Source organism: Lytechinus variegatus, chromosome 10, assembly GCF_018143015.1.
Source record: "Lytechinus variegatus isolate NC3 chromosome 10, Lvar_3.0, whole genome shotgun sequence".
Lineage (NCBI taxonomy): Eukaryota > Metazoa > Echinodermata > Echinoidea > Temnopleuroida > Toxopneustidae > Lytechinus > Lytechinus variegatus.
In genome coordinates, this window is record NC_054749.1 from 27,794,259 (window position 1) to 27,916,154 (window position 121,896).

At 35.6% G+C, this 121,896-nt stretch overlaps 6 protein-coding genes across 8 annotated transcripts; 2 read left to right on the forward strand and 4 right to left on the reverse strand.

Moving 5' to 3' along the window:
• Positions 1-19,097: 19,097 nt before the first annotated feature.
• Positions 19,098-19,655, reverse strand: LOC121422696 (kappa-type opioid receptor-like). Its single transcript, XM_041617862.1, has one exon. The coding sequence runs from the start codon at positions 19,653-19,655 to the stop codon at positions 19,098-19,100; it is 558 nt and encodes a 185-aa protein (XP_041473796.1).
• Positions 19,656-25,861: 6,206 nt separating this feature from the next.
• Positions 25,862-38,932, reverse strand: LOC121422846 (transmembrane protein 180-like). Of its 2 annotated transcripts, none has more exons than XM_041618060.1 (5): positions 38,838-38,932; positions 34,994-35,924; positions 34,279-34,433; positions 33,037-33,120; positions 25,862-30,842 (listed from the first exon to the last, which is right to left on the reverse strand). In XM_041618060.1, exons 2-5 carry the CDS (start codon positions 35,897-35,899, stop codon positions 30,563-30,565), a joined length of 1,425 nt encoding a protein of 474 aa, XP_041473994.1. In that variant the 5' UTR covers positions 35,900-35,924; positions 38,838-38,932; the 3' UTR covers positions 25,862-30,562. The 2 variants fall into 2 exon arrangements, with proteins under 2 accessions (XP_041473994.1, XP_041473995.1); XM_041618061.1 differs by having other exon boundaries at positions 34,994-35,925; positions 38,700-38,932.
• An 8,186-nt stretch (positions 38,933-47,118) lies between these two features.
• Positions 47,119-53,302, reverse strand: LOC121423183 (peptidyl-prolyl cis-trans isomerase FKBP14-like). The gene is made up of 4 exons (XM_041618499.1): positions 52,651-53,302; positions 51,248-51,414; positions 50,131-50,267; positions 47,119-47,740 (listed from the first exon to the last, which is right to left on the reverse strand). Exons 1-4 carry the CDS (start codon positions 52,914-52,916, stop codon positions 47,588-47,590), a joined length of 723 nt encoding a protein of 240 aa, XP_041474433.1. The 5' UTR covers positions 52,917-53,302; the 3' UTR covers positions 47,119-47,587.
• Positions 53,303-59,343: 6,041 nt separating this feature from the next.
• On the forward strand, positions 59,344-95,915 carry LOC121422555 (polycomb protein suz12-B-like). Its single transcript, XM_041617699.1, has 14 exons — positions 59,344-59,522; positions 78,621-78,667; positions 83,286-83,410; positions 83,812-83,861; positions 85,110-85,186; positions 86,696-86,936; positions 87,309-87,550; positions 88,209-88,452; positions 89,928-90,187; positions 91,222-91,382; positions 92,657-92,749; positions 93,894-93,999; positions 94,737-94,816; positions 95,247-95,915. The coding sequence occupies exons 1-14, from the start codon at positions 59,429-59,431 to the stop codon at positions 95,740-95,742; spliced, it is 2,316 nt and encodes a 771-aa protein (XP_041473633.1). The 5' UTR covers positions 59,344-59,428; the 3' UTR covers positions 95,743-95,915.
• A 6,013-nt stretch (positions 95,916-101,928) lies between these two features.
• On the reverse strand, positions 101,929-110,650 carry LOC121422711 (methyltransferase-like protein 22). Of its 2 annotated transcripts, none has more exons than XM_041617884.1 (9): positions 110,457-110,650; positions 109,579-109,752; positions 108,620-108,660; positions 108,111-108,255; positions 107,188-107,325; positions 106,692-106,769; positions 105,975-106,074; positions 103,149-103,248; positions 101,929-102,876 (listed from the first exon to the last, which is right to left on the reverse strand). In XM_041617884.1, exons 1-9 carry the CDS (start codon positions 110,548-110,550, stop codon positions 102,823-102,825), a joined length of 924 nt encoding a protein of 307 aa, XP_041473818.1. In that variant the 5' UTR covers positions 110,551-110,650; the 3' UTR covers positions 101,929-102,822. The 2 variants fall into 2 exon arrangements, with proteins under 2 accessions (XP_041473818.1, XP_041473817.1); XM_041617883.1 differs by having other exon boundaries at positions 103,149-103,305; positions 110,457-110,649.
• Positions 110,651-110,685: 35 nt separating this feature from the next.
• On the forward strand, positions 110,686-119,944 carry LOC121422712 (ankyrin repeat domain-containing protein 40-like). Its single transcript, XM_041617885.1, has 4 exons — positions 110,686-111,151; positions 116,545-116,708; positions 117,468-117,629; positions 119,002-119,944. Exons 1-4 carry the CDS (start codon positions 111,027-111,029, stop codon positions 119,289-119,291), a joined length of 741 nt encoding a protein of 246 aa, XP_041473819.1. The 5' UTR covers positions 110,686-111,026; the 3' UTR covers positions 119,292-119,944.
• Positions 119,945-121,896: the final 1,952 nt, after the last annotated feature.

The window sequence follows — 121,896 nt, forward strand, 5'->3', positions numbered from 1 at the left end:
ATTATTGTGGGAGAGCCAAAAGAAAACAAAACAAGTCTTAAAATCAGGCACCCAACATAAAATAGACAGATTAGTGCTATCAAACAGCAAACAACAATTAGTATGTAAATATTGCTCTCATTCATATCCTCAAAATTATAGATAAGAAAATCAACACAAACATAAAAATATCAGATAGCGTCACATATTAAAAAAGAATTCAGAATATTAACATAAGTAAATACATAAACAATACAAAAAACAAGAAAAGATAAGTTTGATTTTTAAGCTCTATTTACTGATATTTGTTTGAAGGAATGGAGTGATAGTGATTCGTTATAAGGAACTCTATACAGATTAGGGTCAGTGAATAAAAGAGTGGATTTAGCATATGATGTTCGAACCTTTTGAAAATGAAAGACATTGGTAGATCGGGTTTCATAAGAATGTAAATTTGGAACAGAGTGGGAATAATATGAAGAAATGGAATAATTATACTTGCTTATATAGCGCCTAACACTTACTTTGTCAGAAGTCTCTAAGCGCTCTACAGTATATGCAGCATAATTATACCCTGGCTTTAGCAGTGCAGCTGTTACGCGCGCTGCGTTTCAAGAAATAAATTCCTGCCAGGTACCCATTTACCTCACCTGGGTTGAGTGCAGCACATTGTGGATCAATTTCTTGCTGAAGGAAATTACGCCATGGTTGGGATTCGAACCCACGACCCTCTGTTTCAGAGTCCGGAGACTAATCCACTGGGCCACAACGCTCCATGGAAATCAAGTCAACCGCTCTTCTCTGCAATTTGAATACTCTCTCAGATAGATATTTTGAACAACAAGCCCAGATAATGTTACAATATGAAGCATGTGGGAGAAACAAGGTATTATAAATGGATGAAAGTATTTTAGGCGGGAGAACAGGACGTAAGCGATTCAATACGCCGACAACTTGAGATGTTTTAAGACAGATATCTTCGATATGATATTTCCATGACATGAGTTCATCAATAAGCAATTTTGGGAGTAACTTTTGAGAGTACTAGTAAAAAGGATAAAAAAAATTAAACGTCTTTAAGATTCGGCCCCTTTAGTCTATGTTTTGATTGCACAAATACATGGCTGTGTAATAGCCATGTTACAGTCATACATGTAAAACTGAATCCACATCGACAGACGATCGGCCATTTTGGAGAGGGATTCGTGGATGTGACTGTCTCATTGGTTCTGCTATTACCCCCCAACCATAACCCATGTAATTACAGGATTATGTAATCAGATTGCCTATCATTTGAAAGACAATCATGTGTTTATGCGCTACAGGCCTAAAAGGGGGATAAAATATTTAATCACTCTAGCATTATACATTAGCGGCGATATGCCTTGAGAAATGACATGATAAACAAGTAGGGATAATTGACCATTCATGTTAATGTGCTTATATACCTCGGACTATAATGTCTAATTAGTCATTATCAATGATTAAGAACTAAATGAAAGAGGCAATGCGAGTGAATATCTGTCTATTCAATGTTCAGTTGCTTTATATTTCTTGACTCAATATAAAGGAATGTTTCATGAAATATCTTGTCAGTGATGTTTAAACATTGCCCCTATCCCATTGTAAAACTAGTCGTAAAATTAACAGGAAAAACATTTAAAAGTTTTGGTGAAGGTTTAATGAAAATCCATTAATAAGTAAGAAAGTAAAGAGTTTTAGGTGGTTTTTTATTATTTTATTTTGACGTCATTTACGAGCGGCTGCCCCAATGCCCCATGCGATGTACGATGTAAAGTTCATTAATTTAAAATTTTAATGGTATATAATGACTGATTTTTTTTCTTTCAAGGGCGGGTTTGAAATGATTTGTTAATATACTAAGGTAACAATTAAAACAGTTTTCAATATTTATGAGATTAATATTTCATTGATTGTTTAATACGCGCTTTATAGGAAACTGCTCACATGTGACGTCACATATCAAGTAAATTTGAATTCTAATAACCTTTTTTTTTAATCTTTGATTTTTTTTTCCTCAAAACTTCACCAATATTTGTATTACTTTTTCATGCTATCTTTACAATGGACCTTTCGTAGGGTGAATTTTCCCTTTAAGTTTTCATATTTTTTATTACCAATGTAAAATAAATCTTGACCTTTAAGTCCTCTGTAAAGCGGGTTCATTCCTGTGTCCCGTCTAAGATCCGATTTTGATCCGATCAACCTCAGTTCTATTTAAATCTATCTTTGTCATAATATTTTCTTCAGGAAATTTGAACATTTTTCTTTTGTAAACAAAGAGAGGAACACTGAATTTTAAAGAAAACAATGAATGTATGAATACACATCATAATTATTATGCATGTTTGTTCAAAATATCTTTCATGTATATATATATATGATGTGTTATCATACATTCATCATTCTCTTTAAAATTCAGTCTGAGTCTGTTTATTATGTAGAAGATTGTGCAAGTTCCCTGTAGAAAAAAATATGGTATGGATGGATTTCTATAAAGTTGAGATTGATTGGATCAATCGTAACTCTCTGTAAGACGGGGCCTTGCTCTTGATTATTTTGTTAAAAGCAACTCATTTTGCAAGTGTAACGGGAGCCTATACTAGCATAGCAAAGCACCCACGAGAATAACGCAATCTTATTCCACTGAGTTGATATTTAAAAAAAATGTTAGCAGGACCATTGGGATGCATTCTTTGGATTCATTTCTAGAGATAGCCATCAAGAGATGTATTCCATTATTGCATCAAAATAACATGAATTTCATTGAGCGATGATTCGAAGAAAGATCAAGATTTCAATCATTATAGATGTGATACATTACAATCAATCAAAGACATTTGTCTCTCAGTTTACCCATCGCATTCACTGGTACACAGAATACCATATACACTGTCGACTCCATATTTTCCCATTTCATGTTTGGTATCTGTAGAGTTAAACACAGACGATGAATAAGAGTTGAGATCACAAAAAGTATAATTCTCACTTCGGTGATTATCACAAGTTATCAGAACTACTCTCTCAACTTGTCAGGAGGCACTTTGCACCTTTTCCAATTGAATGGGATATAATAAAATACCACGCAAATAGCATATTTATCTTCATTTACATTTCAGAAAAAATAAGTATAGCTTTATAGACAGATTCTTAGTCAAAGCATTTAAGAATGATTATATTCAACTGTACATTCATAATTTACCAGCGGTGGAGCCAAACAGTGGCACTCTTCTAGAAACAAACCCCTCTGACAACAACGCCAGAAGAGGAAAAGTGGGATAAAACAATCTCTGTAATCACCCTCTCGGGCCTTAATAAACTTTTTTTTAAATTGTATTTTTTTCTCGGGGCTTGGGAATGGCCTTTCATTTCCTGGGGTATTAAGGAGTCTTACCCCGTACAAAAAACAAAATTCTACGACCTAGCAATAAAAAAGGAGAAAAAAGTGAAATAAAAAATCATTTCAAAAATGTCATTTCTTATGATTCTGTTCGCTCGCTCGGTCTTTTAATAAATTTTCAACGCACGCCATGCTCCTAAAATGTTTGGCTTATTGCGCTATACTGTCCACGCAATTTTGTCTTTTAAAGGCCCGCAATATGTGGAAATTTGTATTTCTCTTCATTTACATACAAAACAATAGGTGTATAGGGAACCTGAGGTTAAAAAATGTAAGGAAAATGAAGAGGGGTTTTCATTTTAAAGGAATAGAAGAAGACATGGCTGCACAAATATTATCATGTTAACTCTGCTTTCAATGGTAGTCACAAAATACAACGTCTAATCAAAGTAAAGGACTTCACGCAAGTTACCACTGGATGGCAAAGTTGCCATAATACTATTTTTATGCAGTGGGTCCAGAAGAGAAATCTACCGCGTAAAATGGACGGGCATTGTCCAATTCAATGTCATATGTACTGGAAACTAGTGTTGAAAATTTTCATACAAATCAATGATAATCGATTACTAACGATTGCCAGAAACCATTAATATCTGACCTAATTCAACATCAATCTGTCAGCTGGTCTTGGCAAAACTACGATTATATCTGAGAATATACGAAATATTAGAATCATCAAGAAAAAAAGGGATGCCAAATAATCCGAAATCCTATTCAATCCAATCTATATACGAGATCAATAGCAACTGCAGTAAAGTTTTAGAGCACTCGGCTTGTCCGTGCTGTCCAAAATAAGAAATCATATCTAGGAAAAAAATATTGAAATAACAGGGGAGTAACTTCCTCTAATAATTCTTATTTCCCCGAGCAATATGACCATGGTTTTGCTAACGCACGTTACATGCATATTGCGGAAATTGTTTAAATTTCGTATCTATTTTTTGAGGACATGAAACCTTTTCCCCTTGAAAAATAGTGTTATTTCATCCAGCATTTAAATAAATGGAAATGTTCCAAGTATTCTTGTTAGCAGCACTTGTTAAAAAATTAGTATATAAGTAAGTAATTTCTCTAATGTGAGAGAGTAATGACCTACGGCGTGCCCTCTCAAATTTTTCATCAGATGTGACCAGGAGCCCATTGCAGAAAGAGTTGCAATCAATTGCATTTCTAAAAATCACGTGCAATTTGATTTTAGACCAATCAACAGCGCGCATTTGGGACTTGCGATTGATTTTTTTTTTTAGCTTGCGTTTAAGCGCAACTCGTTCTGCAACGGGCCCCAGGGATATTTCACTGAAATGCCCAGGCTTAATCAATTCGAGGATGTGTTGATTAGGGCAAGAAACGTCAGGTGTAGTGTCACGGTTACACCAACCGAACCAAACGACAGTCATTGGAAACCTCATTCTGCAGTCCGTTTGGTAGGTGTGACAGTGGCCATGGGCGGAAATCCCAGGGGGGGGGCAGGGGGGACGTGTCCCCCCTACTTAAAATAGTAGGGGGGGACACAATATCAAATGTCCCCCTACTATTTTGGGTCTTTGGTGATGCTAAGAATTATATCACTAAAAAATTGATAAAAAACGTGCGTTTTGGGACGAGATGATTTTTTTTTTGGGGGGGGGGCTTGTCAAATTTTTCTAGACCTTTGTCCCCCCCTACCTTTTGGGAGAGATTTCCGCCCCTGACAGTGGCACTGACTGGGAGAATCGATGCACCGGTCTGTGAAGTGCAATTAGGGGTAGGAGCAAATCGCAATCAACAAGGTGGTTATTATACCGCATCTGATAATGGCACACACCTGGTAAAAGTGATCATTACCAGTGAAAAAAAAATATCAGTAGTTTTTCATGGAAGTGGTCTAACCTTATGAATCAAGAACGTAGTCAATCGAAAAGAAATATAAAGTAAGAGGTACTGCAGAGTCATCTCTTTTTCTTTAAATCCGTTTCTTCCTTATGAATGTATATAAAATGTTGGTCATTTTATATTGCGTTTTAACGGATTCGTAAACGACCCAATATGATTCCGTCCACATAGCTTTAAATCAATAATTCATTTCATTTTCATCCCTCAGCAGTCATTCCTCTCATCTGAAGTAGTCACCTCTCTCATCTCTGGATGGAGGGATTTCGTTATTATCTGTGATCTCAAGTTCAAACCATAATCTCTAATGCTCCACGGGGAAGCTACTCTCTCAACTCCTCCTCGAAGGCCTCGGGCAATGAAGGAGGTAGGGAGTGAGACGAGATGGACTCGAGAAAGGTTTATTCATGTTATCGCTGTTTCACGCGAGAGCTAATGATCACGAATAAAGCTGTAAACAGATCCTTTATTAAGAGTCAACGGGCAAAGCAGTGCAACATTAATGCGGTATTATAAGCATCCATACGACACGTAGTGCACCCTTTAATGCCGTGGTGTCCTCTCATATAACAAAGACCCGAAGGAATGATACAAAATGTGACGTAAATACATGTTGGACCGGAGGTTATGACAGTCACACTATTCTGTAAGTAGGGCGCTTTCGCTCCGCGCCGCAAAAAGGATTCAAGAACATAAAAAAAAGGAATGTAAATTTTCATTTATGACGTACAGAAACCAAGAAGTCTTTGTCGAAAAATGGTGAAGCAAAATAGCTGCTTCGTTCCGGTCTCTAGACAAACGAAATATATTTTTAATTTTTCGTCAACTTACAAACTTCGGACGAAACTGCTGTTACGGTTCACAAATTTTCGACAAAGACCTCTGACCTGTTCTTTGTAATTCAAGTGCATATTCAATACATTCACTGTGTGTTTGAATCTGTCTTCGTCGCGGTACGAAAACTCTCTCTCTATATATATATATAAATATATTCCCCAATACTACCACCCGATTGGCAACTTCAGGAACAAAATTATAGGTGACTCTATCCACTCACACATACACTTCGACCCCCAAGCACCAACCCTTTCAACTATACATGTATGAGGATAGTAACTTCACATCTTCTCAAGATCGTCTTTTAAAAGAATACTCTGGTCAATAGAAGCAAGACGTAAAATAAGCAATAGCACACACCCCAGAATTAACGATGAACATGATTAAACAGAGATCAGCACATCATGCGGTGGGATTAACAGAGGATAAAAGGGAAACGAGATTTTGTAGGGGTGTTCTGACACCAAAGTTGGCAAGACAGAGGTGAAATAAACAAAAAACATTTGGACACTATTGATTAAAGTGTCAGATATGCCCAATAGCGTTCGATAGATTCGTAGTTGCCCTTATTGCGTTTCTGAAATATGATATATCATCATGATTAATGTGATCGCACTTTGATGAGGTGAATATTCAGACTGGTAATACTTCACCGTATCTCTTTTGAAGGAAGTTTTTATGCAGAATTTTATTATACCGGTTGGCATATTCCTTTTCTTTCTACAACGAATTCAATAATTCAGTAGTTAGAAAACAAAAAGTAGGCTTAAAAGTTGTTTTAAAATTTTTATATGTTTATTATCCAATTTTGATAAGAACCAATGTTTAAAAGTTTTTAAGAACAAGTAAAAATAAAATAATGAAGAAACATTATTTTCTTTCCCATTTTCTTCTCCTTCCTTACAGAATGTTCATTTTATCGTCATACCATTTAAGATGCGTGAAGTGTTTCTCCCTCATTGCTGCAGTCACGCGTTTTTTTTAATGCGCTCAATTAAGTATTGTGGTGTAAAAAAGTATCCAAATTATGTGGTAACGATGAAAGCCCTGTGTATCGATTTGAGTGTAAAGACAATTGAATCGTATAATTAACATGGATTCATCATCAATGTTGTTTTGTTTATGTTATGCTATGTGATGATATTGTTTATCTTATGCTACAGTCGTAATATGTATGTTGTGTTGTGTTATACACTACATTCGATTTAAAATTGTATTTTGTTTTCAAAACTTGTAATTCGGCTTTATTCTGCAATTATCTTTTTTTTAATGAATTAACCACTGGACGGAATCAAATCAAATCTATGACCACGATCACAGTGATTAGGATAACTTGGATAAGATATTGTTATTTCGCTAAGAAATGACAATTGTTTTGCCAGCAAAACTTTGTCTTTCTAAACCTGTCAATCATTCCCCGATGCAATCCCAAACCCCAAAGACCGAAGGAGTTACAACTCACCTCTCACATCAAAAACTTATGCGCGTTCCACTTTCTCCATATCCATTATTTTACGCTGTTTGTTCTCCTTCGAAACATTAAAATCAATATATCCCTAAGCTATTGTCGACCTGACTCTTAATGCTTACGGATAGAGCGATATAGAGAAAGGGTATCGCATTATGGTAATTGACTTTCTCCAGCACGGTCTGTACCAGGATGTTGTCAGGCATCAAATTGATGGATTTCCTTTCAGAACGTTGAATATTGAACAGAATGAAAGGCATATAACAGTATCAGGGGCCGCGGAAACGGAAGGAAGGGGTGAGGGCTGAATGCCCTTCACCCCACCCCTTTTTTCCCCAAACCGTGTAAAAAAAAACCACAAAAATTACCATCTGATTGTAAATTTTTGCATGGTCAGCCCCCACTATCAAAACCTTTCCGCGCCCCCTGTCGGGAAAGATTGCGAAGTAATAACTGCAGGCTCACTCTACTATAACTGAGGGCAATCACTAGCAAAGCTTTTAAAATCGGGTTGAATATAAAGCTTAATCTACCATCATTGGTCACTTTAATCCCTGCGTCATACTTTTAATCACGTGGTCGACCAGCTGTACCACGTGTTCTATCAGCCCGGGGCTAGAATACATATAGATCAGAACAGAAACAGTTCTATTCGTAGTAGAAATATATACTTGAACATATATTCTCCATTTTGAATTCATCAACCCTTCTTCATGTACTTGCAATAAAATGAACTGCCGTGGGCTTATAGATTGAGATCCACTTTCTATCTGTAACACCACTTCCTTGACTTCATGGAAACAGCAGCAGACTTATGAATTCGAAAATAATTATTTGGGAGGAAAGAAAAAAGATTTCTGACCAAGAGAATGTTTATACTGTAAGTATATCAAACATTTCAAATCAACTAAAGATAACAAGCTCCAGTGAATATCATACAAACTAGTAGTAGTGATTATAAGAAAGAAGACCATCATTAACATCTCACAATCAAAGAGAAAGAAAATAAGGCCATCACAAAGGTTAGGAATCTCTATATGAAGCAATCCTACACCAAACACAATGCACTTACATAGTCGAAAGGCTGTTCTTTGATTCACAACGAATTGCCATCAATCCTTTTAAAATGCTGGTTGACGGGTTTCTCTTGATCATTTCCCCCGCTTTTCATTTAATTTATACTTTTATAAATCATTTCATTTCATTTCATTTATTTGTCCGTTAAACGGATAATTGTATAACTTGACAATTCTTGCAACAAACATAAAATTCACAGAATAACATAACAATGAACATACCAGTAACATAATAACATGAACATGAACATAATCATCGTGATTGTACTGAGTTATAAAATACATGGAATGTATACATAAATTAAAATAGATGACTTTGCCGGCAAAGCTTTTGAGCATTTATTTACTTATTCAGCTATTTATTCATTCATTTATTGGTTGATTATATTCTTAAAGTTTTTATGGTATAAACGTTGTGAATATATATTATGTATTAAACATTATTTATTTTCTTCATTCTGAAAGTGATATAATTAAAGCTGTAGCTAAATCTTGGTTTTACTTCTTTCAAGTTAAGACATGCGGGCGGGGGGGGGGGGGGTAGAGAGACATAAAGGGGACATACCTTCCCAACTTTCTCATCTCTAAAACTCTACAATTATTATTGACATGTAAGTTGCGGAGTTGTCTGCTGCATTTTCTCTTTAATTGTTTCTACAAATAAACCATACTCCTTATTCTACTGTATTTCATTGACAACTCTTATGGAGAAAGGGACAAACGAATTAATGCGGCGACTGGTTCTTGCTTTTACAGATATCAGTCTTCGTCCGCTTCTTAATTGAACATACTGGCTATTCAGGGGGTGGGTTTGATCAGACATAATGGAGAGAGCTTTCGAAAGTACTCTTTCTTTACAGATTTCATCTAGATCAACAGTGTTATTCATTATTTTGCTGGCTTGCTTAACAAGTCTTCTAAGCTTTATTTTATCTCTCTGTTTTGCATTATTAAACCAGATGATTGAATCAAAAGTAATAATACTCTGGATGATCGACTGGTAAAATAGATACAAGATCCTATCATTTACGTGGAAGTACTTTAACTTTCTGAGGAAATATAACCGTTGATTGCATTTGGTCAAAGTGCATTTTGACTTTGCATCCCACGACAGTTTACTGTCGATTTCCGTTCCTAAGTATCTATAGCATTCAACATTGTCAATAACATCACCATTTATATGTACTGGTCTATCAGTTGGTTCAAATAATTTCTTTTGCCTGAAGTCGAAGACAATTTCTTTTGTCTTCTTGGAGTTAACGAGTAAACAGTTTGCTTTACACCAATTTTCGAACGTATAGATAGTATCCATATAATCCAATTCATTTTCATTTTCAATTAATCCGACTATCACCGTATCATCTGCATATTTAAGTATGTGAGTAGATGGGTTATATGATTTACAGTCGTTGGTGTATAGGGTGAAAAGGGTCGCAGAGAGAACACACCCTTGTGGAGTACCAATGGTTGTCGTAATTTCATCAGAGAGAATGCCGTTGACCCTAACTTTCTGTGTCCTTTCATGGAGGAAATCATGAAGCCACAATATAAGAGATGGCTGAACATCTAGATTTTCTAATTTTTCCAGGAGTATATGGGGTTCTATGTAAGATCATGTTAACATGTTGTTACATATACATGTAATATGTCCAACCTTGAGTCTATGTTTACAGAAATATTAGACCGGTAAATGTTAAATCCTTGCTGCATGCATGGTGTTAGCTACTTTCGTAGGGTCGTTATAAACCATCGTGTATCATTATACATCACCCATGGAAAACGAATTCCTCAATAAGCGGATACTGAATACCACATATGGATTCATATTAATATCAATCCAACCCCCTAAATCTGATGGAGAGTTTGAATGGACACCTCAACAAACATGTCAGAGTAGAACTTATTGCTCTATTTAAAAAGTTTAGCCTCTATCAAAATCATTGTAGCTCCTTTTTCAACAGGGAATCCATACTTTTCAAATAAAACTTAGGAGTGTCTTATGAGTTACGCTACCTATTGAAATTTGACGAGGTTTTTATTGTTATTATCATTTTAGTGCCCGGTATCAAATAAATCGAAATTCTAATTCATATCAGGACAAGAGTACTTATAATGACAATAAGAGAATCAGGAGACACATGAGTGATTCATGTGAGATAATTACCTGATATAGGTATAAAATAAATAGATCAATTTTCAACTCTTCTCTAATTTTTACGTCTAAACTATATATCTGGGCGTCAGGGAGTGTTGGGCAGTAACTTCTTGTAATTTACAGATCACGTGATAATGAGATATACCGCACGTGATCAGGAGGATACAGAACATAAACTATGTCCAGTGAAAACATCACGAAAGTAAACATCTTGGAACACCTCCATCTTCATCGTCCTAGACTGCCACATCCCAAATCGATTGGTAAGCCTCGTCCTTGGGATGGCTAGAAGCCTACTTCACCACCCTCTACTAACCCCTCTATAACGAATGCATGATGGCTGCCAGGAGACACCCTCAAACATGTCCGCACCAAAGAGCCCCCCTCGTTCTGAAATATTCACAACTCCTTTTCAGGGTTTATAGCGCCGAACCATATCGATGTTGGTCATTTACCCATGACTTCAACAACTTCATTCACCGGAAATTACCAGATAACAAAAGGAGATACATCGATAGACAATTGTCATACCAGGAATCATCATGTAGTTGTACCCCCTTCAGCCAATGAACGCCCACATTCGCCTCTTGTTACACCCCTCTTGATAGGAAACGGATGGGGGAGGTTTGTTTACCCCTCAGATCGTATTTCACACGGGCGGACATGAAAATGCTTTAAGGACGGATTCCTTTTCTCTTACGTCCATTTCCCTCATCCACTGTTTCACGATGAAACAAAAATAGATATTAATTTGCCCAGAGACGTCTGCTTTCAGGAAAACATGGACATATAGAATGATGATTACCCATGAACAGGCAATATTATACAACAATTCTGGAAACGATGTTATGTATACTGATTAAGAAACGACAGGGCGTAATAGAGAACCTCCCGTTTATTTATGCAGTTATACTTTATAAACGTATATAGCGCAGCAAATGAAAATGAGAGAACGATAGATGCATATAGCTTCACTCAAGGTCTCTCAGAGCTGTAATCCATTCTGAATCAAAAGTTGAAAAAAATGCCTCCGCCTGGAATCGAACCCAGGTCCCTGGCTCGCCGGATTCGATTGCAATGCAGGAATTTGTTTTTGCATTTCCTTGAAACTACAGACAACACTGCGCGTAAAACAGCTGCTTTGCTAAAGCCAGTGTATACTGTAGAGCGATTACAGACTTTAGTTTTAAGCGCTATTTAACAATGATTATGGGGTCAAAATAAGTGTTTAAAAGATAGAAGATTATAGAAATGAACGATATTCATGCATGTCATTAACTAAATCACAAATTTGGATTGGAAAATAAAGCACACGTTGAGTATGGATAGGCCTATATCTCGGAGGGTCTTCAGGGGCGGGATGGATGGGGGGTATACTAGGGCAGTATTAGATATTGTAGCATGTAAAGTGTGAACAAAAGGTAGAGATCACTTAACATAATGTAATATAAGTAAGTATACTCACAAAAAGTATACATGTTACCTAACAAAATAATTGAATTTAGTTCCACTTTTCCCCAAGTGTAAAGGATTTGTCCCGATCTTCGTAATAGATGATGGAATATCAATCATATCTATCTCAGTCGCAATCGTTTTTCGTGAGAATGATCGATCGAAAAAACCCAGAAGTACCACTATATGGTATCATGATTATCGTCAGCAAACTATTTTAAGGATGAATTCAATGTAAACTTAATGAACCTCCTTTTGTAGTTAATCACTTGCGTCAAGAAAAATATAATATATATTCTGTTAAAGTAAACGTTTGTACAAACATGATGGCAGTTGTTAAAAGCTGCATGTATACATCACGGGTAATGTGTGTTCCGGTATTTATTTATATGGAATTTAATGAGGTATGGCAGATTCATCACGGAATGGACTTGAATATATTGTACGTTTTTTATTGATTGTAAAAACTGACTATCTAAATGGAACAAACACTCATGGAATGGACATTGTTCATTTTTGAAACTTCAATGGTAGTTAATATATTTATATATTCACACGTAAAAACCAAAACTAAACAGATAGAGCAAATGTTCTTCTTTTACGCGGTAAAAAAAGTGCGGGGAAAAAAGAGAATACATGTATTGACATAGGTTTTGTTCCGTATTTGATATTTATTACTCCGACACATAAACGTATTCATATTCCGTTATATTTTTATTTTCTGTTTCAAATCAATGAATCATGATAAATGTTTCAACATGATTCTTTCTGAACTTGCGAATGTTTCACAAAGCAATCCGTAAATGATTTCAAGCACAAGTGAGATTTCGGCCAACTAATTTTAATGATCTCAGTAATAGTTAAACTGTTAAAAAGGGCCAAAGAGTCGCAATAATTTCAAAATGTTACAAAAACATGTCTATTTTTTCCTTTAGCAATACTTATAGAGTTGCATTGAAGCGAATAAAAGCTACAATTCGTTTTAACTTGAACTAAATTCTTCCAAGTGTGAAAACAAGTAAATAACAGTATATATAACTATACTCTGACGCCTCTCGCATCTACGATTTATATTCCACTTCAGAAAAAAACTAAGATAATTAATCCGAAAAAAACTGATCACATGATTTTTTTTTCAATTTCCTGAAAAAATTTGATTTATTTTCAATTTTCATACCCGAAAAAAGACAGAGGTGTCGAAAAGGTAGGAAGAAAAAAGGGTCAACAACCGAAGCGACAAGCGATATTTTGCTTATCAACTCTGCATGCAGTCCAGGAGAAGACGACTTGTCTTCACTTACTACTCACAAATTATGACAGGATCATATTTCATGTCGTCGACGATTTGGAAAAGCCTTGATAAAGTAAATTAATAATCAGGTAAATGAATTTATTCTATCACCAAATGGCAGAGTCCTTAAGCTCATTGAGTTTGAGAAAAGAAAATCTTAGCATTACTTCGTCATTTTTATTTTGTAAGAGGAATCAAAGAGCTCCTGCATGCGTTTTCATTTCCGCTATATCATGTAAATAGGGACTGTGAAACTTAAAGACTTTCAATAAAGTAGAGAATGGAAGTGTGAATCTCTTAAGGATTGGTTTTGAAACATTCATTTAATTAATTAACTGACGGGCTGTTTGAAGCATGTTATCACCCGTGACCTTCTGCAATGATTTACATCATGCGGTTATTCTACATCAGGGCATACTTCCTAGTTTGAAATACCTTTACCCATAATCTATTTGTATTTAATTTTGATTTCCCCTTGTATAATCACATCCTCAAAACGCGCGCGCATCAATAAAGGTTTAGAGGTCAGAGGCTTTTTAATCAGTCTCTTTTATTCGTTTTTTCCTTCAATAAACACATTAAATTCAAATAAATTTCTCTTGAAGGAATGTTTGAATTAGTTTTACCTGAACAGGAACAATCTTGGGTAGATGTGTAGTTACTCCCGTGTGGGAAAAAAAAATTGACACCTCACAAATCCCAATTTAAGGAAAAAATATGTCATGAACACATAATCATTACATATGGCCAGAAAGAGTATTTTCTCCCTAATAATTTAATACCATATTTTGTGGTATATCCTCACGCCTGGATGATCAGTAGGTATTCTTTACAGTGATGTAAATTTTTATTTGCGCCAAATTACGACACGACTGCAATGCAGACGTCAGTGATTTCATAACTTACATTAAAACCATTGCAAACCACCTTGATATTAGAATTGTTCAACAAACACTTTTGAATATAAATTGTCAAGTTAATTTCATTGAAAATATATTCGCAAATATGTTTACTAACCCATGTAGGATTATGACACGATTGATTATCCAAGCGTTAACGTATTCCACATAAATATGATATCATATCATTTGGGAGAAGATATTCTTTCATGCCATATGATAATTATGTGTTACTTTATGAAACATTTTTTCTTAAATTTGGGATTTTCAAGGTTTCAAATTTATTTTACTCACACGGCATATTCTAATACGCTGATAATATATGCACCAACATAAATCGGTAGGGTTTGTGGATGAAATTGACGGTTAAGGAATTCAACTTAAAGAAGAGTTACTAATATTGAACAGTACTTTGACATGGAATTTTTGAAAATGGTCTATCAAGATACTATTTTTTCTTTATTGTTTACATAGATATCAGTGAAATGATTATGAATATTGTCCTTTATTATCAATATCAAAATAATAATGCTGATATAATGATGATGATGATAATCGTATCATAATAAAAACAATAACATTTACTATTTTCATTGAGTCTACATCAATCTTTGTCACCTCCATTAAAATTTCTGAAGGACCGTTTGAATGTTTTGTACTTGAGTATACATGGTGTCATCATATCATATTATCATTATCATTATTATTATAACTATCATTATCATTATAGTTACTGTTATCAGAAACAAATGCGTAATTGAATTTTCGTCGGTACGGTTTGGCAGGGAAATACTTTCTTCTCACAACAGTAAGGCTTAAGTGAAAAGCCCATACAACACTCCGTGACAACACTAATCTCAGCTGCGAAAATAACTTGAGATTATTTCTCATATCAAGTTGCTTCTTACATGCAATAACCTCTCATCGTATAAAGGAGAAGTATAGGAAGCCATAGGCGGGGGAAGAGTTGACCGATTTTTGCAGCTGCCTATCCGGCTGCCTATTCGCTTCTTACGGAAATCGTCCACAGGTTGTAGGCGATCTAGCCCACGGTATTTAACCTGACGTGTATTAGTGTAAGAATAACAGGGTGGGAGGGGGAGGGGGTGGGGGTATTATATACTATGGCAGTCTTAATGCGACAAATAACAGACAGAGATTATCATTAATACCGATGTCTTTCTCTAGCGATGAAGTCCCTCGAGAATCGTGGCAAGAAGTAGATGGAAACATGAAATGCAAGACGCTTAATGCAAATAATGATAATACAAGAGTGTGAGTATTATCATCACTGATTATCTTTTCCGATGAAATCCCCACTGACTATCTCTAAATTTGATATTTTATAAGTTTGATATTTGATATTTGATTCTATTCATATATTTCAAATGATTATGAACATAATACAAAAACAATATAACATCAGAAGAATTTACATGGTGTACAAATCAGACATTGCATCATTCATCTAAATCAAATAATACAGCGATCTGAAATCACATGATAGAACAGGGGTCCGTAATACAAAGGTTGGCGATTAATCACATTACCCTTGATGTAAACGATTAATTGTATATAGGCCTATTAACTATTAATGCAATCAATATGTTATACGATGATTGCTATGTTCTGTGTGACGGGCTCCAGAACATGATTGCAGAACCAAAACATGTAGTATATCCCTGATAATATCGGTGTCCTTATTTGGAATAGAAGGGAGTCCAACAATCGTTAAAAATCTAAATAAAATCGAAATTGCGAGGAGGGGGGGGGGGTTCAGGGAAAGCATACATTTTAAACCGTTTTCTTTGTTTAGATGAAAGAAAATAAAGTGAAGGGAAAGAGTTGTTGTTTTTTCTTCATCCTTTGATGACCAATTGTGCTCCCAGATGTGCCAAAGTCAGACCAAGGTAAGGACGTGCACCTGAGTGCGGTCGAGATCACGCAAAATATAAGGTGAGCTTATAGCAAAAAAAACATTTCCCCAAACTTATACTCACTGCTTGCATTCAGAAAAAGTTGTCTTCAATGCAATTATACAGAAAGTTTTTTTCCGAACTTTCTCCGCTTTTCCTTTTGTAAACGAAAGGGAGAAGACTGAGAGAACCCTCCACTCGTATTTTGAAGTATTTGATAATCATTCATTAGTGGAGAATGCGGTATTAGCTTCAAGCGTATAATCTATTATGCTGACAAACGTTTGATTCAATCCATTTCAAGCAATATATATAATTATTAGTTGATTGTCAATGGTATCACTAAATTTAAATTAGTTTGTATATCACTACTTTTGCACCTTAGAACTAATAAATCCATATCGTCCAGTTACGACCTGTTTCTTTTGTTTGGGGATGGGTGGTGGACATAATTGATATTTAGATGTTTCTAGTAATCATCTGAAAAGCAATTTGAGCCAAGCTTTATGCTATTTCTATGTAAATTTGTGTGCGTTATTCCGCTTATCATTATCGTTATCATTTTTTAAGATAATGACAGCAGCATGACTGAAAATGAAAAACCCGTCATATATATGGTATAATGGAAATTGAAAAATAGTATTGGACATGCTTCAGGCTGAAATTAATCTCTACGTGAAGTTCGCCCCCTTTTTAAAAATTGTTTCCCGAACAAATGAATTCTAGAAGAAAAAAAGTGAATTCTTGTTCTTTTAAAAACGATAAGTTTTCTCTTTGTCATCAAGCCATTCTTATTACTAAAGACTTGCGCCTATACGCTATCCTAATCTTAAACTGCCTAGCCGGGCTGCAACGTTCATTCCGAACTTGTTCAGGAATTCTGCATCACCGATGAATAATGATACGGTCAATTCGACTAAACCACGAACATCCATGCAATCAAATTATTCCCGGGTATCTACATTTCCACCCACATAAAAACTCCTCTCTTGTCTCGTAAATAAATCTTTGAACTTGTGAATCTACGAGGCATTTTACTGACGGAAAGGGTGAAAACAACCACAGAATCTATGTTATTTAAATCTAATATCCCCTATTTTAAAACTTAAAGGACAAGTCCACCCCAACAAAAACTTGATTTGAATAAAAAGAGAAAATTTCAACAAGCATAACACTGAAAATTTCATCAAAATCGTATGTAAAATAAGAAAGTTATGACATTTCAAAATTTCGCTTCATTTCACAAAAACAGTTATATGAACGAGCCAGCTACATCCAAATGAGAGAGTCGATGATGTCATTCACACACTATTTCCTTTGTTTTTTTATTGTTTGAAATATGAAATATTTTGATTTTCTCGTCATTGTCATGTGAAATGAAGTTTCATTCCTCCCTGAACACGTGGAATTCCATTATTTTATCATTTTGTGCTTCAGGCAAGGAGGTCCCAATCGTCAAATTCGTAAAAATTGAAATATTGTATAATTCAAACAATAAAAAACAAAAGAAATAGTGAGTGAGTGACATCATCAACTCTCTCATTTGGATGTAACTGGCTCGTTCATATAACTATTTTGTTAAAAATAAGCGAAACTTTGAATTGTCATTTTAGATCCGATTTTGATGAAATCTTCAGCATTGTGCTTGTCTGATTTTTCTCTATTGATTCAAATCAACATTTTTCTGAGGTGGACTTGACCTTTAATAAGTGAACATTTGCGTGTTTACACAATAAAGTGACATTCAGAAATATACAGGACTTATTCAAACTAACTTTATCTATATCTCACCCATTAAACAACACTTTCAAAAGAAAGTATTTCTAGCCAAACAGGTATTTTTACATTTTTTTCTGGAAAGGACGAATGTTGTGTGATTTCTCTCCGACTACTTATATTTCTTATTAGAGAACATAAATAGATGGGTACACGACTGTACGTAGTTTCACAGCGTTCGTATCAGCCATCGGTCAAGACAACATATATTCTTGCCATTAACTTCCACTTATATTATTTTGATACCCTCTATTAAACCATATACATCGGATAATGTTTTTTCTATGTAAAATGTCCATGCAACTTTTTGATAAAATATAGAAATATGAATGATTTTTTTATGTTCATATGTATGTAATCTACGGTATTCTGCTTTTTGATTCATCATGTTTTATTTTGTTGAATAGCAGAAAAGAATGGCAAAAAATCATACTCCGATTTGAGAAAGTATATCAAAATTATGTTCAGAGCCATTAGATGCTTATTAATGATAATCCTCTTCATAAGAGAAACCATAATGTAAGCTTTTAATACTATATCGGAAGGAAACCAATAAGTGATATTCCATTACCATTGTAGGTTTCATATCATTCTTTACAGACTTCGAGGAGCAATTATGTTCTCCTGTGCACACGTGAGTAGATTAAGGACAAGACTCATCACACCGTTTGAAATAATCATCAAAGATAAGACGAACACATTTCCGCCAAGTGATATTAGCTGTTAACGATTTCTCACAAGAACATTCAAAGTAAGGATGACACGATGCAAGAATGATTAATTTCCTTCTTTCCAAAAAAAAGTCGAAAAACGTTGTTTTACTGACTTTGGCAAATACTTAGAATACCTAGAAGTATAAAAAAGGACAGTATAAATGCATTTATATATTGCCGTTTCACCATCGTATGAAAATACTCTGAGCACCAAAGCATGCCAAGAGAAATCGTTTTGATTTGACTTACCTTTGTATCCTTGTACTAACTGGATGCATGACAGCGCAGTATCTGTTGATTGCCAAAGCTGCTAGGGTGGTGATGCTGACAGACAGATTGACATAGATCAAGAATACACTGATCTTACACAGAATAATACTGGTGCCACCGGAATCAACATGTTCATGGACCATGATATAGGCCTTCATCTTGACCGGTGCTTCCACGGTCAGGAAGATGAGATCGACCAGGGATAGATTGACCAAGTACATGTTAGTCACAGTCCTGGCGTTCCTGGAGCACAGGAGGATGTAGAGAACGATGGCATTGCCGGGGATACCGATTGAGAAGATGAGCCCGAAGATGATGACGGGCACCCAGAACTCGGCCGGGTTTTCTTCCCAGATGTCGTCGTAGTACGACGTCGAGGCGTAGTCGAAGACGGAGGTCTGGTCGAAGGTGGTGTTGATGGTGGTCGTGCTCTCATTCATGTTGTCAAATGACTGAGTAAAGTTGGGATACATATAAGATGACGGCGACGATGAAATGGTCGATGCACCTAGGAGGTTTTCCGAAGCAACCATGGTGATGTGACCGGCAGCTAACAGGTTTTTTTTCCAGCAGGTATCGCAATACTGTTCCGGCTAGACAGGAGGTTTTATTGTGCTTGAAAGTCTTCAGTATTCAGTGAGGCAAACAGATTCAGATATAAGGTTTCACATTGATGGTTTGGTCTTAGTACGTTGATGTATTATGCATTGATATTATAAGAAGAAGGTTGAACTCAGCAGGGTGAATAACACCTTAGAATGAACAAACACACGGTTTAGATGTTAAGATATTCAACTGTTGATCTAACTCCCATTTGAGGGTTTCTTGTTACACAAAGCAAATGCTTAACTGTATAGTTCATCAAAGATTTTCTTAATTCTCCTCCTCTGCTATTTCGAAATATAAGCGTGAAATGCATGAAATAAACAAATTTGTTGGTAAAAACCCAGATAATTAACATTTGTTCTCCGCTGTCAGCATAGTCTACAAGCCAAATAAATATCATCTTCCCATAATGACTTTCTTCGACTATGCCGGTAAGAGTTTCCAAGCGAGGATGTGCATCATTTTCGTCGCCTATACACCGTTTGTTTCGTCATCAGACAACTTCTGGAAATCGACTTGCACTAAACATGTGTTTGCAAATACCATTACAGATGTTGCGATCATAAAATCAATCCTCTCACGTAGAAAGATGGAGGCTGGTTGTATAATTAACTTACTGTCCAATCAAAAAAGGAAGGAAGTTATGATTCCTCAAAGACGGAGCAGTAAAGTACAAGTGACTAATCAGACGAGAATGACGAGATTCTTGTCGACCAATCAGAAGTCGTATTTAGCAACCCTTCTGCCGCAGTGACGATCGAGACGCCGCGGTGTGGAAGTCAATTCGTAAAGTATGCTTGGAGACATTCGATGCAGCCCATCACCGAAAATTAGCGTGTGGGGGCGCTTGTTACTAAAAGGCAACTGCAGAGCTCAAGAAGAAAATGGGGAGGGGGGGATTTCGATGAGTCCTTGTATTAGAATTAAATAATCTTTGGAATTATCTCGAAGCATGAGACAATTATCTTTGTGTGTTTCTGTTCGCGTAGGTCTACCAAATTTAAGAAAAATAAGCAAATATAGTCCAGTTTTTAAGATATTGTTGTGAACACGTTGGGTTCGATTGGTTTTGAAAAAAAAGAATGATAAAACTTACTACTGCTGATTATGATATAAAAAGGGAAATTGTTAATATTTCCAATGACCAGGTTCATGAACACGAATTGTTTCCATAAAGTTTCAATTCATCTGAATGTTTAGACAAAGATCACTTCTCGGATAGACGTAATACCCCCCCCCCCCCCCCGATAATAAATTAGATAAAGCATAATTACTGCCATCATAATATGAACCTGAAAAGACATGAAACATAGATGTATGTCTCTAAGTTCATAAATTCAATGTGCAGAATAATGCGTTTGACAACACAGGTGTCGCAGAACCGGTTGCTGGATGAGAACTGGTGCTTCATCCCCACCATTTTCTACTACCAAGTACATTGTAATAACAATAATGATAGTACTCAATTTTTATTTAGCGCAAATTACAGTTAAGTCTCTAAAAGAGTAGTATGAGAAAGATAGAGAGAAAGAAAGACAGAAAGCAATCGCATTGAAACTAAATACATCATTATACAAATTTCAGACCACATTTAGAGAATTTGGAACTAAATAGTTATAGTGCATCAATATTAGGAAAATTTTTATTCATCCTTGGTAACACTAACGTTGACTTAATTAGCATTCTTCAAAATCATTCTTTTATATTATGTTATACTATATTATTCTTTAATATTATATCAAACTTTAAAGATGAATTGTTTAATACTGGCAAAAATTGTCTAAACTTTTTAAACAACTTTTAAAAACAGTATTTTGTTAGAGTAATGGGCTTAAAATTTCAACGTTTTTACAGAGTACTCTTCTTCCAACATAGGCCTACTTCCCCCAAATCTTCGATCTCTATTTACTTTCATAACACTGTTTATTACTATAGCGGAGTTTACATTCTTATCCTCCCGATATAGTATCTCTCTCTTGCGAACATCCATCTCCTACCAAAGCTAACATCCCACCTCTACATCGTCGCCCACGCTACTCTTACAATTCTCTCTCATTCTACCTCATTATCTCTTCCGCTATCCAGTCTCTCCTATCACCAAACTTCTCCTTCCACCCTCTTTCTCCTACCACCAAACCCCAATACCATTCCTCTCATTTTCTTACCACCTTACTATTTCCACCCTACCTCTTAAACCGTCTTGCACCCTCCACCATCTTACTTCTTTCATTGAACCTGTGATACCATCTTACCTCACCAACCACCCTACTTCTACCATTCAACCTCTTATACCACTGGCGGATCCAGGGGGAGGGGTGCAAAGCCGACCCATGCCCTCCTTTTGAGAGGCACAATTAAAATTTGTAATTTAAAATTGCCGTTTAAACAGAAGTGTGCTCCCCCTTTCAAAGTGAAGACTTTTTTTGGGGGGGGGGCTTGCCAAATTTTTCCTCGGGAATATGTGCCCACTTTTGTAAAATCCTGGATCCGCCCCATTCTACCTCTCCCACCACCCGATTTCTACCATCCAACCTCTTACCTCTCCTACCATGCACCCCAGGGGCGCGGAAGTGGGGGGGGGGCGTAAAGTGGGCTTCAGCCCCCACTTTTTTCTAAAACCGTGTATAAAAACGTAAAAAAGTACCATATAATTGTGATTTTTGCATGGTCAGCACCCCCCTTCAACTTTGAAAACTGTTCCGCGGCCCCTGCACCCTTCTCCTAAAATCCATCCTCCTATACCATCTTACCTCTCCCACCACCCTACTTCTACCATCCAACCTCTTATACCATCTTACCTCTCCCATCACCCTACTTCTACCATCCAACCTCTTATACCATCTTACCTCTCCCATCACCCTACTTCAACAATCCAACCTCTTATACCATCTTACCTCTCCCATCACCCTACTTCTACCATCCAACCTCTTACACCATCTTACCTCTCCCACCATCCTATATACTTCTACCATCCAACCTCTTATACCATCTTACCTCTCCCATCACCCTACTTCTACCATCCAACCTCTTATACCATCTAACCTCTGCCACCCAACCTCTTATACCATCTTACCTCTCCCACCCAACCTCCTACCATCCATCCAACCTCTTATACCATCTTACCTCTGCCACCCAACCTCTTATACCATCTTACCTCTCCCACCCAACCTCCTTCTACCATCCAACCTCTTATACCATCTTACCTCTCCCACCCAACCTCCTACCATCCATCCAACCTCTTATACCATCTTACCTCTGCCACCCAACCTCTTATACCATCTTACCTCTCCCACCCAACCTATATACTTCTACCATCCAACCTCTTATACCATCTTACCTCTCCCATCACCCTACTTCTACCATCCAACCTCTTATACCATCTTACCTCTGCCACCCAACCTCTTATACCATCTTACCTCTCCCACCCAACCTCCTACCATCCATCCAACCTCTTATACCATCTTACCTCTGCCACCCAACCTCTTATACCATCTTACCTCTCCCACCCAACCTCCTTCTACCATCCAACCTCTTATACCATCTTACCTCTCCCACCCAACCTCCTACCATCCATCCAACCTCTTATACCATCTTACCTCTGCCACCCAACCTCTTATACCATCTTACCTCTCCCACCCAACCTCCTTCTACCATCCAACCTCTTATACCATCTTACCTCTCCCACCCAACCTCCTACCATCCATCCAACCTCTTATACCATCTTACCTCTGCCACCCAACCTCTTATACCATCTTACCTCTCCCACCCAACCTATATACTTCTACCATCCAACCTCTTATACCATCTTACCTCTCCCATCACCCTACTTCTACCATCCAACCTCTTATACCATCTAACCTCTGCCACCCAACCTCTTATACCATCTTACCTCTCCCACCCAACCTCCTACCATCCATCCAACCTCTTATACCATCTTACCTCTGCCACCCAACCTCTTATACCATCTTACCTCTCCCACCCAACCTCCTTCTACCATCCAACCTCTTATACCATCTTACCTCTCCCACCCAACCTCCTACCATCCAACCTCTTATACCATCTTACCTCTCCCACCCAACCTCCTACCATCCATCCAACCTCTTATACCATCTTACCTCTGCCACCCAACCTCTTATACCATCTTACCTCTCCCACCCAACCTCCTTCTACCATCCAACCTCTTATACCATCTTACCTCTCCCACCCAACCTCCTACCATCCATCCAACCTCTTATACCATCTTACCTCTGCCACCCAACCTCTTATACCATCTTACCTCTCCCACCCAACCTCCTTCTACCATCCAACCTCTTATACCATCTTACCTCTCCCACCCAACCTCCTTCTACCATCCAACCTCTTATACCATCTTACCTCTGCCACCCAACCTCTTATACCATCTTACCTCTCCCACCCAACCTCCTTCTACCATCCATCCAACCTCTTATACCATCTTACCTCTGCCACCCAACCTCTTAACCCATCTTACATCAACCACACTACATCCCCCTCCCCCCGTCTAATTAGTGGCAGTCATTGAATCTGTACTGAAGAGGATAGGTTGGTGAAGTTTTCATATGTTACATAATATGATTTTATTAATTTTGTAATAATTACATTATGGTCCTGTATTTTTAGATGGAAAATGTATCGCTGTTTGATTTGATATTCTTGTTTTCATTGATTATTATGTATGATTTATTGTAATAATTTTTTTTCCAAGAGACAGAAATAAAACCTTCGAAAAAAAGAAACATTCCATTGAATGTGATTACTAAACAAACTTTGAAATGATTGGTGACCAGAAAAGCATTTCATGAAAGATTGTAAGTCTGTTTTTTTCCTGGTAGTTACCATGGTAACAGCCAAACACCAGGGACCTGTTATCACTGTTTTACAAGAGTTATAACTATGGCAGCTTTGCCATTATGGTAACTCCCATGGTATCAGGGTTAAACAGCTAAAGACAATCACGGTTTCCATGGTAAGACCAAACCATCTATGCGGATCCTTATATGTGTCACAGCGCAGGCTCGGTTATTCCGAAGGTTCGTATTTCCGAAAACGAAATAAGGTTCGTAATTCCGAAAGTTTGTTAGTCCGAAAACGAAATGAGGTTCTTAATTCCGAAGGTTCGTTAATCCGGAAACGAAATGAGGTGCATAATTCCGAAGGTTCATTAGTTCGAAAACTAAATGATTAACGAACCTTATTTCGTTTTCGGATTAACGAACCTTCGGAACAACGAACCTTATATCATTTCGGATTAACGAACCTTCGGAACATCGAACCTTATTTCGTTTGCGGATTATCGAACCTTCGGAATAACGAACCTTTGGAATAACGCCACAAATGTTCGGATTAACTAACCTTTTAACGTTTTCGGATTAACGAACATCGAGGTATAAGCAATTTACATGTTTCGGAATTACGAACCTTCGGAATTACGAAGTGTAACTGTGTCACAGAGATGGTAAAGTTAGGATAGTTGTAAATCTTCATGAATCTTCATGAAAATGCTCTCTAGTTACCCTGGTAAAGCTTATGAGAATCAGTACACAACATATCTTCTTATCTACATTGCTATGTTTATTGATAATAGAATCAGATTCTTTTATTGTATAAAATAGAGTTTATATTGACAATGCACTATTTCAGATCAATATAATTCATTTCCTCCTCAAGTGATCCCTGAATATACAACGTAACTGAATTAAGTAGTGAATAGGTCAAATAAGCAAGACATTTAAAATGTACAAAATAATCCATTTTTTAAAAAGGACATCCAGTTGAATCAATAGACCAATATTAAATAGAAATTCCAGTAGTTGCAGTAAACACTGATTTCATGAGAAAGTCTGTAAAACCAGGCTTAATTGTCAGTATATCATCGAGGATCTAGATCTGGTACAGTTACATAAACTGAACTTTGTGAAATCTTGAAATCTACGCTGAAAAATGTTCACACTGAAGATCACCAACACAGATAGACACACGTGGGACAGTGTATTATTATTGCTGGAATAAAGACCCAACGAAAGTGACCGAATCCGCGCTTATTTTGCTTATTTCTCAGCAATTACACAATTTCTTCCAGAATCCTTTGACACATATTTTTCATTCATACAGACACTTGGGTGGTCATTATATTAGATTCTGTAAAAAGTCATTTTGAGATCGTTACCAGAACTGGAATTTATCTTTAATGAGGTAAAAACTTTTTAAGATCTAATGAAATAGGAAAGCAAATATCCAAATGGCAGTATTAAAATGACACTCTAAATGCGCATAGTACTGTGAGCATGACATGCACTAAAATGGGCTGTAACATACAAAACAAGAGTCTATGAAATGAACTCACAGTATCTATTACATTATTATATTATGCATAGAATTTATTTATAGATTTGTGCAATAAAGCTATTCCATGTGTCAGTATGATATACAGTACTGAACCATTGGGGGCTTCACATTACAGCATTTAATAATTCAATGCGCATATTCGGTCCTAAAAAGTATGCTATTGCCGTCTTCAAGTAAATGATGTTATATACACATTTATGAGACAAACCATACCCTTGATTTGAAATCATACTGTATTACATCCAACAGAAATGAGTACACCCCTCGTGGGTATGCTAATTAATTAACATAAATTTGAATACAGCTTAATACAGAAAATTACCTCATGGTGACTACAAATGTGACCAGCCACCCCAAAAGAACTATGAGTCGCAAGGGAAGGTTTTCAGTAAATAGCTAAAATACCAATTCATATAATCTTGAAAATAAGCTAAAATACCAATTCATATAATCTTGAAAATAAGCTAAAATGTCAATTCATAAAATCTTGAAAATAAGCTAAAATGTCAATTCATAAAATCTTGAAAATAAGCTAAAATGTCAATTCATAAAATCTTCAAAATAAGCTAAAATGTCAATTCATAAATCTTCAAAATAAGCTAAAATGTCAATTCATAAAATCTTCAAAATAAGCTAAAATGTCAATTCATAAATCTTCAAAATAAGCTAATCTGATAGAGTAAGTTTTCTTCTTCATACTGTGAGATTTGAAGTTGCAAAGTAAATTAAAGATAAGATACAAGAGCTTCTTTGACAACATTAAAAAAAAAAGACTTCTTGAAAGTTTTGCGGAGGTTGCACAGTGTGTACATCTAATGTTTGAGTAAACTTGAACTTCAAACTTTGTTTTCTCTTTTATTCATTGAAGCTCTTAATGTGTTTTGTCTATATTCATTCAAGTACTTGTGTGGGTTATCGGTGATAAATTTTGATTAGTTATATATCATTTCGAAGCTTATAATGTCCTTTTTCAATCTCAATAAAATTATCAAAATTCATTTCGGGCAACTAATTGTTGGTTTTGTGGTGGGAGATTATAAATAATGTATCCTGCCATACTTCTTTACTATTTTATAATTACTTTGGTTCTAAAGAATCTTGAGGGTGAGGAGGTGCATCTAGTTGAGTTAATGTGAAAGGGAGTTTCACATAAACATTCCATGCAAAATAGGAATGTGAAATATTACAAATACTAGATACAAAAAAGGTGAGCTTATGACATCATTGGCTCACTTCATTACATACAGTACAGCCACACTCACTGTGTGGTAAAAGAATCAGACTGTAAAATGTCATTAAATAATTGATTAATTAGTATAATTATCTGTTTACTCTATTTCAATAAAAAAAATTGCATATGAAATAAAGATTTTCCTCCAAGTATTAAAAGGCCTAAAATGTCACATCAAGGTGACCCCTTTATTTATTTGGATCCTGGAAAACCTAAAATTAGTCATGATAATGTGAAAAAAATGTTAGTAGTACTCGTTCCCAATACAATGTACAGGTTTACACCCTAATTCCTTTTTTTTAAGTTGACAAAAAAGTGACACTCTATAAAACCAATAAGGAAGCATGCACCATTCCAAGTACTGTGCTTATTGAAGCAAATTCATTTCAGCAGAAAGGCTTTATGTATAATTATGCAACGTTTGTTAAATGCAGAAGAATAATTACTTCCTTCCTATTTGGGGTACATCTTTCTTGCATCAAAATCTATCTAGTACAAAAATCTAACATGAAATTTACAGATACCATTATGCACTGGAATTCTGAAAAAAGAATTTTAAGTAGTTAACCAGCAAAAGACCATCATGGAGATAGCAATTATCAATTAAACACAATACACAAAAGAATTAATATGCTGAAAGATCATCAGCTGCCAAATAATTGGCCGCTTATGGTTATTTTTTATAAATGTGTTGCTATTTTTTTAACCACAGCAAAAAAAAATCCTGTGTAATTAGAATGCAATCGCAAGTGCAAAACTAAAAGATCCATTCCGGATTACAATTCATACAATGATATGGCCACAACAGAGTTGAATGCATTGAAATAATGCACAATGTAAAGATCATAAATAGAAATCAATAAAAAATATATAATCATAATACAAAATAAAATTGTCTTTAAGTAAATGTATTTCAGGAGTACTTATCATGATAATGCATGAATTACAGCCAGAAAATCCACTCAAATGGATACATAATTATCAGTCTATGTATAAATATAGAAATACTTAAATACATACTGACTTTTCTGACAAGAAAAAAAAGACACGGAACGTATTATCAGCGTGACTTGTATCTACAGATAATATCCAACTGATATAAATGCTATGGAAAAGGCAAGCTGAATGCTAAATAGAGACATCACCTAAATTAACTGCATAGGCCTATAACCCCCACTTGAGGTGCACCTTGAATGACCTATGAATATTCTAAATAATGTGTTTATTTTTCATACTTTACGGTACCTATACTGGTACTCAAAATCTATGCACATTTGAGGGTACTCTGGGTAAAAAGTGCCCATTAAAAAATAAAACATTGTTATAGACAAATGTATTCCAAATGACAAGAACAAAAATGATACATGTATACTTTTGTTGTCCCTGATGATTCTTTATTGTTGGAATTCGCTGTAAGATATAAAGCAAAATTATTTCATAAAACAAATATTTTATGGAAAATATGATCTAAAGTTTCATATTTAGAGGTAGTTTGGGATGCATATTGTCAAAACTAAAAATTGTCAAAATTTAAACTTGTTTTCCTTCTGCCTTTTCAATAAAAACCATTTCTGAAGCACGGTATAGCGTTCTGATACTATACAATACCTAAATTCATAAGACCTATATTCAATGGGCCTTTATCAAGAACAAGCGGAATGTCAGGATGATATTCCAATACCATTCACTTTCCTGAACCACATCAAGCGATTTCTGCAAGGGGCTTTACTAAACTAAAGAGTCCCATATAATGGGAAATATACAGAAGGCAAGGGGTCATGCTAGAAACCACCATAAGTGGAAAGAAAAGTGTGGAGGCCTATATGTGCCACAGGGCATGAATGAGGATAGTGTTATAATATAGAAACACTAAAGAGTAAACTAACACTACTAATAATTATTATACTTGCCTATATAATGCTTAACATTCACTTCATGAGAACTTCACTAAGCGCTCTACACTAATGCAGCATACATGTAGATACCCTTGTTTTGGCAGAGCAGCTGTTATGCGCTCTGCATTTCAAGGAAGAAATGTCTTCTCGGTACCATTTACCTCACCTGGGTTGAGTGCAGCACATTGTGGATCAATATATTGCCGAAAGGAATTACGCCATGGCTGGGATTCATATCCACCATGGTCAAGCCATCGGTGGATTACTAAAATGGAGTTTACTTATACGGACTGATGACCATGTGCTGTTAATTCTAGATCAAAGTCTTCAAGATTCCTTTTTTTCTTGTTAGGGTGATTTCAAAACTTCCCTTAAGCGCTTTACACTAATGCAGCATACATGTAGTTACCCTTGCTTTGAGAGAGCAGCTGTTATGCGCACTGCATTTCAAGGAAGAAATGTCTTCTGGGTACCATTTACCTCACCTGGGTTGAGTGCAGCACAATTTAGATCAATTTATTGCTGAAGGGAATTACGCCATGGCTAGGATTAAAATCCACCATGGTCAAGCCATCGGTGGTTTACTAAAATGGAGTTTTACTTATACGGACTGATGACCATGTGCTGTTAATAAAAAAAGGAATCTTAGAGATTCCTTTTTTTTTTTGTTGTGGTGATTCCAAAATGTAAGCTCTGGAAAAATAGTAACAAGCTCTTCTTGAATACATTTTGAAAAATTTAAGTCTGTTATGCGCTTAGATGAAAACTTTGCCTTTAAATGGCACCAGATCTTCAAGGGAAATTAACAAATGAAACATACCAGGCTCAGTCTTCTAAGATTTGCGATTGATCCAATCAACCATTGCTATGAAAAGCCAGCAACAATATCTAAATGGACGTTTGTCCACAATATTTCCTAGATGTGATGTATAGTCATACATTCACAGCTTTACAATTTGGTATTCTCTTTGTTTACAAAGGACATGGTGCAAATTTTCTGCAGGGAAAATCATGACGATGATGGACTTCCATATAGTTGAGGTTAATCGGATCAATTGCACCTCTATGTAAGATGGGACCCAGGACATGATTTCATCAAACTGTCTAGCACTGACAAGTTATTTCATTTTCTATCATTTACCATAGTAACAATCAGAGAAGAATGCTTCTCAGCCAATCAAAATCAAGAGATTCACTAACAATGATGACAATTTGGTCAGTGCCGACAACTTTCATGAACCACCCCCAGGTAAACCAGTACCCTGAATCCAAACAGATACAAGACAAGTCATAAAAGGCCCCTCCAAACAAGCAGCCAAAAATATTTTTTAAATGATTTATTACACTACGTTTCTACATGTTTGGCTATGGTGATGTGACTATTGCGTATCGTGTAATTCCTCCATGCCACGAGCTGTAATGAACCTATAATGATCGGTATAAAACACGTAAGTAAGAACATGGTTTCTTTGAGTTGAGTGGTTCCTTGGAGAGAAAGACGCTCATCCTGTAGTTCTTGGTAACCATAGCGATTGAGAATGTTTACTACCATCATAGGAGCTAAGGAGGATGCTGGTTTGGTGAACAAAGCATTGTAGCCAAAGACTGTGGATGAGAGAGGATTCCTGGGGGAAGAAAATAATTGAAAAGAAGCAAGAAAGTGAAGGGAATGTCTTCAACAAATATGAGTTCTGTTGGTTCTCATAGATACAAGGTCTCAGAGAGGTAAAGTCATACTGTCAGCCTTGCTCTAAATTGACTTCTCATAAATCTCATGACTAAAAGTTTGCCAATTTCACAAAATTCTCTTCTCTTTGGGTTATTTTTAATCACATAATTAATGATGGTGTCGGCAGAGTCTACAGTCAACAGGGGTGTGAGTGGTCACAAATAAAAAGATCTGAAAAAAAGATGACGAGTGTTGAAAAAATCTGAAATAGAAAGAGCTCCCATAATTTTTGTACAGATGAAAGCCAAAAATGGGCTGAAATTAAGCTGAAAATAAAAACAAAAAAAATCTGAACTCTCACACCCCTGAGTCAAATGACTTTTTGCCTGCAAAATGTAACATGATGACTGTTTATCAAACCAAGTTTATTTTGAGATATATGTGGTGCTGGTGTCCTTAGGCAAGGCATCAATGTACATTTGCCATGCCTTGATGAGGTAAATGGGTACCTCTGGGCACAAATATGATAATAATAACAATAATAATATGCTACATTTATATAGCCATTAATACAATGTTTCTAAGCACTGCATACTATTGCCCCCGCTTTAGCACGAATGCCCTAATTGGACGCTAGAAAATGAAAGGAATTTCTTCCTACCGGGTACCAATGTACGTACTACACCTGGGTGGAGAGTGGAAAATGTGGATAAACACCTTGCCAAAGGACGCAAGTGCCACAGCAGGATTTGAACCCCAGACCTTGTGGATCAAAGTCAGGGGACTTATCCACTGAGCTACAACACCTCTACAAATTTATGCCCTTTAGATTACATCAAATTGCCTCATAAGCATAATGCTTTAAAGCCAAGCTTGAAGGTTGTATGGTACAGGGTGATTTGCAAAGTCATAAAGTACTTGGTTTCATGATGCCAGGGGCAGAAATCTTTCCTAAAAGGTAGGGGGGATGAAAAAAAAGTTATCACCAAAATATTCAAGGTCATTTAGACGAAAATAAAATTGACAAGCAAAAAAAAAGGTTATCAAAACCCAAAGTAAGTAAAATACATGTTTTATTTCAATTTTTAATGATGTATTTTTGCCATCATAAAATACCACAAATAGCAGGGGGGACATTTGGGATTTCTGCCAATACCAAGAATGTTAGGGAGAGTCATTAGAACAAGCCTTTGTGAGAGAAGGCAATGGAGGTGCACATCTGCCATTTCCTTTCAAAGGGATGGCAATAGATGATGATGAATGGGTGCAGAGCACCAGAAATATCGCATCTGATGAGCATGTAGCCTACATACAAGAACCCAATATCATGTATGTGGTTATCACCCTTTATATACCGTAGTTACTATACTCTACTGGGTATAATGTAGGTTAATGCACATAAGATTCAGCATTCCCAAAAGATTCTGACTGAAGCGAAGTTACCAGTACATGACATCATATTATTATCTTTGCTGTAGCTGAGCCGCCCTACAATCGCTAAGCATTCAAGGAATTGATCTTACCAGGTAAACATTCACCTCACATGAGTCGAGTGCAACAAAATGGGGGTTAACTTCTTGCTGAAGGAAATTAAAACACATGGGCCTGTATTCTCAAGTCGGGTTGAACTTAAACTCAGGTTTAAAGTTGTGGTTTTAAGTATGGATAGCCAATTGCTACATAAATCACTATTAAACGGTACAGATATCATAGTTCAGCTCATTTGGCTCTCAAATCATTCATAATTGTCTAAGAAGTATATATAGATTTGTCTTCACCATCTATGAATCAAGAAAGAGCACAGTTAAAAAAGAAACATACAACTTAATAAAAATTTTGACACTTTTGGCTTCCCATAATTTTAGCAGAGTTAGACCATGGTCTAAGTTAAACCTGACTTCAGAATACGGGTCATGGTGTAAAGGAAGGTGAGAGTCAGAGCCATAACACCATGACGCGTCAAAAGAGAATAAAAAAATTATACAAGTCAATTGTTTTTGCTGTGAGTGTGAATTATTAAATCTGGCAACCTTCATCTACAATCTACATATATATGTACATGGCCTAAAAAGATTTGAAATCATTAGATTACCGGTACTGCTAATTGTGATGTAAATAGCCAACTGCATGCTGTGTCTTGAAATACTTACATTCTCTGGTACCTTTGTTGATCATTATCAATGATGTCAGACAAACAAAGGTTGAAGAAAGGTGCCACAGAACCAGGTAAAATTCTGTCAAGGAAATGAAAAAAAAAATAATAGTTCACCTCAATGTCTTGTTAATGATCTGGCAAAGAATTACTGTCATTTTTAAACTAAGCCCAAATGACACTAGAGTGAATGAAAAAACATTTGCGTTTTTTTATCAATAACATAAAATAACGGAGTGCAAATTTTTAATTCAAATGTCAGAATTCTGTCGAGAAATTTAGTGAACTTCATGTACCTATACCAGACGGAGAAAAAAGAAATCGAAATAGGGCAAAACAATAAAGAACCAACATTTGTTAATATTGAAAAATGTGCATGAATTTAATAGCATACCGGTACTGAATGAGTTTTGAAATTCTGAGTAGAAAGAATTATCAAATAAAGCACACAGGATTGAAAAAGGAGATAAAATGATGAGAAATAAGCATTTTGAACAGACAACGGACGAGGGATGCCACGTCATGGCATATCATCAGGGCCACAGGTCGGATGAGCTAATAATAATAACAATAAACAATCGCTTTTTATCAAACGTTAGGGGGAATTGTTTTGACCCCTCCCATGTTCAACAATGTTTTTTTTCTCCTAATATTAATTCCCTATATGGTGACTTTTAGGCAGATGATAATAATAACTAATAACGATTTCTTTAAAAAATAGTAACAAATACACATAATGTAGGCTCATTATTTGCACACAATATGTTCTTTGCAGGTAATTTACGATTGATAATCAATAAATATTGTCTTTATGGTCACAGAGAATACTCCCCTTGTTTTCTTTTTAATCTAACCACTAGTTTTAAATCTGATATTGTGGTCTCAATCTTAATCTGCAAATCTTGTTCTTGAACTTAAACAGAACGATCTTGATCTCGGATCCACAGGTTTTGAACCACATCATGGGCCTCGCAAATTTCATCTCAAAAGATGTGCAAGACTTGAAAAGGGAGAAAATGATGGGCTCAAAAAACTTTTGTGCTGTGGCGAAGTCATGCAATATGTTGAGGGGGAGTGGGGGTCAATTTGACCGTGGGCATCACAAATTTGATCTCAAAAGATTCAAAAGACTTGAAAATAAACAGTCAGCAGATGGCACAGTGAAAATTTGCTGAGGACAGCTAAACAAGGTTTAAGTGAAACAAAAAATTCTCAATCAAATTCTGTTTATTATACATACCTGTCTGTAAAAAAGAAGATAACTAGAATATGGGTGTGCTGAGATCCAATCAGAAACATGAGGAATGATGAACAGATTTTGAAATAAAATGACCAGATAATGATCCGATAGTAACCATGGCGACTGACAAAAATGCTCAGGATTAAGACAAGTAACTGGAAAATAGAAGAAAAACTATGCATCAATAATTACATGATAATCTTATAATAATAATGTGCAGATACACAAAGATGAATGAAAAAGGTTTTCCATAGCTCTAGTCGATAATCAATTTCAATATAAGTAGATTATCGCCACTGAAATACACGGATAACAGGATATATTTCAGTCTAAAAAAATATGTTCATTATGAGCTTCAACTACGTAAAGCAGGGAAAGCAGGGAAGGACAGTAAGGCTTTCATTGAGTGCTCGGTTACAAATAGCAGGCATTTCGATACCAACTTATGAAGTTCTGCAATTGGTTTAATGCAGCAATTTTGGTCAATCAACAGCGATTACTATTTCATAATAAACAATATTTTGGTCGTATTAATGTTACTGCAATATATCAAGAGAATCATAACACCATTATCGAATATTCATTTTTTTTTATATTGCATAATTTATTTATTGAAATATCGTCCAGCACTAGTTTTCTCTGAAGCAACTCTATGCAAATAAGAATTCAAGGTGGGGTTGAATCAAGTTGAAAAGAAATTTCATACTGTATTCACCTGTGGCAAGATAAATAGTGAACCAAACATCACTTTCCTTTGAGATGAAGAGAGGTCGGACTCCGGAATGAGTTGGGTCGCAAAGACAGACAGAAAGTTTGCCCCGTAATCACCCTGAAATATGTGACAAAAGTTGATGAATACGAATATCAAGAAGTTTCTGTTGAAGATGATCTGTTTCGCTTGTTTGTACGATAGGGAGAGAGAACCATCTTGATTGGAGAGACCTTGTGATTTCAACTTCTTACTGTCCTGTCTTGAAAGTGCCAAACCAGTTGATTGAACATCACACTGTACCTTCACGTTGCGCCCCGTGTAGTGCATTGCAGCCCAACTTAGAAACGCTACAATGACGCACCACATCTGGAATGCATGGAAGTTTTTCAAGTTGTCCGACACAAACTGGCTGATGAGAACTGACGTTGATCCCACAATAGAAGCAACTTGGGCGTACCTGGTCAGCCTGACGCGGTCCTCGTGTTGAGTGGATATCTCGGCAAAGAGAGCGCAGTACGATAAGAGCACGAAGGTGAAAAGAGTATCATAGCAGCATAGAGAAACCATTAGATGGACTCCAATTATCCATTCATTGGCTTCGTAGGTCTTCCAAGGAAACCAAGGCAGGAGAAAGCAGATGGCAAACAGTGGCGCTCCGTACATGATGGCATGGCGACGGGAGCGGAATGCCTTGATGTTGGAGTTGTCTTGCCAGTATGCAAACAATGGATCATTGACAGCGTTCCATATCATGTAGACCACCTGGGCCACATGGAACCATGACTCTGATATGTGGTAGTAATCGGTGAAGAGTTGTACATAATAGAACCGAAAGATTGTGTTCATCATTTTCGTTGCCAGAAACGTCATGGAGTAGGCAAGTGCATTTTGATCGATTACCAAGCCCATCTTGAAAACCTTTTTAAAACAAGGCCTGAAAGAGAGAAACAGAAAACATTAAATTTTACAATGAAAAATATATAGCAAGTGTATGGAAAATTGAAAATGTTTTTTGTTACAAAAGTGCTATTTCAATAATTTTTAGAAAATGTGTGTTGTATACTGCATTCCCCATATGGTAGTTGCAGTGAACAAGTGTTATCAACCCATTTCAATCACGATCTGTTTCATAAAGACTTATCATAATAACAATACACAATTTCTATAAAAAAGTTTACCTCAGCCAGGCATTTGAAGGATTTCATTAGGTTATACCCTAACCCAGGGAGCTCCGGCCCACTCTGCGTGCCGGAGCCCAGGGGCCGATTGCACGAAAGGGTCTTTCCAAGGACCGTCTTTCGTGTCGCCCATCTTTTATGATACGCTATAGGCGGGTTGTTTCTGAAATTTATGATAAAGAATAAGATTCGTTAGTTTGCTTTTAAATCGAATTGTATACAATTTCATGATATATCACATCATTTTATAAACAAATATGTTGTTTAGTTTAACGGACGAATGAAATATGTTTGCAGATGATTTATTTAAAATGCGTTTCACATGGCGCATCATAAAAGATGGGCGACACGAAAGACGGTCCTTGCAAAGACCCTTTCGTGCAATCGGCCCCAGGAGTCATCTGTGTAATACTTAGTCAAATATACTCTCCAAAATGGGGAAGAATGGGGTTGGAATAACACTTCAAATAAAAGGGAGAAATAAATTATGCACTTACCTCAATTACATGGATGAAGGCCTATTGTGACACAGCTATCCTGACATGGAGGCACAAACTGGACCCTCAAAAAAGGGTTCTTTCTCTTTCGTTTTCATTCTGTCAAAATTAAAAGCAAAATCATGGCCGATCTATACCAAAACGAACGCGACATAGACGTCTAACTTTTCCTTTTTTGAGGGTCCAGTTTGTGCCTCGATGTCCGGATAGCTGTGTCACGATAGACCTTCATCCACATATCGAGGTATGTGCATAATTTATTTTGCCCCTTTTATTTGAAGCGCTATTCCGACCCCATTTTGGAGAGTATATGTTTGACTAGTATTACACAGACGACTCCTGGGCTCCGGCACGCAAAGTGGGCCGGAGCTCCCTGGGTTAGGATATAAGCTACTGAAAACATTCAAATGCCTGGCTGAGCCGCTGAGGGTAAACTTTTTTATAGAAATAGTGCATTTGTTATTATGACAATTCTTTATGAAACAGGATCGTGATTGATCTGGCTTACTTATATAGTTTGACTGAGAACCGTTATTGCATGTCATTGTTATTAACTTACCGCATTATAAATACAACAAATTTTATCAAACGGGTCCCTGCTTCATTAAGATGAAGCGGGCCCCTGGTGCCCTTTTCATAAAGGACTTGCAACTGACATGACTGACTGTTACTGTCATAACCTTATATCATAACATTGTTCATACTAAGGTTCATAAGGTAGTATTTATTGTCCAAATAAATAACTGGAAATCTGCATTTTTACATGGTATTGAACATACACAACATAGCATGGAAAATGAACATATTTACAGAAAATCAAACAATCACATATAGACAATTATGATATACACGTGGGTAGCATTTGAAGATATTGCCTATTGAAATGAAATTTACATTAGAATTAAAATAAATCAGTACTATAAATCTTCAGAGCATTGTCCACTTGTAATTGTTATCAGTATTTACATATTATTTTTATTTTCAATATTGTTGTTTTAAATAATCAACATCAACTATCCGACAAGTTAAAGTTACATTATTAGGCATATCATTATACATTATTACCCCTTCCTCATTCAGCATTCGGATTGAGCTTGGCACAATCAGTTTAAGAACCTATTTGTTCAACAATGTGCTGACCGTAGTCTATTACCAGATCTAATCCTTATTAGGCCCTACTGAGTACTGTACTACAGTACTGAGCACTTGTTCACTGCTACCATCTGGCCTGTGGAGAATCTACAGGTAGGACTATGGTATGCCAATGCTGTATAGAGCACACACTTTAAAAAATCATTAAAATATCACTTTTGTGACCAAAATTACTAATTTCCATATAGTTTTAATATATTTATCATTAGTAATGTGGGAATAATTTTTGTATTCAGCAGAGCGCTTAAAAATTTGAATTTTGGGCATATTTATGTGTACGCCCTCTATTGGTGGAAAGTAATATGGCAAGAAAATTTTCATTTTTTGATCTCTATTTTCAATTAAGAAAAAATGATAAAAAGAATCAAATTTAAATAAGAGCCAAGCAGTATGAATTAACAGGTCTAATGGAAACTGCCAGTGTAAAAAAATCAAGCATTTGCCCCAAAGAAAAAAAGAAAATAAGCCAAACATTGCCACCTTTATTTTGTCACACATTGAGATATAACTGAGAACAAGGTTATATTATAACCTTGTTCATTGAATGAGTGGTACTGAGTACAGTATTTCTTTGCCTTTTCAAGTATTCTGTTTCGACAAAAATCGATGAGCCCCGCCAGGCCCCTGACTCGGAGTCAGGGGGATTTTGCATTGTTAACCCCTGTAATGGTGGCTGCACGAAAGCGAGCCGCGTCTGTGTACGAGGAGAAATTAAAATTTTTCTTTTTTCAAAACTCCTCATAACAGACGGCTGCCAGCTGTCTAATCTGATTCTGAAGTGAGTAGTCTGCAGAGTCAGTAGCGTAATACCCACACGAGCGCGGTACCGCCCGCGGAGCTTCCCCCGAAGGAAGGCCGAAGGTCCGGCATACATACCGTATGGTATGTACCGTGGCGTAGGTCCGGCGAAGCCGGGCGCTCATCTGGGTTACGAAGTCTGTTTCTCTCTCTTCTTTCTTCATAAAATTCATGAAGACTACCGCTCCAACTTTATGCTAAATATCTAGCCCTCTAACTCACCGGACTTGATTTGTTCTACTGAATTCTAGGAATTTCCAGAGCAATGGACGTGGAGGGATCACCAAAAAAGTTAGAGAGAGGTCGTGGCCGTTTCCATTGGCTTATGGAGCGCTAGCTGCTGCTATGCTGTGTCATTTTTTTTTTTTTTTGAAAGAAAGTGTACCGTGCGTACCGAATTATCTTATCAGAGTGCAGTGTTGTACAATCAACTCCGATCCGTAGGGGAAGGCGGGGTAAGTTGAGCATAGGGGCAAGTTGAGCCACCAGCCCCAGGCCAATAATGAATGAGTCAGACATTGTGGGGGTGTCATGTATTGATGACCCATAGCATAACCCCCAACCCCACCACATTGTTTTCCACTTTGAAGCAAAAAGTAGTTTTTTAGAGGGAAAAGTATGAATTTCAGCCAAAAAAGTAAAAAAGGGTGTGAAATAGATAAGTACTTTATTCACACACACGTCTTTAAATATAGTATAGACATGATAACAACATTGTTAGTCCAGGTATGGATCTTCATTCTTGTCATAGTCTTTTATGATTTATGCATAATAAATGAGTGGATACAAAATTATCGCACTAAGTTCGGACTGGGGTAAGTTGAGCCAAACAGTATGGGGCAAGTTGAGCCATGGTAATTCTTATGGTAATGTATCTTAATAAACAAACAAACCATAAAAATCGATTGAAATGCAGGTTGAAAGGAGGAAATTTACATGACTGCTCTTTTCCTTTTAAGGATGTTAGTATTTATAGAGAATTAGCAAGTGAAAAGACTATAAACAAAAAATTGACATGCTGGTTCTCCCCCCATACATTGTGTATGTAGTTTTTGTGGCTCATCTTACCCCAGACGGTGGCACAACTTACCCCATATATGGGGCAAGTTGAGCCATTTGACATCGGTTTTTCAAAGGTCACGATGACTTTCAGTGTGGGGGTAAGAAAGTTATATGTAGGTGAAAAACATTTCCCAAGAATCAAATTTAAAGGCAAGGTACTTATTTCTAAAATAGTACTAGTCGTATCAATTCTAACATGCAAAATGCAAAAAGTGTCACAACTTACCCCGCCTTCCCCTATACGGTACCGTCAATCAACAGTATACGTACGGTATAGGGGTGCGGCAGGGGAAGGCGTGAGAAGGGAGGGGCGTGGATATGATCGCATCCCATGATCATAAAAAAAGGCGAATTATACTGTAGGCTGGGGCTGAATGTATTACGGCACCGAGTCCCCCATAATTAGTGACTAAAATTGAATTAATAAAGATCGAGGAGAAGGGGGAATGAGAAAGATCAAGAAAGGAGAAATGCAGAAGCCAAGAAGATACCGGAGGTGGATAATTGGAAGTCAATTTTTGGAAGGGAAAAAAAATCAGGTCACTGCACTGGCCAGGCGCGGATCCAGGAGGGGGCCGAGCCGGCCCCGGCCCCCTATTTTTGACATCCTAAAGAAAAAGTGTGCTCTTTATCTTGATAGAAACTGCGAAAAACAAAAAGAAAATTAAGAAAGAGGTATTATCCCCATGATGTGTAATTTTATACCCTCGTATAATGGCCGGCCCGACCCCGAAAGGAAACAAGTCAAGAAAAATGTTAGAGGAAGAATAGGAAAATGGACTTTATATAAAAATTTTCGCTCGCGGTTCGCGCTCGCATTGCCTGTGTAATGAATCCCATTCAAGTTTATTAAATGACACTTCATATATCCAGTTCTGAAATCAATTTGCACACAGTATTTTAGCTCGCACATCAAGCTTTCATTATCTTGTTTGATTTACACTAATTTTCAGCTCGCGCTGCGCGCTCGCATTGTTTGATTTGTGAGATATCTATCCTCGCAGTTTGGAAATTCTTTCCAAAATTTGTCAAAATGCTCCTTTGTCATGTCAGTATATCAAAAAATTAGGCTCATGCTTCGCGCGCTCGCATTTAATTGTTTGAGACACACAGCTTGTTCTTTATTCAAATAAAAACGCGCTTAGACTGTCCAGTTTTCAGGTCAGAATATAAAAAAATTTGATCTCGCGCTTCGCATTCTCATTATTTAATTGGTGATACTTGTATCCTCTTTATTAATCACTAAAAACAGTCCTAATTGAGTCCCTTTTCACGTTACTAAAATAATTTTTCGGCTCGCACTTCGCGCTCGCATTGTTTAGTTGGATACTTATCTTTGTTTATGATTATAAAAAGCTGCTCAGAATCCTTGTTCTAAGGACATGAAATATCAAAGAATTTAGCTCGCGCTTCGCGCTCGCATTATATGAGATACCTTATCTTGTTAAAACTAACATATACTTTAAACTTCAGTCTTTAGTATACCCCCTGAAAAAAAATCAGATTATAGCGGCCAATCGAGAAAAATGTTGATGAAAATATTTTTCGGCCCCCCTTTTGGCGAAACATGGATCCGCCCCTGCTGACTGCAGACCGACAAATAAAAATTCCAATACCGCTTCGCGCTCGTATTGCCTGTTTATGAGATTCATATATATTCATTGGTGGCGGTGTTTTAAAAAAAATCAGTTCAAATTAAGCTTAGCTCTCGAATTAATATTGTTTGGTTGATAAGCATTTCCCCCTTTCAGGTATCTAAAATTCTCCTCGCGCTTCATGCTGATACTGTTTGATTAATTGAATAACATCTCATTCATTAAAACAAAAAAAAGGCTTCAAAGTCCTGTATAAGGTCCTAGATATACCATAACTTCCTTTAAAAAATCAGCTCGCTTCATTATGGTTTTATTTATTTATGTTTTATGAGTTATCTTGTTAACAGAATACAGCTAAAATCTGCTTAAAATTCAGAGTCTTTAGGATCAGGACGTCCCCCTAAAACAGATTTTGATTAGCTATATTTGAAACGGATGATCAGGGAACTGTTCATTAACCCCCACCATCCCCGTCCCCCGTATTAAACATATTTTTTGTCGCCCTTTCGTCATACAGCAACAAGTCGCCTTTCATTTACACTCGTCACCATGCATTTCATCAAAGAGCATCAAGTCACCTCTCATCTCTCTATAATCAAAGAGCATCGTAACTTTTCGTCACCCTTTCATCAAAGAATATCAACCCTTTTCGCCATCCTTTCATTAAAAAGCATCAAATCGCTCTTCATTACCTTTTCAACAAAGAGCATTAAGTCACTTTATGTCACCCTTTCATTAAAGTTCACCAAGTCACTCTTCGTCACTCTTTCATTAAGAGAGCGTCAAGTCACATTTTGCCCCCCTTTCATCAAAGAACATCAAGTCGTCCTTCGGCACCTTTTTATCAAAGAACATAAGGTCACTCTTCGTCACCGTTTCATCATAGAGCAACGGGTCATCTTTCGTCTACCACTCTTCGTCACCATTTTATGAACACCAAGTCACCCTTCATCTCCCTTTTATCAAAGGGCATCAAGTCACTTTCTGCCTCCCTTTCATCAAAGAGCATCAAGTCGTCCTTCGGCACCTTTTCATCAAAGAGCATAAGATAACTCTTCGTCACTCTTGCACCATAGAGCAAAATCATCTTTCGCCTATCACTCTTCGTCACCCTTTTTATCAAAGAACATCAAGTCACCCTTCATCTCCTTTTCATCGAAGAGTTTCAAATAACTTTTCGTCACCCTGTCATCAAAGAGCATCAAGCCACCCTTCGCCTCTTTTCATCAAAGAACACCAAGATACTCTTCGTCCCCCTTTCATCAAAGAGCATCAAGTAACTCTTCGTCACCCTTTCATCATAGAACGTCAAGTTACTCTTCGTCATCTTTTCATCAAAGAGCATTAAATCTCATTTTCGTCACCCTTTCATCAGATAGCATCAAGTCACTTTTCGTAACCCTTTCATCAAAGAGCATCAGGTCACTCTTCGTCACCTTTTCGTCACACTTTCATCAGAAAGAATATCAAGTCACTTTATGTCACCCTTTCATCAAAGTTCACCAGGTCACTCTTCGTCACCCTTTCATTAAGAGAGCGTCAAGTCACTTTCTGCCTCCCTTTCATCAAAGAACATAAGGTCAGTCTTCGGCTCCGTTTCATCAAAGAGCATAAGATCACTCTTCGTCACCGTTTCATCATAGAGCAACAAGTCATCTTTCGTCTACCACTCTTCGTCACCCTTTTTATCAAAGAACATCAAGTCACCCTTCATCTCCCTTTCATCGAAGAGCTTCAAATAACTTTTCGTCACCCTTTCATCAAAGAGCATCAAGTCACCCTTCGCCTCTATTTATCAAAGAACTTCAAGTTACTCTTCGTCACCCTTTCATCAAAGAGCATCAAGTCACTTTTCTTCACCCTGTCATCAAAGAGCATTAAGTTACTCTTCGTCACCCTTTCATCAAAGGGCATCAAGTCACTTTCTGCCTCCCTTTCATCAAAGATCATCAATTCGTCCTTCGGCACCTTTCCATCAAATAGCATAAGATCACTCTTCGTCACCATTTTATAAAAGAACATCAAGTCACCCTTCATCTCCTTTTCATCGAAAAGTTTCAAATAACTTTTCTTCACCCTTTCATCAAATGGTATCAAGTCACCCTTTGCCTCTATTTATCAAAGAGCATCAAGTCACTTTTCGTCACACTTTCATCAAAGAACGTCAAGTTACTCTTCGTCTCCCCTTCATCGAAGAGCATCAAATCACTCTTCGTCACCCTTTCATCAAAGAACACCAAGTCACTTTTCGTCACCTTTTTATCAAAGAGCATCAAGTCACTCTTCGTCACCCTGTCATCAAAGAGCATCAAGCCACCCTTCGCCTCTTTTCATCAAAGAACATCAAGTTACTCTTCGTCACCCTTTCATCAAAGAACATCAAGTCACTCTTCGTCACCCTTTTATCAAAGAGCATCAAGTTACTCTTCGTCACCCTTTCATCAAAGAGCATCAAGTCACTCTTCGTCACCCTTCCATCAAAGAACGTCAAGTTACTCTTCGTCTCCCCTTCATCGAAGAGCATCAAATAACTTTTCGCCATCTTTTCATCAAAGACCATTAAATCTCCTTTTCGTCACCCTATCATCAGATAGCATCAAGTCACTTTTCGCAACCCTTTCATCAAAGAGCATCGGGTCACCCTTCCTCTATACGTGTAAATGATAATGGATAGTTTGAAGCGATACATCTTGGTTTTACGTTAATCAATTCTGTAAAGGGCGTAATATATGAACACATAGTTAACATGTTTAATGCAATCTATTTTCGACAAATATGAGCAGGAATGAAGTTAATGTTAAATGGAAAAGTAAAATTTTCCATGATTCAGCAAGCCTGATGGTATTCTCATATCAAATTTGAATAAAAATGTCCAAACATTTTATTTAACATATTTCATTTACTACTTAAATTCAGTCCCTGATTCTGAAAGGAAGATCGAAAATATCTTTTGGGGGCAATTTCGAATGAAAATGCCTATAAATGTATAATTTAATGTTTATTCAGCAGATAGAATAATATTGAAATGTAACCTCTTTGAATGCTTCATAAATTATTCATATTACATCGGTTTAATAATATTGTTCCCCGTATATATAGGGGAGAGCTTTAGTGGCACCATATTTAGTATGATTGAAACCATGACCAATGGAGATATTGATGTACAGAAAATATCGCTACGATAGTTTCAAGAGCTAAATTTATATTTCATTTTGATACATCATTCTCTTTACAGAGTAGACGTGACTAAACCAAACGATGATCATAACAATTGTTATCTACCAAGGGTAGCCACTTCACTCCAGCAGATATTGGCAGTATTCCTGGAGAGGGGACCCTGCTTGGATATTTTTAAAATTATTTTTACCATTAGATATGCTTTCCCGCCCCCCCCCCCCCCTCTGATAGTCAACTCAGGTTTTATTAGCGGTGTTCCAGCATGCCCTGCTAACATATGCACAATATGATTTTATTTTAATTCTTTCATTTTCAAAAGGAGAGTTGCTGATAAAAGACAGGAAAGTCAAATTTCAGAATATATTTTTCCGTTGTATAATTGGTTAATATATCAGCTATAATTAAAAAAAAGGATTTTTCTTTTTATTATGTGGATTTCCAAAGCATGTTACATTGTAACATTTAATCATTCTCTGTCAGGCTGAATGCGTTTTAAACATATCGATAACGTATCTTAGTTAATACCCAGGATAGCTTCTATATATATATATATATATATATATAATATATATATATATATATATATATTATTCTGTTTGTTTTTATTTCCGTTGCATGTATTACTTTGGGTTTTTTTACCTTTCGTTTTTTAGTGTTGTCGTAAAATTCGTTTGTGGTATTGTTTCGGTCATAAACTGTATAAAATCAATTTAGAGGAGACCGAGGACAATTGTTACACGGGGCAAATGTAACAGAGGCTCCCATTCATAGAAAAAACAAGCTGTTTACTGAGCATGCGCATTTCATCGCTCCACATGCTGTTTGAGTGTAAATAAATATTTCCTGCAAAGACAAGATACAAAATCTTTATGACCCTGAACAAAATCACGAACAGAATTCTTCTGACACAATAATATCTATGGCACAAGATTTATTAACTATATTCAACATTCCAGTACATTTTGAGAAGGAAGATAAAACCTTAAATATTGATTGCACAGGCCCAGTATACAACGTATATTGCCGAATAATAACCCATTATGTTTTTGCAATAATCGCTAATTCCAGCAAAAGCATTTCCACTTAGTGTTCTCCCTAGGACAGTGTCAATTGTGCAATTGCCAACCCGGATTGCTAACCACTCGCTTCAAAGCGCTCCGCACGGAGGAGTCCACCGATGATGTGAACACCGAAATCCAAAAATGGCGGATAGAGTGAAAACTATTCTGTCAGTTTGCGGTGATATTATGTTTGTTGGTCACTCTATTGGGAGACTGGAGACGACCCTCTACCATAGACTTCTCTATACAAAATTCGAAATTCGGGGGGGGGGGGGCACAACTCCTTAATCCCCGGGACCGCAGCTGATCTAGAACTTGTAATAACACTTTAAAACTTGATATCCTCAGGTCGAAAAGTCAAGGCATAAATAATTTCGAAATTTAATTACATCACTTTCTTTTATAGAGAATACAATTTACTTCCTAATCGTCTCCCAACATGAGGTGTCACACATGAAAAAGTGCTATTCATATTCCAAAGGTATGGTTTTGAAAAATGCAGACCCTTTTTCCATTAACATGTGGCGCCATCCTGTGAAAATGGGGCAATTTCGACGCTGATCAACATACATGGTAGGGAGGGGGGTACTTAGATTTGGTTTGGAAGGGGTTGTGCGGCTAAGGTTCAAAACCCATACCCATAATAACGGGTCATTTTGGCTAAAAGGTACCCATTATTAGGGATTTATTGCAGGGGCGGATTCATGATTTTCCAAAAGGGGCACATTTTCCCCTGGAAAATTGGACAAGCAAGCAAAAAAAAATTATTACTCAAAATTTAAGGTCATTTCGTATTTGCACCTAAATCATTGGAGGAGCATATGGACCTAAGTTCAAGGCCAGTATCTAAAAATTGTGGTCATGTTTAGGGATTTTCCAGCATAAAACCATACCCCATGTTTAGGGATTTCTTCCCAAAAAGCGACCCATTCCAGTGGCACATCCCCGTATGCCTTATTTCTTGAGTACCCCACCGGGCCCCACCCCCGGGGTTTTATTACCAAGGATGCAGATCAGTAGGTAGTGCGAAAAATGACACAGAGAAAGCCTTCCATGATATGACTTGTCGGGCGTTCTATCTGACCATGCACCTACGCTAGTAGGTCCAAGATCTGACAAAGAGTGATTTGAGCCACTTGATCAGTTGTACAGAAGGCGAGAATTCTCAGCCAATCGGATTCAAGGAAAGTTGTCAGGTTACAAGTGTTGCTGCTGAATCGCCCCTCATGCGTTCTTTTGCATGATGTTATGGTGGCATAACACAGGGACAGGGAAGGGGTAAACCAAAATCAAATAACAACGACAAAACTATAAAGAACTAAAAATAAAATCATTTTCTAGTACTTGGAAATCACAATGGATGGATAGACCCTGCCCAAGGGCATGTCCTCTCTAAAAAGTATCTCACTTAATTTGAACTATTCTCCAAATACAACGACTCACGATGTTTATGCTATTGTGTTACTAAAATAGTCCGAATAGATTTAGCAATTCGGAATTTCGGAAAGGTGAACAATTATAATTTCTCAAATTATTATTATTATTGTTATTGTTATCATTATATTATTATATTATTAGTTATTATTTATTATTATTTCTATTTTATCATCATTATCATCATTATTCTTATTACTTTATCAACATCATTATTAGGTACATTATTTAAAAAAACACCTTGGCAGCGATATTTCAGTGTTTTATTTCCTGTTATAAGACTTAAAATAGTAATTATCCCTCTATAAATGAATTTCCGAAAATAAACTTTATACTAATAATTTTAGCTGCCATCACCATTATCAAAAGTTCTTGATGGTGAAATTGACTTCTTAATCGTATCGCCATGTTTCTTTATTATCACGATATTTGTTTCATCTCATCTGAGGCATAGTGTTGTAAAGTAGTGGGGGGACTAAAATTTCAGGGGAGTGTTTCATGAAACTAATAGTCAGTGATATTCAATGACAAACCAGCTCACAGCCAATCAGATGCGATGATTTCAGTAGATTATAACAAATACTCGGTGTGAATCACCGACTCCATGTTTCATGAAACGCTCGCCAGGTCTGAGCTGAGCACCCTAAAGCTCGTCGTGTTTTGGTCCTGAAAACTCTTTCCATGTTAAGATTCCGTCCTTATTACGATCGTCTTTATCGATGACCTCTTGAGCGAGTTTGTCAATGAGGGGTCCATCCGGTCCAAAGGTACCGTCCTTAAGCAAATAAACTTTCAACTGTGGAATAAAAGGTGAGATTATAAATAATATAATTTATTCATAGTAACAGAACTGGTGAACGTCTCTATAAGCTATACTTGCTTAAAATGCAACATCGTCAAAAACTGCATCATTATTCGTTTTCATCCATGTAGATTTTTAGTATTGAGGTTACAAGATAATTAATTTAGTCTTTCTCTACAGACGAGCTTTCCGTAAATTGGGTTGGCCATCATGGCCATGGAAATTTCCAATTATGTGCCAATGTTAAAAAAAATCATAACAAATATATATGAAATAAATTGCAGTTATTGGCTCTTCCAATCATGTGTTTCGGAGTATAGCATCACAGTTATCCTACTACGGTACAAACCCTCCTCCGCTCTCCAATGTAAGCTAAGAAGTATTGGCATCTTTCCAATTATCATCATCGTAACAATAACAATTGCAAACATCATTATCATCTTCATCGATCATCAATAAATCATTGCTAATACTATAATCATTATGCTACTTTTGTGTTTTTATTATATCCATTTATAAAATGGTTATGATATATCCTAAACAAAATGATTGAACAGGGGCGGCGGAACCGGGGTGCACCAGGGATCACAGAGGTATATAGGGTCCTTCGAATGTTAACGGTACAGAACCTACTTTCGTCCAAGCTGTGAGTTGTGAAGGATCAAACCATCTTTTCTGTAAGTTTGGATTCCATTGTGTTTTTCATGAACACTAAGTTAGACGAAATGCTTCAACGTTTCCATAGTATATATCGTCCATTGACGCTGCATGCCTATTGCACTCTCTTCTAAACATGTGGTGTGGCGGTTTTGACTCTTGTAATCAGAGGGTCGTATGTTCGAATCCCACCATGGCCATGAGTCCTTTGGCAAGGCGTCCTTATCCACATTTTGTTTGCCATTCTCACCCAGGTGCTAATTGGGTACCGGTAGGAAACAACCGTCATAGTGGTTGGTTTACAGGCCCTACACAAGTCACATTTGATCTACGGCGGCCGTACGACGAGGCGAAAACAGCTGTTATAACATTTTTTTGTATATCGCTTCATATAAGTGGCTTGAATAAAAATGAATATGACATCCGTTTTCGACTCGCCGTACGACCGCCTTAATGTGACTGAGCAAGTGTGCGTCTAACAGGCTGACATAAACCATGAAAACGCTATGAATCCAGTGACCGGGTAATAATATTGTGAAGGACTTTGAGCAGTCGCAGATTGATAAAGCACTATATAAAAGCAAATTATTATCATGAAGGCGCGGCCAGAGAAGAAGAATATCGATCTCTTGCTGAACGTAATGCCTTCAAATCACAAAGGATGTGTTCAACCAAAATTGCTGCTAGACACTAGTTACTATATAACTTTACATCTACTCGCATGAAGATAGAAGAAAGGATAACATTTAACTGAAATTTGTTGTGAAAAACTTTGATGAAACCAAAAGCTTACACCAAAGATGGTTTTGTGCACATACATTAAAACCAATTATTGGAAAATAGGTTTCGTACCTAGGTTCGCCTTCAAAGGGTCATAACTCTGTGACACACTATTGTGACGCAAGCACGAATTCAAATTAAAGTTGATGTGTTTCTTAATAATTATTCAGAATAAAAATCATTTAATAAATGATGTATTCTTGACATAGCTGACCTTTGAACTTCGGTTACTGTTTTTTTTAGAAACACCCTGTATAATATCCGGCCGGGTGTCTTATAGAACTTTCCAAATATACCTGCATCTTGCGTATAATTCTTATCATGGACCTACTAGTAGGTTCATGTTCTCCACCCCCAAAAAAGTTGATTTAAATAAAAAGATAAAAATATAACAAGCATAACACTGAAAATTTCATCAAAATCGGATTTAGAATAAGAAGTTATGACTTTTTAAAATTTCGCTTAATTTCATAAAACAGTCATACGCACATCCCGGTCGGTGTGCAAATGAGGAGTCTGATGACGTCATCCACTCACTATTTCTTTTGTATTTTATTATGAAATACGAAATATTCTAATTTTTCCTCATTGTCAAGTGAAACAATTGTTAATTCCTCTGTGATCATGTGGAATTAATTATTTATTACTATATTGTTCAGTCAAGTTGGTCCTTATTGTCAAAAATGTTAAAAAATGAAATATTGTATAATTCAAACAATAACAATCAAAAGGAAACAATAACAATCAAAAGGAAAAGTGATTGAGCTGTACATATCACTGTTTTGTGAAAAACATGTGAAACTTTAAAATGTCACATTTTTCTTATTTTACATCCGATTTTGATGAAATTTTCAGCATTATGCTAGTTTTTTTTTCTCTATTTATTTAAATTGATATTTTTCTGGGGTGGACTTGACCTTTAATGCCCTCGATGATGTGTTATTTACCTCATCATGAGATAGTTGACCATTAGCATTGACATCGTAAACCTTGAACATATTTGGTAATCCTTTGACGTAGTTCGGACCCATCTCCATCATCTCAACCTCAAAGATCAACTTCTTCCCACGCGGGATCACACCATCTGATTGAATAGGATAAAGAAAAAACAACTTATAGAGAGATAAATAGATAGATAGATGATAGATAGATAGGTAGGTAGGTAGGTAGGTAAATAGAAAGAAAGATAGATAGATAGATAGATCGATAGACGGACAAGGCAGACAAGACAGACGGACAAATAGATAGATAGATAGATAGATAGATAGATAGACGGACAAGGCAGACAAGACAGACAGACAAATATATAGATAGATAGATCGATAGACGGACAAGGCAGACAAGACAGACAGACAAATAGATAGATAAATAAATAGATAGATAGATCGATAGATAGACGGACAAGACAGACAGACAAATGTATGGATAGATAGATCGATAGACGGACAAGGCAGACAAGACAGACAGACAAATAGATAGATAAATAGATAGATAGATAGATAAATAGATAGATAGATAGATAGATAGATAGACGGACAAGGCAGACAAGACAGACAGACAAATATATAGATAGATAGATAGATAGACGGACAAGGCAGACAAGACAGACAGACAAATATATAGATAGATAGATAGATAGATAGATCGATAGACGGACAAGACAGACAGACAAATAGATAGATAAATAAATAGATAGATAGATCGATAGATAGACGGACAAGGCAGACAAGACAGACAGACAAATATATAGATAGATAGATAGATAGATAGACAGATAGATAGATAGAGATAGAGATAGAAAGACATAAGTCAGGTTGATAGATAAATTGCAAGTTTTGTTTTGTGCTAGTCTTTGCGTCTAGACCCACTTGCTAATCAAAGTTTCAATCAGGGTACGTGCTATTTTAGAGGGAGTTTGCATGGGAACCGGCTCTGAATGTGGGGATTCGGGGATAGATAGTGAAAGAGAGAGGGGGTGGGGTGGTGAAGCTAGGGAAAGATCGAGAACTCGGGGGTGGGGGCATCAGCCTGCCCCTGAGGCGAGACACGCCAAATGCGAATTACCTTCGGGATCGAACACGTTTCGTCCGTTTTTCACCATGTCTGGTTCGACAACGACCCTCCTGATTTCACCCTTGCACATGCCTATGATACCGAGTTCGAGTCCCTTGATGCTCTCACCGACTCCCATCGGAAAAGATGTCCAGTCATCCTTCACGTTACCCTCACGACTATTAAACAGAATGCATTCAAAAGAAAGATATATTATCTCTTGCCAAAATCCTTGCTTTGTTTTATTGTGGTTATAATATATACAGTATGAACTTGAATGGGATCCGGGCTGAATATAATTGTATCTAAATGAGTAGAGTAAAATTCACCGAGCAAAATGCTGAAAATTTCATCAAAATCTTACACCAAATAACGAAGTTATTGCATTTTAAAGTTTACAAATATTTTGTGAAAACAGATATATGCACATCGTCATGAATATTCATTAGGTAGGCTGATGATGTCACATCCTCATTTTCACTTTTGTTATGTTAATACATGACATCTTGATTCAGTTTCCATAATGTCAGAATGGTATATCTCCCTCATGACAAACAAGTTGCATGAATGAATATCTAATGCATTAAATCAGTTAATCCAGTTTATTCAGTTTTTGGAGGAAAACATTGAATAGAACATAAAATCATTTAATAAAATACAAAATAAGTGGAGATCATCGGTTTGCTCATTAAATATTCATGAGGCATGCACATACAGAACTGTCTCACCGAAGTAGAGCAAACCTTTAAAATGTATAACCTTGTTATTCCTTGACCAATTTTGATTAAATTTTCAGTGTTTTGTTCGTCTGATTTTTTCCTTATCTATTTAAATTCAGTGTTGTTACTCTCACTGGGGAACGCCATTCTATTCTGTTTTTGTAAACAAAATATGGAAATGGTGGACATTATGAACTGATTGTCAAAAAAGATAATTCTGTTATTGGTATTGCCATCCCGGCGTAAGTGTGAATTTGACCTGTATAAAGCATAAAAAAGCTCAAACCTCAATATAACCTTTAAATTATTTGTTTGATCGCTCTTTGCCCTCATATTAGTCTTTCGCAAAACATTCCCGATATTCACTCCACGCAATATAGGCCTATACAAAAACAATGCTCTCATAATAACGCAATGTATTATATGCTAAAGGTATGTATATTCATGGAGATACTAGCCACGCTAAGGTGACATTTATTTTCTTATTCAGGAAATGATTCTATTATAGGATAAAACTCAAGGTTCGCGAGATTTCTATTCAGTTTCGATCTCTGGAAAAGAATATAATCCTACATGCATCATGGGCTTATCATACAAAATATACAGTACTTATAAAAGTGTTGAGCAACGATAATGATTTTATCCATTTTTCTTACTGGAATATTATCCGTCAAAATTCAAAATAATCTGTCTGACCTGTCGTAAAATACGGAGCCGTCTGATTCCAGTTTTCCAACAAAATGAATCCCGGCGCTGTCATCGTTAGACAGTCTCTTCCTACAATCCTCGACTTCCTTGATGTTCTCCCATTCGATCTCGGGAGGAGGCATAGCCACGACGTCATCTTTCTTGTCATCGTCGCCCTCGTCCTCAACTTCAATTTCTACATCGTCGTCAGTGAAGACGGGAATTGCCAGGCACATTAGCATGAGACCAACTATGAACAATTTTCTGTACTCCATATTTGGTTGACTGTGGTAAATGTAAACCGCGCTGAAACTAATCTTTTAAACGTCGAATCGAAAACTGGAAGAAGGGCTTTTGTTTCGCTTCACGGCAAGTAATACTCGTGATACCTGGTAGCTTGAGTCTTGAAAATAAATCATCAACTCGCCAAGAAGTTATGATACTTTATGGGAAAATATGCCACGTGTATTAAAGGAGGGTCCAAGACAAAGCAACGTGGCTTTGTTCTACTCATGATGAAATTGTTTCAAAAGCCAAACAGAAGATAAGAGAATAGGTACTCTGTTTATTCAAGCTGTAATTATTCCCACGATGTATATCATTAATAGTATTAGATATGAACAAAGGCCATGTCGATGTCTAAGACTATTGAAGGAGGAGTCTACTCCTCGCATTAAAAGAGGGTTTTATATGAATGCAAAAAATAAGGGTTACTTATCAATAAAAGTTTTGTCTAATTCAACGATAGGATAACGTATTGCTAAAAAAATAAAACTCGTACATACTCGACTGAACTGCGCTATAATTTCCAATAGTTTGCAGGCGCGGTTCTATAGGAGGGGAGGGGTTGGGACTGAAGCTCAAGAAGTTCGCTCAACCCCCCCCCCCCCTCTCCAAAAAGAAAAAAATCGACCACAAAGGGACAAAGATTGTTGAATCTATTGTTTTGAATAATGCATTCCATTCATGTCATAAATGCTCTAAAATCAAACCTTTTACTATTCAAATTCGAAAAATTTCTCCAAAATATTACATTTATTCTAACTTTGTCTTTTTTGTCAGAAGCTCTCTGAATTTTGTCATTCTCCAAGATCTTATTCTTTCTTTTTCTCCTTTTTTATTGGTCGTGAAACTTTTTGGGTAATTTTTATTTATTTCCTTTTTGTAGGGGGGGGGGTAGTTCTTAAGACTGCAGTATACGAATAGCTCAATTGCAAAGGGGTCAGATCCATTTTTCATCAAATTTGATTTTTTTTTTTGTCTCAATGTAAAGACTTTTAGTAAAGATGATACCAAAGAAAATTTGAATTTCCCAATAAAAAGTGAACAAAAATGACATAGAAAAATCGTTTATTTTCAAAAGGGGTTAGATCCATTTCAGTTTGTTTGCAAAAGGGGTTATATAGATCAACAAAGGATTTTTTAAGAATACCTTATGAAGACAGGTACATTTCTTTTATACCCAATTTTATGTTCACGTGGTAGGGTATGATGGAAATTTAGTTTCGCATAAGAATATTGCAATATCAAATATGGGAGAATAAATAAAAAGGTTTTCTAGGAGTGGATCTAACCCCTCTTGCAAACAGACTCTTCTGAAGAGCTCATTTGTCAAAAGGGGTTAGATCCATTTTTTCATAAATTTTTTATTGTTTTGTTTCAAAACCTTTAGAATTTTAGTCGCTCTGATGATGCAAAAAAAATGTGAAATTCCCATTAAAACGTGAATAAAAGTGGCAAAAGGGATTGGATCCATTTCAGTTTGCTTGCAAACGGGGTTAGATCCTTACAATGGTGATTTTTTTTTTAATATAGAAAAAAAAATGAAAACAGGTAGATTTCTTTTATACCCAATTTTATGTTCACACGGCAGGGTAGTACATCTTGACAATTTAGTTTCTCATAAGAATAATGCAATATGCAATGATATGGGAGAATAAGCATGATTATTATCGGAATGGTACAAAGTGGATCTAACCCCTTTTGCCACCAAACTTTTCATGTATAGCTTTAGTGTGAATAAATACCCGGTATAGGAAGAAATTCATCTAAAACTATATAGGAACTCCTTGTGCACCCCTGTGTGACCTAACAAGGAGGATACGTGTGCTATACAAATCCTTTGTTATTTGTTTATTATTATCATTATTTAATCTTCTTTGATTGTAATCACTTACGTTTGGATATGGAATCAATAAAATAAACTTGAATCTTGAAAATGTGGACCCACGCTCCCATCATTCACTGTAGACCTTAGATTCTTATTTTAGAGTGTGGATCCTGTTTTTTGCGTTGTTATTTTGTCTGTTATTTGTAAGTTTGGGCGTTTTATAAAATCAAAATGATTGCACTGAATTTCATTCCTTATTCTTATGTTCCACGCCTTTTCACTATAAGAAATAATTGTTATTTATTGTCAATGTCAAAACTGACCGACTTGACAAATGAAATTTGCGAAGAAAAGGGGCCTACAAATACAGAGATGATGTGCAAAATAATTGACCTTCTCTTCTTTCCAAATTCCTCAGATTGAAAATCAGGGGTGGGGTCCAATCCAAAACTAGATTGGAGAAAAGATTGAATTCTAATCTATTACATTGAAATTTTAATATGATTTTGTATTGGTCCTCAAAGCAATTAATCTAAAGATGTATACGTACTCTCTTCGTTTTGCAGCTGCTACTTCCTATGTCATTCCCAAATCCAGAAAACAGACCGGCTTCAACTCTTTTTCAATCTCTTGCCCCAGTCTTTGGAGCAATCTCCCCCCTTCTCTCCGAAACATATCTTCTCTTGACCTCTTCAAAAATATCTGAAAAAACCCTTTTAGCCCTCAAAACCTTAATTTGTTTTATGTCATTAACAGCGCTTTGTATCCTCTGGAAAAGGCGCTATATTTTAAGTCCAATTATCATTATTGTTATTATTATCATTAGTAGTAGTATAGTAGTAGTAGTAGTAGCAGCAGTATAGTAGTAGTAGTAGTAGAACTACTACTCCTACTACTAGTAGTAGTAGTAGTAGTAGTAGTAGTAGTAGTAGTAGTAGTAGTAGTAGTAGTAGTAGTAGTAGTAGTAGTAGTAGTAGTAGTAGTAGTAGTAGTAGTAGTAGTAGTAGTAGTAGTAGTAGTAGTAGTAGTAGTAGTAGTAGTAGTAGTAGTAGTAGCAGCAGCAGCAGCACCTTGACAGAGCGGAGTTCATAATAGTTACCTTCAATCTTCCTATTTCAAGTGTGTTGTTTTATTATTGTTTGGTCATATAGAAAATATTTGGTAGGGGCCATTGTGAAGACCCATGCATCACCCCCAACAAATACTGTTTATCACCCCATCCCCCTCCCCTCCTAAGCTCCTAAGCTCCTCCCAGTAATGGGTTGGATCGGATGATCTATTTCATATAGCGCCATCATGATTAGGTCTTATCTTGTCGTCATGGTCGTAGTGAATTCGGTAAGGAAGTCATCGTCTGCTATTAATAGATACTAATATATTCGGCCTTATCACACCTTTTCCTGAAATTCAGCAATGGCAGTCGGGTTGATATCTTATTATGCTGCATAATTTCTGGGGAATGCAATAAGAGCGATACGAACAACCCCAAGCTCAACTATAGAATATACCATATATTATTTCATATGGTATTTAAAATCCCTTCAAGGAAGTTTCGCCAACTCAAGTTTGTGGGATTATAAACTCATCATTGTATAGCTCCTCCATTATAGGTCAGTGATTGTATCATTATAAAAGCACGATTACCCCTCTTTATGATGATATGTCTATGTTTATAATGTAATCATAGAAAGTGCAGTTTTAAAAGGAATGTAAAAAATGAACGTGTTGCAAAATCTCAAATCATGGACGGACTGAGATTAAGGCTCGGTGTAAAAAAGGCAAAGGTAAAATGGCAGAGGTAAAAATGGCAAAGGTTATAATGGCAGAGGTAAAAATGGCAGACTAGGTAATAATGGCAGAGGTAAAAATGGCAAAGGTAAATTTGCAGAGGTATAAATGGCAGAGGTAAAGATCATGACATGCTACATCAACAAATAAAGACAGAGCCTTTCCAGTTAATATCAGTCATAATAATTGACCTTGAATGGACTCCTATCGACGACATGAGTATTATGAACTGATTAGATATTATTTGGGTGTGTTTTTAAATCATTTTCGGTCCATACTTTATTGTATTATCATATTTTGGGAAATTTTACAGTAAAAGATGTGGGAATTATTGAAGAACCAGAAGAAGTTTGAGAAGTTTTTAATGACTGTTTTGATTCCATAGGGTTCTAAATACTATGCCTCATAATTTTACAGACCCTGCTAAATATATGTTCGGTGATTATCCACAGTCCCCATAGGCGGCGAAAGGGGTGGAAGGGGGAGGGGTCGTGTCCCCCCTATATGAGGTGGGGGACGGACCCCCTGAAAATTATGTTGATACCCTTTTAAAACATGATACATTTCAGGTTGGAAAATCAGACAATTTTTAGCTCATGCTGGCTCGCTCGCGTCAATTATTGTTTAGTCCTACTCATAGGCGGCGGAAGCGGGGGGGACCTGACCCCCCCCCTAAATTTGAGGAGGGGGGACGGTCCCCCCTAAATTTGTTTTTTGCTTGTCAATTTATTTTCCTACGTCCCCTCTTAAAATTTTGGGTTGAAAACCTTTTTTTTTTTTCCTTGCAAAATTTTTTTGGTTGTCCCCTCCTAAAATTTGTGGCTTCCGCCGCCAATGCTCCTACTCATCTTGTTCATGGTTACAAAAATGCTTGGAATGTCCCGTTTTCAGGTTCGAATATCACAAATTTTTGGCTCACGTTTTGCGCTCGCATCATTGTTCCTTATAAGGTAGGCCTTCTCTTTTTGTTTTTTGTTACCAAAAAATGCTTAGAATGACCAGTTTTCAGGCTGGAATATAAAAAAAAATCAGCTCGCGCTTCGAGCTCGCATTATGCGATTGGTGAAATATTAATCCTATGATGATCGTGAGTCATTAAATGCACTCCGACAGGTTCCTTTTCTGGACAGTATATTAAATCAGCACGCGCTCCCGTTAATGCATGAGTTACGTATACATCTTTATCATGATAACAAAAACTGCTCGGAATGTTTGATTTTCATGTCTTATTGCATGAAATGTCCAAAGGTGTGAGCTCCCGATTCGCGCGCGCAAAACTCTCGTAACGATTCTTTTTTTAGTTTATTAGCGCCAGAATTGTCCAAAAAGCGAATTTCATAACTTATATAATTAAGTTTTGCAAAGTCCCCCCAAAAATTAAAGCCTAAATAGAAATGTTAGGCCGATCATTACAATAACATGAATAAGAAATCGCTTCAAAGAGGCTTGATTCCTACAAAACGCAACTACTTCACGCAGATAATAATATCATGGTGAAAATATTAGTTTTTACCATAATGCCAATTTTGACAAATAAATGCCCTTTTTGGCTTTGCCCCCCCCCCCCCCCCAATGGTTCAACTGCCTCTGTCGCCCTTTTAAAGGGATGGTCCGGGCTGAAAATATTATAGCTTAATGAATAGAGTAGAATTCACTGATCAAAATGCTGAAAATTTCATCAAAATCGGATAACAAATAACAAACTGAGTTATTGAATTTTGAAGTTTAGCAATATTTTGTGAAAACAGTCGTCATGAATATTCATTAGGCGGGCTGATGATGTCACATCCCTACTTTATATTTTATTATATAATGAGGTTTATTCAATTTTTTTCCTCCAAGAACTAGAAAAATTGGATTGACAGCTGATTAAGTGTATTTGATATTTATTGCTGCAACTTATTCATTACAAGGGATACATATTATTCACACAGGTATGAAATAATGAAACAATTATGATTTTATGTAATAACATAAGAAAACGGAAAGTGAAGATGCGACATCATCAGCCCACTTAATGAATATTCATGACGACTGTTTTCAACAAAATATTGCTAAGATTTAAACTTCCGATTTGATGAAATTTTCGGCATTTTGCTCAGTGAATGCTACTCTATGTACCGGTATTAAAATATAAATATTTTCAGCGCGGTCCGCGCCCGGACCATTCCTTTAACAGTAATTAGTGCCATTTTGACCAAAAGCGAGTATGCGACAGAGTTTATTAATTTATTGAATTTTTTTCAAAACCGCTCGCTCGCTAGATATATTTTCAGGTTTTCTCCTGGAAGAATAAAGCCTCGATACATCTTATCAATCAGTCACTTCAAAAGAGCTTAATTTTTGCTCAAAGCTTTTTTGAACTGATAATAACGTAATTCTGATCAATATGTATAGCCAATTAAAGAGACAACAGCGACGGAGCCCGAGATGGAAACAGAAAAGGGGAAAATTGAAAGAAAAAAAATACCCTGAAGGAAAATCTACTCTAAAACGATAGGGCGACCACAATAAAATAACTTGAATTCTAGCATATACCAATAATATTATTTTTACTATAAACAACAAAAATAACAAAGAATGTGCCTATCAAATTAATCACTATTTATCACTCGGGGAATATTCCGAATACAGTGGGTCATTATCTCATTTCACTTAAACGTTTAGATACCGACAATGTTGTCGGGTTTTTTTTTTAGTTCTTGTACTAACTTGTATATGAAATTAAGATAATTTCATTTTTTCGGTTTTGATAAACTTTTGATATTGAATTTTTTTTCAAAAAGTCCCAACATGCAATGCGTCGGATCCCGCGGCAAAGTGTGATTGTTGGCTGCTATGCGAATCGAGTCCTCGCCCGGCTGGAATTCGGGTTGAAAATCTGAAATTATGGCTCCCCACAAACATTCTCGGGCGAGTCCAAGGAAACCTAAACTGGAGCAACTAAAGGCAGATCATGAACTTTTCTTACAAGCTTTTGAAAGTAAGTTTATGTCATTAATTTCATGAACTTTTATGTGTTCCTGGCGTGTGAAATTGTGCGATCGCGAGCCGTAGCTGCATGTGGCACTCAATTGCTATACGGCACGATACCAATGAATGATGCATGAATGACTGTGGCTTTGTTATTGGAAATGAATGGCGGTCTGAAAACACACTTTGCTATGAGTTGGGACTGTGTGAGTCTGTGTGGCGCACAAGTGAAAAGTGATCGATGTTTGAAATGAAATTATGACTGAGTTGTTGAAACAGTTTGATGGTTGATTGATACAGACCAGATTATATACCAAATATAAACAACTTTTTAGGCTAGGCCTATTATTTTTGAAAAATAACAAAAGAATTCACACGTCACTAGGTCGTATGCGAGTCAGCGTCTGGACTCTGGTGACTTCAATTTTTCAATTTTTTTTTAATGACGTTCCACAGTTTAAAAGAAATTCAAGTTATTTTCACCAAATTTTGCACAGAATTACTTTAGAACCTGAATATTCCAAAAATGCAAAAAATAACATGGGTTCATGTGCTTGATTTTTTGCTTTCGTGCTCCGAAGTTCACCAAATTAACAGCTCTCGAGAATCACGTTAGAACTGGGCTGCTTTGGGCAGTTAAATAATTTTTTCTTTAGTTTAAGACCTCACACACAATGCTGAGTTAAAACCTTTATTTATTACTCACTTAAAATCCATGTAAATTTCATCAAATTTTACAGTCCAGTTCAGGATTGTATACCAAAGATGGCAAATTAATTTATATTGATATTCATTTGCTCTTTTAAAGGTCAAGTCCACACCAGGAAAATGCTGACTTGAATAAATAGAGAAAAATCAAACTAGCACAGTGCTGAAAATTTCATCAAAATCGGATGTAAAATAAGAAAGTTATGACATTTTAAACTTAAAGTTTCGCTTATTTTTCACAAAACAGTAATATGCACAACTAGGTGAGTCAGTCGATGATGTCCATCACTCACTATTTCTTTTGTTTTTTATTGTTTGAATTGTACAATATTTCATTTTTCTAATAGATTTGACAATACGGACCAACTTGACTGAATGATAAGTAAACAGTGCCAATTCCACATGTTCAGGGAGGAGTTAATCGTTGTATCACTTGACAATGAGAAGAAAATTAGAATATTTCATATTTCATAATAAAATACAAAAGAAATAGTGAGTGGATGACGTCATAGTCTCCTCATTTGCATACCAGCCAGGATGTGGATATAACTGTTTTGTGAAATTAAGCGAACATTTAAAATGTCATAACTTTCTTATTTTACATCTAATTTTATTTTACATGCGATTTTGATGAAATTTTCAGTGTTGTGCTTGCTGGATTTTTCTCTTTTTATTCAAATCAACTTTTTGTTGGGGTGGACTTACATGTATCCTTTTAGGGTACATGACATGTTACTAGAAGCACGTTCATATCTGGAACAAAATGAGATGAAAATGACAAAATCATATCCAAGATATTTGAAATTTCTGTAACAAATTTAAGAAGTACAATAAATGCGGCACTTAATTGAAAATCTATGTCATTTCCACTAATATTTGCAAAGTTGTAGAGGAAAGTATGCTTTAAGTGTAAACATTGAAAAATGGGGGTTCATGTGCTTGTTTTCAAAACTAGCGGCACTTTTGTTGGAGCTAATGTGGTTTTAAAACGCACCAAAGGCTTTAATAGTTTCTATGTGAGGAAAATTTCCAAACCACTCTAACATTTAATCAAATTCGAGGCCATATTCGTCATACTTTGCAGCTCTTTTAATAGAAAAAAGTAATATGAAGTTGTATAAGAAGTTTGAAAGTTGGTCCATGGATTATTTTCATCGAATTAGCTTTATTAGATCTGCAGTTAGAGTGCAGACTGGGTGAAAAATCAGCTGTGAAGCTGATGAATCACCTTTTCATTCATTGTGACGTCATTGCGCAACACGTAAAATATGCGCAGATCAGAAAGGGCACAAACATAACTGGGGAACGTCATTAATTGAATTCTCTTGATTCTTGTCTCAGTTTTCATTGGAAGATCTAACGTTATTCAGAAAACTGGATTTGTGTTTTGTGATTTCTGAAAGTGTAAACTGTAAATTGCGATTGGAAAAAGAGATAGATGTACATGTACAGTATTGAAGTACAGAAGTAGGGATATGTATGATAGGCCTAAAGATGGTCGGCACTATTAATGGCAGGAAACATGCATTTGTTGCTCTGAACGCCCCTGCTCCTCTCTTCTTTATTTCTTTTTCCTTTATGTTCATTCTTTTTATCATTTAGAATTTTTCTTGGGGGGGGGGGGCACTGTCATTACAACAAGACAGACACCATGCTCATCCACAAAAGCACATAAAGGGTCTTCATTCATGACATAGACCCTTTATACATGTATGTTTGAGATTATTATTTGTCTTATGTTTTACTTCAAAAAGGGCATTTCATTTTGAAAAGGGCACATTTCATTTTGAAATAAAAAGGCATTTTCAATTTGGAAAAAAAGGAATTTTTCCCCTACAGGGAATTAGGGGGAAGTGCCCTCCGGTTCCGCTGCCCCTGCATCCAAATTGTTTATCAGTCTTTAATTATAGTGATGAAAGTACTCAAACACACAAAGAATTATCAATTTAAGTGACAAAATGTGAAGATTAACAAAATACAATATTTATACATGTAGTGAGGAAACATGATTTATGTTCAAGTTCAATTTATTTATTTTCTCACCAATATAAAAAAAACAGTATACAATATGTACAAGAATGAAAATTAAAGAACAAAACAAAAAGGAAAACTACTGAAAAGTTTATAAGAACTTGTGAGTTGTAGCTCACAGTAAAACAAGAAAATAATATGGAAATCAAATTAAAATTATACACACAGCATCAGCAATCACCAGTGCCATACATACAAGGATGACGGGGATCGTCAGGGAAAGCGTAGAATTAGGCAGAAAAAAATTATGTTGAATATTCACTTATAATATATATATTTTTTTTAAACTTGGTTTTAAATGAAGTTAATGTAATTGAACACTTGATATTATCAGAAAGATTGTTCCATGTACTTTGGCCACGATGCCTTAATGAGTTAAGTAGAATTTGGGTTTTAACTTGGGGATAATGAAATCTATTGCTTGACCGAGTATTATGAGAATTAACTGAACGATTTATGAGAAACATTTGGGAGATGTTAGAAGGGATTGTGTTCAACTGTACAGAACGTCACATGCAATCTGAAATTTATGAATTTAATATTTAAAGTTTTAAGACGGAAAAATAAAGGTCGTGAATGAGATCTAAAAGGTGAATTTGTACATATTACAATTTTCTTTTGCAAGTTATGAAAGGGTTCCAATTTTGTTGTTTCAGTATTTGCCCAATCAATATTGCAATATTGTTGTTTGGGTCCATTGTAAAAGTCCATGGACAACCTTTTTTTTAGTAATCTTTTATTGCTTCTTCTAGTGAATACAAACATAACCTGGCTTCATAAATTTCACAACTTCATACAGTATGTAAATGGTTCATCAATCATGTAATAACTTCATTAATATAAATACATCAATGTACATATACCAGTATTCATCATAAATCTATTCATTTTCCAATTTACTGAAAAGCATCTCCTTGTGTGATATAGGACAGTGCCCTCCTGGTTTTATAATTACTGTTATTATTATTACTTTTGTCAGTTTCCACTTCAATAGTAAAGATAAAGTCTTCTCTAAATCAATTTATCTGTGTGATCCTTCTTTCAAGTTTCAAAGTATTTTTATTTGTCGACATTATTTGTAATTTGTACATGGTCATGTCGATCAAAACGCCCTAGAATCGAGAAATACATGATGTAGCTAAAATGTTTTTGTGGTCACCTGTTCAACTTCAAAGTTCAAAGTATAAGCATTGTATCATTTTGGCAAATGAAATACATGTACATGATCTTCAAACATTGATCAAGTTAGGAACTTCCAATTTTGTGATGTACAGAAACTTGTGCAGGAAACAAATTAGAATGAGTTGAAGGAAAGTTGTCATGAGCACATAAAATACAGAAGAAATTGAAACAATGATTCACAAATAATCTTCTTTTTGCCCCTCCCCCCACCATACCCTTAAAGGTCAAGTCCACCTCAGAAAAATGTTGATTTGAATCAATAGAGAAAAATCAAACAAGCACAATGCTGAAAATTTCATCAAAATCGAATGTAAAATAAGAAAGTTATGACATTTCAAAGTTTTGCTTATTTTTAACAAAATAGTTATATGAACGAGCCAGTTACATCCAAATGAGAGAGTCGATGATGTCACTCACTCACATATTTCTTTTGTTTTTTTATTGTTTGAAGTATACAATATTTCAATTTTTACGAATTTGATGATTAGGACGTCCTTGCCTGAAGCACAAAATGTTAAAATAATGGAATTCCATGTGTTCAGGGAGGAATGAAACTTCATTTCACATGACAATGATGAGAAAATCAAAATATTTCATATTTCTTATAATAAAATACAAAAGAAATAGTGAGTGAGTGATGTCATAAGTTCCCTCATTTGCATACCAACCGAGATGTGCAAATATTAAACTGTTTTGTGAAATTAAGCAAAACTTTAAAATATAACTTTCTTATTTTACATCCGATTTTGATGACATTTTCAGTGTTATGCTTGTTGAATTTTTCTCTTTTTATTCAAATAAAGTTTTTGTTGGGGTGGACTTGTCCTTTAAATAGTTCACCCATTTTTTTTTTTGGGGGGGGAGTCAAAGTGTCAAAATGCAGAGTACAAGTATACATGTACATGGATTTTTTTTTAATTTGAAAACAGGGTTTCCACAGTCATGGAAAATCCTGGAAAAATTTTGGTCAGGAAAAAGTCAGGGAATTTGTGAAAATTTGTGAAAAGTCATGGAATTGCATTTACATACAACTCTTGTCTATGGCAGCTTTCTAGTTTGTCATGTCTTGAAATTCCTATTATCTGTGATCATACTCTACTATTGTAATTGGTGTTCATAATTTCCATTTTTCCCAGTTTTGTGACATTTTTATCCCCAATTCTACATACATGTAACTCCCAGGACGTCACGGGAAGTCATGGAAAGCAGCAATTTAGCCATGAATAGAAAAGTGATGTAATTCTGTTTTCAAATTTCTGTGGGAACCCTGTAAAATGTAAAATATTTTAACCCCCCCCCTCCTCCCTTTCAAAATATCTCATTAGGACAAGGGGAATTGTCAACTTGATAATTGATATAAAAGACATAATTTTTTTGTACTTTTATAACAGTCTTTTAAAAGTGTTAAACTTTGACATGAAATGACCAATTTCAAGAACTACAAGTTGAAACGGTATGTGTATGAGCAGGCTTTATTCAGAGCCAGGCTGCATTTGTTCTATATCGCATTACTGATTGGGATAAATTAAAAGGGACACAAATATCCAAGGCCAGTGAAAAGGAGCATTAAAGATAAATACCAGTTATGGGGGCCGTTTCATAAAGCTGTTCGTAAGTTAAGAGCGACTTTAAGAACTACTGGTGAACGTTTCTTACGTGCTAAACCATTGCCAATGGTATATACCATTTACCAAAAGAAAGGATCACCAGTCGTTCTTAAAGTCGCTCATATCTTACGAACAGCTTTATGAAACACCCACCTGGTAACGATCTCAAAATCAGTTCGAACAGAATCCAATAAAAGTGAAACCCAAGTGTTTTTTTACATGTACATATGAATAAAAATATGTGCCAATGGCTCTGGAAAAAAAGGTGTAATAGCTGAGAAATGAGCAACATAAGCACAGAATTCCATAAAATGTCTGAATTTTTTCAAACAAAATTTTTAAGTGATCATCAGAATTATCGGTTTTCAGCTATTTAAAGATTTCATGATTTCACAAGGATGATTTTATTTCAATGTACCAGATCTAGATCTGTGATGAGATAGTGGTAATTAACCTTGATTTTAAAGGCTTTCTCATGAAACAATTGTTTGCTGCAATTACTTTTACCCTTAAGGCCCAGTAATTAGGGTACATGCAGTACTTACTTTAATAGGGTATCCTAGCCTAATCTTTGATGTCCTCTGATTAATTCAAAAGGAAGTTCATTTGTGACACCATAATGCAATCGGCTTCCCCATACATTGTATAAAAAAAATGAAACACCTGTTTCTAAAAACAACAAAAAAGGGGGGAATTTATCACTGTACCTTGGTACATGTATATCAACAGACAAATTATTTTACCCCTCTTCCAGAAAAAAAGAGTCATCATAAACCATAAAATACTTGAAATTTAAAAGGGCAGTTGCCCGTATTGTATATGTGTATGGCATCACAAATCACAATATTCTAATAACTTCCTTTAATCTTAATCTTTGATGGATTCTCCTCAAACCGTCAAAAAAAATTTTTTTTTACACCTGTATTTTTCTGGTATTTTTACAATTAACCTCTTCAGGATGAACATGAAGGATGTTCTTCTGAATATGTTTGCTCATTGCTTTTATACCCAGAGATCAATTTTGATAATCAAGTTTACTGGCCAGAGTTTACACAAACCAGAATAAAATGAACAATTATTTTTTGCAAGTAGTGTGTGTGTTCTTTTTTTAATCTACAATGTATAAAATACATTATTTTGTGACAATATTATCCTAATTACATGTTGTGAGCTTATGGCAATTATAAGACCATTGTCCCCTGCCTGTAGTATTTGTAATTAAAATGCCATACTTATTATCATCTGTAGTCTGATAGCTACATGTTGACAAATTCTATGAATTATTACAAGGTGAAGGGTAAGAAAGCAGTGAATGACTTGCTGAAAAATAGTTTATTTGGTTCAGGTACAGGTCATACTTGCAAGTTATTTATAAGAAAGACATCTTACTGTTATGTACATGTACCAGTAGCATTCAAATGTTTGTGTATGGGTGCTCCATAAGTAGGGTGCTCCATAAATAAGGACCTCACGAGTTTAATAGCAAACTACTACATTCAGTGAAGTTCATCAAACCATACAATGTACATGTACAAAATTCAAATCTTATGTCCACTTTCAGGTTAAGATATTAACTATCCCAGTTTATAAAACTTGCAGTGATAAAAATTAGAAATAAAGTACATGTATTTACTTTTCCACAGCAAAGGAATAGATAAAATTGGATGGGGAAAAATTTGTCACTTTTAAGGCAAAAATGTGTGATATTTGTAGTCTTGATTTGGGGATTCAATGTTTGCACACTCTCATATTATTAAAGTGATAGGCAACAAACTGATTTTGAAAATAGAAATCATTCAAGATCTAATTGTTATGTACTGTAGACATATTTATCTCTCGTAGAAGTGTGATCACCATGTACAGTATGTAAGCTTTGGTGTCCTCAAAATCAATTTCATAGTACTACTACCCTTCCAAAGTGAGAGATTTTAGTTTTTCTGATAGCCTGTACACAGTTTTTGATATTCCAAAAGAATAATGTAATTAGCAAAAATATAGAAAATTTTGAAAGTACAGTCATTATTATATTTTGCAGGTGACTTTGTTGTCTCCCAAAATATTATTGTGATGTAACAATGCTTTCATTTTCCAAACTTATTTCCTACATGTATTACATGATGGCATGCATATTGGCGATTCTATGGTCACTCGCATTACACTTTAATTTGTCAATTCTATTATTTTAGTGGTGTCCATTTCTTTATTTTTTTTATGATGAGGACATGCATTTAATATTTTCAATTGTTTATCCAATAAGGTATATTTGACTGACTCCTACAGTAAGAAATCTAAATTTGTACAGTGTACATTGTACATGTATGTACATGTACGTATGTATCATTCAAAAGTCTGTGTAACTTGGACCATGGTCTAACTTTATGCTGAAATAATGAGGAGACATAAAGAAAACAATTTATTAAAGTTTATTCCTGATGTACATTGAAAAAAAATATTATTTTTTCCCCCAGACATACATGTACACGTACATGTACATTAATTGTGGTTGACAGTGCCAAGTGTTCTGATAAATTGATCATCTAATTTGTATCAAATTTGGATACCCATATTGTATGCATTTAGTCTTGACTCATTTATCTCTCAGAGCTGATATTTAATATAAACTCAAAGAAATAAAAACAAATATTTTTTTCCATTTTTGTACATGTAGTTCAGGAAATGTACAGCAGCCAAATTTTAATAAGTCTTTTTTTTTGGGAAAGAAAATTCATTATTTTTACCTTCCATCATTATTAAAAGCGCAATCAAATTTACAGATATTTGAATGTACTGTGCTCTCTGGGTATGATTTTTTGAAATTTAATCAAACTTACTGTTAAAAATGTGTTTTTGACTAATTTTACTCAAAGGACCAGTTCATCCAAACAAAAAGTTTATTTGAATAAAAAGAGCAAATCCAATATAAAGCATACATGTACGAAGTATGTACAGTGTACAGCTTCATCAGAATTGAATTTACATGTAGGCCTACAATGTAAATTCTTTTTCAATGTTATAATTTCACAAAAGCAAAAACAGATTTTTAAGAATGCACAGCCTGGTTGGATGGTCTGCTAATGAAGGGACTGATGACATCCACCTACATGTACATGTACTATTTCTTTTTATACTTTTATATGAAATATTCTAATTTTCTCTTCATGTCATTAAAAACAGTTTTATTTATCCCTGAATTGGAATCTAGCATCATATGGTTGAGTCCAGTTAGTCCTTGTTATCAAATCTGTAAAAACTGAAATATTGTATTAATTCAAACAATAAAATACAACAAATGAACTACATACATGTATGTAGTGAGTGAGGAACATCATTGACTCTCTGATTTGCATGACACCAAATACATTTGTATAACTGTTTTTTGTGAAAAATAAGCACAACATAAAATGTCATGACTTTCTCCCATACAGAAATTTAAGCATGCTGCATGCTAGTATACCAAGTGACTACATGTAGCTGGCGACTCACCCCAGACAAATGTTGATTTTAATAAATAGAGAAAAATTAAACTAGCATACAGCTGAAAATTTCATCAAAATCGGATGTAAAATAAGAAAGTTATGACATTTTGAAAGTTTCGCTTTATGATATTTCTCACAAAACAGTGATATGCACACAACTCAGTTACATGTACAATGTACATGCAAATGAGACAGTTGATGATGTCCCTCTCCCTCACATTTCTTTGGTTGTTTTATTGTTTGAATTACATGTATGCAATATTTCATTTTTCATGTCCACCCCACAAAAAAAATTGAATTAAAAGAGAAAATCCAAAAAGCATGACACTGAAAATTTCATAAAAATCGGATGTCAAATTAGAAAAATCAAAGTTTCACTTAATTTCACAAAAGAGTTTACATGTACATACATGTATACACATCCTGATCGGTATGCAAATGAGGAGATTGATTATGTCATCCACTCAGTATTTCCTTTGTATTTCATTATATGAAATATTCTAATTTCTCCTTATTGTCAAGTGAAACAACAATTAATTCCTCCCTGATCATGTGGAATTACATTCATGTCACATTGTTTAAATATGGTTCAGTGGCTAGCTTAAAACTTGTGTGAGGGCTTATCTGATTTTGATCAAATTTGCAGCATTATGCTTGATTCATATTTCTATAGTGATTGAAATAAACATTTTTCTGAAGTGGACTTGACCGTTAAATTTTACTGCTGCTGATGAAAATAAATCATTCTCAACTTTGATATCAACCTCGATAATCTGCTTTCTCGATCAAATACAACTACTTGTATTGTTAAAGTTGATATACATTGTAGGATGGATCCATATAAGCAAAGCCTACATCCTTTATAACCTGTTCATCAACATATTAAATCTAAAAAATCTTCTCGCTTCTTGATATCCTAAATTGAAATACCCCCAAATGGCTTCTTCCATGAGCGTGAAAACTCTGCATCATAGATGTAAATGGGCTACATGTAGTTCTTGTGATGTCACATCATCATGGCATTAGAATATTGATGTTCCCGGCTTTGCACAGAAAACAATGCAAGAGCTACATGTATGGAGAATCTTTGTAATGTGTTTTTAAAAAGGTTAAAAGTTATGTACACGTATAACCCGAAACCCTATGTACGATTGTTCATATCATTTACATGTATGTAGTTCACACTATAAATAATATTTTGCTGACTACGATGCAGGGACTCAGTTTTATAATTATGAGGGGAGCAATAAATAGCTCTCCTACATGTAGATCTTTTAAGGAGAGCGGTAGAGGAGCACTGCAAAAAGCTCTTCTTCAACATACATGTACAAGTACAAGGGGAGCTTTTTGTCCAGTTAACAAAACAGATGGAGGAAATGTATGTACTATAAAGTTACTATCAACAACCAAAGGAAGTATTTGTAATCCATGTAGTTTTACAATGTTTTGTAATTAGATTGTGTGTTATCAAAACCTGTTTGAGTTAGGTTTTGACTTTGGCTTTATTAAGTCACTGACAATTTTTTTTTTCAGGGGCTCCATTTTAATTTTTTTTGGCAAATTTCGGGGGCTACTTTTTGCATTTCGGGGGCTCTTTTTTAATGCTACTTTTTTGTATTTTGAGGAATACCTGTTCACTTATTAATTAATTATTAATTTTTGTTCAATATTGTGCGATTTTTTTAAAGTTATTTTTCATGCTTAGAATCTTGGATGTGAGTGTGTGTGGGTGAGTGCATGTGTGTGTGACTGTGAGTTGGACTTGGATATGAATGAATTCAATATCTAATTTCTACTCCATCTATTCCAGTACAATACCCTGTACTCAGCCATGTACAAGTAATAAAAGCCCAGATCCCCTAACTTTTCCTGAAGTTCTTTGAAAATGCTGATCTCCATGAAAATTTCATTTCTCTATTGGGGAGTCTAAATTCGGTGAGAATGTATTCATTAAGAACTTAAATATACATGACAATGAAGAAATCATCAAACTTTCTTGGCAGTTTTGAATAATATTTATGAAATGTAAACACTGTCTGAAACAGAAAATCACCATCATTGAGGCCTTTACTGAGTGAATTGTCCCCCAGAGCTCTGGCAGAGACAGAGCTCTAACTGGCTAGCTAGTAAAAGCGCCAATGCGTGAGCCTGCCGCCAGCCTTGTAAAATAGATGGATCTTTGTTTGATGATTTATGGTCTGATATAATACCTCATCCCCTAGAAAAAGAAAATAAATGATTTTTTAGTTATAAGGTAACTTATTTTGGAAGTTAATAAGCCGTTTTGAAAAGCAAAGCCGGCGAATGGCGAATGACAACTCACCAATGCTAGGCTACAAGACTCAGGGATTTATTTCCTGTGTAATTCGAATTATTTAATCACAGAATTGTGATATCTGTAGGGGAAACATGTGCATTCGAAATTGCACATGATGGTGGTAGTCATAATGGACCCCTATACATGCAACTGTTTCCCGACCGTTGCATTGATTTTTTTTCCGTACTTGGTACCATGTTTATGGAAATACGTGGTACAGAAAAAATAACGCAACGTCGGAATTTGAAACTGCACTACTCGCTATTTTTAAGGATTATTCATGACTCTGAGTGTTGGATTTTGGATGATTTTTAAATGGTAAGCGGAGCTCGAGCATGTTGAGTTGTTATCACTCGGCAATAAGCATGATTTTGGGTGATTTCGAGGGCGACTTTAGGCATTTCCGCGCAGGTCAACGATCGCGAGGCGCGCTATTAATCGCGCTACCTAAAATGGATTAAGGCGCGCATGTAGCGCGCGATCGCTCTCGCGCGCCTTAAAATCGAATCCCTGATGATGGGTTATTTGATGTTTCTACCAAGTAGTTTTTTTTTCTTTCTTGCTGACTAGCGAGATTGCCCATGTTTGCTATGTAGATCTGGTCATTATTATTTTTCGCGGTAGCACATGTGGTTGCTTGCTAGCTCCATATGCACACAGGCACATTGGTTACGTGGCAGATTAGAGAAAGTTTGGGGGTTCGGTCTCCCATCATTTTCCTTTCCCTTGTCCTGATTGGGCCCTTGACATGACGATCCACGTCTTAATTAAGTTATTGGTGTAAAAATTACATGTGGGTCTGCCTGTGGGTAAGTTAAAATCACTCTCATACATGTAGTTCACTAGATGAAGAAATACTCATCTTCAGCGGAGTTTGTGCAAAGCAAGCTATCACTGTCCGCAAGCTATTCTACGGTACAATGCTTCAGTCTGGTAAGCCGTCAGATAGAACCAACAGACAGGAAAACTTAGCTAAAATTTGAGTTAATCGGCCTATTACATGTATTACGAGGATTATTTAAAAAATATCAGAGTATGAATCCTGTTGTGATATTAGGCAGCCAGCCAGCCACACATGATGAAAAGAACACATGATGAAAAGAACACTAGCCCTTCTTCCCAATCCCTCATACACCGTATATACAGTTGTACAGTGTATTTAAGTTTTGTGTAATCTAACCGTGTTTCCCTTTTTATTCCCTCAGATAATTGTTATTACCGGTAATCTTTGTGATGATAATACAAAGAAATATTCATTTCATGATATCGCTTCCTTATTCTTACACTGTACTGTGAAAAGTAAAAATCTAGATTCTTCTAGCGCAAAATATAAGCTCTGCTGTTGGGAGAGTACAACTCGGAAAATCGGAAATGCAAATGATCCCATTACATGATGTCACCTGAACGGGCCCTTTCTTCATGAGTGAAATTACATTTCCAGCTCCTAGATTTTGGTGGCGGTTTGTTAATTTTTTTTTATTATTACCTGGATAGAGTTAGAAACTATTCTAGGGGTTGAAATCTTTCTATTGATGTGAAAATCTCTTTTTTTATCATCTTCTTTATGCATGTACATGTATGTCTACTTTATTAAGATACAAGCAAAGATTAGGACTATTAACATTTTAAGGCTATTCCTTGCTTTGAAAATTGTTTTATATAAAAGAAGAAATACAGTTTTTTATTTGTTGTCCGATCGAAGTGGATTTTTCATGTGAAATTGTAAAATACATTCTATGTTTTTTTTCTTTTGATTTTAATGCATGTACAATTATCCACACCAATACAGTTTCAGGACCAAACATTCATTTACACTAATACAATTACACTAAATTTGTCAGGTAAATATTAATGACAATTGATGTAAATGACATTTAATGGACATCAAAGAGAAAAATATGAGATATTTGCAAATTTATGTAAAATTTGAAGTTTTACAAAGAATCAGTAATTGTGAAAAAAAAAACACTTTAGGAAGAGTGGAAGGCTACATTGTAGCTGATACATGTACTGACCTTTATCAAAGCTAATGGGCTGTTATAATTGAAATTAGGTTGTCCAAACATGCCAACTGATTATTTTTAGTACAGTATTTTTTTCAGGTTTTGTCTTTGTTTTATTAAAAGAATATAGAGAGAAAAAAAAGAAAAATTAAATCCCCATAATGAATACCATTATCCCTCAGTAACAGGCAAAACATTAATTTCAGAGCTACCAAGTCTCACGCATTATGCGTGAGACTCAAGCATTTTGGACTCTTGTTCATCCCCTCAAATCCCTGTCTCACGCAACTATCACAGCCTATCCCCATATACATTGTACACAATGTCTGTGATCTCACTCAGATTCACAGAAAATCTCATAGCTGGTCTTTGAACTTGGCATCTCTGTAATTTCAGATTTTGGGGGGATAATTTCCACAGCTTTCTGTCTAAACTCTGCAACATTGTATTTAAAGCTAAATGATAGTAGTTGCAGTAAAACACTAATTTCGTGAGAAAGTCTGTAAAACCAAGGTTAAGTATGACTATATCATCAGTGGATCTAGATCTGGTACAGTTACATAAACTGAACTTTGTGAAATCATAAAATCTGAGCTGAAATACGATCACACTGAAGATCGCCAACACAGATAGGCACACGTGGGACAGTGTATTATTATTGCTGGAATAAAGACCCGACGGAAGTGACCAAATCCGCGCTAATTTTGCTTATTTCTCAGCAATTACACAATTTCTTCCAGAATCCTCTGGCACATATTTTTTTATTCATACAAACCGACACTTGGGTGGTCATTATATTAGATTCTGTAAAAGTCATTTTGAGATTGTTACCAGAACTGGAATTTATCTTTAAGCTTGAATGTTGCTATGAATGGGGATTTTTCCAGGGCATCAATTTGAGTGTCCAGGGCTCTAGAGAATTTTGGGAGCTAACTTGCTCCAAGCCCCATGTACGTGTATCCCTGCTCGGTAGTGTGCAAAATTCTATTTACTGTACATGTAGATAAAAATTGACATTCATGTGTGTTTAAATTGATACGGTAGTACCAGTTGGGTTTAAGGGCAGGAAAATTCATATAGCAAAATACTGAAAATTTCATCGAAATCTGATAGCAAATTTATTGAATCTTAAAGTTTAGCAATATACATGTACATGTATTGTGAAAACAGTATTTTGCATGTCATCTTGAATGGTCGTTAGATGGGCTGATGATGTCACATTCCCACTCTCCTTTTCTATAACATGAAATCATAATCATTTATTTTTTTCATACTTGTGTGAAAGAGGTATGTCTCCCTTGTAATTGAATAAGTTGCAGCAATGGATATCTAATGCACTTAATCAGTAATTAGAATATTTTTGGTACTGGAAGGAAAACATTTGAATAAACCTAATTTGACATACCTGTAATGATTTAATAAAATATGCCAGAACAAGTGGGGATATGACATCAGTTCGTTCACTGAATATTCATGAAGATATGCCTATAACTGTTTCACCAGAATACTGCAAATAAATGCTATAACTTTGTTATTCCTTGTCCGATTTTGATCAAATTCTCAGTGTTTTGTTGGTTTGCTTTTCCTTAATCTGTTCAAATCATATTATTTTCAGCCTGGAGTGCCCCTTTAATAAATACCTGTATATGGGTGTCATCCAGTTTTTTTTTCTTTTGATTCGTTTTTATTCAAATGATCTTGTTATTCTGTTAATGGAAGAATCACATGTACGTTGTACTGTATGAACAACTGGATGTAATCTTTTGTCATTCATTCATGAGATAAATAAAACCTTGAGATTTCTCTTGAAGTACATGTACATTGTACAGTACATGTTGGTTGAGAATTGAAACTCTTCCCACATATACCTTTAGTCCTGTTTGTGAAAACATACAAGTAGATCCTTTTCTAGAGTAATAGTTGACAATGTAATGTAAATACAGTGGGCCTATATATAGATCTTTGATTAAAAATAGAATAGAAATGTAATATTTTTCAAATGGAATTTGAACAGAGCTCTTAAAAATAATTTACTATAAAGTATGAAAGAAATGAAAGAGAGAGTGAGAGAGTAATATCTTGCAGGAAGTATGAATTTGTTGAAAATTAATAAACTGAAAATTCTGCCTTTATAAACTTTATACATTATATGTAGATTTGTTTTGTAAGTTTTTTACAATATTGTTCAAAATTTGTGTAATTTAATGAATCAAGGAAGAGATACATGTATAAAAAAAAAAAAGTATATTTTGCTTCATTGGTTACTTTATTTTGCGAATTTGTGTAATGTGTAGTACTTGTATGTCTTCGTCCAAACTCTAAAATGCATACAGGTACGGTGTACGTCGCATGATCCATCTATTCTGGGATGAATAACATTCCACTTCAGCCAGGCTCGGGATTGAAATTTGTGTTCTGATTTAGTGAAAATTAGAAGCTGATTGAGCACAGTATCATGACTCATGCTATTTGGTACACAGTGATTCATTCTCAGTCATTGCATGAGGATTTCTGGTCTTTTTAAGAAGCATTAAAGAACCCTTAAAGTCACCCCTGTCCCTTCCTGTCCAAAGGGTATTGAAATTATTGGTCAGAATTCAAAGAAAGTAAAGCAACTCCATGTTCTGTACCTGAAAAGTGGCTCAGTAGCACAGCAAGATGTGAAATAAAGATATTTGTAAATAATTATTTTTTTAGGGGGAAGGGGTGGGGCATGGTCTTTGATTATGTTGCCTTAAAGATATATACATGTACTTCCCAAGTGAAAAAAAATTAGTTCATTGATGATTCATATTAAAGTTTTTTTTTTTTTGGGGGGGGGGGCAGTTGAGGCAGCTATAAAACCACCTCATTAGCCTTCCAAAACAATGAATGGGAAGTGCAATCTAAAATGAAGCCTAGTTAGGATACTTTTCTTTTGGGGGGGAGGGTATTTTCTATAATTGCTTAAATATCCCCATCCTTCCAAAGATGGTGATGATGATGATGATGATGATACAAATTATATGTGTATTATCATTATTCTCATATTAATTCATAATTAGTTGTTGTTGTTATTATCATTGTTATTATTAAAGTTGTTGTTGTCATGCTCCTTAGTGAGCTACATGTATAAACTGAGAGAGCTATTTCCTCAGTACATGTACCTGACCAAAACAATGGAAAGAATGGCATGACATTATAAAGGTACATGTACATATACGTGTTATGTGTGTAAAATTTGCTTTGCTTTTTATCATGCAGGGGGGGGCATGGTCATACCGAAAGGTAAAGGTATTTTTGATCTGAAAAACTATTTATCTTTGTGACAACTCTTGAAGAATGAGCAGAGGAAAAGGTCCTCAATAGCTGCCAGAAACAATGTACACTCTAGGAGAAAATGGGAAAACTTTTACTATCAATTTTTATCAATGTAATTCAATTAAAAAATTGTCTTTATTGATAATCAAACATGTTAACAATCATACATGAATAAACAGCAGGAGCTTGAAAAATCATGTTTACAAGTTGGTGTTGGCACAATAGTAAAAACTAAGCCTGAGTCATATCGATTATTTTGAAAACCGGTGTTCGACAGCTTTAATTCGATCGAACATCGATGCATCGAATATTGAAGGCGGGGAAAATTTAGTCTTGTTTTTTTGCTCCTGCGTCGATGCGATGCGCTATGCATGCACTACGCACTGACGGTATGTGCTGGCGTTGGCCGGGTGAGCGTTGCACAAGCAGATGACAGAGCAAAGTTTGTTTGTATTTTTCATGATCACAAACACACAAAAAAAGGCAGGAGACCAATGCAGAATTCTTCCCAAAATATCTTCAACAATGATATTTGCAGATGGCAACATATAAGTTTAAAATGAAACAATAATGAAGACATGAATCGCGCAGAGTCGATCCGAATGATTTTCGGTCAACTAGCATTCGCAGTCCATTCACCAGCCCCATCCGCAGCTCCGTACACTCACTCTCCCGAAACGACAGGCGTGCTTGTCAGCGCCAGCAAACAAGTGCAACCAACAACTTGCCTGAGATTGTGTAGTTGGATCCAAAATGAGCTCCAAATAAATTTATGGGAATAAATACGTAATTTTCTCTGGATGGTCATTTGAATTGCTATTTAATGCTAATATAACGATTGTGAGGAAAGATTGTGGAATATGAGTATGACGATGTTCGAGAGTTAATCCTGAGAATGACAATCCATTTTTTTTTAGACACAATTGAGCATGCGATCGAAATAAATACGAATGTTTCGAATCGAGCCCTAAATTCATCTAAATTATTACGATTTAACAAGATTTTATGGTCATACTAAGAATACTGACGATGTCAGCAATGTTATGTTCATATGGAAGAATTAATACTGGCATTATTTCTATTGTTATTCCATCTCTGGACGTCTCCTCCAAGCTCTGAGAAAATAAGCACAATGCGCATGCATGTTCGATGACGTATGACATATTTTCCCCATTCATGAAATCAGAGCCCAAAGTTGGGCACAAACTAGCTTCAAATTAATGGGAAAAAATATCAAGCGAAATTTTCTCTATTTTGTTATGTAAAATGTTATTATATGGTAATATTACGAACTTGAAAAGAGTTTTTGCATGTAGACAATGTTTGAGAATCAACCCTGACGTGATAATTATTTTTTTTTAGACAAGTGCACTAACTCGACTCAAGAAGTCAAGTCGATCGTCATGAGATGTCCACCATTGAAAATTGAAACGAAATACAAACGTTTCACATCAAGCTCTAAATTCATATTAATTAATGATTATCATATGCAAATTATGGTTAAATATTATGATTAAATAATGTTCTGTGGTCATATTAATATTGTTCATGAAAGCAAGATTTATTTTACGTTGATCGCGTCAATTTCCGGCCATTTTCTGGTTTGATTAAAGAACAGTACTGCGCATGCACGATCGATGGCCATGACTTCCATTCATGAATTCATCGTGCATAAATTATCTCGGCATGAGCAGACGAGTAAGACTCGAACTATGATCGAAATAAACTTCAAATTAATGGTGAATAGCATCATAATTACACAATCGGTTTCATTTTGGGGGCAATAGAAATCAAGTAAGTATTAGTAGTCAAGTTGGACATTACTGATTATTTTGATGATTGTGTGAACCAAAAGAATCGGCCGGCCGACGTATTTTTTTATTTCGATGCACCGATTTTGCAAAATCTGCACCAGTGTTCGATGACATCGATCGAACACCGATTTTAAAATCGATTCGACTAGTAAAAACTGTAGTAAAATGCATTAAAAAGGCTATACATTTAAAATTTAATACAATTTAGATAAAGCATAAAAGGCAACGAAAGAATGAATGAATGTAACATGATAATGGCAGACTTGAAGGAGAGGAGACTGACACTTATTTAAATGACAAAAATAATTGTATGGTGGGGTGGGGATGACCATTGTGCATTGCATTTCCTAGTAGGCACACTCATCTTTTCTTGAGTATGTCAACCAAAAAAGGCAATGGACTGTTTTTTGAAGAGGGTGATGTTTAGTCAAGCCATGTAAAAATTAACTTGTCAAGCTGAGGATGGGATGAGGGAAGATAGATCTGTACAAAAGAAACAGGATATCCATCCAGAAACTCACCAACTTTTTTTGCACAACCTGTATAAATATGAATTACATGTTCTGTTGATTGTGAAAAAGATATAATGAAATGTTATAATCTTTGCAATTCCCATAATAATCCTATTCATGTAGTTGCACTATAATATTTTTCTCTTTTCACTTTTCAGAACCAACTCAAATCTACCGTTTTCTTGCTGCAAGGCACAAGATATCAGTAAGTAGCTGGATTTTATGTGCTTTATCATGAATATGATTACAAAATTTATTGTAGATGTATAGTGTAGAAATAGAGAATGAAATGTTGATAAATCCGAAGACTATTATGAAATATATTTGTGTCAGTTTGTGGGACATATAGTGGTCATATGAGTAATTGTGATTTTTGTACATCAAAGTAAGAAACTTCAGTGTAGTATTCATACATGTACATGTGTAGGCAACTGACTTCATGTTTTACATACGTAGGCCAGACTATTCAAATAAAAATTGTAATGCTCTGATTGGTTAAAATTTTCATAGCCTCAACATGTTTATCAATATCCACTTGAAGGCGAAGTTCACCCTGAAAAGCAGAAAAAAAATATAGAAAAATTTTGGTAGAGGTTGGATGAAAATTCATTAGAGGATAACAGAATTATGAATTTTGTAAGTTTAGATTTTGTGAAGTAACAAGACTAGCACTTTCTCTATGTGTCGTGAAATATACCTCTGCAAAAATTGCATTTTTCAAAAAGTTAACTGTTTTATTTGTGCATTGGTGTATTGTTGACACATTACCCCATCTATGGGAAAAAATATTTGATTTATGCATTATGTTCCATTATTATCTCTTGTTTATACATGCAACATTGATTTGTAAAATTATGAAATAGATTTTGAATAATCTTTACATTTTTTTTGAAATACACATTTACCCTAAAGGCACTAGTATTCAACCCGTTTGAAGAGTTTCCTCAAATATATAGAATTATGGAATCCAAGAGCAAATGCTTGTTATTCTTTTTGCATTTATTTTTTCTTCAACCCGTCAAATGTGTGCGCGGGCGATCGAATTATACGGCGATGGTTTTTAGCACTAGTATTCAACCAGTCGGAACTAGTATTCAATCTAGCGATTAAAGATGGCCCTGTCTCTCAATCTGCCCTTGTCCCATCTGACTATGGACTAGACCATTTGAGATGAGACCAAACAGGGAATTAGTCAAAGCCAGAGACTTTACAGATCTAGATCTAGTTTAGCAATCTAAACCATTTTAAAATTCACTATCTACATATATCATCACTAGGTTGAATACAAGTGCAATTCAGTGCAAAAGGTCATCGCCACATAATTCGATCCTCCGCGCATACAGTCGACAGATCGATAAAAAAAATACCGACAAAAGATTACCTTGGAAATAACAAAGGTATGACATTAAGATAAATTCCCTATTTCTAAATATTTGGGGGAATTTGTCCAAATCTTTGAATTATGCCAGGTTGAATACTAGTGCCATACGGCATTCCTTGCTTGTTGTGAATAACTGGAAATTCACATACATTGTACAGAAGATTGACTAGACAAGGAATATTGTTGTTTTTACGAAGCCTGTACTATATTGAAAATTTTAAGTACAATTTCACCAAAGTGTGTCCTTGACACCTTGTTCAGGGCTAAAACATGGATTTATGGAATTTATAATGGGTCTTTTTCAGTTTCTGGGTCATTCCATCTGGATTCACCCAGTGGTTGCACCCGACCGTCTCAGAATTTGTTGTAATTTGGTATACATGTACATAAAATTCACCATGGCCCAAGCACAAAACAAAAAAAATTAGTCCAATCGGTCCGTCGGTTCTCGCGCTACGGCCCGTCCTTTTCTCCTTGTTTTGACAAAAATGGGCGTGACCTTCAACTTTCAATGGCCACTGCGTTGTTACGTGTTGACCAATTTTCATGAAAGTGGTACAATTTGATAGGAAATTCAAAGAGGAATCCAAAACATGCATCGAATAATGTATTGGAGCAATTTATAAGGTCATGATCTTTGACCTTAACTTTGACCTTGAGTTTGACCCCGGACAAATAATTTTTTAACTTGATTTTCGTGTATGTTAATTATTGGTATGATATTGACAAAATATGTTAAAATCAATGATGATATTTTATTTCTTCACCTTTATAAACTCTTCCAAAGATACCATGAAATTTCACTCTAGTCCCACACACTGATATTCATGTTAGTAAAGTGTTTACCAGTTACATGATTTCTTCCAATCTTAAGTTACAGTATGCAAGCACATGAAAAGAAATTAAGCTTAATCAGTTCACAAATAAAAGATTAAACCTTTATGCTCATGAATAGGTATCTGTTTAGGCATTTTGATGTTCATCAATATATATTCATTTTGATGTTCGGCAATATATATCATATATATTCATGGTAGTAAAGTCTTCACTTTTATCATCAAAATATATACATGTATATGTATATGATATATATTGCTGAATCATAAAAGGTTATAAATTGCTCCAATACATTATTCGATGCATGTTTTGGATTCCTCTCTGAATTTCCTATCAAATGGTACCAGTTTCATGAAAATTGGTCAACACGTAACAACGCAGTGGCCATTGAAAGTTGAAGGTCACGCCCATTTTTGTCAAAACAAGGAGAAAAGGACGGGCCGTAGCGCGAGAACCGACGGACCGATTGGACTAATTTTTTTTGTTTTGTGCTTGGGCCATGGTGAATTTTATGTATACCAAATTACAACGAATTCTGAGACGGTCGGGTGCAAAATTGCACATTCATTGGGTGAATTGGCATGGAATGACCCTTCTTTCTTTGATAATTTGATGCAAGAAAAAAAAAGACTACTTCGTTAGCACAGAATATCCCACAAACTGACAAAAATGAATATGGGCAAGAGTTTAACAATGGAGACTCCTATAAATAGTAATCAAATTCCCACTGTTAGCCTTGAATAAAAAAAACAAAACAAGAAAGCGCTTGAACAGGAATTGAGCTGTCATGGCTTTTATGTGGAGTATTATTTGTGTCGGCTTATGACTTAAATAATGCATATACTCAATAGAGTTTTACCCTAACTACATGTAGACCAGGCTTCTTTTTTTTTTTGGGGGGGGGGTGAGATCTTGACTGCCGATCGCACATATGTATGATAATAGTGTAGGATGTACTCTACAAGGCTGTTATGGCTGTATGGTTAATTTTCTAAAATAATATATTTTTTTACATGAATTAATTATGCAAATTTTTGGTATATTATAATTTTTTGCTCTAATACACTAACATAAGCTCTTTGAATACTTACATGTATTTTTGGTGTTAATATTCTTTATGCAATTGCTTACAATTAATTACCAATGAAAAAATGTCTGGTTTAATGAATTTCTTCTGACATTTTATTGTTTTATGAATTTCTCATGTATTTCTTTGTTTTTTTACTTTCGTTTTTCTTTGTTTTCTCTCAAATTTATGGCAGATGTTTTTTAGAGCATATTTATGCTAATATCAATTAATTTCAGCCGATGAAAGTAAAAAAATATATATATTTTTATGAATAAGACAAGAAAACTCCATTTACACACAATCACATTTTGGAGCAATTTGGGGTCTGACATGTAATCTAATGTACACGGCTGTAAGGTTAATTGTTCCAAAATATTTAAGATTTTTTTTACTGTATGAATTATGCTGCGTAAACCATACTTTTTGCTCTAATTCACGAATTCAAAATGCTAGAATGCAATTTTTTGTTATGTTTATACATGTATGCTTTATTCCATCGCTAACAATTACCAATGAAAAAAATCCTGGTCTGAAAGTGAATTTCTTACATATTTTATTTTATGAATTTTCTTATGTATTTATTTTTTTCGACCTATTGTTTTTCTTTGTTTTTCCCCCCAAATTTGTAGCAGATCCTTTTTTAATCATAATTATGCTAAAATCAATTAATTCTAGCTGATGAAAGTTAAAGTAGTCATACTATCTTTGTGAATAAGATGAGAAATCTCAATTTACAGTGTACATAAACTTTGTTAACAAATTCACATTTTGGAGCAATTTGGGTCTGACATGCCTTTTTAATATGTACATGTTCTGTTCCATGATTTTCTATCTGCATACTCAGGCATCCAATATTTGGTCTCAAAAGATGCTAAAGACTTCAATGTAAAAAGTCAGCCAGTGGCGTGGTTGAAAAAATTTGTGGTGTTCTGATTTAGTGAAATTTAGAAACTGATTTAGGAGAGTATCATGACTCATACTACATGTATTTGGTACACAGTGATTAATTTTCAGTCATGTCATGAGAATTTGTGCAAAAAAATGTGCATGTTAATACAATTTAATTGGTATTTAGAGGGAACAGATGATTAGGGACAGTGATTTTCCGTTTATCGGTAAATTTAACGGAAATTCTGTTTGGTTCTTATACATGTACTTTTCATGTAAGAATTCATGGAATTCACCTTTGCACAACGGAATTCAGGCATTTGCTGTGTACATTTTCAGTGACAAAACAGAATTTCCATTTTTAGATCAAGTTAAAATGGAATTACAGATTTTCAGAAATGGAAAAGACCATTTTTGAAACGGAAAATCACTGTCTCTAGACGTTAGAACAGATGATCTACATGTATTTTCGGTTCATTTGTTAGTATTACGTACATGTAGAAGGAATGATAGGGTCTACATTTACAGCATCTAGAAATTTACACAAATTCCTGTATGATGTTGGAATGAAAATGGAATTGCCCTCTTGCCTGTAATCTCTTACTGATTTGTGATTTGTGATAAATTCTGAGTTTTTTTTCTAAACAGCCTGTATTTCTGAGACGTACATTGACATACATGCTGAAAAAGAAGCCAGCAAAGAAGAATTTCTCAGTGGATAACCTCTTGGAGATGAAGGAAAATAAGATTAAAGAAGGAAAACAAATACCAAGGTTTGCATATTATTATTTTAGAAATTGCAAAATGATCATATAGAATTCCCTCAGAGGTAGTGTCAATCTGAAGAGTTTGGGTGTTGGCGATTGAGGAGATAATGTATATATTTGTTGAATTTTGTGATGTGATATTTTTCTTTTACTTGATGACTCATTTCTAGCTATGAAACCAGTGTTACTGCTATTGAAATAAAATAATGGTCAATCATGAATAAAATATTCTGCAGTGTAGCACTATCATTTATTGACCTTTATTACCAATATGGAAGTCTTGTCACATTAACAATGTACATGTAGCTTGCACATTTGTACTTCACATTGACATCTTATTTATGCATGCATTTGCATGGTATGTAATTCTATATTGTTAGATTCTCTTTTATTCTGTTTCTTTTCAGCCATAGTGGAAAATATCTAAAATTAACATTCAACCATTTAAATTGGAATGGTAAGTATTCTTTTTTTTCTTCTTCTTCTTCTTTATCTTTTTATATGAATTCTCTTTCTTCCTGCCCTTCTTGTTTCCATCTTTTATTCTTTCATCTATCTTGCCACTTTCTTTCTTCTTGCTTTGTTTAATTTGTACCATGTAGTTTGATGCGATTTTTAATGAGTAATTCATTTTGTTACACAACAATCAAAATGTCATGGCAACATGTATGGAAAGGGAATTCTATCCCATTGGTTAATCCTATGCCATTAGTTGATTCTTTCCCATCGGTCAACTGTCCTACTGGTCAATCCAATTCCAATTGTTCCCATTGGAAGTTTTAGTGTCCATCCTAACAACAAGGTAGTAAAGAAATCAAACAAGTATCATGATTCATACTGAAGATTTCATTAAAGATCAGATGGAAAATAAGAAAGTTAATTGTACATTGTTTCACTATTTGCTTGATTCCACAAAACAGCTACATGTCCATCCTTGTATGCTAATGAGTGAGCCGATGATGTCATACAGACATACACTCTCTAATTCTTTTGTTTTAAGTGTGGTAATAAAGAAGCGTGTCACTTAATATATTCATATATTCATATTGAAAAGCATATTGATGACTTTAATGACATGTTCTTTTAAGAATCAAATCAAGCTTTACATTATTTTTGGAAAAACATTGAAATGAATGGTGTTTCAAATAATGAAACGAGAAAGACGTGTGACAAACATGTAATTTTTCTTTGTTTGTATGTAGGACTGCCAATGAATGTACATTGCAGTTGTGTGAAAATAAACAAAAAATAAAAATGTCATAACTTTCTTGTTTTGGATACTATTTTGATTAAATGTGCAGGTTTTTTTTTGTTTTAATCTGGTTTACTTTTTGTTAGGATGGCCATCACTTTTGAATGAGTGATGTACATGTATATTGGTATATTAGTAACACCTGCATGCAGAATTCCATAAGTCCAGAGCAACAGTTACCCAATCTTGCCTTTTTAGTATTCCTCCTACATGTAGCTAGACTTGACCAAACTACGTCTTGTGTATTAATAATTCGTTTTGAAGGGATGCATCTTTCGTAAAAAAAAAAAGAGCTGTATTCAATCCCCAACCGTTCTATTTTCCATTTGGTATTGATGGAGGTACATGTGCATTTGGTTAGGCTACCCAATCTTATGAATAATGAGAAAGACAAAGTGTGCGTATTGTGTTCCATACGATTCATTATCTCTTTCATTTATATTTCCTTGACAGGAGAAACTTCTCATATGGAGAATAGCAAAGCCACTGTTGACCTTATTCTACTCAAAGTGTGCCACAAAAGAAGAAAGGTATGATTTTGGTCCTTTTTTTTAATAGAAATGGATACAATCCAAACCATGAGGTGACAGTCATGTCAAATTATTGAATGTTGTTTATGTATTAAAGAGGTAACAATGCATAAATTATTGCCTTCAGTCACTCCAATGTTCACATTGTACAATATTTCAGATTTTTTGCAGGACATTTTTCTACCTGATATGAGAGTATCCATTGGACAGTGTGAGATACCTAAAAATCCCACCGCTGCCACCATTTATTTATCTTTTGATAGCTACGAGATAACGATACCAAGTAGTTTCTTCGGAAACTCCAGGGCCCTTGTCTTACATAGAGTTACGGTTGATCCAATCACCTTTAACTATATGGAAATCCAACAATGTCATAATTTTTTTCCCGGGAGATTTGCATGATTTCCTTAGTAAACAAAGAAATGCACATTGAATTCTCGAGAACTCAATGAAGATATTATTATACATCTAGAAAATATTTTGAACAAACATGCATTTTAGATGTTGACTTTGCTGGCTTTCCATAGTTGTGGAATTGTGGTTGATCGGATCAATTATAACTATTTGTAAAACGGGGCCCAGGGGTCACACTGTACAATATTCCTTATTGATTTCACATTATTTTGCAGAACATTTGTAATTCTGAGAGTACTGCACCCAACCCTGGTGAAGTAAATGGGTACCTGGTAGGAATTTATTCCTTGAAATGCAGCGCGCGTAAGAACTGCTCTGCTATAGCCATGGTAATTATGCTGCATTACTGTAGAGCGCTCTGATACTTCAGATAAAGTAAGTTTTAAGCGCTATATATTAAAGCAAGTGTAATTGTTATTATTCTTTGAGATAGTTATAAATCCCAGTGCTGCCATCAATTTATTTTCTGATTGGACAGAGAAAACAAAACCAATTTTTTCATGTAGTCACTTTTTCCTTTTTAATATTTTTTCCCCAAAATTATTTGGTTATTTGTTTGCCGTCACCTGTGCCTCAGAGGCGGAAAGCGAACTGAATCACTGACCTGCAGGTCTTTCCCCCTGATATAACTAATTGGGAGTGCAGGTGGACCACTACACCAGGGTTTCCGCCTACCGGGTACTCTTTTACGAATATTGCAGTGGATTTTTAACTTGCAAAGGTGGTGACTCTCCTCTCCATGGGGCCTCTATTAAACGTCTTGCATGTATCCAAGGGGCGTAGTGTTTTCCATTGTAACATACCCTGCATGTATGGAACAGGGGAAAGATATTTACACACAACGCATGCTTCAGTCAACCGCCCTGGGTGGATGCGAACCCATGACCTTGGTTCGACAGGCAGATGCTTTACCGACTGAGTCAACTTTGTGGAACATTTGTCTATCACAAAGGTTTCCCATGGACAATGTGAGATACTTATAAATCCCACCGCTGCCACCAATTATTCATCTTGGATGACAATATTCTGGCTTACCTTCAGTCATTCCAATAGCCACATTTGGTAATTTTCATTATTATTGTTATATCTTTGAAGGACATTTGTCTACCTGTCATGAGGGTATCTCTTGGGCAATGCGAGATTCCTATAAATCCCACTGCTGCCACCATTAATTCATCTTCACAATCTAAAGAGATGACAATACCAAGTGGTTCGTTCACCCATTCCAATGGTCACACCGTACGCTCCTACAGACTCCTGATACAGGTCTCCTGTCCCTCAGTACCAAGTCTGCCAAACGGTAGTCTTTGTAATGGAGATGTGGACTCAGATTCAGGTAAGAAATAGTGAAGGTTTACTCTGGTAAAGAGGAGTTCTGAAACAAACTGATGTTATGTTTGTTTTCGTAGCATTGATTAATTCTAAAGTCCTCACTTCTTTGGAGTTTTAGATTTATATTATACTGCAATGAAAATTTCCCAAACTGAAAATGCTGTGAACGTTAGAGTAAAATTCCTTTAAATAAATTTTTTAAAAAGATATAGGATTAAGAATTTGATGAATATTTGAATTGTCTTTAAATGATGAATGTAAAATAGGAAAAAAAAACCTACATGTAGCATTCCCATGAATGTGTGGATTAAAGTTAATGTTGACAGTAAGCAAACTCCTGATGTAACTATGAAAAGGTCTCTCTTTATATTTTTAGATGGCCAGCAAGCCAAGCGGAGGAAAGTGATGACAAGATTAAAAGACAAGGATATGTCACCATCTCAGCCATCCCAGTTCTATGAAGATGAACACATAGCTTCCTTTACCTCTGAGTTAGTGGTTGTTGATAAACAGAACCGCTGTCAGCTCCTAGATGGCAGCTATGAGCTCACACTACAGGAAGTCCAAACAAAGAGCAAATATCAGAGTGCATCATGGGAAACGATATCAGATGGAAAGGTTAGTTTGGTCAGGGTCTTTGATACTAGACTTCTCTTATAGACTCATCCTTATTTTCCATTTTCTGATATTGAAAACCAAAAGTGGGTATCGTTGCACCAGCGTATCCAGCATCAACTATGACAAAGAAATGTATGGACCCATGCACAAGCATAATAGATTCACTATTGTTATTCACTATTCACTGTTGGGATACTTGAAATGCTTTGTAGCATCTGATGCTGGATACATGCCTGGTTTGGCTTTCTGGCAACAGATTGCCAATGAGTGACGGACCTATTGGTAGTATTGTCTTGTATGCACAGAAAGGTCAGTCTGGAGCTATTATTGGCAGTCTTTCATAAAATTTTATGGAAGTGTCTTGGTCAAGGCAGGATTTTTGTCATTTTGATGTAAATTATTTTATGATGAAGGTCAACTTTAGTAGGGTGTCCAATTGTTGAAAAACTGTTACATCTAGAATTTTTTATGGTACATTAACATACATGTATATGCAAAAGCATGAAATTTAGGACATATTTCATGTTCATTTACTGAGCAAATCCTTGGTGCATCTTCAGTTCAAATGTGAAATTAAGTGTACATGTCCTCGCTTTCCACCATGGTAACTGTATCTGTGCCTTGTGAACATTTTTTCGATGCCACATTGACATTGCAGCCAGTAGGTCCATTTGAAGTACCAGACCTGAGTCCAAGGCTCAACTTCAATCTTTCATGGCATACTACGACGACGACAACAACAACAGGGGATTCCCCAGAGAAGCCTGGTAGGTCACCTGAGAGGTCATCTCGATCAGCTGCAAACCTTACCTCATCACCTGACCATTCACATTCCATTCATACTACAACCAATGCACCCGATACAGCCAAGCATAGTGCCTTGATCAACGGACAAGAAACAGGTTTGAGTGCTTCCTTTGAATTCTTGTAATCAATGCATAAAACAGGGTCCCTGTGCCCTTTGCACCACTTTAAGTAAAATAATGTTGATAGTTGACTTTGTGCGTTGATCATCAAACGCATAATGTCACAGTTGACGCATAATGTTGTAGCTTTTCTACTAACACATAGCGTCACAAGTCTTAATGCATAATGTCGCTGCGGTATTTTCTTCAGGACTCAAGTAACAGATAAGATGTAAGATATCTTTTTCACTCAGTAATTTGTTTAAGTTCTGTCATTTGAGCGTTTTGAAAAAGCGAATACCGTTGCGACATTATGTGTTAAGACTTGCAACGTCATGCGATAGTAGAAAAGCCTTGACTGTGACATTATGCATGGGATGATCAACACATAATGTCAATTCCTGTGGCATTATGCGTTAGTGTGACTTCATGCGTTGCTGTGACATTATTGGTTTTAACAATCCCTTTTCCCCTGCATCTGATGTCAGAAGGGGGACTGAATATTAAGACTATCAATTATGCGCATTGTCTTCTGATAGGAAGCCCACTGCATGACTGACCACCTCGAGATAGGTTCCTCCTAATATTACCAAATCTGTCTCATCTATTCCGGTAGAAATTTACATTTGTCCTCATTATGAATAGGAAACACATTACAGCATTGAGCATGTTTCTTAAAAATTAAATTGAATTCAGTTCAATTCAATATTTATTCAGTTCCAGTAATACATAAAATATCATGCAAATACGTCTGAACATGATTAATAAAATTTAGTGATTAACAGTGTGAAATATATTAAGATTATAAAGGAAGGAAGCTTTTTTCTTTGCATTTTGATATTAATTCAATAATTTAAACAAATTTAGCTGTAAGATGGCGAAAATTGGATTATTTGCCAAACATGGTGATAAGCTTTGATAGTTAAATTGTTTTGTCTGGGTGAGATGGATCTTCATAGCCTGTTGGATGCTTGCTAATCATTTTCCATAAACCCAAAGCCTCCATATATGCAGGCTCAGTCCTCAACATCTTAGAATTCATAGGGATGCAGATTTATTGCTTAGCATCTCCTGCTCTCTCTCTCTCTCTATCTTCTTACATGTAATATCCACCAGCTCTTTGTTATTGAACATTGAGTTTGGTGATAACATTTCTGATGATTGATGGTATTGCTTGCATGGAAGCTGATTAAACCGTTGGAGTCTGGATGATTTTGCTATAACATATGTTTTCCATAGATTCCAGCCTGCCTACATGCAATCTCAGTCACCAATGGGTTGTACGCGTTATATGCGTGCTATGAAGCAGCACTTTTATGAGATCTTTTGAAATGCCTTTTCCCCCTTTTTTGCCTTATTTGAGTGTTTATTTTCCTTTTTTCCCCTGCAGAGCGGGAAAGTGGGCTTATGAGTTGCATTATTATTACTGTATAACCGTAATATTGTTCCAATTGTGTATGTTTTCATGACAGTACTAGATAAAAAACTAGCCAGACGAATCCACCCGTCGTCATCAAACACAGGTTCGCCGTCTAGATCTGCTTCCAAATCTTCAGATCCAGATAATGTTGAACACGTCTTCTATCAATTCCTTTATAATAACAACACAAGACAACAGACAGAAGCAAGGGACAACCTACGCTGTCCTTGGTGCTCCCTCAACTGTCAACGTCTCTACTCTCTGCTAAAACACCTTTCGACTTGTCACAGCAGATTTAATTTCACCTATGTGGTAGGTTTGCGGCTCAACCATTTTTATTTTCTAACTAATCTTTGCAGGAAGCCATCCTTGGGTTCTGTTTAGATGATAAAACCAGAAGTTTTATTCATTGTTAGTTAATCTCTTTTATTTGGACTGACAGGATCCTCATGAGCAAAAGAAGGGAGTTTTAGAAGGGCGAAGAGTTTGCACACATAGTGATAGGTTGGAAAGTAAATGTTGGGTGCTGGCATTTTATTTTCAGGTTTTTTATCCCTGAAATAATGTTTTGATCAAGAACAAGTCATATTTCTCTCTATGTTTAGCAAGTGCTAATAGAGGTTAGCACAGGCAGCAGGCAAAAACCCCCAAATTTTTATTGTATTTTCGGGGCTACTTTTCGCAACTTACTCCCTAAATCTGTATCACTGGATACGCTTTAACTTTGTGATGAATGGGGATGTCCAGGGCTCCCCTTTTTTTAGCTTCCAGGGCTCTTTTAAGCATTTAGGGGCCCCCATCTATTTTTTTCCATGACAGGCAGTATGTGTCCCCTTGTAAATATTGCCTGAAGAACCATTGTCAATGAGAGATGAATTTTGAGGCCAGCAAGGTCGGTGAGAGGGGCACCCAAGGCCTTGGGGGTAATACAAGGGCTTCTTCAAATTGATGTTTTTTGGGGGGGAGGGAATGGGGGTGCCAACTTTTTTTCTGGATCCACTTTTACCATCATCATTCTTTCCTCAGAGGACCTTCTGTTCAGTAAGTCATTGGTGTAGTGTCAAACTTTTTGTTAAGATCTGGCTGTAAACGGAGATAGAGCAGACATAGTAATGAAAATTTTAGATTTCATTCATTTATTATATAACAAAGTTTGCACTCTTCCTACATGAACATATTCATCACCCATTATTGTTGTGTTTGTCTGTTTGGATCCAACTGTAAACAGAGATGAAGCAAACATAAAATGATATTATATGCTTCATTGTATTAAATTTCATCAAAGGTTGCAGTTTTCGTACATGAATATAAATTCATCACCCATTCTTTTTCGTTGCTCACCTTAGCCTCATCACAAGAATGCGAGGATAGATGTTGCAATCAATGAACATTATGATGGTTCCTACTCTGGTAATCCTCATAATCTTATTACGTCTCATATGGGATACGCTTTCCAGAGGAACGGACCTTGTAGAAGAACACCTGTTACTCAGATTCTCGTCATGAAGTGAGTACCAATGGCAGGCCTTAAAGTTCAAGTCCACCCCAGAATTTTATTTCTTTGAATCAAGAGATAAATCAGATAAGCATAATGCTGAAAACTTCATCAAAATTGGCTGTAAAATAAGAAAGTTTAATGTGACATTTTATAATTTAGAAAATTTTTCACAAAACAGTTATATGCATATCTGGTCATATGGAAAGGAGATAGTGGATGATGTCCTTCACTATTTCTTTTGTTTCTTATTGTTTGAATTATACAATTTTTCAATTTTTACAGATGTGACAATTTTAACAAACTTCACTGAGTCACAAAATTATGAACAGTGTAAATTCCACATGTTCATGAGGAGAAAATTCAAGTATTTTCGTATAATGAAATACAAAAGAAATAGTAAGTTGGTGATGTCATCAGTCCCCTCATTTGCATACCGACCAGGATGTGCATATAACTCTTTTTTTTTTTTTAAATTGAGCGAAACTTCAAAATATAACTTTCTTATTTTACATCCGATTTTGATGAAATTTTCACTATTATGCTTGTTGGACTTTTGTCTTTTTATTCATTTCAACCTTTTCATGGGGTGGACTACTTCTTTAAAGAAAATGCCAGTTGTGGTAATGAGTTCAAATTGAAGTTGTACCGAATACAACAATATAACCACCCTAGTGTCTGTTTGCGTAAAAACAAATATTTATCAAATGCGTTCTATGACATTTGCTTCGTCGACAACTGCTCCGATGGGAAATTTGCATGTTGAGCCAAACATAAATCCTGATCGCCAAAACTAAACAAACCCTAGTTCTTATCTGTACATTATTTTGAACCAAAAACTCTCTTACAAATTTAACCCTATACCCTCTGAGATATCAAGACAGCAAATGTTATGTCACCACAAAAGGATTCTGGAAGAATATGTGTCATGGCTGAGAATTTAATAATAAAATAACATTTGATTCAAGCAAAATGGTAGGTATTTTTCCAAGTAATAACTTAGATTTTATGACTTTTATAAAGTTCAATTTATAGAAATGTACCAGATCTGGATCCACAATGATATTGTGACAATTTATCTTGGTTGATCAAACTCGTTATTGTAGATCAAATTGTATTGAATTTTCTTCTTGGTTAATGGAAACTACTGTTCATATTGATAAGTTTATACTAATCTTACAAGATTTATAAGGGTGTCAAAATGTAATGGATTCTAATATGTGATATTACCTGGTATAAATCTGTTCACTATGGTATGAGAATATGTCATTACTTTTGATGTACAGGCCTCTCAGACAGAAAGAGACTCTACAAGAATTTCAAGAAGGTGAAAAGTCAGACTACCTCATGCAAAGACCATACATCTCAGGACATAATAGGTATGACCTTTGAATTTACTGTCACAAAACTCATTTATATGTGTCTCTCAATTTTCTGTGTTAATTAAAAGGTATATGATATAGTGGGCTTTCCTATTTCAACAGATCTTTATAAGCCTGTATAACATCGATGTGAGATAGCCTCCCCCAATTTATGAGGAGAGCAGAGACCCAAACCACTTTTTGAGTCTTACCTGAAGATGTTTCTGTCCCCCCCAACATCATCACAAAAATAACATAACTGTAGCACTACAAGGACAGTATTTGAACTTAATGATGATTCTATGCACGGTTTGAAAACATTAAAATTTGTGAGACATTTCCTATTTCTGAGCAAGTGTAATGAGCAAATGTAATGAGCACCTAGCAGATGCAGATACCGGCGCTATACAAGAACCAATCATTAGATATTCATACTTGGTCTAAACCATCATTGTATACTTTCTGATTGGTCTCATTCCAGGTGGTCCAAACACATTTTTTTTCCCACAGCCAGTTCATATATAACCATTTAGACTACCCATTTTGTATACAACCAACTTGTACTAGCACTACTTAGACTATATTAGATGAACTTATTATGAATGATCCAAACTTGTATTTGATTAAGTTTAAAAAAATAAAGGAGACCAAGTGAAAATTATACCATCTGGGCATTAGACTAAATGGTAGTTACACCAAGTGAGTATAAGACCAAGTAATGGTACATCATGTAAGATCTTAGTAGACTGACTTCAATTCAGACCAAATATGCTCAGCCCATATGGTATTATACAAAGAAGTGGACCAACTGGAGGGAGTCATGGTCTAGTGGTTATGACTCTCGTCTTTCAACCTGAGGGACGGGGGTTTGATTCCTAGCCATTGCATGTTTTTCTTCCGCAAGAAATATTCCCACATTGTGCCGCACTCAACCCAGGTGAGGTGGTTGGGTACCTATCCGGTAGGAAGAAATTCCTTGAATGCTTGAGTGCCTAGGCAGTCCAGCTAAAGCCGGGGGTAATAAAAGCAGGGAGCACTGGGAGAACAGTTTTCAGAACTGCAGTGGCTACCCTGGGTTAATATACTGTTTATTACTGCTTGTTAACCAAGTGGATATAAAGCATTTATACTGGGTGTTTTTCTTCCTTGATTCTTTTCCCAGAACATATTTCCACACTCATTCGCTGCAACCAATCCGACCTCAGGAGATGGATGAAGATAGTGAAGATGAGATCGATCCTGATTGGATCAAAGAGAGAACAAGAATGGTAAGAAAAAAAATGCAAACTGTTCACGCTTTTCGCATATTTTTCCTCTTTTTTTTGCCATGAATAAGCTGTACCTTGTATTGGAGGCATATCATTTCCTGTTAAATTGCTATGGATAAGGCAATTTTTTGTTTTCTGATCATTGTGCATGTGCAATAGTCGTCTGCTTTCCAATGATAAAGCCACAGCTCAGTTCAGGGACTATGCAACCTCTTTACAGTGACCAGGGTCCATACTGCTTCTTCTTTTTCAGAATTCATTTTTTTTTTAATTGATAAAGTTTGGCATCACTGTGTAAAGTCATGTCAATCTTATCAGTAAGGAGTTTCAGTCTGAGGGTGTGGACCAAGTCACTAAGGCCAGTGGACTTCAGGGCACTTGATTGCCATAACTTGGAATAAAAATAAAATTCATACCTGCTATTTTCAACCTCAAAATTAGTTGAGAGATGCACTGTGCCAGAAGTACAGGTCATATACCATTGAAAAAGCTGAGTGGCCTTTCTTTTTTTGGTAAATTTGATAATCTTGGAATATTAGCCCCCGAAATTCAGATTTTCTTTTATTTTTGTACACTTAATAGTGTATCAATAAAAAGGAAGGGTGGTTTTAAACATTAAAAATACCATGGAAATGAAGCTGCAATCAAGTTAAAAACCAGGCCTATTTAAAAAAATCTTTGCACAGACTAAATAGTATTGTCATTTATTTTAAAGTTAATGTGTTTATCCTCAACAGATGATTGATGAATTCTCTGACGTGAATGAAGGAGAAAAGGAACTAATGAAATTATGGAACAACCACTGTATGAAGCACAAGTAAGTTGTTACAAATATTAATTGGGTTGGATACAAGATTTTTGTCAGGGGCCGTAATGTCTGTACTAAACCCCCTGTCTGTTCCAGCCAGATCTGCGCCTGATGTGTGGGTGTTTTTATAGGCATCATTTCTCCATCCTGTTCTGGTTCTGGCAATGACTAAAGAACTGTTTTATGCATTAACTTCAAATTTGGTCAAGTATGCACCTATGGTAGTGACAAGGTCAAGGGTCAAAGTGGTCATTATTTTTGCTTTTGCAATAATTGAATTTCTATTTGGGGTCACAACGCCAAAACGTTATAGATATAGACTTCATTATCTGAAAAGAATAGAAAGTAGGTGTGTTATGTATTCTTGATCTGGCAATGGCAGATGCATAAGTAAAATTAGTTTTTCCTGGTCGCTAAGTTCTTTACTTGTTTTCCCCAGTTTCATTGCCGACTCCCAGATCCCGAGGGCGTGCTCCTTGTTCATCGATGCCCACGGTGAGGACGTCCTGAGACAGAACCTGACCAGCAACTTCCTGCTTCATCTGATCAACCTCTACGACTTCAGCCTCCTGCACCCACATCTCGTCTCTCGATTCATGAATCAGCTTCTAAAGTGTGGTCAGCGGCGTGATGTCACAAGGCTCCAGGTCAATCCTGAGGAAGAGAACAGTAACCATGGTAACCAGATGAGAGAAGACGCCGATATAGGACCGCCCATCCTCTACCCTCAGGAGGAGCTTGCCGTCAAGAGGGATGACGTTGCCATGGCGATGAACACAGAAGGGGAGATGAGCACAGGTGGGACTATGGAAGAGAATCCTCTGCTGGGCAGGAGGAGCCTTGATGATAAACCTCAGCTGGAAAAGGCAACACCGAACATATCGTGCGATGACTCTAGTCCCAAACTTGATAAAAGGATTGAAGACACTGTATGAAGATAGGCCTTCTGAGTGGAATGTACAGTTATTCATGTTTCATATTTGCAGATTCAATCAAACACCTTGACCTTCCTAGGTTGTATCAGCCAGCCATTTTATCCATTCATACACAACACTACACAACGTGGTGCTACGTACTTCACAAGCTACATCATACATACAAACTTCTTGGTATGTGCTGCATTTGATGAGTTGTTTTCTTGATCTATTCCTTCAAGTTTAGCAGTCATGAGCAAGACTGTCTACCTTTATGTCACATCATGAAACCTATCTAGTAATTATGCAATTTTTGTGGAATGGACTTTGAGGAAAGCTTCATAACAGAAACTAGTTTTTCTTTTAGTCATCCTCAGGCACTAGTCGGTGGTAATTTTTCCTTCTTGTACTTACTCTTGATGTCTTTTGCCTGGAAATAAAATAAATAAATAAATATAGTTTGTATTATCAGGAGTACACATGAGATATTTTAAGGTTATTTTCTTCCCAATCTTTTCGAGCCTTCATTGAATATCATAATACATAAACCATCTACCTAATCTTAGTTGGTCTTCTTTAATCCCATTTGTTGAATTGGCCTTATAACCACATTGACCAGTTTGGATTACCCTATTTAATCTAATAAACTTGGAAGTATTTACTTCTACTGAGATGAAAACAGGCATGGCAAAACCTACAAGTTGCCAAAAATGAACTTTTAGTTTAATCCCTGCTGAAGATTCTCAGCTTAGACTAATGGGTGTGATCTTAATCATCATTACAAAGAGAAGATCATTCACTACCATATTTTACTTTTGGGAAAAGAGGGATTGACATTGACTTGTACATTGAAGCACAAATACACTCACACTGCTGTGCAGTGTGAACATATTTAATAAGTAGACACACATTTAGAGCAAAAGTTAATACTGATATTTTCATTATGTTGTGCTTCCATTAATCCTGGAGGTTGCATAAACTCATGACAAAATGAATCCGTAATTCATTTTCAGATTTTATCCCACACTTCTAATTTATGTCTGCTTTTTCTTGTACAGTCTGTATAATAGTATCTTATTCGTAGACGATCTGTATTCTCATTCAGAGACACTTTGTGGTCTATTTTTTCTGATACACTCTGTAATCTTTATCCCTGATACTTGTATTTCTATTTCTGAAAACACCTTTGATGACAAGTCTTTTTTATTATTTCTTGTACTCTTGTACTGAGAATATTCTGTAAAATCTTTTGTAATACAATGTATATTTCTGATACATTCTGTAGTGTCTATAAATGTATTTATATAACATGAAATTTCTTACTTTTTACAGTCTTTATTTCTCCCCCCCCCCCGAATTTATTCTGTGGTCTTTTTTTTTATTTTAACACTGAAAATCTTCTCATGAGATATCAGGTGGATAATTACCAATGCTGCTCAATAAGATCATATTAGTCCGAATTCACAAAGGTGGTTTTGAAAACCCATGGTTGGGTCCATGGTTTATGCAGATTTCATTTATAAATTACGCTTATTTTACTGCGTATTTAAAAAATGTCCAATGCCGATGCACGCTTTTGTCACAGTGCACCAAATTGCCGCCTGTTGCCGTGGTTATCCACGCTATTTTATTCATGAGTCCACTGTTATGAATTAATAAATCCACTCTTCAAACGGTGGACTCATGAATAAAATAGCGTATCTAACCATGGTAACAGGCGTCAATTTGGCGCTCTGTGACAAAAGCATGCATCAGCATTGGACATTTCTTATACATATGCCAGATACGCGCAAAATTATGCGTAATTAATATAGGAAATCTGCATAAACCATTAACTTAACCGTGGGTTTTCAACACCACCTTTGTTAATTCGGGCCATTATGTCTGTCATCCAGGAAACCATTATTCTCACCCTCACTTTATTACAACACGACCAAATCTTTCTTATCACAAAAATGCAAAATGTTTATGCTGCATTTTCAAGATATTCTCTGAAGAGATGGTCTTTTTGTGTCGATATTGATTAGATTACTTGTATGTCAAGCAAATCTACCTCCTACTCGTGTACTTTAAAACAATTCTTACAAAAAATGTTGATTGACATCGAGTTCATCATTGCCGTTCTCTGTGCATATAATAAACACTTTGGAGATGTACATATTATAAGCCCATATTCTGAATTCTGATTTGATTCAAAGTCTGGTGGGTGTTTCATAAAGCTGTTCATAAGTGACTTTAAGAACGACTGGTGGACCTTTCTTACGTGCTAAATAATCACCAATGAGCATTTAATCGTGAAAGTGCATGTATTTAGCATAAGAAAGGATCATCAGTCATTCTTAAAGTCACTCTTAACTTGCACTTGAATCATTTGTAATTGTCTGGGAATAATAACTAAAACAACTTTCTTCATCATTAAAGCACGATGAAACGATATAGTTAGCATGATAAAAATACAAAGTAAACCATGACATTTTCAGCTTCCCACAATTTTAGACCTTGGTCTAAATTTGAACCAGACTTCAGACTATGGGCCATACTGTTTGTATGGCCATATGGGTCATACTGTTTGTATGTTTTGGGCAGATGAGGCACCTTGTCAAATGCCTATGTCGCATCTTTTAGCTTGAATCCCACTCAGTGTTTCTCATCTGTTTTCCTGTAGTCCACATTGTTCTGCCTATGCTGAAATGGGAGGATTAGCAAGGAATATGTGCTGAGTGTGATTGCTTCAGAAAGACACTGTTGGCATTCTTGTTACTGTACCTGTCGTGTTTTTGTACCAGGTGGGTGTTTCATAAAGCTGTTTGTAAGTTAAGAGCGACTTGAAGAATGCCTGATCCTTTCTTGTTGTGAATGGTATATCCATTGGCGACGCAAAAGAAGGGTTCACCAGTCGTTCTTGAAGTTCCTTGTGACTTATGAACAGCTTTATAAAATGCCCCCCCCCCCCTGAGTCCTGTAAACACAAAGTTAGCAATAGATGTCACGCTTGATTTTCATTATATATTGTGTTCAATGCAATCAATCGTAATAAGATGTTTTATGATTGCTAACAAAGCTTTGTTTCCCGCCCCTGGGCCCATAGAGCTTAGCAAACTGATCTTAGGATTGATGTTACGAGCGATAATACACAACTACCAATGCAATCCATCATCCTGAATTCATATGGTGGTTTTGAAAACCATCGGTTGAACCCACGATATAGGCAGATTTCCTGTATAAATGACGCTCTTTTACCGCGTATATTAAAATATGTCCAATGCTGATGCGCGTTTTTGTCAAAGTGCACCAAATTAATGACTGTTGCGGTGGTTAAGTATGCTATTGTATTCACGAGTCCACTGTTTGAAGAGTCGACTCATGAATTCAAAACAGTCGACTCATAAATAAAATAGCGTGGATAACCACGGCAACAGGCATCAATTTAGCACAGTATGACCAAAGCGTGCATCAACCATTTGACATTTTTTAATATAAACGGTAAATTAAGCATAATTTATATAGGAAATCTGCTTAAACCATGGGTTCAATCGATTGCTTTAAAAACCACCTTTGTTAATTTGGGCTGTTGAGACCGACTATTAATTTTGTCAATTAAATGTTCATACCCATTAAAAAAAGGAAACAAAAACATTTTTTATGCAAGTCTTAAGGAGTTAGGAAATGCTCAGTGATATGCAACAAAAACAACTATTTGTGGAAATAATGTCTTCACCAATTTTCACCCATGCACGATTTCTGTGAAATCTTAATCGAAATAATTTTTAATAGATGAGCTGTATCTGTGCTCTAGTGTGTAGTGTTGGCTTGACTTGAATACAAATGAAGCATTTACAAACAAGTGCGTTCACTTCTATAACATTTACATCCACAATGTGCATGTTTGGAATCTACTTGTTTGACATATAGAAATAATTCAGCTTCACATCTATGTATTTCATGGTGTTAAAAATTGCTTCAACTTTGAATACTGTATTCAAATTATATGATTTGAATTATTTGACGAATTTATGATATTGGCCTGTATTCTGAACTCTGGTAAATATAAAAATCTAATGTTGTGGTTACCTATGGGTAACAAGGGCTCTGTAACACAAAGGTTTGCGATGAATTGCAAGTATGAAAGAACCACACTGATTGGTTCCAAGTCAGTATTTTTAACAGAGTGCGCATGCAACAACAATCTTGATTGGTCATTGATATTTAGGGATTGCAAACCTTTGTGTTACGGAGCCCAGGTGTGATGCAAATCCCCATAATCAAACTACACGTACCATCTCATTTCGCACTCATAACATCACAGACCATAGTAATTTTCTTCACTTTTAAAACATTGGAAAAGTCCTAATAAATTGGTAAGAAGCAAACAATATGAACATACGTTTTACACAGCTTTAACAGTTTCCATTAAAATTTTAGCCCAGACTTTATATCATGATTTAAGTTGAACTGGAGCTTAGAATACTGGCTGGTTTAGTTTGAATACTGTTAACATGTTTCAGTTGTGTGTTGAAAAGAATCAGTGATCAGACTAGTCTGGTACTTCAGACTGCGTCGAAGTAACAACAAAGGTGTGTGTATATAAAATGAAGTATGTACAGTCTTATGATAATTGTTTGTTGTATCATTGTATGAAAAAGTTTATTGTAAACTAGACATTATTTTGTTCATGTGAATGGTATCAAATTTGAAGGGCTATTGTTGGTATGTTGTTATACAGCATTCCTCAAGTCTACATGTTGTCATCTGAATTTGTCTTTTCTATTGCCTTTTTCAATTCTGTAAATTTGCTGTAAATTCTGGCATTGATACTATGCACTGGATTGAGATTAAAATGTGAAAAACTGTTTTGACAAATATCACCCTGTCTACATCTTTGTGAATACTTGAGATTTATTCAAAGGCTAGTGTTGAAAACAACACATTTGCAAACACTTCTCTTAATAATAAAATAAAGCAGAGATTTTGATAGATGAGTAACTATTGTAAGAGCATTTTTTCCCCTGTGACCAACGTTGGAAGTTGCTAGGAGAAACTATGTCAGGCCTGTTATTAATCGGGCCTGCCTTGCACTTCTAAAAGTCTGCCGCATACCTTACGAGTGGTCCACTATCCCATCATGGAACAAATAGAATTTTGCTTATTTTCTAAAAATGTGAATAAAAAGTATCAATATTTGAGGTTCAAATTAATTGTAAGAATATTGATATAATAATTTTGGATGATTGCAAGCCTTTATTTTGGAGTAAAGGCCAAATTGGTTTCAAATCGTAGCCAATCGTAAGATTGCTATGACATCATTACAAATGTCATGATGTAAGCATCTAATTCTACGTTTTCTGAAATTGGTTTGCAGACCTATTGTAAGGTGTGTGGTGGCCTTTATTCATATATATGTGCATGGGATTTTCCTATTAGGTAGTTTCACATATTTTAGCAAATCATCCCTATTTTTCAATTAGAAATAATAAGCGCTTTTAACAAGTGTTTCTAAGCACTTTACGTAGGAAAAACACGAAATAGTTAACGTGTACATTTCATATCATTGCAACAATAAAGTCAAGGAAAGAAAATAATCGACAGGTTGGGAGTTCTGTAGTAATAATGCTTATAAAAAATTATATTTTAATAATATATTCACAAAACCTGAATAGTCTGGTTATTACCCAATTACTGTACATAGGTTTAGTACAAAAGTGGGTGATTACTATAATTATTGGCCTGAATTCACAAAGGTGGTTTTGGAAACCATCAGTTGAAACCACAGCGTATGCAGATAAATTATGCTTAATTTTATTGCGTACATTAAAAATGTCCAATGCTGATCCATGCTTTTGTCACAGTGCGCCAAATTGACGCCTGTTGCCATGGTTGAGTAAGCTTTGTTTATTTTATTCATGAGTCCACTGTTTTCAATTTACGAGTCCACTGTGGACTCATGAATAAAATAAAGTAATCAACCATGACAACAGGTGTTAATTTGACGTGCTAACAATAGGGTGCATCAGCAATGGATTTTTTTTAGTATATGCAGTAAACTCAGTGTAATTTTTACAGGAAACCTGCATAAACCATGGGTTCAAAACCACCTTTGTGGATTCAGGCCAATAAACGCTTGATTGCACACTTTCATATTTCCAGAGAGAGAAAAAAAAAGTTTGGTGGCAGGAATACTTCAGAGTAAACTCTTCTCACATTGTTTATACTTGATTAAAATGAGTCAACAATATCCATATTTTCAAAGAGAAGTGATACATTTGTTCAGTGGGTGTTCACACTCCCGGAATTTTTATTAAAAAATGGATATAGGATTTATATCAAGGGAAAATCATGAGATCATTAATAATTGATGTGTTTCAGAACCCTGATGGCCCAAGTAGAACAAGACAAACATCAAGGCAATGCACAAGTGACCTTCTGTAAGGCATCTATCATCAATGTCAGAAGGTATTATTGACTTTCAATCTTCCTGCTTGCCTTCAAATCAAAGGACAAATTGGGCCTCTGATATCAAGCAGTTGGAGCATTCACAACACTTTGAGAATGATTAAGAACCTATATGGTCCTACGTGTACATCATATGCAAGGGATTAAATGCTCTGTAGGACTATCATAAAGAAAGCTGTTGCCATGTTTGTGGTCTCATGGTGGTAGTATCTGCTAAATTATAACAAGGACATACATGTTCTGCAGGACTGAGAAAGCTGAGATATGGTGGTTTCATGTCCATGTTTTCCATGGTGGTAGTCTGCCACATCATATGCAAGGGACAAAAGGTATCATCTGATCATTCAGTGTCTATGGTGGCAACTACTAATCCATAGGCAATGGACTACATCATCTGTAGGAGTTGTGGTCTTGATCATTCAATTCCTGTGGTGGTAATCTCTGCTCCATAATAGACAAGGGACTACATGTTCTGTAGGTCTAAAAAAGCTGTGCTCATGATGGTTCCATTTTTTCTGATGGCAGTCTCTGCAACACAGGCAATGGACTACACGTTCTGTAGGAATAGGAAAGCTTTGGTCGTGTTGGTTCCACGTACCTGGCATCTATAAGTGCCTAGCTGCAAGTCCTCTAGCCTTGGTCGGATATCCCTCAGGAAGTTGGGACTAAATGCGCTGAAGAAATTTGTTGGATTTGCCAAAGCTCCTGTGACAATGGGGGTGAAAGAGAGAGAGAAGAAGAAGAAAAAGAAGAAGAAAGGGAGTGAAAAAATAAAAGTACATAATTAGGTCACACATGTCGAGGTTGAATACACTGCAATAACTTTGCCTAGTTTCGTTAAATTAACATTTGTCAAAGAATCAAAATAGAAGATAAATGAATTTGGCCCAGCATAACATAAAATCTAATGCGAAACCCATGCTCAGATTGTCCTTATGATGAAGTGTAAAACTGATGTGATAAACTGGAAATCTTACCAAATATCTTGACTGAGGATACTGAATGAATTGTGGTACGTCTGAGTCCAGCTGTTTGATACGATAATCCGAAGTGGTTTCCAATCTCTTCAACCATTCCCTAAAATGATCATATTCCTTACACGTTACATCCAAATCTGTCATGGTGAAATTTAACCTACAGTAGAAATTAATGCAAAGAAAAATTTAAAAATGCTGTATTAAAGGTCAAGTCAACCCCAGCAAAATGTTGATTTGAATAAATAGAGAAAAATCAAACTAGCATAACAATGAAAATTTCATCAAAATTGGATGTAAAATAAGAAAGTTATGGCATTTTAAAGTTTCACTTATTTTTCACAAAACAGTGATATGCACAACTAAGTGAGATGCAAATGAGTCAGTTGATGATGTCCATCACTCACTATTTCTTTTGTTTTTATCTTTTGAATTATACAATATTTCATATTTTTACAGATTTCCATAAGGACTGACTTGACTGAATCATATAGTACTAAATAATGCTAATTCCACATGTTCACGGAGGAATTACCGGTAATCATTGTTTCACTGGACAATAAGAAGAAAATTAGAATGTTTCATATTTCATATAATAAAATACAAAAGAAATAGTGAGTAGATGAGGTCATCGGTCTCCTCATTTGCATACCAACCAGGATGTGCATAACTGTTTTGTGAAATTAAGCGAAACTTTAAAATGTCGTACATTGTACAATTTGAATTTGAATATGGAAATAAATGAATTGAATTGAATAATATTTTACATCTGATTTTGATGAAATTTACAGTGTTATGCTCGTTGGATTTTTTTATTCAATTCCACTTTTTGTTGGGGTGGACTTGTCCTTTAACAAAAGACATCCAAGAGGTAACAATGAACTGCATGTCAGAAAGTGCAACAGGGGACCAATAGCTGTATATCATAAATATTTTTCAGTCATGTCCATGCTGCCTGCTTTCATTTTGTTATTTGAATCATGAACATGATTGAGAGAAATGGCATTGAATCGATGTTCACCCATTGACTTTTATATTATATCAAGTATCAACACCATATGAAAGATTGGGTGGGGGCAGAGCAGAAGAGCTAGTTGCACCCCCCCCCCCTTTTTTCAACGCAAAATTTGCAATGTGCTTTCTGTTTCATACAATAAAAACACTTTTTAGTGTCATTTTTTAATGCAGCAGTTTTCAAAGCAAAATCATGTTTTTTTACTTGTCAGAAAACCTAAACTACATGTATGTATATGACAGTTTCAATGGCATCCCCCTCCTTATGAGGTCCTAGATCCAAAGATACTACAAGGGGAAGATCGGACAGTACATAGACCGCGTAACGAAACGCTTGGGAAGAGCGCCCCACAGCGTTGAGTAAGTAACAACCGTTTTGACCTTTGCGTATCGTGAGATGGTTGTGTACAAAACGAGAGAAATAGTGAAGGGTTGAAGGGATAGACTATTTTTACATTTCAAATTTTTTTTTCTTCAATTTTTTCCCCCTTACATTTGAGATGAATATATTTCAGATGTTTCTGAAATGTGGAAATATTTTCACAAGCCACCCTTGAGCCCTCTCCAAACTCCACTCTGTCATTTCCCCATATGTTTTATACAGTCGCGTGCCGATATGCGAAGATTTAATTACTCAACGCTCTTGGGCGCCCTTCCCTGTCAGCATTTATCGAGCGTTTCAAAAAATCGCCGAAATGTCTGATCTTTCCCTTGTAGTATCTTTGCTAGATCCACCCACAAACAAACATGATAATGTACAAAGTGAGGATGGGGGCTCTTATAAACCAAAAAACCACAAAAGGGGAGAGTGAACTGACAAACAATGTGTGGTACATGACGCAAAACCGTCGTAGAAAACAAACCCCGATTATGAACCATGGAAAACCTCAATCACCCCGGGCCAGTTATTTAAGTATTGTATTGTATTGTATTTATTTTCCGTCAATTAAAAAATAAAACAACGATAGATATATTTACAGTTACAAAGAAACGATCATTAAAAAGACGGAGGGATTGCCCTACTCAGCGTTGATAACATATCAACGCTGTTTTACAGAGGGGTATAAAAAGCATGTGCTTCTTGACCTCAATGGGCCCAAAAAAACTAAAGCAAACCTGCTCACCATCGCATTCAGTCATTTTTATTTATCTTTAACAGTTTCTTTTTTCAGGCTGATTTTCTTCATTCGAAAATTAAAACATTAACATTGAATTTCAAAATACAATATGCCTTCGAAAACTTGATTAAATATCAAATACAATAATTCAATTTTGAAAGGCCTATTACAGGCAGAGCTGCTCTTACGTAATATCACAGCTGTTGTTTATTTTTTCAACCCCGGGCTTGTGCCTGCGGAGAAATGTTACCTAAGAGGGATTATTGGGAATGAAATATCTTGGTTCCTCCAACAAGGACTTTGTTATCAGGGTATAGGACAGTAGCAAAACCATTTGCTGCAGCGGCGAATTCTGCAACGAGGGTTTGATGTAATGTCTCATTAAATGTGTGTATAAATATTTAGTCTAAAAGTCTAATCTTTTGAGATAACTATTCATAATACTGACAATAAATGAGACTGCAGGCACAGACCCTGACTGAAACTGTGATCAACAAGTGTCTTCACGCAAAGACTAGCACATACAAAACTTGGTATTTCGAGTGCCTTCAGTACACAAGGTATGATTAGGCTGCGTATTCAGACCCTTAACTTGATTGAGTGAAGGGTTTGCACAAGTCTGTTGCTTCATACTTGCTTAACACGTCAAAGGGAAACAAATATGTAAAAACACCAAAGCTGATGTTCATAAGCTAACCTTCTTTCAGTAGTAATGAAACAGGTCTTTTGTTTTCCTGTTTTCATTAAAGTTAGAAGTTTTGTGAAAAAGGCATCGGTCAGATCGTTGCTGTAGACCACTGTATTCATAAAAAAAAGAAGAAAGCAGAGATGCACAATGCAATCAAGTTTTAGTTTTGGTAATTCCCACCAAAGTGAACACCACTTTTCCAATTCATTATTATCAATTCATTACTAGACTGTGTGCCCCGGCCCAAATAGATTTCTTATTGAATAAATTTTGTGACTTACTGACTTCACATGAAAATTATTTTGAATAGGCACGAAATAAAGAAATGATGGCATGCTTTTTTTTTCTATTTAATATAAAACATTTGATATAAAACCATATCTCATGAAAGCAAGGAATGGTTTAAAATTGAAATTCAGGACATCAATTTTTCTCTGTAGTTTCCTGATATCCAATAACTCTTACTCAATGGTTATTTTTAGAGAAAAATATTTCATTACAGAGACAGGGCACAGGTACCTAATAAATTTAAAAAAATTAATGTTCCAAATGAAAAAAAAAGAATATAAAGAGTTTAAAAGATATGTCAATGGCCGGGGAGATTTGAATATTAGGTGATAGTCTTGTGTTATTCACATTACTGACCCTGAACTTTAGACTGACCTTAAAAGATTTCTTTGAAGGGCACTTGATATCTTAAACCTAAATTACAGCTTACAAACTTACCATCTGCAGCAATAATTACATCTACATCAGATAGGAGTTGAAGGTCCTTTTGACTCCAAGAAAATGGAATAGATTCATCTGAAAATATAAATACAATCCTTCATTGATCAACAATACTACTGAAAACTGACATATTATGTATTCCAGGGTTTTACATCTAGTATAAAACTAGGAACTATTTGTCCAGAATTGGACTGGCAAATATACCAAGGGACAAAGCCCCAAGGATAGATCAGAAATATTTCCAGACCAATCAAAGAAAGTATAGTATGAGAAAGTAAAGTGGGAATTATTTAACAGAGGTCAGTCTGGCAATTTCTATTTTCCCAGAGGGGTGAAGCCCCAGGGGGAAAATAGTTATAAAAATGCCTTGCTGCATAATGCAGGTGCTTTGGTGGGATTTGAATCCCAGACCTTGTGGTTCAAAGTATGGAGACTTATCCAGTGAGACACAACAAATTATTGAAAGACAATCATAAAATGGTCATCATCCTACCTGTTTGGATGTCTGAATCCATCCAATCTAAAGCTCGTACTATAACCAGTCTCTCTAGTTCATGCCCTCTTCTATTATAAATATCCTTATTTGCAATTACATTTCTCTCACACATTTCTAGGACATCCTTTCCAGTATCTGCAAGTACAGAGAGATCAAGGCATTATTACTTGTAAAAACTTTTGATGTTTTCACCATCGCTGCAGTATTTACAGGGGATCAAGGAAATCCAGAAGTGACATTTAAACTTATAATAATTCATTATACTGGTTTGCAGCACTATCAGAAGTCTCTAAGAGCTCTAAAGTAATGTAGTGGAGGCGCGATAGCTCAGTCGGTAGAGCGGGGGATTCGTATTCCGGTGACCCGGGTTCGATTCCCACTTGGTGCGCTAGTGCCCTTTGGTAAGGCATTAATCCTCATTACCAGGTCCTTAGGAGAGGACCTTAAGCTGTCGGTCCTCTGGTTGCTTGCTTACAAGCATTCATGCTTTCTTAGCAATCAGGTAAAAATCCCCACCAATCTCTAATAAAGTACCCTGGCTTTAGCAAAGCAGCTGTTATTGATCAATTGTTCAAAGTCCTGTAAATGCTAATGGCATTAAACATCCCATGTCTGTCTCTTTTTTCTCCTACCATCGCCCCATCTTTGCTCCTCCCTCTTTTTCTCTCTCCCTTTGAAGTAAGTGTCAGGTGTAGTAGTAATCTATTACATCTTTTACCCCCTTCCTCCTCTTTCCCTCCTCTCCTCTTTCTCCACAACTTACTTCTTCTTTTTTTTAAAATTCTTTAATGTCTTATCTTCCTTCTCCATTTCTTCTTCTTTCATCTTCTCCTGACCTCCTTATTCTTCTTCTCCTCTTCCTCCTCCTTCTTCTTCTTCTTCTTCTCTACCTGTTATGATGAATTATGATCCAAACTTACCTGTACAAATAACATATTTTGCAGTGGTTGCCATGACAACACTTGCTAATCCTGTCCCTCCTCCCAGTTCTAAGACTGTTGAATTCTCAAATCTTGGACAATTGTTAAGAATGAAATTGCAGAGCAAAAGACAACCCATCCATACCTGGAAAACAAAGATAAAACGTTTGCACAGGTTTAATACAGGCCAAGGTGTTCATTTTCAAACATGCTCTTTGAACTTAGAATTAACACGCAGTGTTCTTGTAGTTTAGACATGACAGGGGCAATTTCATCAGAATCAGGAAAATATTGAATGCACTTCCTTGAGTCGCAATACTGATTAAGTCTGGAAAATGCCATCACTACAGCTCAAAATTATATTGTATGGTTTTGGCTTTGTTTGTTCTTTTTTTAGTTTTTAATGATGGACGCAGACAATGAATTTCCGTGTGCAATGTTTTTAAACATTTTTTTCCTAAATGCCAATCTGTCAGTGTAATCTTTGGTAAATAAATCTAATAGCATACCTGCATTCCGACATCTTGTAGATTGGTTTGCATTGCATGGGCTATTGATGAGTAAAGAATAAAAAATTAAGAAAAGATCATGATAAAAAGAAAAGCGATATTTTCACAGGGCTCAGGACAACTTTTTTTCAAGGACATGAATGTCAAAATATGGAAAAGTCTATTTGTATTTTAATGTCACAAAACACATAAAATGTGCCCTTAAATGTTTAGAATCTTTGCAAATTGTTCACAGGTCACTTGCATGGAGTCACTTTTTGTTCAGGAGTAATTTGTTTTTAACTTCTTCCAAATGAAAAGTGACTCTATGAAAAAATGGCAAAGCTTCCAAACATTTAAGTACAAGTGTAGGCCCCCCGGGGGGGGGGGGGGGCACTCAGTATATAATGCATAGTGGGTATGTGCCGCGGAGGGGACCCCCATTTTTACACCCAAATTTCCATTCCAAGGCATAGCATTTTTGTCTTATAGAGAAAAAAAAAGAAAGAAAGCCGCTCCAAGGCATAGCATTTTGTTCTTTTTTGTCTCTCCCACGGCACACCCCTACCACTTTTTTGGTCGAGTGCCCCCCCCCAGGTGTAGGCCTCTATACATTTCATAAATTCAATTCCTATTCAACATCTAAAATTTTGGAAACCATGTATAGGAACTTACAAAGAGCATGTCGATCTATAGTGAATAATTAACAATACATATGTTATTAGAAACGTCATTCTGTGACAATTACAAGTTTGATCACAGTTTGCAGGCAAACATTGAAAAAGTGCATACTTAAAGAAAGCGAGGTATGCATGTCTGCAGGCAAGCCAGCCAATGCAAAATATGAATTTATAAAATTTCACTAAAATATAATAGAAGGGAGGTTGAGAGAAAACAAGAGAGAAGAAAACTGGAAAGTGATGTCAGAGAAAAAGGTTTTTTGAGCAGTGAGTCAGAACACAGAATTATTCATCTTATACCAATAGTAATGACATCCTTTGCTTTGTGTTTCCTGGTTAATACCAAATCTCCATCTATATCAGTCATGGCATTGATGTCATCCTGACTGTCCTTCTTGCTTTCTTCTTTCATTCTTTCTTCCCTTCTCTCTCCAGCCTGGTAATTGACAACAAATCTTGATAACGATTGCAATCCTACGAGAAAGTTGAAAAACAAAGATTGACTGTAACTAATTAATGAAATTATCAAAACAATCCAGCCCCAGAGCAGTCAATACTCAATAACACAAACCAGAACTCAAATCTGCTGGGTCCCGTAACATAAAGCTTTTATAGCGATTCAATTGTGGATATGATTTTTATGAAGGATTTGATCGTGGACCTGAATTGTCACAAAACAATTGATCTCTTTTTAATTTAGAATTTTTTTTTTTAGAATTCAATTTATTTTAGAGCCAATTAGTTATATGATGAATAATAGGTGCAATGGAAACCAACAGTGTAAAACAAATTAAGCATTTTTCCCACCAAAACAATAGAAAATAAGTCAAACATAGCCAATCTTATTTTACCACACAGAAAATAGTAACAGAAAACTAACCTTGTTCATTGAATGAGTGGTTATGGGCACTCATTCAATGAACAAGGTTATGGGAGTGAATTTATTATTATTTTCATTCTTGATTTAAAAAACAATATATGGTCGCAATTCATTGAACAGTAAATCTGGGAAAAATTGCTAAAATTTGTTTACAAAATAGTAAAAAGAAAAAAGGTCCTGTCTGGGTCTGACGATTGGGCTGGATAATATTTCATAAGTAAAATATTTTTTTATATTTATTTAGGGTAGTGCCTAAATTTTCGCCATATACCCACTCACATACGGTATGTATGATTACCTTTCTCATATCCTCGAGAGATACCAGAACGAATTGCAGTAACATGTACATCAGACAAAATTTGGTCTTCAACCATCTCAGACTCAGCAGCCATGATAATGTTCAGCCTCCTCTGGCCTCAGATGTATGTGGCAGCAGGGGATTTCCCTCATCAAGGGGCGTCACACGTGTTTCTATTTATCTTCCGGTTCGATGAGAGCGAGCACGAAAGGTCGTAGGTAATGAGTGGCTTCGTGGTACATGGCCTGGACATCGGCGATTCTTAATTAATACTTGTCGGCTAAACTGAGGATTTTTTGTACCCTTTTAATTGTGTTCAATTCTAAAGGACTCGCCACTGAAATCTTGTGATCCATAACTCACCAACGATTAGTTTGATTTCAGATAACGGTGCCGAAAACGGTGACGTGTTACTTGTGACGTGTCGACTGGAACAGCGGGTCGTCAACAGAGACGGAGGGACAGTGCTGGCCGGAGTTGTGGGGAGTTTATGCTGCTGTAATCCATTAACCGTTCGCAGCTAGTTTCGTTGTGCAGTCTACAGTTAGACTTTATAGACCTACTCACGAAATGGATGGACTAAAAGTAGTTGAAGAAAAGCTAAGAGAATCTGCCAGTATTGGAGATCAAGATGGAATTGAGGAATGCTTGTGCCAGGGAGCAGACATTAATTCTCAAAACAAAATGAATGGATGGTGAGCTAGTTCATTTGTGAAAACTTACACAGTCTCAGATCTCAGTCAGAAAGGAATTGTGCCTGTGGTTTACTGTCATGATAATGATTGAACATATTCATTTCAGATACAAATCCAGGAGGAAGGGGGGGGGGGGGGGCGGAAGTTGCGGACACATCCTGTAAAGTTTACATTTTTTCGCCCATCAAAGTTTTTCAGGCAGGTTCTCAGATGGATCTGCATCTGCTTTTAACAAATTTGATGAATGAGCATTAACTTATTTCTGCATGTCTTTTATTTTAACAAACAAAGAAAATTTTTAAAGTATGAGTGAGTAGGGACTGTTCATAATCTATGACATTTTCTTTTTAAAGCAATCTGTTGGCTGATTTGTAAAATTAACCTCATTTGATTTTCATGTCATTAGACGCAATTTGGTGCTGGTGAGGATTTGTAAGTTGTAAAAAGCCTGAAATCAGTGAATGTGTGTCTTTGATAAAATTTCAGAAATCAAATACCCTACATGTAGAATATAAACATAGGGTCCAATTGTTTAAGCTTTTTTTTTTCTTTTTAAGTTATTCCAAAATTAGAGTCTTTAACCCAAGGCCGAGATAGACATCAGTAAAACAGAGAAGTTATGAATCTGCTGCCAAAATTTATGTTGGACATATGTAAATTGATTTGATTGAAATCTGAAATTCTTGCAAAAATTAAAATTCTGGCTCCGAGGATACAACACTGCCAGTAGAGTAATTGACTTATATTCTCTTTTATCTGGTACCTCATGTCTGATAACATGGAGAAAATTGATAATGTTATATTTAAAATATCTCACTGTCTGCATCTGTGAGTTGATTAAGCCTACTCTTTTTATTTAGTGTTCTCAACAGGGTGGTGTAGGCCTGTGACTATATGAGATCGCAAAATACAACTTTTGTTAAGATCATTTACCAAGAAGCATGAAGTGAAATAGATCAAATCTTCAGTCTCTGTTCATTGGTTGTTCCGCTGAACTACATTGTACATTGGCTCCACCGGGGGTAATTGTAAAAGGTCAGAAATGATGAAATAAATTCCCAGAAACAATTTATTCCTGTCTACAAGAGAAGGAACATTTATCATGTAAATATCTTAAAAATGCAAGTTTGCATTTTTGAGATAATGTACCTTCTGATAATTGTATGTTTAATGTTCCTTCTCTTGATGTTCTTGATGTGGTATTTGGTAAATGTTACGTTCCTTCGGCAGCTGATTCACAAAGGAAGCTGTACATGTAGGCATACTGGAATGACAGATGAAGTTGATTGTGACATTTAGTCCCTGCCTCTCTTGTTCTTATTAAGAATCAGTTGGAGTTGGATTGAAGTTTTAAAATACAGAGGCAGATCCAGAATAAATAAGGCCAGAATGGAGAAGGGCAATTCCATGGTAACGGAATTACAAATCAGAGAAATTTTGCTGTTATTTTAGCTCACAGAATCCAGATATCTCAATATTTTCAAATTTTCTGAACCTAATACTATGCATGGCCACTAGTGCTATATACTGAACCAAGATTTTTAGAAAACCCCTCACACGTTCAGATGTGTATGACGGATATGTGCTATGGTAACGGAATTACCAGAGAAATGAGTCATTTTGCAACCCAAAGTTTAGTAAAAGTTTCTCTGAAATCTACAACACACTAGCTCCAAGTTAATGTCTGATTCAGTTCATTATAATGTCAACTTTATTTTGAAAGTAATTTATTCACAAATATCATCAACAAATTTTGATGATTGGTCTTTCTTTAGGGCAAGTACATGGTAACGGAATTACACATAATGGTAACGGAATTACGCCTCTGACATTTGGGAAGGAAAATTATATTTTTAGGCATTTAGGACTGGTGAAATGCCTCAATAAAGCTTGTTTATACATTCTTCTCTAATACTTAACACAATCTAAGTACTTCACGTCTCTAATATTAAATAAAATATAAGTATATAGTACGTAATAGGTGGCTCTACCGTGAATAAACATGATTTTACAAAATATTAGGGATCAGTGGTAATTAAATTTTAGTTCATTTTTAATTTCAGGGGTATTAGGACTTACTAGCCACTTTTTGCCACCTGTACAGATGGAAAGAATTATGTAAAGGCCAAAAATCATCACAAGTAATCATGGTAACGGAATTACATGGACTACAGCCATACGTATACACATTTGGAATTTTACAAAAACTGAGGACAGCATGTTATCAGATCTGCATATTTAGTCAAAGATTTGTGTAGATGATAGTGTAAGATATTCTAAAGTATTTGAATACTCAAAAGAAACATAGTTTCACATACAATTGGCATCTTATTTATCTTAAAACAGTTAAACTGAAAACTTTCTATTTGGTTGTTCAATAAATGATTTGAAAACAAGAAACAATGCTGAAACCTCATGAAAATAGTGTTGACATTTACATCTTGAAAAAATGTTCAGGACAACTAAGCAACAAATTGGTTCATAATCAGTGCACCGATCTAATTTTTTTTAAAGGTAAGGATTCATTTTCTGTCTATATGTAGCTCACTGAGGACTGCAATTATAGCAGATCTGAGTATAAAGTCAATATCGGACATCTTCCTGACAGATGTATTTCCCAAATGTGACCCTAAGAAACTGCAGTGATTTGATGATCTTATGTCATATTCATGAAATTAGTTGGTTTTCTTGGGCCATGATTTTTTTTTATTATATTAAATTTTTATCTTTTTTATAAAATATGAAAATTTATCCGAGATGCATTTTTATCTTCCGTCTCTAAAGATATGTGACAAAGCAGTGCCTAGGATATAGACATGTTTATCGCGTATCCAATCATTGCATCACAGATGATGTGCCTGCACCAAATTTCCTTTGAAGAAAAAAAAAGAACTGCAAATAAGGTGGAGGCTACATGTATTCTCTCTATACATTTTCAATTTCAGCAATATTTCTAGGTCAATTCGCTCAAGACTTTGAAATAAGAATAAAGGAAAATGATAAATCATTTAATCATTAGAGTACTACTCTAACATTATTCTTGTAGATTAAAGAAATATTTCAAATAATTTTATTGACTAATGTTGTTTATGAAATGAAATGAAGTACAAAATGATATGATATTGACTTCATATTTTTGTTCATTTTTTTTTCAATTAAATCCCTGTATGCACAGAATTTGATTTAATGCCATCTCACTCATTTGCCAAAACTCATGGCAGAAAGGCTTTTAATTGGTTGAATGAGATGAGTGCTACAAAAAACAGCCTTTCTCATTACAAATTGGTTCAAAAATAGGTTTGTGTCACAGAGATAAAACAAAGACAAAATGGTTATTGGAATACCATTTCGGAACGAATTTTAGGTGATTTTATATCACTTATTTTAATAGAGATAAAATATTTCATTTTATATCAGAATGTATATGAGAATACTACCACTGTCTCTTAACATTTCTCTCACAGCAGAATGCTGTACATACATTTCTACCCATTTCAAACTGAGTTATGTTGCTGTTCTCAGATGTTTTGTTATTAATGACTTTGTTGGTCTCAATATTATCACCATCCTCTCCTTAGAGAAGTGTTCACATTCTGTGTATCATCCTCACTTGAAGGGTCATCGTCGTTACTCACTTTATCCGTGAAGCAGTGATTATTGGATGATGCTGACTTTGCATGTTTCTGAGCATCCATTGCATACATGTAGGGGTGGAGCACATTATTGGTTTGGTGCTACTTAAGGCACCTTGAATATCTGTCAAATCCACCTTACTTTTGGAAAAGTCATTTGTATAAAGATTTAGTATGATTTTTTGGCATGTGATTCTTGTAACATCTGTAAATTATGGATCTCACTTCAATCTTTTCCACTCATTACTTTTTACTGCTCGCTACACTGTTCGCCAATCAATGCCAGAGTCTGGTCCCTCACCATGGCTTGTTGCAAAGAATATCCAATCTTCCGTTGCAAGGACAGTTACACAGAAGATATCGCTTAAATTAGTAGGCGGTCCCTTCTGAAAACTATACCCATTTCTTTGAAGCAGAGAAATACTCCCAGCCGTCCCGGAATTTCTTTTACTGAAAAGTTCATTAAGTCTGTTGAGGGTGAATTGATCAGAGGCAATTACAAAAAAAAAGGAATGCCATTCTTTTCCAAGGCACACACAGTGAACATGGTCACTTCGTGATTGTGCGTCCAGTATTTTGGATCTCATTAGAACTGGTATTTGGCAATGACTTTTGCAAAATCAATCTGAATGAGAATTTTGTTAAGATCATCCTGCATAATCATTTTTCTACTCCTCCCCAAGAATTGATTGCCCATTAATCCTTTGTAAGGCATTCACCTACATTGTATGCTCCATCAATATACTTTATTGATGCTAATGTACATTATCTTGCCCTTTTTCTGAATGTTATACTCAGGCCATATTGAATGGGACTTGTTGTCAAGTAATTGTATAATTTCATCCTGATTTGGAGTGTAATTACTAATCAGAAGGCTTTTAATGTTTATAACTGTGATCTACAGCTAAGATATCAACATGCCATTGGAACAAAATTGGCTAACGCACACCCCTTTAAAGATATGATAATGGTAATTCCGTTACCATGTAATTCCGTTACCACAGTTACAGCAGAATTAGAAATGATATTTCAAAAAAATGTTGCTCAGTCTTTAGCAAGTCACATGAAATCAGAGAATTCAGAATTATATGAAATTCAAGCAAGTATTTAGTTTATAGGAAAAACTTTTCAGTTTCATGGTAACGGAATTACATCCGTTTTTGTAGTAGATTGCAAAATTTTCTCTGAGAAATTTGAAAATACCCATGATAAAGACATTTACTACTGGTAATTATTACACCTTCACACACAACATTAGATGATTTTGAACCAAAATTGTAAAATATTTTTTTAGTTATCTAATTTATCCAAAATAATGTAAAAAAAATGTTCTCTAATTGAAAATGGTCATCAAATTCAAAAGATTGCTCCGCAAAAACCGTAACAGATATTTGAAAAAGGTTTTCAGTTCCTTAAAATATAAGGTTTTGTGTAAAAAGGACATTCACATTCAGATGCATATTATTAATTTGGAATTTTACTGTTTTTACCCTCTCCCATACGGAATTGCCCAGAAAAACTATGACCCCCAAACAAAAGACAATCATGACTTACAGAGAGCAATTTCCACTGAACATCTATTTGTCAGCAAGTTCAATTAGTTCGAAAAAGGGGGTACAGCCCCCCCCCCCCCTGATGTTCTTGTGTACATGACATGGATGTAAACAAATATTGATGTTTTATGATTTCAGTTCATTTCAATTCCTTCTCTTTCATGATGAGCCTCTCATTTAAACAGTTTGTAAATCTTTTTTTTACAAGGACTGCTCTTCACTGGGCCAGCAAGCGAGGGCATCCTACTATTGTCAACTTTCTTTTGGGGCGGGGTGCTGACCCGTCAATAAGCAACCACAAAGGGGAACTCCCTGTTCAGATGACGGATAGTGAAGAAGTTAAAAAGATGATTGGGAACATATCTGGGATCGGTAAGACTTGCCTTTATTACCCCATTTTCTGTCAGGGTGAAACCACTGTTCAGACATGATATAAATGAAAACTTGATACAAGCACACAATTTGCACAAGCATCAGGTGCTCATCATGTATGATGGAATTTAAGGCCTAAAATATAGGCACATAGAGGCCCATAGATACTGCATACTATGATTTAACAATAATCATTTTCATCATCACCGTCCTCATCATCATCACCGTCATCCTCATCATCACCATCCTCCTCATATTTTAACAATCTTCCCTGATGGTGTGTCATTGTGCTTCATTACACTGACTTTGTATTTTAAACCAGGGTAGGAGATGATAATTTGAATGTTTAATTTTCTACCTTTTTGCCACATTTGGCCAGTTGCTGAACTTGTGGGGGGGGGGGATTTATTTCATTTCGAGGCTTACTCGTTCAATGAGCAATTACGATTTAAGAGCATACTTCTGCTATCTGCAGGTAGAATAATGATTTCTTCACTGTTTTTGTGGCATACATACATGTACGTACATTAGGACACCTTTTGCCGTGAAGCATTCCATTTTGCAAATTTTAGGGGCAAGTTTGGCTGCCATGATGGCAAAATCACCTGTCTTCCTCATGTATTGTGTATGCTGCCTTGAACACAATTCATGTGTACTTCATATTAAATCACTAGTGAACTTGCCAATTAAAAAGTCCATATCATGACTTTAGTATAGTATAACTTCTTTATTATACATATATACATGTATGATGTGCAGGAACATCTGTAACAGTAGAGAAGGAGGCCCTTCCTTTCACACCAAATTACCTGATGAACCCACCCTTTCCACATGGACGAACAAGAGATCAGAGGTCAACAAGTTACCAAGGAAACATCAATGGGCACCCTCCAGAGCAGACTGTACCAATGTATGGAGATGGTAAGTTAAACATTTATTTACTTCCTCAAATTAAGGGGTACTGGGGTGAAAAATGAGTGATGTTCTTCACAGAATTATGTAGAAAATTGGTGTACAAAATATATTTTTACAAACATGTAGCCATCAAACAATCTGTGATGTGATACCATGAAACTTTTTCTTGAATCCCAAGGGGAATCCATATTATGACTTTTTTGTTAATGATGAGAGCATAAATGTGACCAGCCGCCCCAAAACCAACAAATAGTCACCTGGAAAGGTTCTCTGTAAATAGCTAAATCAGTAATTTTGTCTTCAAAAAGCCCCCAAAATAATTTATACTGTCAAAATTGCAAGTTGTAAAGTTAAATTAAAGATACAAGAGTTTCTTTGACAACAGTTTTCACAGACTGCTTGGCAGTTTCAGTGAGATTGTACAGTGTGCACATCTAATGCGTGAGTGAAAGCTGACCTTCAAAGTTTGTTTTCTCCTGATTTTGTGAAGCCCTCGTTCACTGTTTTCCTGCATTCAATCGAGTTCTTGTGCAGGTTATTGTTGCTCAATGGTGACTAGTTATCATTTTAAAGCTTAATTGGATGTGCTTTTTCAAACTCTATAAAAATCTATAAATTCATGTTTGGAGACTTATTGTTGGTTTGTTGGGAGTGGCTGGTCACAAAATATTATCAGGAGGTAGGACTCTGCTCTAACGTACACCAGAGGAAGAGTAATTGATACAGAAATTGTACTAGTCACACTAGATCCAACTACAAAACTTTGTGATGTCAATACCAGTATTCTTCTTGTTTAAACGGTTTATGCTGTCGCTAGTATTGATTACCCCAACATCCACACCAGTTAATAAACACCTGACCACACTTTAAATTACTCGTTGTCTTTCTGCTTGTCTGTACATCAGCAGTACTACTGGTGTCACAAAGATAAATTCATTTCAAAATAACTTGATTCATGGGTTCTTATTACAAGTTTTCTGTTTTAAGTAAAATTCATATTGTCTTGCCCTACTTTTTGCTGTGCTTATAAGTCCAGTTCTAGAAGGATTTTTTTTAGGAGGCAAAGGAACCACAGTAGAATCTACATTTAAAGTAACATCGCTTTGGCCTTCAATAATCTGTAGACTTGGGCGTAATTTGGCCCAGAAAAGACAGAAGATGTAATAACACATGTTTTCCAGGCCATGATAAGCGTCTTTCAGCTTTTAATATTAAAGGTTGACTGAAGCGGACTTCGCTCCCCAAATTGTTTTTAAAAATAAAGTTTCATTTTCAGAATCATGCATTTAAACACACCTCATATATTTTGTAACAAGATATCATAGATGATTTATTAAGCATTGCTAATTGATTTATTGTCTATACTTATTATTTACAGAGCTAGTACTGAAAATCAGAGAAGCAGAGTCGGCCGAGCGTGACTTCATCGAAGTCGAACTTCCAAGAAACGCTCTCACATTTGAGAATCTTGTTGAACTGTGCTGCGAAGAACTCCAGGTGGAGCCCTCCAATATTTTGAAGATCCGGAAGTTGCCAAACACCATCATCCGGAAAGATAAGGATGTTGTTAGGTTACAAGATTTTCAAGAGCTTGAACTGGTTACAAAGAAGAAAACTCCATTTGGATCTACGCCTTACACAGTGCCTCTGCAGAATCTACTTTATTAAAAACCCTTTATGGACTTCATGTATTGGTCGATTTGATCACTAGATCTTCTCCAATTTGGCAACATTAAATATTACTTAGTTATTTGACAAAATTCACTGAAACCGTTTTCAGGCAAGAAATGTTAAATGAAGAATGACATCCGATTCCCATTTTGAGGAATTGTGAGAATCAGGTGCTTTGTATTTGATAAATAGTATGTAGAAATAATTTCTGATTATATTTATATTTCAGGTAATGGGGGAGTGTTTCATGAAATATGTAGTCATTGATCATAATTTCCCCTTTGCTACTTAGAATCAATTTTAGATATTTGCCTGGAAAAAACGCAAATAAATCAATTCATGAAAAACTCTCTCAAGACCAGGAGATGTTGTACATTGTATTTCTCCCATAACTTACCTGGGCTATTTTGCGAGCTTAAATTTCTGGGGGGATTATGCCCCTCAAGATCTCTGCTGTGGATCGTGCGATTGCATTGAAAAAAAATTACGAAGGTAGAGAATGATAATGCAGTTGCATAGGTAAATTGCACTTAATTCATATTAATTGATTTGTGAAATCTTACTTTGTTGATTTTGTCTAGTCTAATTCATTTAAGAAAGGTCCAAGAAAATTAATTATTATTGAAAATACACTTTTTTGCGTTCAAAGCATTTATAAATGAAAATATTTTGGTAACAAAGTTGATTTCATATGTATTTTATATTTCATTTAAGTTTTTCTAATGTAATATTTCTTTGTTATATTTTTTTATTGTTTTTGTTTTTTAACAAAAGATGTCTGTGACATTATTTCAGCCATAAATAGAATCGAATTAAATGACTGTTGTCAATGACAGTATAAATTATCACTCATTTATGAATTTTATCTGAAAACACATTTTGTATTGACTTTTTACACAAACTCATGTTTCTAAGCCATATTGGGCCTGACACTTATCGCAAACTTGGACTTGAGAGTTGCATAAGACTTGAAAATTAGTGTTTTTTTTTAAATGTGCACAGCGGATGAATCGCTAAAAAATGTTAAAGTTGGGCCAGGAAAGCCGATAACCCTCACCCTGCCAGAAATGTTAGGGGTAAAGGAGATTTAATGTACAAAGCAAACAAATGCGGAGGAAATATCTTGAAATACATGTAGATAAAGGAGGAATGAAGATTACTGGGATTGAAAATCTATTGTTACGTATTCTATTACCCATTTAGGAGTGCCAAATTTTCTATGAATTTACAATATTTATATCAGATATTAGTGACTATTAAGCAAGTAAAAGAAAAAAAATGATTGTCTTGTACTATATTATTATATGAAGCCTGATTGTGTGCTTGGAGAGTGTTAACAACTGACTAAAACAGTTGTTACACTCAAAGCACAGCAATAGTGATTTGTTTTTCCTCACTAGAAACAAAATGTACTGGTGCATTTTTTTTTCCCTTAGTCTAATCTTTGGGACTACAGAAATTCTTTTTACTTATGACAGGTATATTGCATGTTTTGTATATTCTGGTTTTAAACAAATTGCTTTGACTTGGGCAGATATTTTACCTTTTAGAAGGTTGAATTATGCAAGATTGCAGGGTGTATTGAATGTTTAAATCAAAGAAGACAATTAGCATTCTATAAAACTTCAGACTACTTTTGTACAATGAGCTTTGCATAAATTCATATAGTTTGAAAACTTATATTGTATATTAGTATTGTATTTAAATTCATTTTTTTAACCTGGGTAATAAAAAAAGGCATATTTCAGTATAAATCATGGGTAAGTATCAAATAATTTATTGAATGATAACATAGAATGGGATTAGTGCAATGTTTTCAGTCTTCCTTTCCATTCTATTTGTTACTACCCAAATATACGTCGATGCAACTTCCAAGTACTTGTAAAGACTGCACGAATTGGGTATGCACTTTTCACCAACTGTAATATCATATAAGGCGATATTGTCCTTAATGTAAGTGTTGACAAAAAAATGTCAACAAAGATTCAGAATGTAATGTAGGTTTTTTTCCAATGGAGCATATGGTCTTGATAAAACACAAGGCTTACTTATTTAGTGTACATGTACATATTGACCAATGCAATCAGTCATTCTTTGAATATCAATTGACTTTATGTTGTGAATAACAGACTTATGACCCTTTGTATATTTGCGTTTTTATCTATCAATGGTGGCTGGATTAAAGCTTGTGTATAGTTTTGGGAAATCCACCAAAATGCACCTATCACTATTCCAATTCATTGCTAGCTAATATGAATGGATATGCCCTATAACAGTTATGATGTGGATGATATGAAATGAAAATGTGTTTTACAGGATAAATTTTGCGATTTTACATGGAAATTTAACTTGATCGGGTCACCCGATCAAATTAAAATATCTGTGTGTTCTTTGTCTTTCAATGAAATCCTATTCCAAATCATGGAATGGGCTAAAAACTTTCAAGATATGTTCTTTGTCTGTAACTTTTGGATATCTAATCACTAAATTTATAAGATAAGTGCTTGAATGCCCATTTTTTAAATTCAAAACAAGCATCGCTGAGAGAGGGCGCTATATATCCAAGATTTGAATATTTGAAATTTTCTCAGAGAAGTGCAGT

Bases quoted from the DNA above. Each gene is read 5' to 3' on its own strand.
- LOC121422696 (XM_041617862.1), bottom strand. From the start codon at position 19,655: ATGGTTGCTTCGGAAAACCTCCTAGGTGCATCGACCATTTCATCGTCG.
- LOC121422846 (XM_041618060.1), bottom strand. From the start codon at position 35,899: ATGGGCTTGGTAATCGATCAAAATGCACTTGCCTACTCCATGACGTTT. The intron at 33,121-34,278 runs GTATGTATAATA...TTTCCTTGACAG, and splicing joins ATCTTCTTTTTTACAGACAG to AATTTTACCTGGTTCTGTGG. The intron at 30,843-33,036 runs GTAAGTATTTCA...TTCTTCCCCCAG, and splicing joins CAACAAAGGTACCAGAGAAT to GAATCCTCTCTCATCCACAG.
- LOC121423183 (XM_041618499.1), bottom strand. From the start codon at position 52,916: ATGGAGTACAGAAAATTGTTCATAGTTGGTCTCATGCTAATGTGCCTG. The intron at 51,415-52,650 runs GTCAGACAGATT...TCTGTTTAATAG, and splicing joins GGCTCCGTATTTTACGACAG to TCGTGAGGGTAACGTGAAGG. The intron at 50,268-51,247 runs GTAATTCGCATT...CTATTCAATCAG, and splicing joins AAACGTGTTCGATCCCGAAG to ATGGTGTGATCCCGCGTGGG.
- LOC121422555 (XM_041617699.1), top strand. From the start codon at position 59,429: ATGGCTCCCCACAAACATTCTCGGGCGAGTCCAAGGAAACCTAAACTG. The intron at 59,523-78,620 runs GTAAGTTTATGT...TTCACTTTTCAG, and splicing joins TTTCTTACAAGCTTTTGAAA to AACCAACTCAAATCTACCGT. The intron at 94,000-94,736 runs GTAAGAAAAAAA...TATCCTCAACAG, and splicing joins TCAAAGAGAGAACAAGAATG to ATGATTGATGAATTCTCTGA.
- LOC121422711 (XM_041617883.1), bottom strand. From the start codon at position 110,550: ATGGCTGCTGAGTCTGAGATGGTTGAAGACCAAATTTTGTCTGATGTA. The intron at 108,661-109,578 runs GTATAAGATGAA...ACTCATCAATAG, and splicing joins AAAGGATGTCATTACTATTG to CCCATGCAATGCAAACCAAT. The intron at 106,075-106,691 runs GTAAGTTTGTAA...TTATGAATACAG, and splicing joins TGTAATTATTGCTGCAGATG to TGGTCTACAGCAACGATCTG.
- LOC121422712 (XM_041617885.1), top strand. From the start codon at position 111,027: ATGGATGGACTAAAAGTAGTTGAAGAAAAGCTAAGAGAATCTGCCAGT. The intron at 111,152-116,544 runs GTGAGCTAGTTC...TTTTTTTACAAG, and splicing joins CAAAACAAAATGAATGGATG to GACTGCTCTTCACTGGGCCA. The intron at 117,630-119,001 runs GTAAGTTAAACA...TATTATTTACAG, and splicing joins TGTACCAATGTATGGAGATG to AGCTAGTACTGAAAATCAGA.